This window comes from Vicia villosa, linkage group LG7, assembly GCF_029867415.1.
Source record: "Vicia villosa cultivar HV-30 ecotype Madison, WI linkage group LG7, Vvil1.0, whole genome shotgun sequence".
In the NCBI taxonomy this organism is placed as follows: Eukaryota; Viridiplantae; Streptophyta; class Magnoliopsida; order Fabales; family Fabaceae; genus Vicia; species Vicia villosa.
Window position 1 is genome coordinate 96,327,204 of NC_081186.1, and position 144,179 is coordinate 96,471,382.

The window sequence follows — 144,179 nt, forward strand, 5'->3', positions numbered from 1 at the left end:
TTGAGGCATAATTTCAGTGGACCTATTTCAACTTCAAGAGGATTTCTAAGTTCGGTGGAAGAGGTAAAAGAAGAGGTCTTTAATCATTTCGAGGCTAAATTTAAGGAGGATGATAACAATAGACTGATATTAGAAGGGGACATTTTTTAAACGCTGAGTTTGGGAGACAAAAGTTCTCTTGAATTACCTATTGAGGAAGCGAAAATTAAAGAGGCGGTATGGAGTTGCAATGGATCCAAGAGTCCAGGACCGGACGGATATTCTATTCTTTTCTTTAAGAGATGTTGGGAGTTTATTAAGAATGATGTGGTTCTCGTTTTTCTTGGCCTTGATCACTAAGTCTAACAACCCGTTGGATTTAGACGATTATAGACCAATTTGTTTGGTTGGTAGTATCCACAAGATTATCTCTAAAGTGTTGGCGGGAAGACTCAAAAAGGTTATAAAAAGTTTTATCTCTAATAGTCAAAGCACATTCGTTACGGGGAGGCAATTGTTGGATGGGGTTTTGGTGGTAAACGAGATGGTGGATTTTTCTATCTAGGAAAAGATAGGATGCTTGCTTTTCAAAGTAGATTTGGAAAAAGCATATGATAAGGTCAGTTGGGGTTTTCTTCGTTCTATGATGATAAGGGTTGGATTTGGTGAGGGTTGGTTGAAGTTGATGAACGCGTTGGTATTTACTAGTAACATGTCGGTGATGGTGAATGGTAGCCCCACCAAAGAATTCATGGTGGATAGGGGATTTAGGCAAGGCGACCCGATATCTCCTTTTCTTTTTGTCATCGTGGCGGAAGGATTGAAGGGCTTGGTGAACATAGTGGTGGAAAATGAATATTATGCGGGATTTGCTTTCAACGGAAGGAGTTTTATAGACGTTCTTCAATTTGAGGATGATAGGCTTTTGGTAGGAGATGGTAGTTGGTCTCATCTTTGGGCCATAAAATCGGTGTTGAGAACGTTTGAATTGATTTCGGGTCTTGGCATAAACTTCCATATAAGTAAACTAATCGGTATAAATATTAGCAACAATTTTTTGGAGGTGGCTACTAACTTTCTTGCTTGTAGGAGGGAAGGAAAAGAGTTTAGGTTTTTAGGTATACCAATCGGAAGAAACCCAAGAAGAATTTCCCCTTGGGATCCCTTGTTGAGGAATATAAAGAAGAGATTGGCTACTTGGAAAGGGAGGTTTCTTAGCTTCGGGGGAAGACTTACTCTTATAAAGTCGATTCTAGAAAGCTTAGCAATCTTCAATTTATCTTTTTATAAGGCGCCTAAGAAAATCACAAAAGAGATCTCTAAAATTCAAATTAATTTCTTGTGGGGTGGATCGGAAGATAAAAGGTGCATTCATTAGGCGATTTGGGAAGCAGTTTTTCTCCCAATCGAGAAGGGGTTTGGGACTTAGAAGGATCGGCAATATCAATTTGGCGCTTTTATGTAAGTGGAAGTGGAGAATTCTTGATCAACCCGATTCTTTGTGGTATGGGGTTTTGAAAGCAAGATATGAAGATATTAATCTTAGCGTGGTGTACGGGGGAGGAAAAGGCAAGGGGAAGGTTTCTATATCGTCATGGTGGAAGGATATTTTGTCCTTGGACTTAGTCAAATATCTAGAATTCTTCAACTCGGCTTGTAAATTCTCTATGGGAAATGGCTTCATTTCTTCACTTTGGCATTCCAATTGGACGCTTTAGGGCAAGTTAAAAGATCTTTTCCCACTGTTATTTTATGAATCTCATTTGCAGGATGTTGCGGTGGCTCTTATGGGAGGTTGGCGCGACAAAGAATGGTCGTGGGGGGACTTTGGTATCCCCCGTAAATGTTGGAACAACTCTACTGTAACGGATGAAACGCTGCTGTCACAGCAGGATTCGACAACAACCAGCCCCTTGGCCGGTTCTGGTATAGCATATGATATGTTGTTGATGCAGCAGGAGCTGAACGTTGTTAGTATTGATCAAAACAATCTCGATATAGTCCAATGGCAGGCAAAAGAGGAAGGGCTTTTCTCGGTTAAAAGTTGTTACCATATTATCAATTTGGTGCATATTCCTTTTGGTCCCTCAGGTAAGCACGATAAGGCGCTCATAATTGTTTGGAAGATGGACGTTCCGATGAAGATAAAAGCATTTGGATGGAGGTGTTTTGTTAATAAGCTCCCGACAAGAGTTGCGTTAACTCATAGAGGTATTCTCCCTTATTTCAATTCCTCTTGTGTTTTCTGTTGCATGAATGAAGAAACTATGATTCATTCGCTTTTGTCTTGTCCCAATGCAGACTTAGTTTGGAAGGATATTGTCGCTTGGATTGGTTTTGATAATTATAAAGCGGGGGATATAAAGGAAAGCTTTTTAAAATGGTTGAATTTCGGAAAGAAAGTTAAAGTTTGAAAGGGAAAGGAGGGAGTGGTGTGGTTGGCAGTTTGTTGGTCTCTTTGGTTGGTTTGAAATGGGATCATTTTTAGGGAAGAGACGTGGAACATTTCAGACATAGTTTGGGGTGTGAAAACGTTGGTTTGGAAATGGGCTTTTGTTGGGAAAAGTATCCAACCCAATTGTAATTTTTACGAGTTTAGTAAACATCATCTTCTTTATCTATTGTAAGATGCAATTGACGTATAATTTTCCTATAGTTTTTTTGTATCATACTTTGAGAACTTGGGTTATCTTATCAATATATCTCTTGCTTAAAAAAAATCAATTCTTAAACCAGTACCGTCACGATAAAACATTATTTGGCATTTATTGGTACACACAAGAAAAACATTCATAATTATTACAATATATGTACATAAACATATATTAGACACACACAAAAAGGGAGACAACACACCTTAATATTAACTTGTACTACCCCCAGGGTTTAAGACCTTGATCAATTTTACGTTCAGCACGTGATGCTAAATAAAGGAAAGGATAGTGAGAAATGTATCTCAATGGCTTTATAGTTGATGAAGATGGAAGGAAAAGGAGTATGTATAACAAAACCACAACTATAATGAATATCACACTTATAACCAAAAAAACATTGGCCAACCAACTAAGTTTACTGATGACAGTGTATATACCACCCATGAAAGCCAAAGCTAATGAAATGAGAGCGATTCCAAGAAGTGGCATCACAATTTTGAGGGTGAAAGTCACCAATTCGGTTAGTCCAAGTGTTGCCCAAAAGAGTATGATTGTAGCACTAATCGAACTGAACAATGATATTGTGATGAAGAGAATGAAAAATTGAAACATTGCATGATTTAAGTTATTTGCATTTCCATCCGCTTCACCGGGAACAGCTAAACATGCTGCTACCGATGCTGTGAGTATAAGGGTTGAAACAACTGTAAGGTTTTCTATTCTGTCCTTATATCTTTCTGAATCATTCTCTTTTTCTTTACTTTGTTTCTCACTTTGTTGGGATTCTTCATTGTGGGGTCTTACTTTCCTTAGACTTTGCTTTGCACCGGCAGATTTAAATGCACTCCATGTAAGATTCTGAAAATATTGCAAACATGTTAAAAAATTTCTACACCAGTTTAAAAGAATTGCTAATTCACTTTTTGTTAGCGTTTAAGACAAATTTAATGATTAATTTCACATTTTCTAGAGCTTAAAAGAGTATAGAGTAACTTGCCTGTCTCAAAGATGATTTTTCAACCCCGTAAAGTGCATTAACAATGTCAAGTGCTGTTTCATTGTTTTTGTTAACCAAATCAATATTCACTCTTTTGTTTTTTTCATTAACTATGTAATACACTGTTGTGGGATGACATGATCTTGCAGCTAAATGCAAAGGGGTATCTCCTTTATTATCCTTTTGGTTTATCAATTTATGATGTTTGAGAATTTCACTTTGTAATATGTAACAAACCACCTCATGTTTTCCATGGTTGGCTGCAATGTGAAGAATATTACGCTCATGAGAATAGTCAAGCATCTCGGTTGGATCTGGACAGTATTGTAACAACTTCTTCACTACTTCCACATGACCTCCATAAGAAGCTAGATGAATCGGGAAATAACCATTCTTGTCCCTTTGAATGGTGCAACATTCACATAATTCAAGTAAGAAATTAACCCCTTCAAGGTAACCTATAGATGCAGCATAATGAAGAGGAAGCCTTTCATGTTTGTCCTTTGAATGGATCCAAGTTGGCTTATGTTTTTGAATGATCCTCATCATTTCTGACACCAACAACAAAAAATTTATAGCCACTAATCTCTACTAAATGTTATTTTGGTTTAAAATATATCTTGTATCTATTTCTTAATATAATTTCTATTTTTTTTAGAAATGATCAATATTATTAAGAATATTTTTATTGAAATTCTTTTATAAAACATTTCATATATCTTTTGTAGAATCAAATATCTCACAAATTAGGCAACTCTCTTGTGAATTTCAACTAATATAAAAGTAGTGTTAACGCCAAACATATTGTTCCAAGATGTAAGGATTCGAGAGTGTATCTCACATACAATTGGTGACTCTATCTATTAGTATAGGGTTGGATGGGAGAATAAAGCAAGAAAATGTGCATCATTTCATATCAAAAAGTCACATGGATTTTTTTATCAAACATGAAGTGATGGATGAATCTATGTGATACTTTGTTGTTGGACTCTTTTGTGATTAGAGCTTTGTTCCTGTATAAATGGTAAAAATGGGGTTATTCTTTGACCTGAAATAATTCTAATGGGATTTCAATCCTTTTTTTGTGGATTTAAGTTTCTTTGGAGTGTGTCTTAAGATAGATGTGAATCATTTACTTAGTTGCAAATAATTACTTAACGTCTAGTCTTCCAAATAAAAGGATTATTTAAAATAAACTATGTTCCAGTAGTTGTAGAGAAAAGGAAGGCTAGATAGTGGTAGGTCACTATTGAATTAATGGTTAAAAAAGGTTTTGGTCGCTATAAATACTGTAGTTTTCATTTTTAGTTCCTCCCCGTCTTTAGACAATGGTTTTTACAAAAAAAAAATCATTCCCAAAAACCAGCTAAAATCCAAAAGGACTAAAAATGAAACTGAAGACCAAAAACTTATTTAACCCTTGAATTAATTAAGGTAATTTCTTTTTCTAACCTTATGAAAAGGGATGCTCCACCCCGAAACAAAACGGAAAACTCATACCTCTCAAAACACTCAAGAGGTAGAATACTCTCAGGTAATTTTAGAGATACTTATCAAAACGCACTACATTTCATTTTTGCCAACGATGCGTTCAGACATGCATCTCCATGAACAGTGAGTATTTTTGACTTTTTGCCAAGGGTTTAAAAAACATATATGGATGGAAAAGGAAATTACCTTAATTAAAAAACTTTCTAATTTTGTCTAGTTAATGGATCTCTTAGACGTTACTCTTAACATTAAATAAATGGGCCAATCATTAGTCAACTAGAAAAGACTTTATTATTAGAAGGTTGGTAGAAAAACATAGGTGTTATAAGTCAAGGGTTATTGGCGGATAGTTATTAAGTATTCCACCTAATGTTAAGGGTTCAAACCCGTTAGGTTTAATAATTATTGGCATACGCATGAAGATTTTAAGGAAGATGTTGCATATAGTAGCTAGGCAAATTAGGAGAACTTTGGGTTAATGAAATTCTATTTTAAGGAAAAACTTGATTTTTTAAAGGGTGATCTAAAATGGTAGAATAAGGAAGTGTTAGGATACTTGCATGGAAGGATTGAAAACCTAAGAGAGAAGATTAAGTTGATTAATGTTCTCTTATGAGACCAGGCTTTATAAGAAAAACAACAGTATCATCTAACTTTGTAAACATGTAAACACAAACCTTGATTATGCATCATGATTGCTGCTACAAAGGGCGATAATCCCTTTGGCATCAAATCATTCTTGCGACATTTCTCCAATATTAGATCAACTGCATCCTTTTTTCCATTTTCAACTGCAAGGTAAAGTACTGTTTTCTTTGCATGGTTAACAATATCTATTGTATAATCGTAACAACTATTTGACGATGACTTCTGATTCTGATCTTTAGTTTGGAAAATTTCACAAACATTGAAAATCATATTCCCGCCAATTTTGCTCTTGTCGCATAACATTACCTCATGAAACATAGTGTTGCCTTGATTATTATCCCGTTTCACAAAGGTTAATAGTTCCTCCCTAATACGCTGTTCGAAATCATCTTTCGATTGACGGCTGCTATTTGACATTGTTTTTAATTGCTGCATTTGAAATCTAGTATAACCTTCTAATAGAATTTTAACAGTTGAGATGTTTCCACCTCTTGCAGCTACATGTAAGACACTATCATTGTTTTTATTATTTTCTGACAAAAGTTTTGGGGCACGTTTAATTAAACGAGCAACAATGTCATCGTTACCATTCCAAGCTGCAATATGCAGCACACTGATTTTCATAGGGGTCTCAATTTCAGTTTGATGAGAAGATTCATCTAACAAATTATTTGGACCTCCATATAGCAAGTGATATGCTTCACTTATCAAATTAAATTGATTATCGAGTTCGCAACATGTTTCAATGATCTTTTCTACTCCTGAGGGTTCACTTTCAAGATCAAGATCCCTTTCCTCCTGAATCTGAATTAGTAAGGCTACAGCTTCATCTTGATCTGGATTAACCATACTCATCCTAGGTCCCCATTTATTTTCTTTTTCTATTTTAATATACTCGGGTAATAAGGCTTCATCTTGAATTTGATTATCCAAAGCAATAAGCGGTGTCCCGTCCTCACGCTTCATATTGAAATCTCAACCGTTGATGAGATGATTGTGTCTTTAATATTTGCAAGCCAAAATTTGAAATGTCAATAAATATTTTGATACAACTTCAACTTTATGCATTGTATGTTTAAAAAAATATACCGTAAGAAAAACATCAAACATTTTTGTGTTATAAAAAAAGGGTTAGCAACACACTTGTTAGCAGACACATTTTTAATTAAAAAAAAAATTTATTGTTTAAATATCGTCTAATTCAGCCAACTATGTTAAAATGCAGAGTTGTGTACTGAAAAACATCAAGATCCTGAATTAAGGCTTCATCTTGATTTGGATTAAAATATAGTAACAAACCAAAGTTGTCAGAACTTCTAAGCAAATTAATCCACTTTTATATACTAAATTATATATTACAGAATCACCACTAGCATTCAATGACATACGTATCCAGTAAACTTGTATATATGCAGAAAATGTAGAGCTAAGATGAATTAAAATTTAATGACAAACCAAAATATTGTCTGAACTGCTTCAAGCTCGATCACCCAGCAAATTAATCAGCTTTCCCCTTGCGTATTGGTTGCTACTGATGACTCTGAAAAATAAAAATATATATCTATCTATATATAGTATTGTAATTGATTCTTTAATGTTCTTTACTTGTGTATTGCCACTTATTTACTCTCTCTTTTGTTCTATTTAAGCCTCTCCTATGCAATTAAAGAACAATTCTTTTCTCTATTAACAATAAAAGATATATATCCTCCCTTTTCTTCATTTGGAAGGACTAAACAAGTTTGCCAAAAGATTCAGATCCCATAGTTTTTCGTTCATTTGGTAGATTTGAGGCTAATATTTTATGATTATTATTTAAACATGTGTATTTGAGAATGATATTCAATATCACAAAATTAAAAATAAGAGTGAATAATTAATTAGTAGAATGTAATCTATCAACATTTGTACATATTCTCTAACTTTCAATATAATAAAACAACAAATTTCGTCGAATTTTGAAAAGTACACATAACTGAGCTTAGGGCATAAAAAGGTATCAAACTGGCCTTTCAAACACACCAATACAAAAACAAACATGAAAATAAATTCACATATACAAAAAAAAAAATTCAAGACAACAAGAAAAGAAAAGCAACAGTCAACCGACCACTAAAAGAGAATACCACACTAACATTAACCACACATGTGAAGATGAATGCATCTCTCATCTTCAGAAAGTGAAAGAGAGGCAAGGGAAGAAAGGGATAAGATTGCTTGAATAGATCATACATGTGTGCAGGTTTTATAGGACCTGAATACACACTCAGCAAGCTATAACTACTCTGGGAAATCGTTACCACACAGTAACAAACTTCTAACCGAAACGGTTATAATTCACCTATACAAAGTAAACAGTAATACACATTGCATACAAGTAATCAGCTTAGCAATATATCTAACACCCCCCCTAAAACTGAAGTGGACGATGCTGGGTAGAGGACCTAGAGTTTGTGACGCAACTGTTCAAAGGCTGCAGAACCAAGAGGTTTGGTTAATGTATCAGTAATCTGTGCCGCTGCTGGAACATGTTGTATGTGCATATGTTTTGAGACAACCCTTTCACGAACAAAGTGGATATATAACTCAATGTGCTTCGTACAAGCATGTAACACAAGATTATGGGAAAGTAGAACTGCACTAAGATTATCACATAACAGAACTGGTGTGTGAAAGGGAATGTGAAATTCAACAAGTAATGATTCTAACCGCAGTAGTTCAGAGGTGGTATGAGCCAACGTCCGATATTCTGCTTCTGTGCTCGAACGGGCTACTAAGGACTGCTTTTTGGAGCTCCAAGCAACCAGATTAGGGCCAAAGAATAAGCATGATCCTGAAGTCGATCTTCTGTCATCAGGATCGCTTGCCCATTCAGAATCACTGTAGGCACGGACAGAGAACTTAGAACCTGCAATGGAAGGAGATAATAACAAACCACAAGCAATAGTGCCACTTAAGTATCTTAAAATTCTCCTAACTACAGCCCAATGAGTGTCCAGAGGGCTTGCCATGAACTGGCATGCTTTGTTAACACTGAAGGAGATATCAGGTCTTGTTAAGGTAACATATTGGAGAGCTCCAACAATAAACCTATAAAGTTGAGGATCAGCAAAATAATTGGTGCCATGTCTACTCAATTTACACGTGCTCAGCATAGGGGTGGGAACACCATTTGCACCATCCATCTTGGCTCTGGAGAGAAGGTCTTTGATGTACTTTGTCTGAGTAAGTAATAAGGACCCATTAGACTGAAATTTAACTTCAAAGCCCAGAAAGTAACTAGGTCTGCCTAGTTTCTTCAATGTGAATTCATGATGTAGTTTGTTGATGAGATCATGAATGAGAGCAGAGCTAGAGCCAGTAATTAGAATATCATCTACATAAACTAAAGCATATAGAGATATACCTTGTTTAAAGTATACAAACAGAGAAGTGTCACACCTGGAAGCACTGAATCCAAACTGCAATAGTGCATGAGTGAGCTTATCATACCAGGCCCTAGGGGCTTGTTTAAGTCCATATATAGCTTTGTGAAGCTTACACACTAGAGACCTATCACCAGTAACAAAGCCAGGAGGTTGAGTCATGTAGAATTCTTCTTGAAGAATACCATTCCGAAATGCATTATTAACAACAACTTGTTGAATATCCCATTGATGAGTGAGAGCGAGAGTTAAAATGAATCTGATAGTTGTTGGCTTAACCACAGGTGAAAAGGTTTCTATAAAATCAAAACCCTCCTCTTGATGATAGCCTTTGGCCACAAGCCTGGCTTTATGTTTATTAATAGAACCATCAGCATTCTGTTTGAACTTAAAAATCCATTTGCACCCTACAACTTTTCTATCAAGAGGCATAGTAGTTAAGGTTCAGGTTTTATTTGCTAGCAAGGCATTGAATTCAGTCTGCATAGTTTGTGCCCACTCAGGTTTGTTCAAGGCCTGTTTGGAACTGGTAGGTTCACAAGCAGTGTTAACAACAAAGGCTTTAGGTTTTGAATTTCCTGTTTTGGCTCAAGTAAGCATAGGATGATCATTGACTAAAAAGGTGGGAGTGGAATTAGGAGCAGTAATGGAGGGAGAGTTTGAAGAGCTGGAGACAAGAATGGGAGAAGAGATAGTTAATTCATTTGAAGAAGGAGAAAGATGAACTGTGTCTAAGACATTTGGTGCTATGGGAGTTGAATGTGGCAGTTCACTATTATCAATGCCCTCAGGGCCGTGAGCTGGACTAGTATTCAGAGTAACTCTATTATCCTCAGGATAAACAGATGTGACATTAGGCATAGGTGAAGTCTCATTAGGAGAAGTAGGAGTAATTTTTTCAGGAGATAAAGGTGGTGGTTGTTGGCCTATGACAGGTATGTCATTGATAGACTGGACACTATGACTGGACATATGAGGTCTGAGTTGGACATGAGGTACAGTGTCAGACACATGAGTTGGAGAGTGTGTATTGGTATGTGAAACTGATGCACCAGGCTGGACATTTGCTAAAGGAGCAGAAGAATTCACATTGGGACAAGGTAAAGAATACTGGGCAGAATTATGATTAGTACTTGACTGAACAGAGGAAAACAATTTGGAAAAAGGAAAGTTGTGCTCATCAAAGGTAACATCCTTGGACACATATTTTTTCCCTCTCTACTGAGACATTTGAACCCTTTGTGTTGGGTGGACACTCCTAAATAAACACACTCTTGACTTTGACACTGCAATTTATGTTTATTGTATGGTCTTAGTAGAGGGAAGCATGAGCAGCCAAACACTTTTAAAGTATTATATTTTGGCTGTTTTCCATACAGGGCATGAAATGGGGAGGTATATTTTGGCAATGTAAGAGCTGGTAGCCTATTGATCAGATATGTGGAAGTGGGTAAACTATGGTCCCAGTAGATTAGTGGGATAGAAGAATGAGCCAAGAGGGTTAACCCCATTTCAACTATATGTCGGTGCTTTCGCTCAACAGTCCCATTCTGATGCGAGGTATGAGAGCATGTAAGCCTGTGTGTGATGCCTAATTCTGTCAAGAACTTTGTGAATGGACGAAATTCACCACCAAAGTCTGACTGAACAGATTTAATGGTGACCTGAAACTATGTTTTAACAAACATATGAAAAAGTTTGAATGCTTGTAGAGCATCAGACTTCTGTTTAAGAAAATACAGCCAGGTGTATTTTGTATGACCATCAACAAATGCTATGTAATACCTATAACCCGAGCTAGAGGGCAAGGGAGAGAGATCCCACAACTCAGTATAAATAACATCAAATAGATTAGGGTAGACAGTGTTAGTCAAAGGAGCATGAATTCTATGTGCTTTACCAAGATTATAAGCAGTACGTCAGAAAGAACTATGTTTATTAATAGCAGAAATATTACATAGTTTAACTTGCACACATAATCTTCCTTCCGCTTTTTGACATACCCTTCAGGTTGCCTCATCAGGATCGTTTCATCTAGATTACCATACAAGAACACAGTCTTCACATCCATCTGTTCGAGTTCAAGGTCGAACTGTGCCACCATGGCAAGCAACATTCGAATGGACCTATGCTTCACAACAGGAGAAAACACATCATTGAAGTCGACACCTTCTTTCTGAGTGAAACCCCTTGCAACTAACCTTGCCTTGTATCTTTTCGACGTCACTCCTTCAATTCCTTCCTTAACTTTGAAAATTCATTTACAGCTGACTAACCTTGACCCAGCAAGTTTCTTGATCAGTTCCCAAGTGTGATTATCATGAAGATATTTCATCTCATCATCCATGGCCTTTAGCCATTCAGTCTTATTTTGACTCCTAATAACTTCCTTAGAGTCTCTAGGTTTTTCGTCTAGAACCTACTTGCAGAGATTAAGACATAAGCTATAAGATCTGCATACCCAAGTCTCTGAGGTGCCTTGATGACTCTTCTCGACCTATCTCTCGACAATAGGTAGTCATCGACAGTTTCCTCATTTTCCTCAGCATCATCTACTTCTTCTTCGACTTCATCAAGGATATGTAATTGAACATCAACATGCTCCACCTCAACAGGAATCTCTACCTGTTCCAGCTCTTCGTCAGATGTTTCTGTACTTCGACCAATACCATCAGTTTTCTTAAAAGCCATTTCAGCTTCATTGAAAACTACATCTCGACTGGTGATACACCTCCTGTGACCTGGCTCTAGGCACCATAGCCTATAAGCTTTGACTCCTTCAGGGTATCCCATGAACATGCATTTAAGAGCTCTAGGTTCGACCTTGTCTTGCCTAATGTGAGCATAGGCTACACAGCCAAATACTCTCAGTTTGTCGAGATCTGGTGGATGTCCCGACCAAACTTCTTCAGGTGTCTTCATATCTAACACTGTCGAAGGACATCTGTTTATCAGATATGTTGTTGTCGAAACAGCCTCAGCCCAAAACACCTTCTTTAACCCCGCACTAGTCAACATGCATCTGGCTCTCTCCAAAATAGTTCGATTAAACCTTTCAGCCAAACCATTTTGTTGGGGAGTCCCTGCAGTAGTTATGTGCCTTGCAATACCAGAGGCCGCACAAAAACTGTCGAATGCCTCATTGCAAAATTCAAGGCCATTGTGGTTCTCAACCTCTTGACCTTTCTGTCAGTCGGATTTTCGACCAGAGTCTTCCAACTTTTGAAATTCTCAAAAGTTTCATCCTTAGTCTTCTGGATGAATACCCATAACTTCCTGGAATAATCATCAACTATGGATAGAAAATACCTTGCTCCTGAATGTGATGGACACCTTGCATGCCCCCAAAGATCAGCATGGATGTAATCAAGGGATCCATGTGTTCTTTCTTTGCCTTTGTTGAACTTCACTCTGCAAGATTTTCCAAATACACAGGGTTCACAAAACTTTAGCTTTTCGATTTTATCTCCACCAAGCAGATTTTGTTTCCCTAATTCGACCAGACCCCTTTCACTGACATGGCCCAATCTCATGTGCCAGATTTGTGTCTTTAACAAAGGTTTTGTGGATGCAACATTTTTCGAACCACTTACAACTTCAGCCTCAAGGGTATACAAGCCTTGTTTCTTTACGCCTCTCAAGACTTCCTTCGACCCCTTCATGACTCTTAGGATACTTTTCTCTCCTTGGAAAACATATCCTTTCTTGTCGAATTCACAAAGAGAAAGCAGATTTCTATTCAAATCAGGAACATACCTTACTTCAGTCAACAACCTTATTGACTCATCATGGAGCTTGAATCTCACAGATCCAACACTTGCAATTTTGCAAGCCTTGTTGTTTCCCATCAATACTGATCCACCATCTAGATCACATAAATCCTCGAACAAGTCTTTGTTTGGAGTCATGTGCCAAGTGCAACCTGAATCCATAATCCACTCTCTTCTCGAGTCACTACTTGAAACCACAAGAACATTAGATGATTCAAAATCATCTTGAACAATGGTTGCCTTGCCATTATCCTTACCTCCATTATCTTTCAGGCGTTCAGGGCACACTTTTCTTGTGTGACCTTCCTTCTTACAATGATAGCATCGAATTCCAGATGCTTCGCCACTGTAAGACTTCGGTAAATTAGCTACGAATTGTTCGTAGCAAAACCCAGAACACGAAAATAGCGAATGCGCATACGTTTGAATAAACTTGGCGTGACCCTATCACCTTACTCGTCTCAACCATGCGAACCAGGCTATACCATCAATTAACCTTAATTTAGCTCCTATGAAAAAACCCCAATCCGAAACCCTAGAACCTTGCTCGGCCTCCAATGGCCGATTACGCTATGATGCCCCAAAACACAATTAATTAACCCAGAAACGTTCACAGCAATAATACAAACCCAAACACACAATCAAATCATCATGAACATGCGTGTACTATGCTAATCGATCCAGTTTTTGAAACTACATACCTCGGCTATTATGGAGAAATTCTGGGGGTGTTGACGATGCCTGAGTATCCCAATAGCTTCAGTGAACGTCAATGAACGGGTTGCAACCCTTAGAAACCTTCGACAATCTCTAATTCCCCAAATCCGAATTCACCTTCTTTGTGAATTTTGAGTTCTTGAATGCTCTGCTCCGATTCAATTTTCCCACCCCTATTCTGTTGCTAAGTGTTGTATACTTATAGGACAATAGAATTAGGTTAAAAAACAAAGCCCAAAGCATTTGTATCCAATATTTCCATGTTTATGAAAATTGATCTTATTCTTGAATAATAAGCTATATATTTGGCCAAAATTTGTATGAATCTTTTCCCTACTGTTTTGTCACGAAAATAGATTATATTTTGGCATTAATGTTGATTGGAAATCAACAAAATTTCTTCCTTAACAAAATATTTGATTTTCCATTTATTTAAATCATTAAAAATTAATTTTAAATGAAATAAAATTGTATGAAATCAAATAAAATGTTTATTATTCGTGGCATGTGTTTTGGATAACTTATGGGCCAAGTTTAAGTCATAAAAGTGTGGGCCTTTTTGCAAGAAATCCAATTTGAACTTTGTCATTTCACATTTTGCCTCCAAGAATCAACCAACTTTGATCAATCATATCTCACTCAATTCTTAAGCTATGAGGGAGTTCTAGGACTTTTTGGAAACCTCAAGAGGTCCTCTATAAGCCACTTTGGAACATATTTTCCATTTGGAGCTTTTATCTTGATCATACCCTCTTTGCAAGAAAACTGCTTTTGAAAGATGCTTGAAAATGACCTATAATCTTTTGCACTCTATCTCTTAAATGAAGCATTTCTAGCCCTGGCTTGTGAGAGGCAAAGTTGTAGAGAATCCAATTTCCTTCAAAATAGGCTTTGAGTGGGGAATTTTTGATGTTCCATGTGAAAGTTATGCCCAGTCAAAGTTGGGTTGACTTTCTCTTAAGAAACCCTACTTTGAACCTTTTGTGCTTGTTCATCTCTGAGTTTCATTTATGGAATCATGATCAATCCTTGATCAAATGATGGTTATGCACCTCTATACTTGATGTTTGACCAATGATCATAGGTTTGAATCATGCTTTGATTGTAGTTGGCCTTTAGGATTGGATCAGTTGACTGTGGATCTTGGGATTGTTTGAGCAAAGCTTTGGGATTGAATCTTGAACTTTGAATCATTGTAAATGGAATATGGAAGGCAAATTTTGGGGTATGACAGCTGCCCCTGTTCAATCTTCTTGAACCTGAAGAGGTAGAAGATGATTGGACACTGAAATGCCCTTAAATTTGCTTGCGTAGGGAAGGATTTCTGTGGGAGATGGATTTATAGATGCCACCTGTTTGCCTGGCGGGGCATTTGTCTAAAGCATATGCTTTTTAGACCTGGATCATTTGATTGTATCTGAGGAGAGAGGAAGTAATGTCTTACATAAGACTACCTGAAGAGGTTCCTGAATAGGATATATCGAAAGTTGATGCGAAGAAGCTTAGGCTTTGAACAATGCTTAGGAAGAATGTCTTGGAGAAGACTTACTGCGGAGTTCTTTAAAAGCATTAGGTATGTCTTAGAATAGATTGGATAAACATTTTAAGAAGGCTACCTAGAAAGGTATGATATGGCTTAAATAAGACTCACCTAGAAAGGCTCCTAAAGAGATATGAAACGTCTTAAACAGGACTACCAAGACAGGTTATGGTACGTCTTAAACAAGACTAACCTAGAAAGGTTCTCCGGAATAATACGACACGCCTTAAACAAGACTATAAGGTTAACTTGGATATGTCTCAAACAAGACTGACCTATAGAGGCTCCTGAAGAGGATAAGGAGGAATTGGATACATGTCTTTAAGAAGATTACCTAGAAAGGAATGATATGTTCTAAACAATACTAACCTAGAACAGTTTTTGGAAATGGTGTGATACGTCTTACACAAGATTCACCTGGAAAGGCTCTTAGATAGGATACGGGATATCTTAAACAAGACTTACCTAGAGAGGTTCCTATAAAGGGAACGATACATTTTAAACAAAACTACCTAGAAAGATTCCTATAAAGGGAACGATATGTTTTAAACAAAACTACCTATAAAGGTTCCTATAAAGGGAATGATATATTTTAAACAAAACTACCTATAAAGGTTCCTATAAAGGATATGGCATGTTTTAAACAAAACTACCTATAAAGGTTCCTATAGAGGACATAAGACGTTTTAAACAAAACTACCTAGAAAGGTTCCTGTAAAGGACATAAGACGTTTTAAACAAAACTACCTAGAAAGGTTCCTATAAAGGACATGAAACGTTTTAAACAAAACTACCTAGAAAGGTTCCTATAAAGGACATGATGTGTTTTAAACAAAACTACCTAGAAAGGTTCCTATAAAGGACAAAAGACGTTTTAAACAAAACTACCTAGAAAGGTTCCTATAAAGGACATGGGACGTTTTAAACAAAACTACCTAGAAAAGGTCAGGATACGTCTTACACAAGACTGCTTGGAAAGGTTAGGATAATTGTCTTGGACAAGACTACCTGGAGAGGTAAGAAATTCTTAGATTGCTTCTGGATTGTCTTTGAAGAAAGACTTGGAATGAGGTATTAGAATTGTATCTGTTAGGATTGAATCGTTGATACGATCGTATTTGCACTGTAATTGGATGATAACATCCTTCTGATTATGAAGTGACTTGAAAAGGCAGTGTTAGTTGTATGCAATGTTATGATGCATGTGTCATGTAATGAGATTCTCAAAATAAATGAGAATTATGCATGTATGCTGATCCCACACTGCGGGACGCAAATAGTACGGGCGTGGGAAGATCAGTTACGCAACAATGCTCCTTGTGTTTGAATTCTTGAAAGATATGCCCCTAGTCAATAGGATTCTTGATTGTAAGTGTTGATTTGAATGTGAAGCAGATGCTTTTCAGAATGGGTCCTGCGTTTCGGTTGCGCCCGACGGACAGTGATTTGCTGAGTACTTAGAATGAGATGATATCTTTTATAAGACTACCTGAAGAGGTCCTTGGAAAGAATGGGAAATTGTCTTAAACAAGACTGCACTTTAAACAAAGCTCAAAGAGATGTGTTTGTGCAGAGGGTCAAAAATATTCCCATAGAGGATAAAGACTGTTTTTAAGGAATGTGGGGTTTTAAACAAAACTTAGGAAAAACATCTTGAAGAAGGTCACCCAGAAAGGATGGTGAACTGTCTTAGAGAAGACTCTGTACTTTAAACAAAGCTTGACAAGGTTCTTGAAAGCATAAGAGAAGTTTGAATATGTCTTAAAAGACTAACTGAAAAAGTTAAGAGATGTCTTACAGAAGACTACCTAGAAAAGGTTCTTAGAAAGGAACATGTCTTAGAGAAGACTGTTTGAAAGGGTTTGAAAATAGAGAGGATAAGAAAATGGGTCTTAAAAGACTATCTGAAAAAGGCTCCTAGAAAGGGTAAAAAGTATTTGAACATGTCTTAAAGAAGACTATATGGACAGATTGAGAAATGTCCTATAAAGATTCCTGGAAAGGATGTGAGAGTGGTATTGACCCCATCTGATACTGAGTGACCTTTGCAACGTGCCCCCAGGTAATGGGCTTGCCCCATAAGCTATTCAGCGTCCTTGAGAGATTCTATGGATCTTGATTAGATTGCCCCATGTAAATGGGATGATGACGGGTTATGCCCTGTGTACACATTAGCCATCCCGGTCATGTGTAAGGGATGTTTCTTCTTTTGATAAGCTTCTTTTGTTGAAGGCTCTTTCGTCTATCGATAGGATTTTTTGTCATTAGCCATGCCCCTTGCAACTTCTCCCTGATGTTTAAACATCTGAATCCACATAGACAAGTGTACTTTGTAATGAAATTCATAAGATGCGAATGCATATGTTTGTCTTGAAAGTTTAAAAACATTTTTTTGAATAAAACAAGTTTTTTTTGTAAGAAGTGATATCAACTCAGGAGTTATAGTAGACCTTAAGGAGTCGGGATACCTTTACTAACGATATGCTTTCGAACTAACCATGCTTCAGTTAGGACTTTTAAGGGTTGTAACGTGGCCTGGTTCACGGTTTAAAGAAACAAAAGATAGAGGCTCAAAGTTTATTTGTACCCATCCCAATCTTCGTGATGTTCTCCAGTCCTATGCTCAGTTAACTATGCATTTAGTTTCCAAGAGAATTTGGGGAATTATGACATTGTCATGATGGTTCAAAAACCAAAGGTTTATCTGCAAAGGCAGTCATTCTCCTTTTTGTGATATCTTTCCTTTTGTCGAAGGTACATAGTGACCTCTTTTCGACTTTGTTATCCCTAACTTTTGCCTGAATTGTTCATTTTAAAACTACAGTCAGCGGGATGCCCCAATTTTGCCTAAGTCTCCTTAATAGGTTTTGACTTAGCAGGCCCTTGCATTGCTTTCTCTTTTTTCTTTGCGGATACTGACTGCCAGACTTAATGATGACGGGGAACCATCGGTGATTATGTTCAAAGGAACGACTTGGAATGATTAAGTTAACTGAGCAGCTACCCTACCCCAGGTTATATATGAAGGGTTTTATTTTATATGAAGGAAAACTCCTACTTCTTTAGGCTCAAAGGGGTTGACAAGGGATTAACATCCTTATATCTCCATTATTTAGGAATTGAACAATGCCTGTACATCGTCAACATGGTCTGTTCGAAAGCGTAGTGTATGAAATTGTGGTATCGTTTTCGTCATTCTCCCTCTAAAGGTGTACGACTTTAATCGAGAGTTGAATATCACAAAGGAGAAAACCAAGTAAAAACACCGTTTTGAATATAGTGAGAACACTAGGAATGAATCAAGACAAACGTAAGCAATGCATTAATGATTGTTGTAAAGTACATAGCATATGTCATAAGACTAATGTTTAAACAAACGGAAAGAAATTGCGAATGAAAACAAAACTAATGATCTGAGAAATCCTCCTTCTAGCCACCTATGGCTTTAGACTTGCTAGGATCTTCGAACTCAATGAGCCCTTCTTCAATCAAATCTTGTATCTTGTGTTTCAACGGCCCACAATCCTCTGTATCATGACCAGGACTGTCTGAATGATAAGCGCATCTAGCATGATGCTTGTACCCGGGAGCGGGGTTAGCTGGAGCTGAGTATGGAAGCAGCAGAGTTATCAAGTTCTGACTGAGCAGATGTTGCAGAGCTTGAGACAGCGGCATGTGCAATGGGGTAAACGATCGTTTTGGCTTGGACCTCCAGGGGCGTTGGCCACCCTGTTGTTTTTGCTGATCCTTCCGTTGTAGTGTTGGTGTCTGATTAACCAGGATTGCTCCAACGGTGTTGGGTTCCTTTTTTCCGTCATATGACTTCTTTGTGTGATAGGAACCTGAGGGCGCCCCTTGTATCTTCCCATTTTTGATTCCATCTTCAATTCTCTCACCAATGACTACCAAGTCCGAGAACCCTGAAGATATGCTTCCGACCATCTTGTCGTAGTATGGTCCTTGCAAGGTGCTCATAAATATGTCCACCAGTTCTTTTTCCATTAGGGGAGGTGTTAGCTGAAGATTTCGTTTTGAAGTATTTATCCTTCGAAGAGGTAGAAAATCGAAGGAAAGATGGTTACTGATGGCCATCCCTTAAAAATAAAAATGACTACTGATGGTCATGCTTCGAGAGTAAATATTTCTAAGTTCACTATGAAGATAATGAATATTGAAAGCTAGTGAAAAGTATGTGTCTTCGGGGACTTAGACGAATTTGTAAATATATTCAAGTATTACTACTTAGCGTGTTTTTTAGTAGTGTTTGTTTAATACACTGCCACGCGTCGAAGACGGACTCAGGCGGGAAGATTTGAAATTCGAAGACGGTTTCGTAACTGTCCAAGTAACAGATGGCATCGCTAGGAGTTTTTATGAGAAACGTGGCAGCAGATTGGTATAGGACCGTTAAGGTCGAAACTAGTATAAATAGGAGTCTTAATGTTAGGATTCTGTGTGTTCATTTTGTACAAATCACTCACATATTTACTCAAGTATCAAGCGTTAAGAGAAAGAGTTCGCTGAGAAAATGTACGTATGACACCACCATTTTAATACATGTGTATTATCTTTTGTTTTTATCTTCCAGAATTACTGCATTTCGTTTACTTCTTGCCATTTACATTTCTGTATCTTTACTTTAACGTCATTTACTTTCGAATTACTTTCATGCTATTTACTTTCAAAGTCTTTTACATTTTTGCAGTTTAAGATTCTTTACGTTTCAATAGTCCTTTTAATTTTCTATGTTATGTTACTTATCTTTTCGTTGAAGTCACATTTATATATAACAAAGTGATTGTCAAGACTATTTGTTCTTTAATCGAACAACGCTTATTGAAGAAGACAAATAATGAATATGGTTCGAATAAACATTGATAACAATCTTCTTGACTATGTGTCCTAGGATCAATCTAGTCGATCCTGCAAGTAACCAAATCATATTTATTATAGTTTGGAAGACTAGCGGTTGTTTACCGGAAATCACCGTAAACAAATTGGCACGCCCAGTGGGACAGTGTCAAGCAGATTGTTTTAATCAAGTGCTTTATTTTTGTCTAGACAAAATCAAGATCTTGTATGAACCTTAGGAACGGTAAATTAAAGAACAGTGCACAACCGATTCCCAAACGAAGGTACAACAAGAAAATGGTTGTTACGGCCAGTGCAGGGGGTGATCGAGATACCCCACAAGGTTCAGGATCAGGAGCGGCAAATTCGACTTCTACTCAAGAAACACGAGATGCAACGGGTCCAAATGGATCGAGACCTGCAGATAATTCCCAGGCTTTGCCTGAAAATAATACAGGGCCTTCAGGGACTATTCTAGTTTCAGTGTCGACAACCGCACCCTCATCCACAAGCGCAGAGGACGTATTGTTTGCCTCGACAAATGCTGCAAATAATTTGCATGGTCAAGGCACGAATTCTGCTTTCGAATGGAGGCCAAATAGTTCATATGGAATGCCATACCCATATGGAACAGGCGTACGAGGGGCAGGATCTATATATGCCCCAACTAACAATGCGACATTTTCACCGAATGTTAGTTCAGTGGGTCGAAGTGCACATAACACTGGTTTTTCTACCCAGGTGCCTCATTTTACCACAAATAACCAAGCAGCACTTCGACAAGAAATGGATGCAAGCAACCATGATATGGTAGGGGTTTTGGCCAGAGAATTGACTTCAGTTTTAAGCCCACTAATGGCAAATGTTACTACTACAAATGGAGAAAACATGGAGACTTTCCAAAAGATATCATCTCAAATGAATCGAATGGCAGAATTCATGGGAATAACGCCACCTAAAAGGAAAGACAAACAGCCTTTGAATCAAGAAGAGAGGCCCATTTTAGAACGTGTACAAGACATAATTCCGTCATCTAGGACAGCCACTAGGGATGTAGGCCCCTCACGAAGAACAGAGATATTCGAAGGAACTCCAATAATTAACTTAGAAGCTTCAAATCAAAGAACCCTCCCCGTTCGACAAGAAACGGAGGAGGAGCAACCCAGATTAAGGATTGTGGGTAGGAACGAACACCCAGATGAGGTTGTTCAAAGAGTCAGAAGAGAAAATCTGGCTGCAGAAAATAACTTAACTGCCATGATAGAAAGGGTTATGGCTAATAATGGCCTTAGTACTGGACTTAGACGTCCAAACTATACATCCCCTATATCAGATTATATCATGCAGACAGAATTGCCTAGGGGCACTAAGGTACCCAAATTTACAAAATTTTCAGGCGAAACGAATGAGTCAACGGTGGAACATATTGCTAGATATTTGACAGAAGCATGAGACTTAGCGGGAAACGAGGATTTAAGGATCAAATATTTCCCTAGTTCGCTGACAAAAAATGCCTTCATTTGGTTTACTACTTTGCCACCAAATTCGATAGATGCATGGGCATACTTGGAAATACTTTTCCATGAGCAATTCTACATGGGTCAAACTAAGATAAGTTTGAAAGAATTGGCCAGTGTTAAAAGAAAATTCACAGAAACAATTGATGATTATTTAAATAGGTTCCGTCTGTTGAAATCAAGGTGTTTTACAACAGTCCCAGAGCATGAACTTGTTGAAATGGCTGCAGGCGGTCTAGATTATTCAATAAGAAAGAAACTAGATACCCAATACCTTAGGGACATGGCCCAATTAGCAGATAGGGTTCGACAAGTCGAACGCCTGAAGGCAGAAAAAGTTAGGGCAAATAAAAGTTATAAGAAAGAGAGAGTAGCGTACGTCGAAGCCGAGGACGCTGATGATGAGTCTTTCAATAACTCGTATAGCCCTGAAGAAGTCGAAATAGACCTAGCTGAATTGAAAGAGGCGCCACCTTACGCCTGCAAATTGCTAAATCCTGCCAATGGAAAAAACCCAGTAGAAAACGATAAGAATGATAGGTTCCCTAAGAAAACTTATACATTCGACATTACCAAGTGTGATGAAATATTTGATTTATTGGTAAAAGATGGCCAAATGATACTACCTCCAAATTCAAAAATTCCTCCATTGGAACAACGGAAGAAAAGAGGTTTTTGTAAATATCATGGGTTTTTAGGCCATAAAACTTCTCAATGTTTTCTTTTCAGGGATCTAATTCAAAATGCTCTCAATGATGGAAGGTTGAAGTTTGCTGACAAGACCAAGAGTCATATGAGGGTCGATACCAATCCCCTAAACATTGCTGACGCTAGCCTCTGCGAGGTAGAAGATATCAACATGGTGGAGGCTTCTGAAGTCGAAGTTGTGGAGACTAAAGCAATGTTCAATGGAAAGCAGGCTACTGAAAGCCTAAAAGGTGAAATAGTCTTCAACACTGTTGTTGAAGAATCTCCCAAGACAGAAATAACTGAAGAAAACAGTGAGGCCACTGAAGACCTCAGGATGAAACTCCAGAAAATCCAGATCTCTGAAGTTCCTCCAGCAGCGGTTAACATGGTTAGCGCCAGACGACCAGTGTCTGAATTTGGCGAACTAGAAACATGGCTGACGAGGAAAAATGGGGGCATCGAAGTTCCTCCAAGAACCGAAAGCCTCAAAGAATATCTCTGGAATTGCCACGAGAAAAATGGTGGTAAGCAATGGATGTGTCCAAGGTGTTCGATCATGCTGAATCGAAGGGTCGAAGCCAACTTCGAAAGGGTTCGACGCGAAAGGTGGGAACACCCAGGAAGAGAGCCAAATCCCCTACTACAACTGTACCCAAAGATGGAGGAAAGCTTGGTAGGATTTTTGGTCAGATGTCACAAAGAAAACACTGAAGTTGCTCTCTGCCCAAGATGTGGGGCAGTCTATGACGAAATGCTAGCACGATCATTCGAACGTGTGTATTGCTACATGAGTCAAGAAACTCAGGGGTTGCGTCCCAACCTGTACGGTTTCGACATACAGACTCCAACAAAAAGGCCTGATAGCCCACACCCCAAAACTCGAAGGGTAACCTTCAGAATCCCTGCAGATGCGCCAAGGGATAGGTGGGTACAAGCTGATGCAAGAACCAACAAATGGCGAAGTTGGGACCAAGGTGGTAGAACTTGTGGTGGTCGTTTTCTTTACCTCCCCGTTTCACTTGGGAGGACGGCACGCTAAACCCTTCACGCGAAATTTGGAAGGAGAATGCGCCCGTGGTGGGATGAATTTTATTTCAGTTCTTCCTACGATATCACACGAACTTTCTTATTTGTCCTACGAGTAGGAAAGGGGAAAAAAGATCTCAACTAAACCCTAGGAGTTTGCTAAGTGTGGGGATTCACCTAGACTAGAAATTCTGGAGTCCGGGAGGTCGGTTATACATAGGGAAGTGTTTAAACACCCTACATATCTGTAGTACTCTACAGGAACCTTCTCCGTGTCATTGTGTTTGTGTTTATTGCTAATGATTGGGAAAGTTTCTCCTTTGTATTAGGAGAAGGAATTGAATTGATTAAAGAGGACAGACAGACAGACTGACTATTTTTGGTATTTTATTAGCTCGCTGAGATTCCTTGTGAACCTCATGCCTACATATCCCTAGTGGAAGTCAGAGCTTAATGTAGTTCGGGGAACTAACTAGGGAAATTAATTATTTTTGGTGCCTTGCTTAAAGCTCAAGGTTGAAGCTTGGAATTAAATCTCTGTTTACAGTAAAGAGACGTGAAATTATCTCTACAGAGAGGTATTTGTACTATTCTACCACAAACATTTAAAGGAGTGACAGAATAACTGAATTCGTTTCATTCAAGAGGGGGACCTTACTTGTGTATGTGCAAGTATACCAGTCAAATGCCTCTTAAATGAAAGAAAGATGCTCATCCAAATTAGGGAAAGTTACCACATGTCTGGGTTTTACTGCCAGCTCATGCCTTTCAAAATCCTAAATGGGAGACTTGATTAAAATTGAAATGAAATGTTTGTTTGTTTGAATGTGGTAGAGTAGTAAAAATATCTCTTTATAGAGATAAGCTATGTCTATCTACTGTATAAAAGATTTGACTTTAGCTGGCTTGTATGAGGCCCAAGCTTGAGGCTTTTTTTGATTGATTAATTAATATTAATGACTCTGGGAGATGACTCCACTGGGGATTAATTACAGGGTATTTTAGTGTTCTGTACAAAGCCCGGAATTGAGGCTGACTCTACTTAGGGAGACTCTATTTATATGCCTTGTACAAAGCCCAAGGTTGTGGCTAACTCTAGCTAGGAAAAAAAACTATTTTTCTGCCTTGTACAAAGCCCAAGGTTGTGGCGGACTCTTAAATGAATTAAGTATTGATGACTATATGGGGAAAGATCCTAAGTGTTAGGAATCTTTGACACATGAAAGATATGGTTTATCTGCCTTGTACAAAGCCCAAGGTTGTGGCTACTGAATGATGAAGAACTCACTGGGGAGACTCTATTATCTGCCTTGTACAATGCCCAAGGTTGAGGCTGACTCTTAACAGGGGAGTTTTATTGTTTGGGTGCCTTGTATGAAGCCCAAGGTTGAGGCTAACTGTTTTTGTTGGTTTTGACTCTACTGAGGAGGTTTTTATTTATTAAAAGACTGTTTTTCTTTGGAAGCTAACCCTTTCCAGGGATTTTGACTCAGCTGGTGAATTTGTCTGTTAAAAGACTGACTTTTATCATGTTTTTGGAGGCTGACCCTTTCCAGGGGTTTTGACTCTTTTGGGGAAATTATCTCCTAAGAGAAATGAATCTTTTTGACATTTAATGATTGACTTTGGAGGCTAACCCTTTCCAGGGGTTTATATTAAAAATGAAAGAATGTGTGGAAGCTAACCCTTTCCAGGGAAGTTTTGTTAAAATGATAATTGATTTGGGTAGCACTCCATTAATTATTAAAGGATGAAAGGATTGGCAGAAAGATTATCTAGTGAGACTTCTTGTTTAAAGCCCAAGATGAAGGTTGACTCAATGCTGAGGATGATCAAACATGGATCCTAGACTCTGCTAAGGAAGATTGATGAAGATAAGGGTGACAGAGACTGTCCATGTCTCTCATTCCAAAAAGTGTACTCAATGCAAAATTGAGACAAACTTGGCTTGTTTAAAGTCTGGTTTAAATTGGAAGAAACTCACCAGGGTAGGCTAAAAGGTGACTAAAGACCTGTTCCTATGTTTATAAGAAACCTGATGGGTCCTTGTATACAAGCTCAAGAGGAAGCTGGAAATGCTTTTAAGAAGCCTGTGGGTCCTTGTACAAAGCCCAAGAGGAGGCTAATCGAGGGTCCTTGTTATAGCACAAGAGAAAGCTTATGTAGTTTTGAACTTATTTTGGCTCTAAGCAAATGGGTAAGAGGTTTCACCGGGAATAATTCCTCTTTGGGTGGATGTGTCCTATTATTTGGATTCTAAGGTTTTTGCCAAGATGTTTCACCGGGAATAATTCATCTTGGGGGTTTGAACTACAGATCTCTAATTAGGAAAGAGCCTTCACCGGGAAGACATTCTCAATCCTAGGTCATATTCCTAATAATATATATATAGTTTAACTGTCCTAAGGTTTATACTCAAACGCAGTTCTAAACTAATATATGTGCACAGTTTATATTTGACAGTAATTTAAATAAAGACTGTAAATTGAAAGCTTGTAAAGCCTAACCTGGATGGAGTGGAGGCCATTGAAGAAGTATGTACAGAGCCTCAACAGTATTTTTGTTGTTTTGTTGATGACAGTTGAATATTTATTATAAACAGTTAATGGTTTTTGAAAACAGAAGAAGTGAAGATGGACAAAGGTCACATAGGTATCTGAAGAGTTTCACCGGGAATAATGCCCTTCAAATACCAGAAGAATGTTTTTGAAAACAGAAAGAAGATTTTGAAAATACAGTTTTGAAAACAAGCTAAGAAGAGAAGGTTTTTGGGACTTACACTCTATTAGAGGCCCAGTACTTTACAGTACTGGTGATAAAAAAACAGTTGAAAATGATTTGTGATTTTTGAAATGATTACTGTTGTAAAAACAGTTGATTGATGATTTGAAATGATTACTGTTATGAAAAACAGTTTTATGAGTTTTAGGCTTACCTCGAAGAATGAGAAATTGGATTTCTGAGTTTGAGGTGTTACCTTGATCCTCAAGTGGTATGCTTGAAATAAATTAGGATCTTAACAGATGTTAAGCATCCACACCAGCAAAATAGAACGTCGGATAAGCTCACAGCTTACAGCATTCTATGACCTTCCAGCAATTGTTTATGCACTTCTACAGCAAATGGAAGACCAAACAAACAGACAAATCCAAAAGACAACAGAGAAATAATCTCTAAATCTTGGATGAAGTGAGAAAATTCCAGTAATATATGCAACAGTAATCAAATAAAGTTTAAATGATTAACTATACAAAAATTCTATGAAAATATCAAATTAATCTAAGATATTTTTGTAGTTTTTATATGAAAAGAAAATATTTAGAAAACATAAACTTAAGTATGTATCTAATATATTTTTTTTGGTATTTTAATAAAGGACTAGAAAATAAAAGTAAAACCTAAATTAAAATAAAATACTAAGTCATTCTCTATGAAAGTATTTAAAGAAAAAAATAAAAGAGAATTAAAAAACTAATAGAATGGGCCAGGGGGTGCTGAAAATCGGATGAGGTGCAGGCCCAGAAAATGGAAATAAGCTGAATTGAAATAAAAAATAAAATAAATTGGGCCGGACCGGGTCGGGTCAGTGTGACCCGGATCCGCCCTTCCTTCTAAACACATAGATGGGTTATGAAAAACCCTAAGCAAAAGAAAGGGGCAGAAGCGCCTCACCCTCTCTTTCTCGTTTCTCCCTTTGCTCTCTCACGATACTTTCTGGAAAAAAAAAGGAACACTGAGAAACAAAAACAAACGCGACTCACCTCACTCTCTCGGTTTCTCACGATGATGAACAAGGAAGCTATCTCTCTCGTGTTCATCTCTCTCTGAAACGAAAAAAAACAAACAACAGCAAAAGCCTCTCTTTGCTCTCCTCACGGCAACAACAACACTTAGTTTCTTTCTCTCGATCGCTCACTCTTGTTGAAGAACAACAACAATCGAAGCTTTCTCTCTCTTTCTGACTTGTTTTCTCTCTCGATTAATCAACAAGAAGAAAGCTCATGGTTCACTTGCTCAGTGAACAACAACAACATCACCCTTTTCGCGGTGAACAAAAACAGCGAAGCCTTCTCTTTCGCGATTGCTCTCACAGTGGCCATGGAAGAGAAGTTTGAAGTTCTTTCAAGGTATGATTTTCAAAAATTCGTTTCTATTCATGTATCTGGGTTTGAAGTATATTACCACCAATTTTTTTGATAAACTAAAATGATAACAGTAACGAGATTTTTGCAAATTGTGTTCAGGAATTCGACTCTGTGCATCAAGCGAGCATCAAAATTTATAGGAGGAAGTGAAGAAACATACCTGGCCGGAGTAAATCCGGCGAATCAGTTCCGGCGACGATTCTTTGATAGGTACAGATTCGACCTTGGCTCTGCGTTTTCTTGATTCCACGACTTCTTGAAATTTGTTGATGAGTTATGTTGTCATGCGGCTTTTTTTTAATTGTTGAACATGTTGAATGATTCAGAACCTTGAGTTTGTCTGTTAATTGTCGTTATTCTGAACCGTTGCAAATTGTTGCTGTTGCTTTGATTCTGAGTTGCAAGTATGATCCGTTGCAGTGTTGCTGTTATGGCTTCTGAGTTGTTGTTTTTGCTGCTGAATTTGTGACTTGCTGCAGGTACAATCAATGGTTAACGAAAATATAGAGAGTTAAGGAAGAAATACTTACCTGCGGCGAGGATGCTTTAAGATTCATCTACGGAGGCTCGAAGATGAGTGTCATCATTGAGGGCTGCTAGCAAGGTATGAAGGCCTTCCCTCTTCTCCTTCTTACTTTTGAATTTTTCTGTAACTTAGAAGTTACAGATTGCTGGCTGCATTTCTCTCTACTTTTTTCTTTTTTCCTTTCATTTGTGTGCCTCTCTTCTATATATAGAGGAAGGGATAAGGGACATCTTTGGTCATTTTGGCAACTAAGCTTAGTCTTTAAGCTCACTTAGTTGTTAAGTTGTCATCATTACAAAGAATATAATCATTGCAAAAATTCCTTGAATGCTAAGTTTGCTTAATAACCAAGTCCCACAAGAAAAGGCACATGGGATATATATTATGCACATGGGATAGAATATATTCTTCACAACTCTTGCAAGTGAAAGTTCCACGACATGTCTTGTTCTCATGTCATGAAATATGTAGCATCTAAGTATAGTAGTTATGAAATAATATATACCCCTTTGACTTTCTTTGACTTTTGACTTTTAATTGGGCTTTTGGGCCCTCTTGAATTCTTTTGGTTGGACTTTTACTAACTCCACCCTTTTTGTTTCTTTTTCATGTGAGATGAGAACTTTTTTGAAGAAAGCATGGAGAAACTTTAATGAAGACTTTGAAGATTGAAGAATTAATTCAAGAAGCTTTGTATTTTCTTTTGTTCTTGTAATTCTAATGGAATTCCAACTTTGGAAGTTGCATTAACTTGAACTTTGTATGAATGGAATGATGTAATTCTTGAATTTTGGATGAAACCTTGTAATTTGTTTAGAAATTAGAACTTGTTTCATGTAAAAGAACATCATTTGTAATGCTTGAATTTTCCTTTAGAATTCTTTTGAATGAAATTGTATGAATCATGAATCTTGAATATTTTTTGAATGAAATTTTGAATCTTGCAAATCCAAATGAACCATGATAAATCTTGAATGGAAATTCCTTGAAGTGATTTGAAGAATGTCTTTGCACCAATGAACTTGAAAAGATTATTGAACTCGAAATTCTTAAATTCACGGTTTTAGACCATACTTGAAATAATTCCTTCAACAAAATGGATTAAAAGATATTTCTTGCAACTTTTGATTAAACTTCCATGAATGATCAAATATTCCATATGAATCAATTTCTTCACCATGAGCAAACCACATGCCCAAAAACCATGGAATAAATTCTAAACAAGTCTCTTAAATCAAACCAATGGTAATGGCGCCTTTAAATGAAAACTTCCATGAACCCGAAATTTTCTTTCAAAGAATGAGTGAACGAATGAAATCTTGATCACGGCTTCCAAACCGATCAAGAAACATTTTTGAATTTGACGTCAATGATGTGACATCTCAGGGGGGTCAAAAATTAGGGTATGACAGAACTGCAATGGCATATAGAAGACAATTTCAAAGATCAAATCGAGAGGCGTATCGATTGGAGAATTATAAAGGAAAAAATCCTATGTCTCGGTCCCAGTGGAGAAGGCATCAGAGAATAAGAAAGGCTCGGAAGGAATACAGGCCAAGAGAAGCTGGAGACTCTAGTAGCAACCAAGTCCCATACCAGGGGGCAAAGTCAAACAAACCTCCGGTAGAACGCAGATTGTTCGAAGCTGAAAAACTCTTGGATGAAGAAGACAAGATGCGTTCAAATTCTTGGAAAGAAGAGGATAGAATGACAAATGATTTTGACTCTGATGGAGTGTCATCTATAAACTTGAATTGCAATGTTGTCTCTGTACTCCCTCACGAGTTTAATCAGGAAACTGAAGTAGAAGACTGTGAAGAGGCTGATATCGAAGAAATGACAAAACACAAACCTGTGTGTTACTATGTGCTGAATAACGGTGCAGTAGAAGAACAGAATGCTTTCTTCGAAAGGCCTGATGAGGGTATGCGAAATCATTTGAAGCCACTCTATATCAGGGCTAAGATTGAGAACGTGGGCATAAATAAAGTCCTAGTTGATGGGGGAGCAGCAGTGAACCTAATGCCTCAATACATGCTAAAAAGAATTGGTATGTTCGATACGGATATAAGGCCACATAACATGGTTTTATCTAACTACGAAGGCAAAATAGGACAAACACTGGGAGTAGTTCAAGTCAATTTGACAGTAGGCTCAGTTACCAGGCCAACCATGTTCATGGTTATACCAGCAAAGGCAAACTACAACCTTTTGCTTGGTAGGGAATGGATTCATGGGGTAGCAGCTGTGCCCTCAACAATGCATCAGAGGGTGACAATTTGGAGAGAAGATGGTATAGTGGAGAATATCGAAGGTGATCAGAGTTACTACATGGCTGAGGTCAACCAGGTGAACAAAACCAATTTCGACAGGAACCTGGCAAACATAGGCCCTTGTCATGCTGCAGAAGAGATGTATACCCCAAATAAAAATGCATTGTACTATTTAACTTTACACCCAAATGGATTCCAATGGGATAGAGAGATCATGGATGGTCCACCAGATACAGCACCATTGGAGAATTATCCGACAGTACGGCCAACAGGCTGGGACGATGACATTAATCATGTCTGAGTCTTCGTTCTTCGAAAAGATTTCGGCCTATGTGGCCGAGAACAAAAGAAAGGCGGCTCTCGAAGCCGAATTATCTGATACAAAGATAGATGCAGTTTTAACCGAAGAAGGAATAACAGAATTGGAGATACGTGCGAGTTTCGAACTCCCTGAACACACGACTCCAGACGAAGAGATCATAAGAGAAGAACCAAACCAAAGGTTGGACGCAATATACGATGAGGAACCTTTGGGGTTCGAAAAAGACCCAATGGCGTCGAATATAAAGATGTTGGCCCAAGATCCACTTGAAGAAGTAAACCTGGGAGACAATGGTCAAAAAAGGATAACATATATCAGCGCGAAACTAGAACCAGAATTGAAGGCAACGGTCATCAAAATGCTAAAAGAAAACAGAGATTGTTTTGCTTGGGACTATGATGAGATGCCTGGTCTAGGAAGGGATTTAGTCGAACTAAAATTACCAATAAAAGAAGGGAAGAAGCCCATAAAGCAAACTCCCAGAAGATTCGCGCCAGAGATTCACTCGAAGATTAAAGCAGAGGTCGAAAGACTCTTACGGTGCAAATTTATCCGAACTACAAGGTATGTTGAGTGGATTGCTAATATAGTACCTGTAATCAAAAAGAATGGCTCATTAAGAGTATGCATAGACTTTCGTGACCTTAATGCAGCTACTCCGAAAGACGAGTATCCCATGCCTATAGCAGAAATGCTAGTAGACTCAGCAGCAGGTTTTGAGTATTTGAGCATGTTGGATGGATATTCGGGATACAATCAAATTTTTATAGCAGAAGATGATGTATCCAAAACAGCATTTCGTTGCCCAGGGGCAATAGGCACTTACGAATGGGTTGTGATGCCTTTTGGTTTAAAAAACGCTGGGGCAACTTATCAAAGAGCAATGAATTCTATATTTCATGACTTTATAGAAACATTCATGCAAGTATATATAGATGACATTGTGGTAAAATCTACCTCGGGTATGAGTCATCTCGATCATCTGAGCCAATCATTCGAAAGAATGAGGAGATATGGCTTGAAGATGAATCCCCTTAAATGTGCTTTCTTTGTGCAGGCAGGTGATTTCTTAGGATTCGTAGTCCACAAAAAAGGCATAGAAATTAACCAGAACAAGACGAAAGCCATTAGGGAAACCAAGTCCCCATCCACGAAGAAAGAACTACAATCATTATTGGGCAAGATAAACTTCTTAAGGAGATTTATCTCTAACTTGAGTGGACGCACGCAAGCTTTCTCACCTCTACTTCGGCTTAAGCAAGGAAAATTCGAATGGCGTGCTGAACATCAAGAAGCTTTCGATCAGATAAAGCAATACTTGACTTGTCCACCAATTCTATCTCCCCCAAATGGGAAGAAGCACATGCGCCTATACATTTCAGCATCAGGTAAAACAATAGGCAGCATGCTTGCCCAGGAGGATGAGAATGGCATCGAGAGAGCCATTTATTACTTAAGTAGAGTACTCAATGATGCAAAGACTAGATATACTGATATAGAAAAACTCTGCCTTTGTTTGTATTTCTCCTGTATCAAACTTAAGTATTATATAAAGCCAGTTGATGTTTACGTTTCATCTCATTGTGATGTTATTAAACATATGTTATCTAAGCCAATACTACATAGTCGAATTGGCAAATGGGCTTTGGCCCTTACTGAATATTCATTAATATTTCAGCCTCTCAAGGCAATGAAAGGTCAGATTGTGTCAGACTTCATTGTCGACCATGCAGTGGTTGAGAATCATCAGCATTATGTGGACTTAAAACCTTGGAAATTATACTTCGATGGTTCAACGCATAGAGAGGGTACTGGGGTTGGAATATTGATAATTTCTCCTGATGGAATTCCAACAAAGCTCAAGTTTAAAATCGAAGGTCCATTATGCTCCAACAATGAAGCTGAATACGAAGCATTAATTGCTGGACTTGAGGCTTTGTTAGAATTGGGGGCAACCAGAGTCGAAATTAAAGGAGACTCCGAATTGGTCATCAAACAATTGACAAAGGAGTACAAGTGCATCAAAGAGAATTTGATCATGTATTTTGTCGTCGCAAATAGGCTACTCAAGAAATTCGAATATGTGGAATTAAAACACGTATCAAGGGTGAATAACCAGGAAGCAAACGACTTGGCACAATTAGCTTCAGGATATAAAGTATCAAAAGAAAAGTTGGAGGAATTGATTGAAGTAAGAGGGAGAGCAATGTTTACTAAACTTTTGCTAAGTGATCTAGAGAACTCACAATTGGGTTATGCCAACAAAGAACAATTCGAAGTACTAAATATAGACTCATTGGCAGACACAGATTGGAGGAGTCAAATTATTAGCTACCTAAAAGACCCTTCGACGGATACAGACAGGAGAATCAAGTATAGAGCATTGTCATACTTTTTGATGGGAAATGAATTATTCAAGAAAACTCCCGAAGGGGTATTGTTGAAATGCTTGGGTGAAGCAGAAGCATATTTGGCTCTGTCGAACGTACATAGTGGGGCATGTGGTGCACATCAAGCAGGGCACAAAATGAAATGGCTCTTGTTTCGTTATGGGATGTATTGGCCTTCGATGTTAAAGGATTGCATAGAGTTTGCGAAAGGGTGCCAAGAGTGCCAAGAACATGCAGGTATCCAACACGCTCCAGCGAACGAATTAAGTACAATAATAAAACCATGGCCTTTCAGGGGATGGGCATTAGATTTGATTGGAGAAATTCACCCCAAGTCATCTAAAGGTCAAAGGTACATTTTGGTAGGAATAGACTATTTCACAAAATGGGTCGAAGCAATACCACTGGTAAATGTGGATCAAGAGGCTGTGATTGAGTTTATTCAGAAACACATTATATATAGGTTTGGAATCCCAGAAAGTATAACAACTGATCAGGGATCAGTCTTTACTGGACGAAAAATGCAAGATTTTGCCAGAGAAATAGGTTTCAAGCTATTTACTTCTACACCTTATTACGCCCAAGCAAATGGACAGGTTGAAGCAGCAAACAAAATAATAATTGGCCTTATTAAGAAACATGTGGGAAAGAAACCTAAGAATTGGCATAAGACTTTAGATCAAGCGCTCTGGGCTTGTCGAACATCTCCAAAAGAAGCCACAAATACAACTCCTTTCCAGTTGACATTTGGACATGATGCAGTACTCCCAATTGAGATATGTTTGCAATCAGTAAGAATACAAAGACAAGCAGACATTCCTCCCAACGTATACTGGGAGTTAATGATGAATGAGTTAGTAGATTTGGACGAAGACAGACTTCGAGCACTGGAAATGATAAAAAGGCAAAAGGAAAGAGTGTCCAGAGCTTATAATAAAAAGGTGAAAGGTAAAACTTTTGTTAATAATGACTTAGTCTGGAAAGTTATTTTACCTATAGATCGAAAGAATCAGGCACTTGGTAAATGGTCCCCACATTGGGAAGGACCCTTTCGAATCTTAAAAGTATTCTCGAACAATGCTTATGAAATTGAAGAATTAGCAGAAGATCATAGGATCTTGAGAGTAAACGGGAAATATTTGAAGAGATATAAACCAAGTATGCACGAAGTAAGAATTGCAAAGACGTAGATACTCAGGGTACTACGAAAAGCCAAAATGGTCAGGCATGTGCCAAAAAATATACTTCACATTGATCAAAATGGCTTCACAATCAGAAAGAATTATGGAAAGAAAAATCAAAGAAGACACCAAAATATTCTTTTCATTTCAAACATAGAAGTACATTCCTTACAAAAAGATCCAAAGAATAGGATCTGAGGTTACAAAAAGAAAGGAAGGCATATATATATATATAAAGATTAAACCTAAGGTAAAAAACTTGCTAGTTAATCCTTTGGTCTAAATTGTCCAAAGACAACACAGGAGAAGGTTCAGCCTCGAACATATCCCTGGCTCCAGAATCACGCATCCTTCTCACTACGCCTTTCCTAAGAAAAATGTAACTAAGGAGTCTCCCGTAGGGAAGACAAGTCACACTCCCTCGACGGTCAACACCGGCAGAGACAGCTTTAACAAGTCCTTTGAAGATCATTAAAGGAATGTTAATTTTCCTCCCTCGAAGACCACAGAGGATGAACTCCAAGTCTTCAACCATGATGTTGTTTTCGTCGATCCGCCGAGGTTGGAAGTTCCCCACGAGCATCTGGTGCCAGATCCTGATGACTTTGGCACTGAAGCGATCATTGTCCATAAGAGTTCTCAGCATGAGATGAGTAGTCATGCTGAAACTGTTGTCATCAAAAGTTTCACCAGAGTTATTGCATTTTATCAGGTTGGCAATAGTGGTGGGAGTAATGCTGAGACGGGCGTGTCGAATTTCAGAATCAATGGTGGTCCTACCTTCAGGATCTATGCGTAAAGACGCATTCATCCAGAATTCTGCCACCATGTTGGGGTAAATAGCACCCTCCAAGACTTCTTCAAAATAGAAGTCCAGTTCTTGGTTGACAAACAGGGTTTCGATGTTGATGAAATGGCGAACAAGTTCATCCTCAGAGAGTCTGAACTCGCCTCTGATGAGGGCTTTGATGTCGTTAAAAAAGAGGGGTTCAGCCATTGCAAGATAAGAAAGTTGTTCTGAAAGAGAAGTTGTGTGTTTTTATTTTTTCTGTGTTTGGGTTGGAGAGAAAACGCATGAATGAAGAAATGAAGACCAATATTTGACCCTTTATATAGACTGGGAATACTGAAGGGTGGGTTTTAATTTTTAATGAGTGATTGGACTGCGGTTGGTTTTCCAAAGAAAGAAGTCATGGCTTCCGCCGTTTCCCGCCCTTGGAAGTTGAGAAGTAATCAATAAACTGATGCACGCACGTCTTAAAACCGACGTTTTGGAGAAAGTGACGTCACTTTTTAATAATGATTATGGCTAGAAGAAGTGGAAACGTCAAGTCTAGAGGCAAGAACGCTGCGAAAGATGTTCAAGACTCTACATGTTGCATTAAATAAAAAGCACTGTAGAGGATCTAAAGATATATTTTGGCAGAAATGTTTAGATTCGCTAAAAAGAAATGCTGGCAAACATTATAGATATAGATGGGAGTCAAGCATACAAATATTATGAGTCTACAGTAGTCTCGATTACAAAACAAAGGTGCAACAAGTAACAGGACTGAAAATATCTAGTTAAAATCCTTAGGGAGATCCGTTTTGATCTTCAAATATTGAGTTTCCCATGAAGACATACGAAGCTCGATTAGTGCCCGTTGTTTCTTCAAACTTTCGATTTTTGGCACTAATTTCTGTGCAGTCTCGAAATGTCTAATTCCCGACTGCACCACTTCGAGCAAATCTTGTTGGTTAGATTTTTGTATGGCTGCCTGACAACGTTCAGTTTCTTTGATCTTGCCCTCGAGTGCCTTTATCTCTTGTTTCCAGGAGTTGATGTTCTTCTCATAATCATCAAAGGCCTTCTGATTTTCTGAATGTTTGAGCTTGAGGGCCTCACCTTGTTTCGTTGCGTCTACAGCAGAGTTCCATGAAGAGTCATGAGAGGCCTTTGTCTCAGATAGCTCTTTTTCGACATTTTGCCGTCGAAGAATGTTGGCTTGGAGTTGCTCGAGTAGAGAGCCTAACAGAACAATTACCTCTGAAACTTCTGTGGAAACTTGAAGCAAATCTACCTTCTTTAGAAGTCGATTTAAGTTGTGACTCTTAATAGGTTCCCGGTTGAGGACATCTACAAGATTGACCCCGAAGAATCTCTCCTTTATTTGTCGGAGGAGGCTAGGAATGTCTTCTTTATCACCAGATTCTACAGTTGCAACTGGAGAGACATTAAGCTCTGAAGGCGAAGAAGTATTCGCATCCATGATGGCCTTTAAGAAACTAAGAGGATCAGTTTGCTTAAGCTGTTCCAGCTCCAAAGGAGTAGGCTTCATGGGGGCAAGCGTCGAAGTTGTCTCAGGAATGGTTTTCGTCTCAAGAGTCGAAGTACCTTGAGGATCTTGTTTTGCTGGTTGAGAAATTTCCTCCATAGCATCTCGCTCCGACGCAGTATCTTCACTGTCATGTGTTTAGGGGTTCACATCGTCGCTGCCTGAGAATGGGTGATCTTCTTCCAAATTTTTGTTTTGATGAGTAGGTGGGGATTCGTCAGTAGAGTGACTTTCTTCGACTGGTTCATTAGGCAATATGGTAGCAATTGGCCTAACGTCTTCAAAGACTGGCGAAAGAACATGAGTTTGATTTTGAGAGGTACCTATGTTAAACAGAGCAAAGTTAGTCATAAAAATAAACTTTTGAGGAGTTTAGTTAACGAAAGTTAAAGTTTGACAATTACTGTAAAGTTTGTCAACATTAATGGTAAAGCCATGGTCCTTGAAACCTGAAGTAGCAGTGCCAGCGTCTTCCTGCAATAACAAGGTAAATGTCAGTTTAATTATTTGGTTAAGATCATAAGATAATCTGTGGGGTGGAACCCAAATACCTTGGTTGGGATATTGTCTGGACTTGAATTATGACTTTCCACAACGAAAGCATTGCTAGCAGTTTTCAAAGGAGACTCTTCAGAGGACGCCTTATCACCAGGAGAAACAGTTTTAGAAGGGCTCATTTTTTTCCCTTTTCTCAAAGGGGTAACAGCTTTTTGTCTCTTCTTTTGTCCTTGTCTAGTTTGGGGAGGAGATTTATCTTCTCCATCTGAGGCAGTTGTTGGGGAAGCTTTCCGCTTCGAACCTGTTGGGGGTTTCGAGCTCTGGCAAATAGATAATAAGTAAGATGGATACTACTCACAGATTGTGCAAAATCAATAGTATGAGATGAGTATATACCGTGGGCTTCTTGCCGGTAACGATGGAATCACTTTCACTTGGTTTGTTGCTCTGAGATGTCCCAGAATCTTTTTGGGCAGAAGCTTCCTTGATCTTCCTCCTTCGTGAAACAGCTGTAGTTGAAACTGAAATCAGTATATCAGCAAAGAAAAGAAAAGTCAGTCGAAAAGATTGTCTTAATCCAAACCTTCAGGTATTGGGGTCAGGACACGAACATGTTTAAGATCTATATGAAGATGTCCTTTGAAAGTATCCAAGGTATGCTTAGTCGGAACCACTCGTTCAGCGCGTTTTTTGGTACTCTCTTGAAGAATTTTGAGAGCATTCCCACACACGAACCAGTCTGGGAAAGGAGGACTTAGAGCCACACCAAAATCAGCACTTGGTAGTGGAGGGAATTTTGGAGGATTAAGTTTGAAAGCCACTTCATAACGTAGTTCTGGTCGAACATACGAGGGCAATTACAACTTATCCAGTTTGGCGGAAAACTTTTCGCGCAAAATGACTGCAGCCTCACGAACGGTCCGACTAAGATCATCAGGCCTGTAGATAGTTTCAAAGAATTTTTGAAAAGCTTGGATTTCTTTAATATGAGTTGAAGTACCTTTTTGAAAATTCTCCTGCACATCAGTAAAAGCTGCAGTTAGTGCTTGAGCAAGGCTATCAGCATCAAAGATTTGGGAGCTATAATAATCCGTCCACCATTGATGAAAGTCTGGTGTAGAATAAAAAGCAGGTTCGAAAGAGACAGGAGGAAGTTTGGTGGTGCCAACGTATTTGTTGATTTTTGTTTTACATTCTTCTTCAGTCAAGTACAAGGTATGGAAACACATATGGTTTCTTTTCTCATATAAACACTTGGGTTTTATTTGAACCAACCCAAACTGTCTCGAGACCAAATTTGGTTGGTAGCACATGAGAATGCATTGACCTTTTGATGGTCGAAGGCGATGGGAAAATAACCTTGGAGTCAGAAAGGCTTCCCAAATTTCCATAGACTCAGTTTGTTGATCCTGAGATGTTGGTGGAAATTTTCGAGTAAACCATTCAGGACCTATTGTTCTGTGTACAAAGGGGGCCATAGAAGGATCGAACTGGTTACGCCGGGCAAACATCATTGAATACGCCAAGAAGTGTTCACGAAGCTTTCCAATTTCTTCTTTTGGAGATAGGTAAGCTAACCTGGTTCCTTCTATAGTTCGATTCTTGATTTTGCTATCTTCCTCATTGACGTTTCCTCGAAAGGGAAGATGAGTTTCGAATGTAGCATTAAGCCACAGTTGTAATAGCCAGAAAGGGCCAGCATAAAGTAAACTACCAGATTTGAAATTCTTGGTGAGGGATGCAGCTTCGCTGAGGTTTTCATAAAGAGACCCTAAAAGCAGTTGGCTGAGGTTGAGCTTTTTTCCAGCATGCAACTGATTAGCCATGCAAAGGTATCTCTTTGCAACTTGAATAGATCTTGAACAGAAGGCACATCGTGAAAGCCATAGCGCTAGAAAAGCAATATGTTCTTCATCAGATACTGCCGTTTCGGTGGTAATATGATGCTTCTGAATGAATGCAGTATAAGTGACTTGTGAGTCATTAAAACCGATAGTATCATTATCCATCTCGTTAGGATCGAAGGTTTCGCCAGTTGGTCGAAGTCCTGTAATCGCAGCCACATCAAAAAGAGTAGGGGTAACCATTCCACAGGGGAGATGGAAAGTGTTGTGAGAAGCATCCCAAAAGTGAACTGCTGCTACTAACATGGGTTGGTTGTATTCTAAACCTGTCTTGGACAGTTGAATCAAATCGTATATTCCTAACGATTTCCAGAAGGATTCTTTCTGTTTCTCTACTTTTCCTAACCAGGCATAGTACAAATCAGGATCCTTGGCCAAAGGGATTGATCTAAACACTTTTACAGAGTTGGTCATATAGTTTACCCTAATTTTCGCTAAAACTAAAGGAGTTTCAGTGGGAGTTTCTTCCATGTTAGCAGATTTTCCTGGGGGAGAACAGCCATCTTCATCTATCTTAATTTTGCTAACTAATGGTCTGGTCTTGTAATAAGCGGGGAAGAATTTATTCAGAGATAGGATTTTTTCACCTGGTAATGGACCCATAAAAGCAAGAGATTTTCCAGAAAGTTCAAAGGGAATGATTACCTGGGAAGCGTAAATAACGCGTATTTCTTCGGTGTTAGGGTTTTGAACGTGCTCTTGTTCCCCAGACCGTGTTGTTGATTGGAGCTTCAGAGCAGGTTGAAGAACATTTGAAGATGAAGCCATAGAGAAATTTCCGATTAAGAGAACGAGATTTTGAAGAGATTGAAGATGTTTGGTTTTCTTTGGAGAAGATGAAGAAATAGAGGTGGAAGGTTGTGTAGAAGTATAAGACCAAGTATTTAAAGGTTTAACGGAAACCCTTTTTAAATCTTTTGGGTAAAATCCAAAGAACACGTGGCGGCTGGTGATTTAATCCAACAGCGGTCGAATAAGAGATAGCTTCACTCCTAGTATGTAGGAGTAATGATCAAGAAGTAAGGTTAAAACGTGGGAATGTAAGTTATGAGAAGACATCTTTGAAAATGACAAGACGTTTCGGAAACAGGGTCATCAATGATTATGACGTTAGTCAGCAGTCTTGGAACTCTCAAAGATCAATAAAGAACGAAATCTTATAATGACAAGAAACGCCTATTTCTGTTGACTCTCGAAACAGGCATTTATTGGGGGCAATTTGTTAGCTGAAGATTTCGTTTTGAAGTATTTATCCTTCGAAGAGGTAGAAAATCGAAGGAAAGATGGTTACTGATGGCCATCCCTTAAAAATAAAAATGACTACTGATGGTCATGCTTCGAGAGTAAATATTTATAAGTTCACTATGAAGATAATGAATACTGAAAGCTAGTGAAAAGTATGTGTCTTCGGGGACTTAGACGAATTTGTAAATATATTCAAGTATTACTACTTAGCGTGTTTTTTAGTAGTGTTTGTTTAATACACTGCCACGCGTCGAAGACGGACTCAGGCGGGAAGATTTGAAATTCGAAGACGGTTTCGTAACTGTCCAAGTAACAGATGGCATCGCTAGGAGTTTTTAGAGAAACGTGGCAGCAGATTGGTATAGGACCGTTAAGGTCGAAACTAGTATAAATAGGAGTCTTAATGTTAGGATTTTGTGTGTTCATTTTGTACAAATCACTCACATATTTACTCAAGTATCAAGCGTTAAGAGAAAGAGTTTGCTGAGAAAATGTACGTATGACACCACCATTTTAATACATGTGTATTATCTTTTGTTTTTATCTTCCAGAATTACTGCATTTCGTTTACTTCTTGCCATTTACATTTCTGTATCTTTACTTTAACGTCATTTACTTTCGAATTACTTTCATGCTATTTACTTTCAAAGTCTTTTACATTTCTGCAGTTTAAGATTCTTTACGTTTCAATAGTCCTTTTAATTTTCTATGTTATGTTACTTATCTTTTCGTTGAAGTCACATTTATATATAACAAAGTGATTGTCAAGACTATTTGTTCTTTAATCGAACAACGCTTATTGAAGAAGACAAATAATGAATATGGTTCGAATAAACATTGATAACAATCTTCTTGACTATGTGTCCTAGGATCAATCTAGTCGATCCTGCAAGTAACCAAATCATATTTATTATAGTTTGGAAGACTAGCGGTTGTTTACCGGAAATCACCGTAAACAGGAGGTTGGACTCGAGAATCCATTTCCCTCCACCTTTGGGCATACTCCTTGAATGATTCATCCTTCTTCTGTGACATGTTTTGTAATTGCATCTGATTGGGTGCCATGTCCAAGTTGTACTTGTAGTGCTTCAAGAATGTGTTAGCCAGATCATTCCAGCTTCGGACAGAAGACTTCTCTAATTGCATGTACCAGTCAATAGACGCTCTGCTTAAGCTTTCTTGAAAGAAATGTATCATTAGCTTTTGATCGTGGGCGTAGGCAGCCATTTTCCGCACATACATGCGCAAGTGATTCCTCGGACATGTGAGTCCTTTGTATTTCTCGAAATCGGGAATCTTGAATTTGCAAGGGATAGTCAAGTCTGAGACCAAACTCATTTTGAAGGCATCCACATCGAAGGCATCGTATCCTTCTACCAATTTTAGTCTCTCTTCCAGCGCCTTGATTTGTTCACTATCCTTGGAGTCTTCCCTAGAGTCGGGATTAGACTATTGCGTCTGAGGTGCTTGGTCTGTATTGTCCACCTCTTGCACTCCGTATTGTAGATCCAGGTAATCTTCGTCCTTAGGGACATTGTCAGCAGGAATGCGAACTGTGCGGGTTGTCCCTTTCGTTTGTAGAGTGGGGACAAATCTTTCTTTGGAGGTTTCTCCTTTCTCTTGGAATTGGATAGCTCTCCTAACAGAGCGGGCCTGAGGTCTGTCCTTAGCCGGGCCAAAGCCTGAAGCAAATCCTAGCGGCGGGTTTTCGTCGTTGGGGATCTCATCCTGAACCAGGGTATCCCTAGACTGAACCTCTTTTGCTTTTTCTTTGTTGTCCATGAGGGCCTTCATAAATTCTAGCATTTGAGCCATACCTCCTTTAACCTCTTCCATACTAACCTTCAGTTGATCCACATCTTTACGAAGGGCAGTTTGATTCTGTTCTAGCTGCTCCATCGATTTCTTTTGTTGAAATCTGGTTTGATAAGACGGTCGGGATGTTAGGTTATCCTTCCCAATGGTCCCTTGCTCTAAAGATAAAAGAGAAATCTTCTCTTAATACCATGAAAATGATGTGCATGCCATGCATGATATGCTTTGTTCGAATTTATGTCTTTATCCACATCTATGGATTAAATATAATAAAAATCTTTTTTCTTCTTATTTTTTTTTGGATAAGACATGATGCAGGAATGCAAATGAGGAATGATGCATGCAAACCCAAAGATATAGCAACAAACAAACCAAAAACAAATCATACAAGACAAAAATGCAAATCAGATCATAATATTTCAAGAAATCCAGGTTCATAGGTTCGACGTAGCGGCTCTTGGGAGCCAACCTTTTTATAGGGGGTTCTAGAAGGTCTCATGGGGTCGTTCGTAGCCTCCGAGACTTTTTGTCTCTTCGGATTTTAGAAGAACTCATTTTATCCATGAGGTTCGAATTTTTGGGGTAGGTTCCCGGAGAGATCAGCCAAATATCCCGTCCTGCCCTCAACAAAGTCAAGCCTCGTTTTGGACATTTCCGAATATTCAACCCACTCCGAGTGGAGTTATCAATGAGACTCGTAGGCGATTCATGCTCCCCTATTGATCTCAAAGTTAACTCCCACACTTAGGGTTTAACACAGCATAGAAAATACCAGCAATGCATATAAAAATATAACAACAGGCAATTAGATATAAACATATTAACATAAATAATTAAATATAAACATATTATAAACAATTAAATATTTTTTAGATAAAAAACAAATAAACAAAATTTTTTTTTTAAAAAAAAAATATAAAAAAAAATAATTACAAACCCTAAAAAAGGCGAATTAGCCAAACCCTAAAAAGTTGTCAAACCTAAACCCTGCCAAAACCTAAAACCTATAGGAGCATAGTATTCACTATTAAGTTTTCCCCAGCAGAGTCGCCAGCTGTAAATTAGCTACGAATTGTTCGTAGCAAAACCCAGAACACGAAAATAGCGAATAGCGCATACGTTTGAATAAACTTGGCGCGACCCTATCACCTTACTCGTCTCAACCATGCGAACCAGGCTTTACCATCAATTAACCTTAATTTAGCTCCTATGAAAAACCCCCAATCCGAAACCCTAGAACCTTGCTCGGCCTCCAATGGCCGATTACGCTATGATGCCCCAAAACACAATTAATTAACCCAGAAACGTTCACAACAATAATACAAACCCAAACACACAATCAAATCATCATGAACATGCGTGTACTATGCTAATCGATCCAGTTTTTGAAACTACATACCTCGGCTATTATGGAGAAATTCTGGGGGTGTTGACGATGCGTGAGTATCCCAATAGCTTCAGTGAACGTCAATGAACGGGTTGCAACCCTTAGAAACCTTCGACAATCTCTAGTTCCCCAAATCCGAATTCACCTTCTTTGTGAATTTTGAGTTCTTGAATGTTCTGCTCCGATTCAATTTTCCCACCCCTATTCTGTTGCTAAGTGTTGTATACTTATAGGACAATAGAATTAGGTTAAAAAACAAAGCCCAAAGCATTTGTATCCAATATTTCCATGTTTATGAAAATTGATCTTATTCTTGAATAATAAGCTATATATTTGGCCAAAATTTGTATGAATCTTTTCCCTACTGTTTTGTCACGAAAATAGATTATATTTTGGCATTAATGTTGATTGGAAATCAACAAAATTTCTTCCTTAACAAAATATTTGATTTTCCATTTATTTAAATCATTAAAAATTAATTTTAAATGAAATAAAATTGTATGAAATCAAATAAAATGTTTATTATTCGTGGCATGTGTTTTGGATAACTTATGGGCCAAGTTTAAGTCATAAAAGTGTGGGCCTTTTTGCAAGAAATCCAATTTGAACTTTGTCATTTCACATTTTGCCTCCAAGAATCAACCAACTTTGATCAATCATATCTCACTCAATTCTTAAGCTATGAGGGAGTTCTAGGACTTTTTGGAAACCTCAAGAGGTCCTCTATAAGCCACTTTGGAACATATTTTCCATTTGGAGCTTTTATCTTGATCATACCCTCTTTGCAAGAAAACTGCTTTTGAAAGATGCTTGAAAATGACCTATAATCTTTTGCACTCTATCTCTTAAATGAAGCATTTCTAGCCCTGGCTTGTGAGAGACAAAGTTGTAGAGAATCCAATTTCCTTCAAAATAGGCTTTGAGTGGGGAATTTTTGATGTTCCATGTGAAAGTTATGCCCAGTCAAAGTTGGGTTGACTTTCTCTTAAGAAACCCTACTTTGAACCTTTTGTGCTTGTTCATCTCTGAGTTTCTATTTATGGAATCATGATCAATCCTTGATCAAATGATGGTTATGCACTTCTATACTTGATGTTTGACCAATGATCATAGGTTTGAATCATGCTTTGATTGTAGTTGGCCTTTAGGATTGGATCAGTTGACTGTGGATCTTGGGATTGTTTGAGCAAAGCTTTGGGATTGAATCTTGAACTTTGAATCATTGTAAATGGAATATGGAAGGCAAATTTTGGGGTATGACAACTTCGACTGGCTTTTGTCCTTCTTCTTGTTGAACTTACCATCCTTTCACAAGAATTTTCCTTTAACGGCAAAACCTTCACCAATAGTCGAAGGTTTATGCTCTTTTCGTTCGTTCAAGTCCTTAGAATACAGGGTTGATTGAACTTCTTCAAAGGTCAGGGACTCCCTTCCATACAGGAGAGTTTCTTTGAAGTGAGCATGTGATCGAGGCAAAGAACACAATAGTAACAGCGCTTGATCTTCATCATCGATCTTCACATCAATATTTTCAAGATCAAGAATCGACTTGTTGAACATTACACTGTGTGCTTTCTCGATCATATTCGTCTTCTCCGCTGCCGTCAATTTTGCATTCATGGTTGTCTCTCCCTTCAACGCTTCCAAGCAACCCTGCTGAACTAGTAGGGCTTTCATCTTCAAGCGCCACAGATCAAAATCATTCACTCTGGTGAACTTTTCAATCTCATACTTTGTTGAAGGCATCTTCTCCACGCTCACCGCACCAATTTGTTGTGAAAAACGATGTCAAGAACAAAATATATAGGGAATTATGGAAGATAAGAAGAACACAATGAAATGGTTATAACTGTTATTCTTTTACTTTCTCTTAAAACAATATTACAAGTTTACAAGATTAACAAATAACATCTCTCACCCTAAATTAGGATTTGCAGTTTGCCACAAGGTCCATTACACAAGCCGACGCACACACGCACGTTCGACCATATTAGAGTTCAATCCAATTTCTCACAAATATTCATTAATTTTTTTTATGAATTATTATTTTAAATTATCAAAATATTGGATTTGGACCTATGTCCAACTTGTTTGGAAAGAAACCCATATACTCATTCTATTTTCATTTCATTTACCATTTAGTGTGATTGATATATAAACACTGTAATGTTTTTCAAGACAACCGATGTGGGACTCTTTCATAGCTTGAACCATTTACTTGAACAACAACAACAACAAAATAATGAGGAGTTACTGCATGAGTACTACCAAGAAACTTAAATAGAACCCTTTACTGCATGAGTACTACCTTGAACTGTTACCTTTATCCTTATGGAAACTTAAATAGAACCCTTTTACTGCAGCTGCAAACATACGCGCTGCTTCATTTGGCATACCTCTACATAGTCTTTTTGAAGTTAAAGGAATTGCTGGTAACATTGTGCATGTTGTGGCACAAGTGTTGTTGTTGCTGGTTTGATAGTCATTGAAGCAATTAAGGTGCTGGAAAATGATGTTAATAGATACAGGTATATATGATTCCTCTTTCTCTATTTTATTTGTTTCGCATTAGATGTAGTGATGCAAGTAATTGTCTTACTGTATGTTTGGAGTGTGAGAAAGCAATGCTAGTTAAGTATGGTCCATCTTGAGTATTCCATCAAGGTTTACTGTGCGCACTTTAAAATGTAAAGACAGATAAAATTGGGCAAGCATGGTTCCTCTTCAAATGGGAGAAACGTTTTTACAAGCATGTAGATATCTTTGTCTTGGTTTGGCTTTTTTAATGTAGAAGTTGCTTTGTTCTCCGTGGCTTCAATCTTATCATAGTTTTATGAATATGATTTGGAACTTCGTTTAGAACTTGTTGCTTTCTTCTTCTTCTCAAGCCTAAGGGGAGACAATATATACTATCATCCCATGAGCTTTAGTCCCATGTTTTTTTTAAGGTTTTACAAACTGGCAAGCCAAAGGGGTGTTTGTATGAGTGGGCCATGTGATTAACAAATCAATCAATGTGAGAGATAGCAGTTTTGAAGAAAACTGAAGCAGAAAAAAATGATAGTAAAGAAGCAATACATCCTGCATGTTGTAGTCCCACATCGATTTATAATAAAGAGAATTTTTTTATTATAACCAACTCACACACATGGTCTAACAAAACAAAAATAGGTTGACTAATGGGCTGGGGTTGAAACAAAAATGAGCTTAGGCCCAATTGTATATTTTTGATAAATTTAAAATAATAATATAATTTAAATTTAAACAACTTAACATGGTTTAAAAAAATTAATATAAACAAATATAAAAAACATAAAAAAATAAAAAAAAACTATTAAAAAAATAACGTGGATTTTAAAAATAAAAAAACTATTAAAAAATGACGTGGATTTTTAAAAAAAAAAAATGCTATATGAAATGCCAAGTGTGAAGATTCCATCTCCAAGTCAGCATGAGGGGGGGCGCAATTTGGAATCTGTGTTTCTCAAGGGGGGAATCACAAATTTTTTTAAGGGGGGGAAAATCAAATCTCGCTTATTTGGCATGGGGTATCGTATATTAAACCATATCCTAATATATCATATTTCACGACAGTTGCTTTTATAGACAGTGGTGAGAGGTATTTTAATTTTAATATAAATATTAAGATTACAAGTAATACGCCCATTTTCACTACAACAAAATTGCCATTTACCATCGGATGACTTAGCGGCAGTAGTAAACTACCGTAGGTATAGGGCTTATATAGGTTGGACGAGTATATAACGTATAGGATAACTTTTATTTAAAAAAATTAAATTATAAAACAGCCTCACGAAATGTTCTCTCTCCCTCACAAAACCCTAAATTTGTCGCTCTGTGTTTGTTTCTCAGCAGGTCTCACTCTTTCCATAATTAGCAAGCTCTAACACATGCTTTAGAACTTGAATTTGGCCCCCATCTTCTTATGGAATTCCCTAAGAAGATGCCTTCATCATTCTTAGGATCTAGCTTTTGTTTGTGCTTTTTATCTACAAGGATATAACAAGTACTGCAAAAAAACATGGACATATTTAACATTTTGCTGCCTTCTTATTCATAGTTGATATAAGGGTTAAATATATAAATCCCCCTATAATGTTAGCGAGTTTCCATTTAGCCCCCCATAATAAAAAAAAATTATAATCACCCCCTTAACTTATGTAGATTCTCTCATTACTGCCCCCTTCTGGCCATGTGGCATGGAATCTTTAGTTGAATTTGCACGTGTGGCATTTGAATTAAATTTTTATGTTATTAAATATCCAGCATGGCATAATTGGGGTTATTTCTTCCCCAATTCCTCTCCTTCGTTTCCGTCTTCTTCAACCTCCAACCTTCTTCTTCGTTAGGGCAAATGTGTGTTCCCAGAAAACAATTGTACACCCTCTTCCATATCGTTCCACATCAGGTTATAAGTCACAACGAATGGGTGGGAGCAAGGCCTATTCCACGAATGATTATGGAGTTGGTTTACCAAGTGTGGGTGCAACATGCCAATGAAGATGTGGGGTCCTAGTCAGTTGATAATCCCGAGAGGAAATTCTGGAAATGCAAGAACATGATGGTTAGTTAATTTTCGAATAATTTGTTTATGTTTTATGTTGTGTTATATGTGCTAATGGATGATACGATTGGGATGCAGTATGGTTGTGGTCTGTTCTTGTGGGATGATTTGATTGAAGGAAAAGACACTAACCCGTCCAGATGCTTACAGTGTGATGGAGAGAAGAAATACTTGAGAGAATTGGCTAATTAGATTGTGGACGAGAATGCAGAGCTGGAATTGATCGCTCACCATTTGTATTGCGTTTTCATCAATCTCTTGGCATCAATCTCATCAGTTCGGTAACACAATTGTCCGTCTTTTATAGTTTTCGTTGTTATTTAGAATGTTTTGTTTAAGTTTTGTGTTTTGCTTTGATGTTAAAAAAACTCATGCCATTTAAGGTGCTTTGATGCTTGTTTTGGTAGTAATTATGTTTCAGGTTTAAGCGGTAAAGACCGTAAGAAGAATGCAGAGCCAAACAAATGCGAGTCGAAGTTAAAAATGAAGATATCGCACATACAGTGGCCTGACACGGGTGCCAGTGTTGCCTGACACGGCCCGTGTCAGGAAGCAGGAGAAAACAAAGAAAACGTGCAAAGCAGTGGCCTGAAACGGGTAACCGTGTCACCTGAGACGGCCCGTGTCAAGAAGCCTGGGGGGAAATTCTAAAAACAACATTGGCAGAGGGCCAACACGGGTGCCCGTGTCACAGGACACAACCCGTGTCGGAAGGCGCGAGCAGATTCTTAATATTTTTATAATTTTTAGCCTCGACTTTAGTAAGGGTAGTGTGGAATTTTCGCATGTTTGTAACTTGAATCAACACTACTAAAACCTAATTCGTATTAGGATGGAGGCATCTTTGATCTTTTGGAAGAAAAATTCATAGAGAACGAAGGAGAAAGCAAGGGTTTTGGAAGAAGATCTTCAAGAGCGATTGCAATTGGAGATCATATCAACCGCTAAATTCTTGTAATGTCAACGAATATCTGTTTTATTTCTTTTATCAGTAAGAGTAGCTAAACAATTTTATGTTAGGGAGATGTCCCTGGATCGCTATTTTGTGATGAATTGATTTACCGTTAATTTACGTATTGAGAGTTTTTATGCATTAAGTTTTTATTCAAAGTTCTTCATGCTTCATTTTATTAGAAAATATTGTGATGATTTATGGTTAAGGTTAGGTTGGACAAACCACCTTAACGCCTCTTTGAATTAGAACAATGTCGATAAATCACTTAGGATTAAGGATTTAACCGTAGTGATCATTTATTCCATGTTATATTCATATAGATATTGATATGCGATTTAGTGGTCAAGGAATTAAAACTGAATTTTAATATCAAAAAGGTTTACATCTAAGGAATTAGTGTAAACTAACATCGAGAATTGATACTTAAGCATATTAACTAATTTTACGTAAAATAGCGGTTACATGATTCATAAGGTGGTTCATACATCTACCCTAGCATATTCCATCATACTCGTTTCTAATCAATCTACTTTTTGTTTAATTTCACTATTTGCATTTCAAGTTAATAACATCAACCCAAATCAACACCCGATATTGTTTGGTTTAATTGAATTCTTATTTTCTCTTATAGTGTCATAGTAGTCCTCGAGACCGATACTTGGATAATCTCCACTTTAATTACTACATCGGTTAAAAAGTAGTACACTTGCTATTTTACCGATCAGGAATGCACAAGAAAATGGAAAAACAAAAGAGAAAGATTGCAAATGAAAGGAGGACAAATTTATGGTTGATGGTTATAATTGGCCTGTCTTAGATTATGTTTTCAGCTTTAATTAAGTTAGTGTAGGTAGAAAGTTAGTTTATCATATCTAGTCTAAATGTTGTATCCAATTGCTTACAGTGTGATGCAATTCTAGTGGTGTTGTTAATTTATGTTCTTTGAATATTGCAATGGCTTTCAATATGGAAATGTGGTTGTTATCAGTTAAGTTTTGTTATTTGATTTACAATTACAAGGATAGATGGAGATAACAAGCACACTATGGTGCATAACATTCAGATACATTAATAAAAGTCAGTACATAGAAGTTACAACAAAAGAAGCACACTATGGTGCATAACATTCAGATACATTAAACTTAAACTAGCAACTAAATAACTACATTAAACACACAGAGGTGCATAAGTCACATACACTAAAGTTGGCCAAAACAAGCACACTATGGTTCATAAGATGCAGATACATAACATTCATTACAAAAGAACCACACCATGGTGCATAAGATGCAGATACATAACATTCATTTAATCTCTCATCTTCCTTGTCTTCCATGTCTTCATGTTCCTAGTTGAAACTCCAAGTTTTGAGTCCTTGGGTAAAAATATTCTTCAATTCCTGGCAGCACTATTGGTTGGTCTTTTGAACCTTGCCCTGTGATGGATTTTTTGAACCAAAACAGTGTGATCCTCTCACTTTGCCTCCTTTTGATAGGTGGTTTGGTTGGCTTTTTGTTGCCTCTTTGTCCTTTATGTGAATCAACCACACAAGACCCAGATTGACTAACTGCGGTTGGGATAATTTCAGCATCATTTCTAGCACCTTTGTCATCACCAGTTTCTTGATCATTTTTAGTTGCAGTACCAATATCAGATTGGAAACTAGCAGCACCTATATCAGTTTCAGTTCCAAGTTCAGTTGCAGCATTCATGTCAGTTTGTGCATCACCATTAGGAATTTCTGTTGCAGCATTCATGTCAGTTGGGATAACAGTTTCTCCAGCATTAGCACCTTCTTGATTTTGGCCACCTTGTCCACCATCATTGTGGTCATCAGATTGGACACCACTTGGTCCACACTTAGATGCTGTTTTGGCTTTCCTCTGCTCATTGTGTAAACAAATGTAAAGATGAGATAACAAATCAAATGTAAACAAATGTAAAGATGACCAAATCAATAGGTTACCTTTCTTTTAAGAGCATTAGAATCATGTGTCTTTGCCTTACATGTCAAAGAATTGTGATCAAATTTATCATACTTTGTGCACTTGTATGCTACCCCTGGCCTTCTCTTCCTTGCACCTTCTTCTCCACTTTCTCTGATCCTTATTTTCCTAGGTCTTCCAGGAGCAGTCTTGTATGCAGGAGGCAGAGGTGGCTCAATGTCTACCTCAAGCCACATGTCCTGCCCATTGATTGGATACAACATAGCCATAGCACTCTGCATACTTGTCTCTTGAGTAGCATTCATCTACATACTTTTACAATGTCTTCCAGCATCAGTTGGATGAACCATCTCCAACTTTCCTTGGTTTCATTCTCAACAAGTCCAAATGCTAGTGGAAAGTATTGATCATTTGCATCTCTTCCCACAGCAATAAGTAATTGTCCCCCATATTTTGTTTTCAAATGACATCTATCCACCCCCACAAATGGTCTGCATCCATTTGTAAACCCTTTCTTACATCCATCAAAACAGAAATAGAATGACCCAAACCTAGGTTGAATGGTAGGACAAGGTTTGACAACATTGATTTTAGTTGTATTCTCTGGATTTACTCTAGTTAATTCAGCTGCATACCTCCATATAGAGGCATACTAATTATCAGCATCTCCTTCAATAATCCTCTTAGCAATTAACTTGGCCCTCCATGCTCTTGCTACAGTTATATCAACTGAAAAGTTTTGCCTACTATCTTGCATAATATCTCTAATTCTAATAGATTCACAGGTTTGCATCCTCTTTACCACATGCTTAGCCACCCACCTAGAACTTGCAGACTTGTTGTTCAAAACCCTAGCACGTGTATGTTTGTCTACAAGTGTTTTAATAGCAAAAGTCTGTTGGTGGCCCACCTTGGAACATAAGACTAAAAAACCACACTTGGACTTACAAATTACCCTTACCCTGTGGGCCTCATTTTTTACAAAAGTTATCTCTCTCCCATCAAGCACTGACCACTCCCTAATAGCCTCTCGAAAATTATTGAGGGAATTAAATTCCATGCCCCACTTGAACTTAAAGTCTTTGTTTAAGTGCTCTTTCATATACTTGTCACACTTGGGCTTATCTTCATCACAAGAGTCATCTGGATCGTCACTATTCAATTCATCACTTTGATACTGGTCATCCTCGTCCATGCTCTTATTGGGCTAAACTAAAAGCCCACTAAGACTGTCATCTACATTTAGAGGCAAAGTAACATCTATTTCTTCATCAAAACCATCAGCAAGACCGGTTGCTCTCTCATCTTCGCTATCATCCAGTCCCTCAACAATTTCATCTTCCAACGCATCCAACTCCTTTTCCTCATTCACACAACTTGGTTCCCTATCACTACGATCAAATTCCATACCCTTACTGTGTTCCACATACAAATCTCATGTGATATTCAGTGAGCTAAAATACAGGGCAAAATCTACTGCATCATCGTCCTTTCTAATCAAGATAAACCCTTCTTGAATTTCTAATACCTTTGCCCAAACCCTAAAACTACACTCGTTATACCCCAACCTACTAACTAATTTTACAATACTATCCAATCCCCAGCTAGCTACGTGCATATCTGTAACGGTTGTATCAACACCTCCTCTGTAGATGATTTCTTCGTCAACAACCCTCACGAACTCCCCACCATGGTGGGACATCACATTGAAATGCTCTGATTCCTGATATTGAACCAACATCAGTTTTTGTAACACGTTTTAACAACATTTATTAGAAATAGAACCTACTTGAGATTTCGCGTGAGCTTCTTCCTAAACATTGCTCTGACAGCGGTTTTTTTTACTCTTCTTCGCCATTGTTTTCTCAGTGATGAAAGCCCTAAATGTTGCAAGGGGGTATTTGAGAGAAAAAAAGTGTAATATACCCACTAATCAAACATTAAATAAAAAATAAATACATGTGTGTATTAAGAATGCTTTCGTGGCAAGTGTGGCAAAAGATTCCATGACATCTGGCCAATAGGGGAGTCCAGTGAGGGAATATACAAAACTTGAGGGGACGATTAAAAAAAATATTACCAGGGTCTAAAATGGAAACTCGCTAACATTACAAGGGGATTTATATATTAAACCCTTGATATAATGAGTGACCTTGGTACATATTCGAAGGGTTACTCGATTTTTGAATGTGATCAGCAATATTCATTTCCTCAACACAAAAATGTTATGGAAGATTGGTACTTATTCGAATGGTTACTCAATTGTGAATGTGATAAGCAGTATTCATTTCCTTAACACAAAAGTGGTATGGAAGATATTGGCATGAATCATAACAATTGTCGCATGTAATAATTTTTGGAAGATTCTTATCGTGAGGAGTCCACATGTAACAATCGTCGGCTGATCTATTTGAGATATTATTCTCACTCTTATCTCTCTCTTTTATTCTCTCACATTTTTGCGCTTTTGAGAATGAAATTTTTATATATGTGAGGTAGTTTGCTCTAGTGTTAGGGCCTAATTGTAATTTTTTATTGGGAGAAAATTTTATTTTTGCTATGAGCTACACTAAGTAAAAAAGCTCATGTGTGGTTGGTGATGGTGAGGTAAATTTTATTTTATACTTATGCTATATAGCTAAATTGATATAAGTAGGGTGGGTGGAGTAGTTCAATTGATATGTGCTAAATGGATGTAAACTGCTAGTCTATAAATCAATCTTATACTAATAGTGCACACACATGACTCACCATTAAGAGAAAACTTCAAATATTTCAAGAACATCATCCAATGAAAGATAACTGCGTACAAGTCATGTTACCAAATGTGAAATATATAGGTAGATACAAAGACTTCAAGATCATGAACCATTGGCAAGATAAATACAAAAATACTTACAAATATAAGGTATGCAGGTTAATCAACTGTCAAATACATTGATAGTATAATTTCTTATTAATAAACATTGGATAGATGTTGTAGGAGCACAATCTAAAACGATGAAGTCATCAGAAAAACAAGCTTCCCCAGGCTGCTATAAATGCAAAGCCGCCAAATGGAGCCAAGGTTGAGTATTTTCTGTCTTCAAGAAATGCAACCGTATAACACCTAAAAGTTCAACAGTTATCGTCAAAGATGAACGCAGATTAATCAAATTCTATTTTCACAAATATTTATTCGCAACAATCAGATAGCACGGGTCCAAGGTATTGTTATAGGCTTGACTTATACATTGGACAAAGGGTATGCAACAATAGCAAAAGCGAGAAAACAAAAGGATGTCAACTCACAGATAGTGAAATAAAGAGCATCAGAAATATCCTACAATGATGCCAAACAGCAGAGTTTTTGAGGATGGATGGTCAAATAGGTTGTTGCCCCCTTAAAAGCAGATGAGTCTTAAACCACGTTCACATTGTCTTTCTACCTAATGTGGAGACCCCAACTTCTGTGAAGACTAAGTTATGAAGCACCGGTGCAAACACAGACAAGATATTGACACGTGAAGAGTGGTAATAACTTGAGAAAATGGACATGTCTCACTCTCATCATTTTTAACCATATCACATGAGCATCGCTCTAAAAATAACTACTATCCAGCAGCAGTCCTATAAATAAAATGGTTAACTTCCCCTTGATTGATACCCTGACTCTGAAGTTACTGATTTCAATCTAAAAATAAATAAATCGGACCTGGAAAACCTTAATTCAGTAAGGGGTTAAGAGAAATTATATCTAGCACTATCATCAACACAAATAACTCCTAAGCATAGATACATGATGTCGCCCTTTTTCACATGAATAATAGCTTAAATATTAAACTTTATATGTCTCTCAAATCCTTGTGCCCACTATTGATATCTCACACCCCCTTACCCTCAAAAAAAGTATAAATAGATAAATAAAGCAACTTGAAAAACAACTACTTAAATTTTAAATGAGCATCACAAAAAGCTGGAAGTGAATTTTAAGAGAACTTACGTCCCAGAGAAAGCCAAGATTCCAGCAGTTAGAAGCCCTCCAAACTGCATAAAGAAAATGATGAGAGAAAAAACAAATTGATGATTATCATTTCACAATCACCATATACTTAGCATTTGTATGGTTCTACGGTGATAAATTATGAAAATTTGATTTTGTAAAATTGATTCCGAATAAAATTAAGAATGTGTTTAGAACTATGCTTGCAAACCATTTTTCGCATCCCGAGCATATGCATGGTTCTGCGGTGAAAAAAATTCGTTTTGAATGAATTGATTCTCGCTAAAAGTGAGTTGAAAGTAAAATGATTTATGTTTTGATAAATTTATGTAGAAATGAGTTGTAGAGTAAATTTCAATGTAAAAATCACATTTAAACTCAAAAGCTATAAATTCTAGCTTCAAGTAAAATCTATTCTGGAAGTAGAATCAATTCTACTCTAGAAGAACCAAACACCTCAAAATCATTCCAAAATCAATCCTATACCTCTAAAATTGCTTTTGTCTCGTCTAAAAGCTAAACCAAACATACACTGAGACATTTTCACCATGAAAATATAGAACTAAGCTTCTCATCACCGTGCTTTTTTCTACTGTGCCACGGTACTTAACGTACAATTCGTTGAAATGTAAAGTGATTTATGATAGAGTTTAATGTATAATTGAGTTAGAACAAATAAATTGGAGAGACAAAAACTCAAAAATTTAGCTTTATGTTAAAATCAATTCTTCTAGAAAACATTCAAATATGTCAAAACCAATTCTACATCTCTATAATCAATTATGCCTCCCCCAAAAGCGAAATCAAACAAATACATTGTAATTATAGTCTAACAGCATTTAAAAGGGAAGAGAAGCAAAAAATTAAAAAAAAAAAGGAACTTACAAGATTGGGATTTTTTGTAATTGGAGCTGAAACTAATGCGGCAGTATGAACCAAATGGTAAAGTGATGCTGTATGCCAAACCTTCAGAGATACATTCAAAATTTCCAATTAAACAAAAATAAAAACTGAAGCTTTAATCATGAAATAGAAAAAAACAAAAACACAATTGGGGGAAAAGGAAAACGCAGGAGGAACGTACATCTTTGTAAGAAGGGTTTTGGGGCTTGAAAGCATGCGCACCATAAGTGCCCAATCCAAGTGCTGCTACACCTGTTTCATTCAATTTCTCATTCAATTACTTTTACAGAAGAAGAAAAAGACATTGATACAGATCAGTTGAGGGATTCACCTGAAACCGCAGCGACTTTGTGCCAAATTAGAGGGTTCATTTTATTTGTTTAACTGTTTTCTTACTTTTTCTCTCCAAGGAGTAACACAACTATGTTCAGTCGGTTGGTTCTTGACTCTTGAGAAGGGGAAGTAATACTTTTTCAATACAACAAATATTATTTTAATTTTTATAAAAATAATATTTTTTATCATAGAATATGTATATATTTAAACTTGCTCTTATTTTAGGTTTTTTCTTTACCCACCTCCCTATGGGAGTCACCTCCAGCGAAATCCCCCAACTGCCCCTGCTTCGGAGATGCATCTCCGAAGTTTTTTTTTTTTGGATTTTTTTTGTAATTCGGAAATGCATCTCCGAAAACACCAAAAAAGTGGTGTTTTCGGAGATGCATTTCCGAATTGCAAAAAATTCAAAACCGTGAATATTTCGGAAGTTCATTTCCGAAAACATATCTTCATATACAATTTTCCCTCCTTCACTATTTCATCATTTTTTCTCCAAAACTTCTCCAAACCCTCTCCAAAACTCAATCAATCTCCATCCATTTTTCGTCCTGAAATCAAGTTTCAAACCGTTGATCACGTTAAAGGGAGCATAGAAAGCTACAATTTTAGGTAAACATCTCTCATTTCATCCCCTATTTCTCTACATTGATTCAACAAAATTCTGTTGAAACCTGCGATGGTTCGGAAGTTCATTTTCGAAATATGATACCTAACAAATTTCGGAAATGAACTTCCGAAATAAGCCCTGGCAGTTAAAAAAAACAGTTTTGGCCAATTTTGCTAATTTTTGCATATGTTAGGTATAGTGCATCCGGACAACATTGTGCAAGACGATCACGTAGTAGTTCCGGAAGTTGTCAACGTTAATAACGATCCGGTTATCGACGTTAAATCTATGATCAATGTGGTTGATGTACGAAAACAATTTACAAATGATCAGAGCTTCGGTAGTCGTGAACAATTGCTTGATTGGGTTCGGAACGAAGCTAGTAAACTTGGATTTGGAATTGTTATTTTATGGTCCGACAATGGAAATAGTAGGCAGAAAGCTTTCGTTGTTTTGAATTGCAAACGGGGTGGGAGTTATGTACAATCAAACCGGGTGCTAAAACACGAAGACACGGGATCGAGCAAGTGCGGGTGTCCGTTTAAGTTGCGTGCTACTCGGAGGGTTCATGATTTGTGGCGTTTAAGCGTCATTTGTGGAGTTCATAATTGTAACACCCCTTTTTATACCCCAAAATATTTAACATATAATCAGAGAATAGTATGCATATAATTCAAAAGGGCGTCACATCGATGCTTTTAGAAGAACTAAAAACCTTTTAAAAAATAAATTGACAGCATTTATTTACACAACACGCTACACCTGGTCATTTTAATAACACTCAATATAAAATCACAATTTAACCTAGATATGCATTCACAGCGGAAAATATGATACTCATGTGATTCATAACGATTCATGTCCCATACCATGATCATACATCGATTAATGGTTTCAATTCGACATAAGACATAATCAAAAGTTTGGCTTAAAAGCCTCTCAAAATGACGAGTAACCAACAAATAAGTTCATAAGTCATAGCATAATACATAAGCAATATAACATGAGTTCAATACACCTAGTCTACCCAGTATTACATGACCAGAGCATCGACTCACTACCTAGCCTCCAATAACCAAGGAAGAACCTCCGGCTAGATCACACGCGGCTACTAAACTCCAGAACCTACATGTCGCCAAACGAGGGCAACATTAAAACAGAAGGGTGAGAATACGAACCATTATGAAGAAAGTATAACGGAATACAATGGTTAAATCAACACTTCAAGTAATTAATCATACTATGTATAACCATGTAGGTAATAGTAATCAACACATATTTCACATGTTATCGAGTATACAATAAGCTTAAATAGTATGATATTTCAATTCTATTATTATATTCTCAATTAAGTACACAATCATAATTATCACATATTCACACATTTAATCAAATATGTATTCAAACTTCACTCGTTTTTCAATCATCAAACTCATACACATATAACAACTACATCAACTTCACATACTCAATTATCGCATAATGTTAATGTGACTCAATGCATGATATGTGACGCTATGCATGTGGTACCGAATTGTGAACCCAAGGTTTCACTGCTTTCCGATTCAATATCTAGAATCCAAGCCACGCTTCCGATCCGGACAAGACCAAAGCCCACCAAAATGTAAACATATAGTCTACCGCTTCCGATTCACTCTAGAATCTAAGCCTCGCTTTTGTTTCAAAGCAAACCACCTTTGTTTAAAGGCACACCATGATATGAATGTATGTACAATGTTAACAAATATATGCAATTAAGATCATCTCTACCATCTTAATATTTAGCATATCACAATAATCCACTCTATGAATTATCCACAATATTGTACACCACATTCTCATCACATAAGCATTATTCACATATAATAGTCAACACACAATTCCAATCCACTATTCCAATTAACACTAGTAATTAACACTATCATATGCTAACTCACAATTTGTCAATTTTATATGATTTACCCACTTTCATATTAAACCAACAAGACATTAGTAATTTTATCATCTAGCTATTTCTAAATTTCAATTTTAAGATCATAATAGAAATACAATCCAATTACTATCCTTATTATGAACATATTATCTTACATAGAAGTTAATTCCATTCAAACATGCCTATTTACCAATTAATCTAAATATATATTTATCATATATGCCCATTAATGAAGTGTGATGGTTGTTCACAATTTTTATTTGGATCAATGGCCATAGCAACACCTACCATGATATCGCTACAGTATGTAGCTCATATACTTGTTCCTAACAAAGCCAAAGCGCTACAGTGGAGGAAAGTATTACAAGTGGTATGTTCCATCACACAAATGCATTGGTGACTCGTTTTCACTTGGACCAATTATTAGCATCAGCAGCATGTTCATTTAGTAAAGGGCAATATGGCCCACGTTTCTAATTGGCCAAGAGAAAGAAAAACATCAACAACCAAATCATGAATGAAAGGAAACAAGAAAAGTTGGAACACAGCACATTCCCAGCATGATGCTTGTATATCGCCTGCAGACAAATTCCGTCGGTCATCATCACCATGTGGTGATGTCATTCGGTGGCCTATACCTCATTTTTCATTTCGTTTTCATGAGTATGTGAACATAGGAGTGTTCATTTCCAGTATTAATTTTGATTTAAAATCCCAATTTCTCTACCGATTCCAGTATGCTAATAGAGATTAAACACATATTTTATAAGATTCACTAAGAACAAATGTAACTATATTAATCTATCAATCACCCCATTATACTAGCCCACAATGATTAGGGATTCTCCCCCTTACCTTTTGATTTCTCCTCCAAAACCCTAGCTTTCCTCTTCTTGTTCCTCTCCTCCACTTCTATTCTTGAAACCAGAAAATGAAAATGATGCTTCTACCCCTTATTTCCTCTCTTACTATCTTTATTTATTATATTGGGCTTTTAAAATTAATAACACCCCCTAATTGCTTATCACTCCAATAAATAGGCCCAATTAATCTAACTATCTAATAACTTAATTAATTCTATTAAACACAAATGCACTCAAGTTTAATTAATTAAATTAATAATTAAATCTCATTACGATTAAATAATTAATTAACACACCAAAGAGTATAAAATATTATAATAAAATAAATACTAAAAAAAAAAACGGGTTGTTACAATAATCATGCCTTGGATGCCAAGTTACACGGGCATCCAATGGCATGTCGTTTGTCCCGTGAAGAGAAGATTGTGATTTCGGATTTATCGATAGTTAAAGTGTAACATCCCGATTTTTATTAATATTTTTATTAATTATATTAGTAATTATATTATTTGGTGTTTTTAGTAATTACTTATTTATTTAGTTATTATGTGATATAATAATTATTTAAGTATTTAATTATGTGAGTGTTTGTATTTGACTCAATTGAGTTATTAGAGAGATATAACTAAATGGGCCTAAGTGATAGAAACATAATGGATGGATTGGTGGGTCAAGCCCAATTGACATAAGTGAGATAGTAAGAGAAGGTTAGGGTTTTAGAGGTTACTATTTTCATTTGGGGGAAAAAATAGGAAGAAGAGAAAAGAGGCAAAAGGGAAGAGAACAATGGTGGAAGAGAAAAGCTAGAAGAAACCTCATTTTCGCAGCAAGTTTCAGCATTGAGTCACCTTAGCAAAACAGATGTATCTCTCAATCCAACCGTTGGATCGTCGCGTGGTTTTGACACAACGTTCCTGACTCATAGAGGTAAGTTCTGACCGGAGCGATTTTGATTTTAAGGATTTTAAGTTCGTCTGATAAGCTGATTTCCGAACTGGTTTTTAGGTGTGTCTCCAAATTATGTTTGAAGGATTTATTTTGGAGAAAAGCTTAGAGCTATGGTGAAAGAGTTCATATTTGCCAAGGTAAGGGTGGGGTTCTTTCATGCTAAAGGGTTGTATGATAGTATGTTATAGTGGGTTTAATTCTATACTTTGATATCCATGTTCTTCTATGTTGCAATTTTGGGTATTTGATGATTTGTTGGAATGTGATGATATAAATGTGATAAGTTGTGTGCAATTGATAATCTATGTGTATTAGATTGCTATGTTTGTTGTGAGTAAACCATTGATAGTGAAATAATGGGTTTTGTTATAGAATTGGAAAATAATGGAATAGAAATATAATAGTTGAATTGAAATTAATATAGTTTAATTATTAATTGGATAGTTAAATTATTAGTTGAATTGATTCCAATAAGTCTATGTGATTGGAATATACTTGGACTTGGACCAATTATTCGGTTTATCGGTAAATTACGGTATTTTGAGAAATTGTTTGTAATTGTGTTTTGGCTTGAATATGTATGTTGAGAAATATATATTGTCATGCCAATGATGTTGTTTTGATATTGATTCTTTATGGTTAGTTGGTTAGCATTAATTCTAATGACTAATTGCTTGATGTTGAAAATGTGTGTTCATGTATAATTGACAAAAATGAGAATTAACATGAGATAGTATGATTACTAGTGTTAATTGGATTGTGTGAATCGTAATTGATTAATTGGCCTCTCATATGTGAATGATGTGTGTGTGTTGTGAATGTTGTGTACAATTGGTGGATAATTCATAGAGTTGAATTATTGTGATATGTGGAAAGTTAAGATGGTAGAGATGATCTTAATTGCATATATTTGTGAGATTGTACATACATTCATATCATAGTGTGCCTTGAAACATAGGTGGAATTGCTTTGAAACACAAGCGTGGCTTGGATTCTAGAGTGAATCGGAAAGCGGTAAACTATATGTTTACATTTGGTGGCTTTGGTCTTGTCCGGATCTGAAGCGTGGCTAGATTCTATATGAATCGGAAGCGGTGGAACTTTGGGTCCATATTGGGTACCACATGCATAGAGTCACATGTCTTGCATTGAGTTACATTGGAGTTATGTGATGTTTGAATATATGTAATTATGTGATTAGGTGATTGTTATGTGTGCATGAGATGTGATAATTAAATTTGGTGATGTTTGATACATGATTTTGGTGATATATGTAAATGAAACGTATATGATGCGAATGCAAATATATATATATATATATATATATATATATATATATGTATTAATGATATATGTATATATGTGGAATATATGAACCATGTTTTGCCATTGTTGATAGTTGTATTAATTTACGTTGTGATTATGAAGTATATGTTATTATGTGCTTGAATGACATACTTGTAAACTTGAATACATTGTTATAGTTGATAGTTAACATTATTGTTGTGATGCAAATTGCTTATATTGAGAAGTGGTGAATTGTGTATGATTTTATCTTTGCTATATGTATTATCATACTTTCCTTTATAATGTTTGATATCTCACCCCTTCTGCTGATGTTTCCCCTACCATGGGAAATGGGCAGGTACTCAAGTATAACTGTGGAAGTTTGTAGATTCATCGTATCTGGTTGGTGTGTCGCTCTGATACGTAGCACTCGGGGGTTGTCTATATTGTTGTTTCTATGTTGTTCATGTTTTAGTTGTTGAGTTCCAAATTGGATAATGAGAAGTACTATGATGTTTGAAGTTGTTTCCGATTAAATAAGATGATTTGTTTATAAATTCGAATGTTATGATTCCGCTGCATATTAAAATGAAGTTGGTTTGTCTAAGAGCTGTTATAAGTTGTTTTGTGCTTCTCTGAGATTAAAGTGCTATGTATCTGTTTATGAGTTGTTTATAGGAAGTAAATGTGATATCCCAAATGCTTGTTGATAGTTTTTAAAATACTCTGATTTCTCGCATGATATTTTTGGGTAGAATTTGGGGTGTTACATTAGTGGTATCAGAGCAGGTCGGTCCGTCCGGCCAAGTTGTCGAGTCAGTTGAGTTGTGTGATAGTTGAATGCTGTCAGTGTTTTATTCCTTAGTACGCGACATGTGTGTGAAACACTGTTGGTACTTGTTCGTTTTGTTGCAGGGTTAGTTTAAGCGAAGTAGGGGAGAAGCTGTGCTTCTCGGATATGTTTCAGTTGTAAGTTATTGGTGTAATATATTGCTTAAGGAGACAGAACAATCAATGTAGAAGTTTGTTGGTTCCGAATTCGAAGGTAACATGGATTTAAGATTTTGTTTGTTTAACAAGTCGGATCATCTTGGAATAAGGATAATTGTTATAAGATGGAATTTCGGAAGTTGCCATATTCAGCATTATTAGTGGACTGTGAAGTTATCAATTTAAGTAACCGTTGCGTAGGATGTTGACTTAAGAATAATGATTAAGCGACGGATCACGGTAGACCTTGTCAAGGGATCCTTGGCAAGAGATTGGAAAAGTTGTCGAAGTTGTTGGAACGTTCAAGTCGGAGTTAGAAATGTGAAGGGACGAGTATGATTCCAAGAATAAAAAGTGTTGATAGTGGTGTAAAGGAATTATGTTCTAATGTTATCACAAGGTGTGTGTTAGCATGTTCAGATGATTTTGGGAGTTAATGAAGTATGGTATTTTTGGTGACGTAAAGGATTCTATTGCAGTTAAGTAACGATGGTTTACGCTACCATTATGGTTGTCGGCTATCTATTGACAAATTGAGGAACTGATCACCCTTAATCTCTTGTTGATAGTAGACGGAATCGTATTGGAATGAGATAGACTTGTCTTACCATCTTGATAATATTGGAAGTGAATAAGTCTGTGCAAGATGGTGCGATGTTGTTTAGGTCCTTTGTAACTTTGGATGTTCATGAGGAAATAACGATTGGGGGATTATCGATAGTTGGCGCATTTGCATAAGTGTTTCCTGAAGATGTAAGTGATTTACCGTCAGAAAGAAAAGTTGAGTTTTCGATCGATTTAGTTTCTGGAACTAGTCTTGTATCGAGGGCTCCATATAGGATGTCTGCTTATGATGTTGAAAGAGTTGAAGAGTTAACTTGAAGATTTGTTTGAGGAGAGGTTGATTCGTTCGAGTGTGTCGTCTAGAGGTGCATCTGTTTTTGTTGGTTAAGAAGAAGGAAGGTTTTGCAAGGCTTTGTGTTGAAGCAAAAAGGACAAGTTGTAGCTTATGCTTCAAGGCAACTTAAGATTCATGAGAGGAATTATCTGACGCAAGATTTAGAGTTGGCCGCCGTTGTTTTTGTTTTGAAACTTTGAAGGCACTACTTGTTTGGATCGAGATTCGAGGTATATAGTGAACACAAGAGTTTGAAGTAGTTGTTTGATCAGAATGAGTTGATAATGAGGAAAAGAATATGGTTGTAATTCTTGAAGGACTATGATTTTGGTTTGAATAACCATCCGGGAAAAGCGAGCTTTGTAGCAAATGAATTGAGTAGGAAATAATTGCATATGTCTATGTTGATGATTCAAGAATTGGAATTGTTGGAATAATTTTGAGATTTGAGTTTGGTATGTTGAAGCTTACTTGTGGTATTCTTGATGAGATTAGAGAAGGTCAGAAATCAGATTTGAAATTGGTTGACAAGATGACATTGATTGATCGAGGATAAGGTGATAATTTTCGGATTAATGAGAACGGTGTCATGAGATGTCGTGATTGAATTTGTATTCCATATGTTTCGGATTTGAAAAAGAGAATTTTTGGGATGAAGGGCATCAAAGTGGTTGAGTAATTATCCTGGTGCTACTAAGATGTATCAAGACTTGAGAAAGTTATTTTGGTGGCGCGATATGAAGAAGGATATTGCGGAATTTGTGCATTCGTGTTTGACTTGTCAGAAGTCAAAGATTGAACATCAGAAACCGTCTGGTTTGATGCAATCGTTGTCCATTCTTAAGTGGAAGTGGGATAGCATTTCTATGAATTTTGTTTTGGGTTTTTCGAGGACATCGATTAATTGTGAGGCAATTTGGGTCATTGTAGATGGATTGACGAATTTTGCTCACTCTATTCCGATAAGCAGGAATTATCCGATGGAGAGACTTGCAAAGTTGTATTTTGAAAAGAATGTGAGTTGGCATGGTATTCCGTCGAGTGTTGTTTCTGATAGAGATCCGAAGTTTGCTTCTAGATTTTGGAAAGTTTTATAGAGTACTTTGATTATTAAGTTGTGTTTGAGTTCTGTTTATCATCCGCAAGCTGATGGTCAAACGGAGAAGACGATTCAGTAGCTTAAGGATCTTTTGAGAGCTTGTATTTTGAAGCTTTGTATGGTCGAAGGTGTGGAATGCCTTTGTGTTCGTGGGAGTCTGGAGAGAGTAAGTATAGTTTTGGTGATGAAATGGTTGTGTCGATTGTATTTTCGAGGACGAAAATATTCTAAGTGGGGGAAAGTTGTAACATCCCGATTTTTATTAATATTTTTATTAATTATATTAGTAATTATATTATTTGGTGTTTTTAGTAATTACTTATTTATTTAGTTATTATGTGATATAATAATTATTTAAGTATTTAATTATGTGAGTGTTTGTATTTGACTCAATTGAGTTATTAGAGAGATATAACTAAATGGGCCTAAGTGATAGAAACATAATGGATGGATTGGTGGGTCAAGCCCAATTGACATAAGTGAGATAGTAAGAGAAGGTTAGGGTTTTAGAGGTTACTATTTTCATTTGGGGGAAAAAATAGGAAGAAGAGAAAAGAGGCAAAAGGGAAGAGAACAATGGTGGAAGAGAAAAGCTAGAAGAAACCTCATTTTCGCAGCAAGTTTCAGCATTGAGTCACCTTAGCAAAACAGATGTATCTCTCAATCCAACCGTTGGATCGTCGCGTGGTTTTGACACAACGTTCCTGACTCATAGAGGTAAGTTCTGACCGGAGCGATTTTGATTTTAAGGATTTTAAGTTCGTCTGATAAGCTGATTTCCGAACTGGTTTTTAGGTGTGTCTCCAAATTATGTTTGAAGGATTTATTTTGGAGAAAAGCTTAGAGCTATGGTGAAAGAGTTCATATTTGCCAAGGTAAGGGTGGGGTTCTTTCATGCTAAAGGGTTGTATGATAGTATGTTATAGTGGGTTTAATTCTATACTTTAATATCCATGTTCTTCTATGTTGCAATTTTGGGTATTTGATGATTTGTTGGAATGTGATGATATAAATGTGATAAGTTGTGTGCAATTGATAATCTATGTGTATTAGATTGTTATGTTTGTTGTGAGTAAACCATTGATAGTGAAATAATGGGTTTTGTTATAGAATTGGAAAATAATGGAATAGAAATATAATAGTTGAATTGAAATTAATATAGTTTAATTATTAATTGGATAGTTAAATTATTAGTTGAATTGATTCCAATAAGTCTATGTGATTGGAATATACTTGGACTTGGACCAATTATTCGGTTTATCGGTAAATTACGGTATTTTGAGAAATTGTTTGTAATTGTGTTTTGGCTTGAATATGTATGTTGAGAAATATATATTGTCATGCCAATGATGTTGTTTTGATATTGATTCTTTATGGTTAGTTGGTTAGCATTAATTCTAATGACTAATTGCTTGATGTTGAAAATGTGTGTTCATGTATAATTGACAAAAATGAGAATTAACATGAGATAGTATGATTACTAGTGTTAATTGGATTGTGTGAATCGTAATTGATTAATTGGCCTCTCATATGTGAATGATGTGTGTGTGTTGTGAATGTTGTGTACAATTGGTGGATAATTCATAGAGTTGAATTATTGTGATATGTGGAAAGTTAAGATGGTAGAGATGATCTTAATTGCATATATTTGTGAGATTGTACATACATTCATATCATAGTGTGCCTTGAAACATAGGTGGAATTGCTTTGAAACACAAGCGTGGCTTGGATTCTAGAGTGAATCGGAAAGCGGTAAACTATATGTTTACATTTGGTGGCTTTGGTCTTGTCCGGATCTGAAGCGTGGCTAGATTCTATATGAATCGGAAGCGGTGGAACTTTGGGTCCATATTGGGTACCACATGCATAGAGTCACATGTCTTGCATTGAGTTACATTGGAGTTATGTGATGTTTGAATATATGTAATTATGTGATTAGGTGATTGTTATGTGTGCATGAGATGTGATAATTAAATTTGGTGATGTTTGATACATGATTTTGGTGATATATGTAAATGAAACGTATATGATGCGAATGCAAATATATATATATATATATATATATATATGTATTAATGATATATGTATATATGTGGAATATATGAACCATGTTTTGCCATTGTTGATAGTTGTATTAATTTACGTTGTGATTATGAAGTATATGTTATTATGTGCTTGAATGACATACTTGTAAACTTGAATACATTGTTATAGTTGATAGTTAACATTATTGTTGTGATGCAAATTGCTTATATTGAGAAGTGGTGAATTGTGTATGATTTTATCTTTGCTATATGTATTATCATACTTTCCTTTATAATGTTTGATATCTCACCCCTTCTGCTGATGTTTCCCCTACCATGGGAAATGGGCAGGTACTCAAGTATAACTGTGGAAGTTTGTAGATTCATCGTATCTGGTTGGTGTGTCGCTCTGATACGTAGCACTCGGGGGTTGTCTATATTGTTGTTTCTATGTTGTTCATGTTTTAGTTGTTGAGTTCCAAATTGGATAATGAGAAGTACTATGATGTTTGAAGTTGTTTCCGATTAAATAAGATGATTTGTTTATAAATTCGAATGTTATGATTCCGCTGCATATTAAAATGAAGTTGGTTTGTCTAAGAGCTGTTATAAGTTGTTTTGTGCTTCTCTGAGATTAAAGTGCTATGTATCTGTTTATGAGTTGTTTATAGGAAGTAAATGTGATATCCCAAATGCTTGTTGATAGTTTTTAAAATACTCTGATTTCTCGCATGATATTTTTGGGTAGAATTTGGGGTGTTACATAAAGTGGCGCCTTGCAACTTAATTGCCGATTTGAAACGGAAAAAACTGGATAACGTTTCAAATATCAAGCAAGTTTACAATGAACGACACAATCTCAAAGTTTTGAAAATGGGCCCTCGGTCGGAAATGCAACAACTTTTGAAACTATTAGGCCCAAATATATCGATAACATAGTTGATGTTGGAGGCGACGACAATTGTGGATATCGGGTCGTTGCGAGTTTTCTCGGTAAAGGGGAAAATAATCACACTTTAGTTCAACGGGAACTTCTTGCGGAGTTGACTTCGTATCGGGACATCTACGGCCGACTATATGAAAATATAGAAAAGTTTGCGAAACTACATGATTCACTTGTTCCATCACTTATCGGTATCGCTCCGGTTTCGAAGTGGATGTCATTCCCCGATATGGGTCATCTAATAGCAAGTGCATATGATCGGGTGTGTGTCGATTTGACGAGGTTTGGACTAAGTGAGACTTTCTTTCCACTTCATAGTTGACCGCCATTGGACGCGTCGAACCGCATCATATGCATCGGGTATCTAAGATTGCGGCACTTCATCCAAGTGTTTTTGAAACCGGGGTGTCCTATACCGGCTACTTCTTGTTAATGGACGGCACATCATTCAAATGAGGCGGAGACTTGGCCGGATCCTTTTGTTTCAAGAATGGCGGAGTTTGAAGAAATGATGAGCCAAGAGCGCGAGCAAAATAGAGAGCAGTCGAAGAACATACCTATTTTGGATTTAGGATCCACCGATTGGTTCGGTGAATTTAGTTTGTTCCGGATCATTTTTTGTTTGTAATGACCATTTTTGTATGTATTGTTGTTTATCATGTAAAATCGGACCGATTCAATACATATATAATATAAGTATGTTTTATGTCATCATTGTCTAATTTATGTCTATTTTGAATTCCTTTTGTATTTTTTACACAAAACACTAAGCAATCAACAAAATGCAAAATTTACCTCTGTTTCTGCATAATTCGGAAATGAACTTCCGAAATATACTTGTCTGCCTCCAATTTTCGGAAGTTCATTTCCGAAAAGACCACTGAGTAGGATAAGGTTTGTTGGGCCATCATTGCTCCAATAAGTCTATAAATACAACACACTCTTCTTCATCCTCTTCACACCAGAAAACACAAATGACACAAACCTACCCCCACCTAGCATTCGTCTACTTCACCACCGGCTACCCGATGCCGTTCCAATTTCGCTTCTCGCGCGACACGCCATTTGCGGAGTTGATAACGTTGCTCAACACGCTATTGCAATATCCCGAAAATCGAAAGGTTGTCAAGCTCGAGTACCGCTCGCCATCGCTTAACGACGAGGGAGACATTGAGTTCACACCTTTTGAGATCAAGAACGACGAAGATTTAGCGGTTTTGTGGACAACTTTCGACCGATTTTCTTCAGGGTCCGATCGAGTTGGACGCGAAACTTCAAAAATCGGGGGACGACGTTATTAAAATGTTGACTCATCCTCACCTACCCGTGTTTAACAATATGTAACTTTAATCTTATGTAATGTGATCGATGTAATCTTCATCCAATTAAATAAAGCGAATCGTTCTTGTTTGTTATTTTTCTTCTGTCCAGACCTTATTTCGGAAGTACATTTCCGAATTCCTCCAAGGGGGGTGAATTCGGAGATGAACTTCCGAATACACCAATTTTCTGAAAAACAACTTTATTTCGGAGATGCATCTCCGAAATCAATGTTTTTCATTAAAAAAACATGTTTTCGGAGATACATTTCCGAAAACTTTTTTTCAATAAAAGTACGTTTTCGGAAATGAACTTCCGAAACAAGGAGTATTTTGGTAAATTCACCAGAGGTGACTAAGAAGGTTAGGAGGTGGGTAAAGAAATTTCCTTATTTTATCCCTATAAACAAGATATTATATTATACTCATCTTCCATAAGCTAGTTAAAAAGGCATAAACACCAACCTCTAATTTTTAAATAAACCTTAATCTTCTTAATTCCTCATTAAATAAACACCCTTTCATTTTTCATTTTCATCAATGTATTTTAAAGACATACATAATAAGTTTGTGATATTTTAACGGATTTTGTATTTTAGGTGAGACTGTATTTTAGGTGAGACGAGTTTATTTTCCACTTGTTTTTTCTATCATTAGGCAAAGTGAAAATCTCATACACACAATTAGGGTTATAGGTTTGAACTTGGGTGATAGAATCTAATCTAAGAACATTAATATTTGTGAGTTCAGTTAAGATTTGCCGACACACAAATATCATCTCTGATATTGACGTAGAATATGTTAGATGTTCAGACACGTGAAAGTCTACTTCTAGTTAGGCCACGAAAAGGCAACATACATAATCTATGTTTGGCGCATAAGTTGAACACTTTGAAGTAGCTAATGGAGTGTCTCATTCATACAAGAGTAGAAGTTTGTTTATAAGACTATATTGTCCTATTTCAAAGGCAAAATTGATCTATTATGATAACATAAACACTTTGTATCTTGTTTGACAATTATGTTCAACATCAACTCAAACACTTTGTATCTTGGTTGACAATTATGTTCAACATCAACTCACTAAATATATTAAAATAGATATACACTTTTTGTGCTTAAGAAAATTGCACACATTGTAAGCGAATTTTACAAGTTCCCTCACGCTATAAATTGCACACGGTGTATTAAAATAAACATAAATATTTATTTATAATTGTGCAGAGATGTCAAATATAAGAATGCAAGTTCGAATTTGCGACATTTTATCAAATATAAGAATGCAAGTTCGAATTCGCAATATTTCACCGATTAAAAAAAAAAAGACCGAACAACAAAATTATTTTGAGAATTTAAAGTTAACTTTATAAATGTAGATACTATATGACATATGGAACAACAATGGGAATCTAAAAGCAGAAGTAATGGAAAAAGCCGTTTATTACTCGTTGATTTCAAAACATTCTCATAGTTAAGATATTCATCTTTCGTTTATTGCACTCAAATTTACAGTGTCAAGTGTCAACCTTATAGAAATGATTCATCTTTAAACATCACTTGTTACAATTTTTTCCTCTTCCTCTAACTCTGCTTCGTCTTTCACTCTGGTATTTTCTCGAACACCTCGTATGCAACAGAGATTAAAACAGATAGCTTATGCCAAGTAAAGTTTTTCCGAGAGGAAGATGGAGAGAAAACCATTCCTAACGAGAAGAGATTCCGTCGTCACATGGTGGGAAGAAGAGAACCATTACAGCAACATTATTATGAAAAATCATCCTCCTGATCCTCAAGATTCCAAAGTCTCCGCCGGCGATAATGGCTGCCGCATCTAAAAGAGATGACGGCGGTGGATGACTAGGGATGGAAGTGGTCATAATATGATCGTGAGAATAATGTTGATCCAATGGTTAAAAATATTGGTAAGTTTGCAAAAACTGCACTCTGTGTTTAACTGTTTATGGTAGGTTCTACTTTCAAAGGAGTTAAAATTGTTTGTTAAGGTACAGGTATAAAAATAATCATGACATGTTTTGTTCTGTGTCAAGTTGATTTTGTTTTTAGAATGGATTCTAATTTAACCATATTGGCATTTGTAATTGTATGATGAACTAAGATTTATTGATTCTCAAATAGATTTTTAAGCTCAAATTATTTGATTAGTTCAGTTTTACATAAATTTAATCAAATATGAATTATTTACCTCCAAATCATGTCTAGTCTGAGTGTGTATTTGGGAAACTTGAAAATCACGGGGAATTTCACTTTGTGCCAGAAGCTACACATTCTAGCTTCTCAAAATCACGGTAAAAAGGGTCTTAAACGTGCAACAGCGGTGGCCGAGCGGGTTACTAAATATAAGCAGAATTAACTTTACAAAATTAATTAATTCAACTCACACTATAGAAGACTTGTTAATTTAAACAAAGGGTCAATGCTCACCGGTCAACATGTTAGTATGTGGGATACTTGTCAAAGTCTTTGTTTATTTTATTTATGTCTTAATTGTAATAATCCAGTTTGAGAGTTGAAGAAATTGAAGCACCCTTCAAAAAAGTACCAAGCTTGATCTGAAGTTCACAAAACAAGGTTATTATAACACCTTTTTTTTTGTTATCATTGATGTTTCTAAGTTACCATGTTCTGAGTTGCAAATTAGCTTTTTGTTTGGTTTGCTTTTGCAAAATTTTCTATTTTGAATGATTCTTTCCTTTTTTATATATCTTCAATTAAAGTTGTAATATACTTCTAGTTTGTTTACAATTATTTGATTCATATGGGCCCTTTGTTATAGATTAAAATAAAAGTTATTTTGAGATAAATAATTTGGAGATTTTTCTCTAGAGGCTTTTGAGAAAAGCATAAACGATAGTCAAAGAAATATTAAGTTTGAATGTATCCCTGCTAAAATGATTTTTCATTAATTTGATTAAGAAACACTTTTTTACCCAAGGATGAAAAAGCATAAACACCATAAATTATATTTTTCTTTCTATTATGTTTGTCTCTCTTTTCTGCAGTAGCATTTCTAATTAATAATTATGACATGTTTGTCTCTCTTTTGTTCAGGCCAAGGAACAAGGAATTAGCCACACTAAACTAATGGACTACCTCTTTGGATTTGCGTCATCCCTTTCAAGAGATTTGGCGTGCGGTTTATTAGGTGAATTAAGTTATCCCTGCTGCTTCAACAATTTTGTTCAAGATGTTTCAAAAGAAGAAGGTAACTTGGCTGTAACAAGAGATAGTGTCCAAGAACGTGTTACACGAGCCAAGAAGCAAACTAGAAAGACAGCTGAGATTGTTGAGAAGTGGCTGAAGGATGCTAACGTTGTCATAGGCAATGTTGATCAATTACTACAAATGGCAAAAATGGAAAAGAAGTCTTGTCTTGGGTACTGTCCAAATTGGATTTGGCGATACCGTGTAGGCAGGAAGTTATCAAAGAAAAAAAAGGAGCTTAAATTGTGCATTGAAGAAGGGAGACAATATATACAGATTGAATGGCCTGTTTCACTTTCAGCAGGCTTTTTTTCTTCGGAAAAATGCTGGGAGTTTGATAGTAGAAAACCTGCTTATGAGGAACTTACGTGTGCTTTTGAAGATGATGAAGTTACTATGATTGGATTATATGGGATGGGGGGTTGTGGCAAAACAATGCTTGCAATGGAAGTAGGCAAGAGATGTGGTCATCTTTTTGATCAAGTGCTTTTTGTGCCTGTGTCTAGTACTGTGGAAGTGGAAAGGATCCAAGAAAAAATTGCAGGCTCTCTTGAATTTGAATTCCAAGAAAAAGACGAAATGGACAGATCACAACGCTTATGCATGAGGTTAACACAGGAAGATAAGGTGCTTGTGATTCTAGATGATGTGTGGCAAATGTTAGATTTTGATGCCATTGGGATTCCTTCCGGTGAACATCATAAAGGTTGCAAGGTTCTCATTACCAGTAGATCTGAAGCAGTTTGTACTTTGACGGATTGCCAGAAAAAAATTCCCCTATCAACACTAACCAACGATGAAACGTGGGATCTTTTCCAAAAGCAATCACTCATAACCGAAGGAACTTGGAATACTATAAAGAATTTGGCTAAAGAAATCTCAAATGAATGTAAAGGCTTGCCTGTTGCCACAGTAGCCGTGGCTAGCAGCTTGAAAGGCAAGGCTGAGGTGGAATGGAAGGTCACATTGGATAGATTGAGAAGTTCGAAGCCTGTTAATATTGAAAAAGGTTTGCAAAACCCATACAAGTGCTTGCAGTTAAGCTATGATAATTTGGACAATGAAGAGGCCAAGTCACTTTTCTTGTTGTGTTCTGTGTTTCCTGAAGATTGTGAGATTCCTGTGGAGTTTTTAACTAGGTCTGCAATAGGGCTAGGCATAGTTGGAGAAGTTCGCTCATATGAAGGGGCTAGGGATGAAGTGAGTGCGGCTAAAAATAAGCTTATAAGTTCTTGTTTGTTGCTAAATGTTGATGAAGGAAAATGTGTTAAAATGCATGACTTAGTTCGCAATGTAGCCCATTGGATTGCAGAGAATAAGATTAAGTGTGCCTCGGAAAAGGATATTATGACTTTGGAACACACTCCATTAAGATATCTGTGGTGTGATAAATTTCCAATTAATTTGGATTGTTCCAATCTCGACTTTCTACACATTCACACAGATACACAAGTATCAGATGAATTTTTCAAAGGAATGAGAATGCTCAGAGTTTTGTTTCTTTACAACAAGGGTCGGGAGAGAAGGCCATTGTCGACTATGTCATTAAAATCATTGACAAATCTCCGTTGCATGCTTTTGAGTAAATGGGATTTAGTTGACATCTCATTTGTGGGAGATATGAAGAAACTTGAAAGTCTTACATTGTGTGATTGTTCATTCCTTGAATTACCTGATGTGGTTACACAATTGACAAACTTGAGATTGTTGGATTTGTCAGAATGTGATATGAAAATGAATCCGTTTGAAGTGATTGGGAGACACACGCAGCTTGAAGAACTGTACTTTGCTGACCATAGATCAAAATGGGAAGTTGAATTCTTAGAAAAGTTTAGTGTCCGCCAAGCGTTACAGAGGTATCAAATACAATTAGGAAGCATGTTTTCCGGTTTCCAAGAAGAGTTTCTCAATCGTCACAGAACTTTGTTTCTCAGTTATTTGAATACATCTAATGGCACAATCAAGGATTTGGCCGAAAAGGCAGAGGTCTTGTGTATAGCAGGTATCGAGGGAGGTGATAAAAATATTATCCCCGACATATTTCAAAATATGAACCATATAACTGAGCTTTTGATACGCGATTCTAATGGGATAGAGTGTTTGGTTGACATTTGTCTGATGGAGGTAGGAACTCTCTTCTGCAAGTTGCATTGGCTAAGAATTGAGCATATGGAGCATTTTAAAGCTTTATACAATGGTCGAATGCCTCTTGGTGGTCATTTTGGGAATTTAGAAGACCTATATATAAGTCATTGTCCAAAGCTAACATGTCTCTTCACACTTGCAGTTGCTCAAAATCTGGCACAACTGGAGAAGTTACAAGTATTATCTTGCCCTGCACTTAAGCACATACTAATCGATGATGATAGAGAGGAGATAGTTAGTGCATACGATCACAGACTACTGTTGTTTCCAAAATTGAAAAAGCTTCATGTTAGAGAGTGTGATGTGCTGGAATACATAATCCCAATCACTTTAGCTCAAGGCCTTGTACATTTGGAGTGTTTGGAAATTGTATGTAATATTATGTTGAAATATGTATTTGGCCTGAGCACACACAAAGATGGTCAGAATCAAAATGAACTCAAGATAATCGAGCTTTTGGCATTGGAAGAGCTTACTCTTGTTATGTTGCCGAATATCAATAGCATTTGTCCGGAAGATTGTTATCTAATGTGGCCAAACTTGCTTCAATTCAATTTGCAAAACTGTGGAGAGTTTTTCATGGTGTCTATCAATACTTGCATGGCTTTACACAACGATCCGATAATCAATGAAGCTTCAAATCAAACTGTGCAAAATATAAAAGAAGTTCGAGTCAATAACTGTGAATTAGAAGGTATCTTTCAGCTAGTAGGATTATCCACTGATGGAGAAAAAGATCCACCGACGTCATGCTTGGAAATGTTGTATTTGGATAATCTACCTCAGCTCAGGTATCTCTGTAGGAGTGATGTAGAATCAACAAACCTCCAATTCCAAAATCTTCAACAAATGGAGATATGTGGATGTAGAAGATTAAAATGTATCTTCTCATCCTGTATGGCAGGAGGGCTCCCTCAATTGAAAGCGCTAAAGATAGAAAACTGCAATCAGCTAGATCGAATCGTTGATGATATTGGCACCGCAACTCCCTTAGGTACACAGACATCCACTTACTCTCTGTAACTCTTATGTTAAGTTGATGCTCAATGAAGTATCAATAGTTTAAAAAAAAATGGATAAGAAAGAAATGACATATATGCTTAAATAATTGAAGTAATTCTCCTTATTCCAATAGTTTCAAAATTTTGCTTAATGAACATATATAGTAGATGCACTATTAATCATAGATCATCTCTAATATACAAGGACGTGATGTTGCTCCTATGCAACTACTTTTCAGGATTATTTGGTCTCCCCGGCCTTATAAGGTTTACACTAATATCGTGTCCCATGCTGGGTTCGTTGTTCACAGCATCCACTGCTAAAACCTTGTCTTCATTGGAAGAATTGACGATACAAGATTGCCATGGTTTAAAGCAACTGGTAACATATGGAAGGGCTCAGAAAAATAGAAGGGGCGAAATAGTTGAGGATGATCATCACGACTTTCAGAGTTATAAGTCAATGTTCCAAAGTTTGAAAAAGATTAGTATTATGAGATGTCATTTGCTGAAATGTATATTGCCTGTTACATTTGCAAGAGGACTGGTGAAATTGGAAGCTATAGAAATCACAGACACTCCTGAGTTGAGATATGTATTTGGTCATTCCTCCCATCAATATCCAAGCAGGTTCCAAATTGAGCTTCCTGTTTTAGAAAAAGTTGCACTCTACAATATACCAAATATGAACGCCATTTGTCCAGAAAACTACCATGCAACATGCTCATCTTTGCAAATTCTTGTAATGAATGATGTTGGTCTATCAATGAATAATTGGATAGCTGATTCAGATCTTAGTTCTAAAACAGTACAACTCTCTTTCTCCCTCATTGTCTTTCTTATTACATACATTTGTTTCTCTGTATGCATCAAACACAAAATAGAATCGATATATTCTGTTTTATACTGTTCCAACATGTCTACCAAAAATTGTTAACATTCCTATTAGACCTAATGGTAAGTATGCTTTTACAGGATGAAGGAGAAACAAGCATGAGTATTGAGAGGAAGTTGATATCTGTTACTGTAGAGAACGGATCCGAAATTGAAGGCATTTTTCAAATGAAGGGATTCCCTAATGAGAATGGACAACAAGTAATGTCCTGGTTAGAAGACCTTAAATTGGTCAATTTGCCAGAGCTAATGTACATATGGATGGGTGCCAAACATTTTGTGAGCCTTCAACATCTTCACAAAATACACATTTGCAATTGTCCAAAACTAAAATCTATATTCTCCATTGCTGTTTTGAGAGTCCTACCTCTGTTGAAGATCCTATTGGTAGAACAGTGTGAGGAATTGGAGCAAATCATTGAAGACGAAGAAGAAAATGAAAATGTCCCAAATCCTTTAGTGTGCTTCCCACAGCTAAAGTTTCTTCTTGTCACACACTGCAATAAGTTGAAGCATTTGTTTTATATCCCTACATCCCACGAGTTTCCACAACTGGAATATCTAACCCTCAATCAAGATTCTAGTCTAGTTCATGTTTTCAAAGTTAATCCTGGTGTGAGAGAAGGGAGAGTGGAAGTGTTGCTTCCAAAACTGAAACAGGTAATGTTAATACAACTGCCAAACCTCAATAATATATGTCAAGGGATTGTTGAGTTTCAGACTCTGACCAGTCTTTTGGTGCACAATTGCCCGAAATTCTCACTAACTTCAACGACTACTATGGAGGACATGCTACAAATCTATGATTGTGGTACGCCGCTATGTACTACTCCCTCTATATTACATAGCATATTTCATGACTTTTTAAGATGTATATTACTTAAAACTACTCATAAAATGAGATCGATGAGTATGTTAAATTCTGACCATTTCATACGTCATTGTAATTCTATTTTGTTGGGCTATTTTTTGCTTTTGTCTTCTCAAAGTTTATAACTCGGTAAAATCTGTTATTTTAGACAGCGAAATTGGTTTCTATCTCCGTCCGCACTTGCACGACATAGGTTGTACAATAACAAATGGTCATGAGTTCCTGACATCAAAGAACAAAAACCAGGAGATACAAGAATTACAATCACATGAGCAGAAACTGTCGCCCATTTCTTCACCAAACTCGACCGAGGTACGGTATTATTTTAATTTTTCCTCTTTTACGAAGCCTAACATATTAGACCAAAGGGGGTTCTATATTTGAGAAAACTGTAACAGAAACTCTCTTCAAAAAGGAGAAACTTATCCTCAGGACCAACCATTACACATTCTTTTTAAAATGGCATCCCACTGATATGCAGTATATTTTGAATATGGAAAGGTAAGTATACTGCAAAGTTACAACTTATAAATCGTTTACTCTTGTGCAGAGGGTTACTGAAGACGGAACAGCATTAAAGAATACAGAGATAGTACCTTCGTCAATTCATTCTGAATCTGATAGCTCACATTCAAGCCCACTACCTACCTCTCAATGTAGTCCACATCCTCGAGTAAGTTTCTTTCGTGTATACAAGTGACCTCTCCAACAAAATAGTGCTTCCTTGTTTCTGATTTATTATTCGGAACAGAAATAGAATCAAGAAACTGAAGTACTATAACTTTCATGAACTTGTTACTATCGCATTGGTCATCACATTCATATTTTAACTTACTTTTCTATCCAGAAAACTGATGTGGCTAACTGATAATGCCTTTTCTATTTTTATTCTTCCCAGTATGAAATCAGCTTCAGCCAAACTGAGACTTACATTAATGAAGAAAACAATGGCCATCCTATAAGCATAGGAGGAGACATGGTGGCCAATGATCTCAAACATGTGGAAGAAGATGATGAAGGCCAAATAACCACACCTTTTGTTTATGAAGTTATAACAACTGATAACTTAGTTGCAAAGGCTCTTTCTGACCTGGAAGACTCTTTAAGCATACCTCTGAAGGACATAGCTAGCTCAGAGACTAACAGCCTTCGCCTTCTAACGGCTCTCAACTTCTTGTCCCACCTTTCCTTAAAAGATATAGCTCTATCAGACGAACTCCGAGCTATAATAGAGACTATGCACACAGAATTCCCAACCATCATATGCTCCTTCAAGCAAGCCTTTATTACCATAGACAAATTTGCTGCGATTGAAGCTCATCACGACGAGGCGGCCGTTACTCTCTCTTCCAAAATTTCCAATGCAAAAAGTTTTTTGGATGAAGCTCAACAGAGGGAAGCTGCTTTAAAGGAAAAGATCATTCAATTGGAGAAAGAAATAGAATATCTTCAAGAGGAAAAGGAGAAATGCATTCAAGAAACTGTAGGCTATAAAATGGAGTTGGAGAATGTAAAGAAAGACAAGTATCAACATGTGGAAGTTCAAATAAAAGCACGACAGCAAATATTTGAGGTTGATTATAAATGGTCTGCTCTACTTAGTCAGTTTCAGTACAACAACACTGTTGCAAGAAATTTTTCTTGATTGTTATTGCTTTTTAAATGGTCATTGTTAAGTTTATAGGCTAAATGAATGTCATTTGTTTCAATAAATTGAAGAGATTCAATATTCTAAAGTAATTGACACACTATATAGTACACATAGGGATTTACCCTATAGTTTATAGTTTATTGCTGTTCTTCTGAGTCAGAAAAATGTATTTACATTGGAATTACGAACTAATCAATTACAATATTATTTTTAATCTTTTATGTGGTAAATAATTTAAAGATGTAACAAATGTTTGTGGTGTTGTTTTATGCTTTTTGTCCTTTGTTATGTACAACAAAGTGATCTTCTAATAATCCTATATTGAGCAATCTTTATTAGTAATCGCTAATAATACTAATAATAAAACCCCTATTAAATAAATGAATGTTTATGTTTATTCTAGTATATTCCTCTAATTGAAATCATCAATAAAGACTTGTAGTAGAAGTTTGTTTGCGAAGATACTAGCGATTTGATAGCATGAGGGAACTTGTAAAATTCGCCGGCACTGTGTGCAACTTTCTCAAGCACAAAGTGTATATTCATTTCAATATATTTAGTGCATTGTGTATATCTATTTTAATGTAATTAGTGCGTTGATGTTTGGCGCGGCGTGAAAAATATTCAAGCGTATAATCGCTCGAAATACAATAGTTTATTTTTTAAGAGAAAACACCGCAATCAAATTTAGGTTCGGAAATTGATTATGCAGGGGAAAGGTATTAACACCGTACACATCCGTTGTAATCAATGAGAATCATTTAATTAATTTTGCGAATAAGAGTGTTAGGTTACGTCATTTGGTTTCTTCTAATTATTGCGGGATATTTATAAAATAAATTAAAAGGGGAAAATTTATGTTTTTTATTAAGGTGAAAAATAAGTTTTTTATTAGGGTGAAAATTAATTTTTTTTTTATTAGGGTGGCTTAACAAGAATGTCAATCTTGTTCCTACATATCCTCAGGTGCGATGAGCAATTCAAAGCTACGTAGTTCTTAGTAGCAAATGAGTGTTTGTTGGTTGATTTTAATGAGCGATGTTTAAGTTGCATTCTAGCGGTTAAACGTTACTTATTGCTCACGCGTGGGAGGCTGATGAATTTGTTTGTATCCCGTTAGAATGGATAAAATATTGTTCGTTTATGAAAAGAGTTTTTGGCGTCGAGATTGGGTGAAAAATATAGGTTTGATTGGTTGAGATTGTTTTTGGGTGGATGACAAATATTTTTAGGTGGATGACAAGTATTTGAAAGGCAAGTTATACAACTTGTATCCAAACACTCGGGAATCACAGAGATATATACCCAATTGATCATTTTTCATCCGGTTATATTGTGAAATGGCGTTTGATATGAATCGAGTCAAGATCCTTCCAAGATGACAAGTACTTGAAAGACAAGCTATACAACTTGTATCCAAGTACTCGGGACTCACAGATATATACATCCAATAGATCCTTTTTCACCCCTGAAGGAACGAATTGAATCTGATTGCATTATTACGTTTTGAGAGGATGACAAACGTTCGAAAAACAAGTTATACAACTTGTATCTAAACACTCAGAGATTACAGGGATATACATCCAATAGATTCTTTTACATCCGATTTGTTTGTTAAATTTTTTTGATAGAAATCGAACCCAAATTTCTCAAAGATGACAAGTACTCGAAAGACAAGCAATACAACTTGTATCCAATAGTACTCGGGGACCACAAGATATACATCAGATAGATCGTTTTTCATTCACTTTATTTGAGAAAAATGTTTTACTTTAAAAGCTTGAGTTTTTATTTGGGGAAAAAAAGAGGTTTGAAAGGAATCGAGTCAAAGTTCCTCAAAGATCACAATTACTCGAAGGCAAGCTATTACGGGTTGTATCCAAATAGTAGGACTAGGATGAATATTACGTCAAATTAGTCCTTTTTTCAAGTCGAGGATGGAATGTTAATTGTGCATTTCAATTGGCAAAATTCGATATTGTCCCAGACCTCGCAATTTTTGTGGGTGAATTTCTAGTAGTTATTATCACTTTTTCTATAAATTATAAAATATATATATATAAACTTAATTAATATAACCTTAAACCTAAAAAATGTCAATTATTTTGTTAATTTTTTTTCAAATAGTAGGATAGAGAGTCCTAACTTTTATTGAAAGACCTTTTGTAATCTTAAATCGAAGGTAGTATAACTAAAAAAAATCCTGTATAAATTGTCTCAGCAAGTGTTCTTGTAAACTAAAGCTAACATTTAAGTGCAGACTGAAATAACTTTTTTTTTTTAATGAAATACAAATTACATTGTTACATATTTCTACTTAAGCAAATATTTTGCGGCATATAATCTCTGGACCAATCACTGGTAAAAGGGGTACATAAAACCATTGCTAATCAGTCACATAAGTTCCTCACAGGTCACAATGATCAAATCCTACAGTAATGCCAAATACATGTGTTTCAAACTTCAAAGCTAAATACCATTGTAAACTTCGAAATACAAGTGTTTAAAGAGCAGGAACGCTTGTGGATGTTTTCTTAAAATCAATCTTGTCAACCTTAACCTCTCCATCAATAAGTTCATATACATAGACCACGACACGCAGAGCGTCAATGTCCATTAGCACAAAACTCGGGTTCACGTCATAGGTGATGCTGCTGTAGGCACCTGATGCAGAACCAGGATTTATAACCACGCCACCCTCGTGTTTGTAAGCGGTAAACTGATGGGTGTGACCTGTAACAAGGATGTCTACATCAAGCTGTCTCTGTAACATCGCCAGTGAGTCCAAGTCTCCCCATGGAATAACCTTCAGAATCATTAAGACATAATCATCTTCTAGCAATACATATCATAACACATTTTTTTATTATTTTTGTGAAACACAAACAAAAATAGTTTCTTAAAAAATCCAATCAATGATGAAACCTGGAAGATGGTTGAATGGAAAACTTTGCACATATAATACCAGAGTAAGAAATAAATCAAACCTGATGACCATGGCATAGCCCCAACTTAAATTGGCCAATGGTTAGTGTCTTGGTCTCTGGATATCTTGAATCTTCATCATACTCACCACGAGCTATATGCAAGTCGGGACAAAGAGTCTTTAGGTAGTCATGGACTTCCTGAATATAAATGACATAAAACTTACGTTAGAAATTTAATCATAAGAAATTCTACTTTCAAATCATAGTTAATGGGAATAGAAATAAATATCAAATGTAAAAAATAAAACCATAACAAATGTACTGGATTATTTTTTTAGATGCAAACAGATAATTGATGTAATACAAGGGAGTAAAACAAGATGTGATACTATTTCACATTCATTCATCTACTACCAACAAGTTAGAAATGATGTAATCAAAATCAACATTGCCTCAACACATCTTTAACTCATACATCTGTTCAAGGATTATCTAAGGTGTGACGAAGCAAAATAAAATACAATTGGGACTCTTGTTTGAATTGTCATACGAGTACCGAACGGATGTCGGACATTGGGATATGCCTAATCACAGAAGTGTTTGTGCTTCATACGATAGTACCCGTGCTTACAAAAGAAGAACAGCAAAACAACCTACAATCATTACTTTCCTTTCTTGTCACCAATAACACGGTACTATCACTGATCTCAAGGGAAGTGATCAACCAATTTTACATGCATAAAAAATGGTTAGAAAATCATATACAATGTTTGTCAGTATCAACAAGAAAGGAAGACGGGGGCAGGAATCAATCATCAAAAATAATTGAGTTATGATTATGATAAGATGGACATACTTTAATACACAAGTTTCCAGTACATATGATGTGTTGGATCTTGCCAGGGACAAGCATGGACTTAAACTTTGCAGGAATATCAGGCGCCCTGTGGGGTATGTGCATATCCCCCAGGGCCAATACCAGCACCATCGTCAATAATCAGAAACTGAAAGTTGACTCAGTGAACCTGCACAAACAAAGTATCACCCATAAATTATAAAACAGCAACCAACTGTTAAAACAATTTAACTCACACAAGAAACATAAAAGTTAAAATAAAAGCAATCAAGCCTAAAATAACCACAACAAGTTAATTAAAAAAAGCAAAGCTCAACAGTCTCCCTGCAATGTCTACAAGGAAACCACTTTGGAGCAGACATTGTTGAGGAATCCGGGGAGTGCCAGAAGCAACAACAAGACCAGAACAACACATCTCTATTCAAAATCTTAAGCCAACTGAAAATATGAATTCCCTCTTTTATTATATATCCTTCGTTCAACTCAGTCATAGTTGGTGTGAAACTGACCACTCTCACTTAAACTCCAACAATCTCCCTCCCAATGTGAGTTTTCCACTTCACAATATCCGGGTTGAATGATGGCAAAGACCTTTCCAACAACTAAAATGATATTAATCAAAAGTTGCTCCTGATGCTCCTCCGGACACCAAACACTGTGCCCCCTAAAGAGTCTATCAAAACCTCTAAATTGACATATGACAGACCTTCTTAATCTTCACAGAACTTAATTTCAACCTTCCCATAACTTGATTTGAACCCATCTAAATGTTAAGTAATTACTATTTACTATATATCTATCAGATCTATCATATCTTCCAAAACCAAGATTCTTACAAACAATTTTGAACTTTTGAAGGGTATGATCTACCAGATGGAAATTTAAAATCCAAATTCAGACTTTCTGGGAAAATTACCAAATCAAAAACGTATTCAGTGGTGTGACATTAACTTTGATCCCTTCTATAAAGTCTACATATGCATAAATTATGAAGAATCGCTAATCAACCAACACACCTTTCTTACCACATGAAATATATACAAATTTGAAGCGGAAGAAAGGGAAACGAAGGAGCGGAATTGGGAATGAGAGAGAGAACCTTGTCTTGTTTGATAATAGCACACAGAGAGACTCCGATCGCAAGCTGGGCGGTAGAATCAAAACGCCGGCAAAAGCACCAAATCCACGTCAAATCAATTTCACGAATCCGTTACATCAAATTTTTTTTTTTTTTACTGAAATACGTTTTTGTCTCTTTCATTTTTAACATTTTTTAAATAAAGATTTAATATAAAATGATAAATAATGATTATCATTAATAGATTTTTTTATTTTTAAAAGAAAATTTCTCAACCAACTACATGGATCTCTTACACACTACATGAATTTATATTTTTGCCCTCAGCTTCCGTAGATGGATCTCCGGAAGCATTTCATATTTAAAAAAAAAATTATTTCTTCCATAGATGCATCTATGAAAGCATAATAAACTAGTATATATTGGGAGAAAATATACATAAAGTTAGTTTAGGGATTCTTTCGTAGATGCACCTACGAAAAGGCTTAGCATTACATTCTTCCATAGATGCATCTACGGAAGTGTCTGATATAGTTTGAACCGGCATGATCACTCCCTCCATTGTTTCATTTCTCCAAACACCACGTTCTCCAAACACTTTCTCGACAGTGCTCCTTCTTGATTCTACCTACAAGACCAACAAATATCGACTTCCATTATTTGAGATGTTCGGTGTAACATCTACCGAGAAGACTTTTGACGTTGGTTTCTTTTTTGGAGTGTGAAAAAGAAGATAATTTTAGGTGGGCATTTGAAAGGTTGAACAACACCGAGAAGGAATCAAATGCCGAAAAGTCAAGATTAGAACCTCTAATAGATCTAGCGAGCGATAGTTCTTTTGATGTATTTATGTAGTTTCAAGGTATACTATATACACTCTATAACATTGCAATATAATCTTTTTTTGTCAAGTCTTACTTTATGTGTTTATGTGTTTATGCATTTTTCCTTTTTCTCACTACTGCTAGCTACTGCATTGCTTCTGTCGAAAAAAGAAACAGGGAAACTTCCGTAGATGCATCTACGAAATGTGCTAGTTTGAAAAATCATGGGTGTTTACCGTAGATGCATCTACGAAAAGGAGAAATTTATCCCCCTTCCGTGGATATATCTACGAAACTTTCTGTGACAGAGTTTGTATGGTCCATAGTCTCCAAAGGCTTCTATAAATTTGAGGTTTCTAGGTTTGCATTATACATAAACACAAACACAAACCCTAAACACAGATACAAAAATGTCTCGCATTAGGCCAGATGGATGTCACTGAACATCAATGAAGCGTCCCGATCTTGAACCAGAATATCGCATAAGGGATAGGCATGTCATTTTCTCTCCCGTCAAACCCACCATGCCGGTGAAGTTTTGGAATATCCATTCCTTCGACCAACTCAAGAGGACTATCATGTATTTTTTAGAGGGGGAGTATAAACCGGAGAAGAAATCAAAAGGATCCAAAGGCTTAGAACAAGGACCTCGTTTGAGACCGGAAAAACGGAACGTTGGTGGGTTGAAGTGAAATTCGACATGGATTGCTTTCAAATGATGCATGGATTAGATGACATTGTTTTAATCGTTGTAATTTCTTAGATCTCTTAGTTTTCTTAATTTTCTGTTGGAAATTTCGTTGTAATGTCGATTAATCAATGAATCAATGCATGAGTATTTTATGGTTCAAAATGCTTATGTTCTTGTATGCTACGGAAGCACGAGGATAAATTTGTCAATTCGGTGGTGCGCCTAAATGCTATGGGGTGGGGTGAGAAATTTTCTTTTAAAATACTATAACAACAAAAATTATATTTGAAAAATTTATTTAAATCATACAAAAAATTTTAAACTCCTTATTCGATACAATTTTTTAGTTTCATTAAATTAGGCAATTTTTTTCGTTTTTAAATAAAAATAATTTTTCAAATCCATCCTCACCTAAATTCTTTTATTCTTTTACTTAATATTTACCTTTTTCAAAGCCTTTGCCTCATTTTCTCTCCAAGCTCGCAAACAAAGCCTAAGAGATTGGAGTTTTCCCATTATAAATAGAGATATAATTGTAATTTTTTCATTATCTTAGTCTCCATCTCAATCTTAATTTGAACACTTAAACATTACTTTCAGGCCTCTAGATTCCTTTCTTTTCCATGTGTATTCTATGAGGCACATATTTTTTATCAACTCCTCAATGAGATTTTTAGATAAAATCACTCGCTAGTATTGTGACCATGACTCTTGTGTGTGGATTTATGTGCTTGTAGATATGAAGTTGATGTTCTTGTTGATAACCCTTCAAGTGTTTTGATGACGACAACACTAATACTAGTTGTTGAAGTCGTAGTAAAGTCTTTTCAACTCTTTGATGATGGTTATTGACTTGAAGTCATCTCAAGTCTCATCAAGTAGAAGATTAAAGGTTCCAAAAAAGTTCTTATATGACTGGTATATCTGGCAAAGGAACTTGAAAAACTCATAATTGTGAAAGAGATTAAGTGTGAAAGATTATCTAATCGTGTTAGTCTGAGTGACCATAGTCTTGTGAAAGTAGGAGAGTAACTCCTAACATACTCAAACAACATACATACATACTTAAAAAAAATATGAAATCCTTCTTTATATGTCAAAACACCTAAAAATGTTTTTAAGCCCTAAGCAGTTGAATAGGAGATTGTCGGCTTCATTAAAAGAATTTTTTGAACTACCTAATCAATTAGATCTTACGGCTAATTGATTAGAAGAAGCAAAGTCAATTGTATAATCGGTTATGATAATGTCTTAATGATTGATAACGACTCTCTATCCAAACTTTTTAAAATGGACACAAATAATCGATTATTTGTGGTACCTAATCGATTAGACTTAGGACCTAATCGATTATGTGAGTTAATTGGTCCATAAATTGTTTCTTTTTGGAGTCAATTTCTCACCTATATTAAGCACCTCCTCCCTTCATTTCACACTAAAATTTAGAATTTCTCTAATTTTTTACAATTTATCTCTCTCCCTCTAAATATTTTATTTGCAATTTATCCTTGAGGATTCCTCTTTCCCACTCACAATTGCTTCGGGAGTTTCGTATTAGATTGTTCGGGAAGAAATAGATGTTTACGAGGAAATAATCGAAGATCTAGATTTACAAGGGAGAACGATTGTTCTTCGGGAATTCATAAGAATAAGATGTTGCTTCTCATAAACGGTGCCATTGTTCTACTTGGTAACCATATTTGATTGACGAAACGATGAGATGGTCTTGGATTGGTGGAGAAAACTTTCGATATGGAGGAGAGGAGATGATCTTTAAGATTAGCTCTTCAAGGCCTAAATTAATGAGAGAATAAAGAGTAGTGTGAAAGTGAAAAATGGAATTGAATAATTAAAATTGTGTGTTTTTCTCACTATATAGTGAGAGTGTTTAAAATCGTTTGTGTAAGGTGAGGCACGTCGTGCAGGTAGCTATTGGATCTAATAAAATAGTGATTAACACTTCTGAAGGGCAAAATTGCTTGCCCTCGAAAGAATGAGGGATCACATGCTCTAAGCGCTTTACTGCTTGATTACGCTCTTTAAAAAAATTAAACCATCCAACTTGCATAGATATTCAAAGTGATTTTTATAAAATTTACTAAAAATTAAGAAAAATGATTTATAATAAATTTAAAAGGTAACTTTAACATTCAACATTTTATATATTTATTATTAAAAATTTCAAATAATTAAATTATATAACTTTTTAAATGATATAGTCAAAAGTAACTTTTATGAGAAACTATTCAAAACTATTTTCTATTTAAATTTTTTTTGAAATATTATTATCTAAAAAATTTGTCACATAAAAAATATTTTAATAAAAAATTGTAATCAATTATTCTTTTGATTTCCTTAAAAATCATTTTAAAAATTCTACCCATAAAAAAAGTCTTTAATTACCCGTAATAAAAGAGGAGAAAAAAAACATACTCCTCTTATTTTAAAATTAGTATTGAAAGGGGAGTAGAGTGAAAGATGAGAAGAATGTGAAAAGATGGTCAAAGTGGACTGAAAATTAAAACATACCATTAAGTTATTTGGATAAATATGCAATAACAAAGGTAGACTTAAAAATAGACGTTTTAATGTTTATAGATCATTTGGGCAAAGTTACCTAACATTAAACATATTTCTTTTGTATTTATTGAATATGTTGAAATGAATCACAATTGTGGCTGTAGTTTAGTGGTGAGAATTCCACGTTGTGGCCGTGGAGACCTGGGCCCGAATCCCAGCAGCCACACTGACCCTGAGTTTAGCAATTCAATTTTTAATAAGTTTAATTAATGGTGGACTGGTAAGCATAGTAGTTGCTTTCTCTTGAAAAAGTTTGTTCTAAAACAGTAATTTATTGTTATAATCACTTAATTTATACTCCTATGGCTTCTCTTTTGTTTCATAAAGGATTTGCTGCTTTATCATATTTGAAAATCCTATGGCTTCTCTTTGGTTTTGTTTTAAGATATTTTTTCTCTATTAATATTTAGAGCTTGATTAATCATGAATAACACTACAAATTAATCATGAATAACACTACAAGATTAATCAACTCACTCTCTCTAATTCATTCAAAACATCAAAAAATTGCATATGAACAAAATGCAACAAAAGAAGTGAATTTGACATGTATTAATACTTAAGAAGTTGTTCTAGAAAAGAAGATAAAAAATAATAGTGCTAGGAATAGACACTCTAAAGAAGAGAAGAGAAATTGACATTTTGTCTCTATTGGTTTCTCCCATATAGTTTCACATTGTTGTTTTTGGATCAATGAAACAACTATTTAATTCTAAGATGAAAAATTAGATTTGTTAAACTATGATTTGAGTAAAGCAGAGTACAAATTTGACTTCATGGAGACATCTCATTCGAATGAGAAATAACACTTGATTCGAGTCACATGAGGTTGTGATTCGAATTAGATTCATTTGGTGATTTGAATCAGTTCATTCAGATGAAAATCTCAATTTTCACTAGGTTCCTGATTCGAATCACACTTAACACTTGATTTGAATCAAGTAACTCAATATCTTCATTTAAAAGTTCTAACTTGTGATTCAAGTCTGATGAAACGATAAAAGAAGAATTTGCTAGGCTAAAAAAGAAACACTATCATTGATCAAACACTCTAATTTATTGATATTGAAGGGTCTTAATGGTACAACATTAAATTATCTGGAGCGAATATAATACAACTCAAAAGTGAGTAGAATATAAACATGTCAATATTAAATGATAAACAAATTACAAATACGCAAAAAATTATAACAAATACATTCAAATTAGCAAAAACATCAAAACAAGTAAACGATATCATAACATAACGTGATTGCACTTTAAATCGTTATAAAACTTACGTGAGTAAAGTTGGTTGATTCCAGTATTAAGAAGTTCAAAACCATTCTCATATTCAAAACATAAAGAATCGATTGTTTTAGCTAAACATTAAAACAATTGAACCCAGTAATTCAACTTTGGGATCGGTGGATGATAATGTTTACAATTTCAATTATTGTTGTAGCATGCGGCGAATCAATGTCGATTTCTCTAATAAGCTAGTTTTTTGATATATCGGGGGTTAGAATGACACAAATGGTAGTAGGTTTAATGACATGACTGAAATTTTCTGAAAATTACAATCCTTCTTGTTGATGATTTCCTTTGGCTACCAATTTAGCTTTGTATTCAGAGACTGTTCAATCAGAGCTGTAAATGATTCTGAATAACCATTTTGGGCCTAGGATGTTGTATTTGGGAGGAGGAGGAACAACTATCCATGTATCATTGTGAATAAGTGCAGCATATTCTTCTTCTAGTGGGGTGTGTTAAGACTTAGAGTGTGTTTGGACGAGGTAATTGGAAATTTTAAAGGAATTTAAAATTCAAAGCAATTCAAATGACTCAATTGAAATCCATTCATTTTAAATTAGTTTGTTTGGATAAAGTATTAAGATAATTCATTGTTAGATTTTTGGGGTCACTTTTTATAAAATTTAAAACTTTTGGACCAAATTAAAAAATTGAAAAATAGGGACCAATTTGCAATTTTTAAAAATTTGATGGACTAAATTGTAAATTTTAAAAAATATTAAGAACCAATTTGCAATTTTTTGGGGTCAATTTTGTAATTTTAAAAAATTTGAGGATCAATTTGCAAAATTTGAAGAAATAATATTAATAAATACATTTTATGAAGAATGGGAGGAATTTCATATTCTGTAATTTTTGGTGTCATTTCAAAATGATTAAATTTAACTTAGATAAAATTAGGGGTGTTCGCGGTGCGGTTTGGGAGGTTTTGACGAAAATAATCATCCGAATCGCAAGAGAAAAAATCATGCGATTTGGATCGGTTGACTTTTAAAAAAAACTGAACCAAACCAATACGGTTTGTTTCAGTTCGGTTGGTTCGGTTTTTTACAAATATTTTATTGAGTCATACATACACATATATGTGACAACATAACTTTATATTTATACATTCATACACTAACAAATAAAACCAAAACTCTTTATATGTTGACAATAACTTTTCATTTAATTTTAAAAATTAAATTAGACAAAAGTGGAATAATAAACCTAAAATAATTGCATAAAATAATATTAAATTATTATAATGAAAAAAAATAGAAGAGACGAGAGATTAGTGAAGATGAAAAAAAAAGGGTTGAGAGATTAGAGAATAAGATGTGTGATGAAAACAAAACTAAAATAGAGAATATTTGCATAAAAATGAGAAGGTGAAAAAGAAAGAATATAAGAAATGAGAAGGTGAAAAAGAAAGAATATAAGAGAGTAAAGATTAGAGAAGAAGAGAGGAGATGTATGTGGCAAAGAAAACGCAATAATGCTATTAGAGATTTGAGAAGATCGGGACTAAAAGCATACGTGTAAGGATGAGTTTGTATTTTTGGGTATATGATAGGAGGTTTAAATGGTGGGTTTTGGGTAGTATATATGAAACATAGGAAGGGATGAATATAATGGACAGAGATATGTTGGGTGTTAATTGTGGAAAGAAAGTAGGGAGGTTATATATATATATATATATATATATATATATATATATATATATATATATATATATATATATATATATATATATATATATATATATATATATATATATATATATATATATATATATATATATATATATATATATATATATATATATATATATATTCCATGTAGACTTAAATAAGTTAGAAATCATCTAATTAGGGATGTTAGGTCACACGCTAAAAACACCCCACACTTATGGTGTCATATCTTGAGTAGAAGAAAAAACAAAATTTAGCGAAGTTAGGTCACACATACTTAACACACCCATTACACTTATGGGTGGATACAAAATATATATCTTTAGTGGATGAAATAACAATGAAAAAAGTGAGAGAAGTTGGGGAGATATATCTCTACTCAGATAGAAGAGAAATAAAATATACGCGAGATACAAAATTAGTCGTTAGAGTTACATAGTCCTACATCGGGTATGGATCCTCTAACTTTTTGGTGGGAACTTCCCTCTAACTTTGTCTCTATATCTCTGTAAGATTCATCTTTCTTACATCATGTTTCCCTCTTTTTTTCTTCACTTTCTCTCTTCTCTCTCTATTAAAATGGACTAAAGTTAGGGAAAGTTAGAGGTTTCAAAGTTAGAGAATCCATATAGGTCCTACATCATATAATATATAATGAACAAAAGAAATACAAGTATAGAGAAACTACATATAAGGGATATGTAGGAAATGTGAAACCTGATCATTCAAGGTGGCAGGGCGGCCCTAGGGGTAGGCTCGCCTAGAGCCTCATAATTTTCTTTTTATATTTTATATGTTTTAATTAATTGCTTTTTTAAATAATTATTTTTGAATTATTTTTTATACCAATTAAATAATAAATCTATTGATAATTTATGCTTATAACAACCATTTAGAATGTGTATGGTATAATTGATTAATTTAAAAATTAAGACCGTCTTAAGTTTTTAGAGGTTTTTAATAGATTTACATAAAAAAAATAGAGGTCTTATTTTGTTATTGGTTTACTATAATCAATACTTTTTAAACTCTTTTTAACCAAATAAGTGTGAAATATTTTGAGCCTTTGTGATAGCCTGCTTTTAATGCCTTAAAACACGCATGTTAAAAATCATATTTATAAATAAAAATCTTTTAAATTCTCTCACATAAAAAAAACTTAAAATATAGGTTTTTTTTAAAAATTTGGTAATGTTTTTTCAATTATGATTTTTTTTAAATGATAAGGAGAGTGTTTAGATGTGTTAATTTTATTATCCATAGAAATAAAATTGATTAGAACAATTAAATAATTTTACATTTAAAAAATATAAAACTAAAATACATTAATCTAAAATAAAAATATTTTATTATATTAAAATATTTAATTTAAAATTTGGCCTCAGGCTTCAAAATGTGTTAGACCGACCCTGAAGGTGATAAATCATGATAGAGTTCAATTAATTAAATACCAAGCAAAAAGAGCGATATCATCCAAATATTTCAGAGATACATTTAGTAAAAAGGTATGGGTAGCATTAACAAAACACAATTTTGTTGAGTAATTTCTTGAGTTATTATGTAAGCTACATTTTATAGGGAGTTAAATATGAATGAAAAAGTAAGTTGAATTTTGTTAAACACTTTGTGTGATTTTTTTTGCTCCTTTGGTTCTGGATTGGACCATATTTTGATCTTATCAAGAAATCAAGTTTCTTGTGGTAATCTTCACTAAGGCTTATCATTCTTTCTTATTCATAGAAAGAGTGTGGTGTCCCATTTCTATCCCTTTCCATCAATTTCGTTATAAAACTTTTGTTGTTTCAATTCTGCCCAAAAGCAAATATTACTTGTAATTTCAATTTTTTCTATTCTATATTATCATTATAAATCACAAGTTCCACAACTATAACAAAGTAGGAGAAAAATGACCGCTTTACAAATCGGTTAGCTCGTGCATTGAAAAATTAATAATAAACATTTTAATATTTTATGGAGCAATTTCAAATTCTTTATTTTTTTGTGTCATTTGAAATTCTTTAAATTTAACTTGAATAAAATACTACATAAATTTAAATCGTTTTAACAATTCTCCAATTTTTATCCAAACAATAAATTTTGGTCAAATCATTTTCAATTCCCTCAGACGATTAATTTTTCCAGTAAAATACTTCATCCAAACACAGTCTAAAGTGCATGAAATATTCCTTTCCACTTTTACTATGTAAAGTGTGAATAGTTTTACCAAAATGTATCGTAATTTCATAACAAAAATTCTTAAGAGTGTGTTTGGATGAGGTAATTAGAAATTTTAAAAAAATTTAAAATTCAAAGCAATTTAAATGATTCAATTGAAATTCATTCATTTTTAAATTATTTTGTTTGAATGGAGTATTAAGATAATTCATTGTTAGATTTTTTGGGTCATTTATTATAAAATTTTAATTTTTGGACCAAATAAAAAAATTGAAAAACAGGGACCAGTTTGCAATTTTTAAAAATTTGAAGGACCAAATTGTAAATTTAAAAATTATTAAGGACCAATTTGCAATTTTTTTTAAATTTTGTGGTCAATTTGATAATTTTGAAAAATATGATGACCAATTTGCAAAATTTGAAGAAATTATAGTAAGAAATATATTCTATGGAGTATGAGAGGAATTTCAAATTTTTTTATTTTTGGTGCCATTTCAAAATGATTAAATTTAAGTTAGATAAAATACTCTATAAACTTTCATCATTTTAACAATTCTTCATTTTTATATCCAAACAATAAATTTTGTAGAAATCATTTTAAACCCTCAAAACATTACATTCCTTTATAAAAGTGCTTCATCCAAACACACTCTAAAAGCATTAAACAATCAAGAACGCTCGTACGTCAATAATACGTAAGTATATTTTGAGAAACCATAAATAAAAGTAACATAATATCTAACATCAAAATAAATGACGAGAAAAATTTGCACGGATACGAACATAAATCATGAGTGTTAGGAACAATCAATAAGAAAAAAGAAAATTTTAAATTTATTTAAAATTTAATTTCTTTTTTAATTGAATTCATGGGGAAATTGTGATTGAGTAGGAGAGAGAAACAAATATTTCTTATTTTTTAATTAATAAAAAATTGTGATTGGTTGTTTGTATAGCCACCTATTATGTTTGTGCTCATGCAAATATTTTTCATAAATGACTTCAAAAGGAGATATATATATATATATATATATATATATATATATATATATATATATATATATATATATATATATATATATTATAGATATGATTAGGAAATAATCTAACATATTTTCTTAACTGACAAGACTAAAGCTGTAAGGACTTTAAAAGAGGAATATCATACACTAAAGCTGTAAGGACTTCATCCATCCGAGTAAGGATGCACTCTATTTCCTAAAAAGAAATGGAGAGTCCATTACTATAGTTTTGTGTGCATAAAGTTAAATAAATAATAAATGAGTTTAATGATAGTGCACTGTCAGTGTAAAGAAGTATTACACAAACATCCTATCAGATTATTTTAAAGTGACAAATCATTTCAATATTTTAAAATTTAAAGGCTGACTTGGTAAGATACATGATTGTCATTGGTTGACAGTGTAAAAATAATTTACACTGTGAATGCACATCCCCTTTTCTCATAATAAATATGTGTCACATGTCTTAGAAATACGTATAATATACACACAAAACTATAATAATGAATAATAAATAGAGTTTAAGAAATGGAGTGAATCCTCGTTCTCATCATCCCTCCATGTATTTATTACATTTCTAATCAACCTATCCACTCGTTATGTTCCTTATTTTAAGTTGCTAGCTCAAAAAATGAATCATTAGACACAAGCGTAATTACTAAACAAAATAATTCTGACAAAAAAACAAATAAAGTGATTTGCCAAAACTCATTAATCCTATGATTTCTCAGGATGTTTTTGCCATTTTTGTTGCTTCTGAAATTTAAGTGGGGTGGTACAAATCTTTTGACATACTGCTCTCTGGTTACAACAAATGAATCACCATTGAGGTTGGGTCACATAGATGATGTTGTATAAGTCACCATTGAGGGAGGAATTGTTGATGTATGATCAACCGTGTTTTTTTCTTACCCATTTTTAGTTAAGTTTTTCTTAATGTATTTGTTTTGACTCCCTAAGAAAAGACGGAAGAAGCACAAAGAGTGCGAGCGAACAACAGTAACTTCTATTTTGCAATTTATGTCTTTGAATGTAAAAATGCTTGCTACCAAATTAGGAGCATAGGGACGTCGTTCATGCGCTGATTTAGAATTTCGAATAATTGATTCTGAGATTGCGAAAGGGTTTCAAAGTTAACTGAGGAAATGATTTTCTTTTAAAAAGGTTATTGAGCCACGAAAGTAAAAGATCTCCACGATTAGAACCCGATAATGCGCCCATGAAAATGGGCACTTCCACGAATTTTAGAATTTTGACATAATAAAAATTCTCGTTATGCGGCAAAACAATGTCAATTTGTCTAATAACTTTTAGCTAAACATCAAAACAATTTAACAGGTAATTTAATTTTGGTCTCTGATAATTTTTACTACTACGATATTCTTGTACGCCGGCAAAACAATGTTGATTTGTCTAATAGGCTAGTTTTTTGAAAGATCGATGGTTAGAATAACACAAATGGGTAAGTTTAATAACATGGCTGAAAGCTTCTGAAAAAATACAATCCTTCTTGTCAATGATATCCTTTGGCTATCAATTTCGCTTTGTATTAAGAGATTGTTCCATCAGAGTTGTATTTGGTTTGTATTTGGGAGGAGGAGGAGAAACAAGTTTCCATGTCTCAATTGTGAATAAGTGCATCATATTCTTCTTTCATAGCTTTGATGGATTTTGGTTCAACATTGAGACATGATAACAATGATGCAATAGATAAAAGAAAAAAGCACATTCTACATTCTGCACTCTATTTATCTCTTTTTGCTTGATTCTCTCAGACACACAGTAAAAAAAGACAGCAAAATGTAAAGACAACAACAAAACAATAGTAGTTTACAAAAAGAAACAAGACAATGTTTTACACGACATAATAGCAAACTGAACTTAGCAAGCAAAGTAAAAGTTTTTTTTCTTTAGTCTTCGAGAGATATCTTATATTAATCTTCACTCTCAATTTATACTTCCCTTGTCACCTTAATAAAGTTACATCACATGATTCAAATGACATGTTTTTTATTCAAACATTAAATTCTTCACTATATAGTAACATTGTTTTTGTAACATTACTAATTCAATTTATACCACATTTCATAAAATCTTAACTCTTGCCATTATGACATCGACTGGTGATCGTGAAAACATCTTACGCAACATTTCACCTAATGAAGTTAATGATAGTTATAAATTTAATAAAATTGTCACTCCAAAAAAATAGTTATAAATTTAATAAAATTGTCGTTAATCAAACTCAGTAAATTAGAACTTGAACTATTGAACTCATTTGAATTATAATTTTAAAACATTTATAATTTTATTATCTATTAAATTTTCACTTATTTCTAACACTTCATAAATATTTTTCAACGTGGTTGAAAATATATATTACATAGAGAATGAATTCTATCTATTGAATTCTCTTTAAAAAAAATAAATTGCAATATTTTTATTCACTCTAAAAAATAACACACACTATAAGACACCTATTCATTTTTATGAAAATGTGTATTTTAATTAATTATCTCTTAATTATAATTTATTAAAGTTTTTTAAAAATTATTTTCATACTTAAAAACGGATATCTCTATTTTTCAATCCATTCATTTATGTAGCTATTTAATTTTTTAAATATCAATTTAATACATAAAGAATAAAAGTCCTTTAATGGCTCTTTGCCATTCTTTTTTTTGTTTTTTTTTACGAAAACAATTATACAATTAAGTTTGTGCCTATTCTTTAGTTAGTAGTAGTATAAATAATAAGAATAGACGTTTAATAATTTTTTTTGGAAATGATAACCACTGTTCTTGGGGCACTTTTTAAGTGATTAAATTAGTAAGTTTTTAAAAAAATGCATAGTTAAGGAGCAAAACTCTCGATAAAACCGAACTAAACCGGACCACTTGATGCCAGAACTTGCCCCCGAACCGGACTAAACTGGTGGTATAAAGCCAAAAAAAAAAAAAAATCTCGATAAAACCAAACTAAAATTTTACAAGATATCTAAATAGTTTAACCTACATTGGATTCTAGAAATGAAATGAAGTTGTTACAGTAGGCCTTCATCACTCCAATTCAGTGGCTATTAGAAATTTATTACAAAGATATTAAGACATTCATGAATAGAAGAAATTTTGAGCTAATCAACTCAAATTTCTCTGTAAAAATAGCATCATAACAAATGAAAAAAAGCACTTAGCATCATAACAAATTAATGATGATTGCGTGATCTTGAAAAATTACTATTATTCTGAGACTGTTGCATGCATATGTCAGGAACAAACATAGGCCATAGCATTATCCGATGAATGCCGAGAAGCTGTAGGAGGTGAAGGGACTTGAGGAATTGTCCAACAAGAACATGGAATGCGGTCCTCGTACTCCATTTCCTCGTTGTTGGATCTTAAAACAGGAGAATCAGAATCCTCTAAGTTACCACTGTCAGCCTAGACAAAGTCATTGGAAAAAGAAGAGCAAATAAGCATACAACCATATAGTTTAAGATCAATTTATCCTGATAAGCACTTTAAGATAGCTTATAGAAACAGTTTATAGTTTATGTGAAAACAAACTGATTAATTTGATTTTAACATTTTTTATATAAAAAACTAGCTTATGCAAAGGCACTTATATGCTAAATGCTCATACTATAAACACTTAATTAAGTTGGTTATCCAAATAGGTTCCTATTTCACAATGCTGCTGAAAAGAGCTTAACAATAAGAAACAGGTTCCTATTTGATTGGAGATAATTGGAAAAACATCTTTATTGTTTTGAAATTACCAGGAAAAATGTTTTGGAAAAAGAAACAGCCCGACACCGAAGATCCCCCAATTAGATCAGAAAAATATCCTGTTGAGTATTTGCCACCAAATTATGAAACCTTTTATCAGTTTCTCAAGTCTGCATATGTACATACTCTTGGCCTTTTAGGAGTAGGTATGTTATCTTCTACACATTAGCGCAAATATTTTAACACGTACGATTAACTAACGAATTGATCATGTTACGATTACTGTTTCGTTTATAAGAGTTAAAGGACTTAAAGATTGCGAAAAAGAAGCATCAATGGAGTAGTCTGCTGTTGAAGGCGTTAACGAAACAAGGTATACATGTAGTTCTATCTGGGTTTCGATTTTGTGAAGTTCTATCTCAAATGAACTGTTAAGACCTTTTTAAGGGTGTAATTTGAATTGTCTGATTTCAGGTGGAGCCGGAAGCTCTGAAGATGTCATCATAGAGGAAACATCATTAACTTCGAGCCTCTTAACCAAGGATAGTGAAAAGGAAATCGACAAAAAGATGACACCGTTTTTGGTTTTACTTCTTAATGTTAAATTTCGTTCTAAGGGAGAACTTCGTATCCATGCTATGCTAGAGGACTAGTTGAATGAAGTTTATGACAAATGTATGATTTTAAAATTTAAATATCTTATCCTCTAATTTTAATTACTTTAGTAGTTTCGGGTTAAATTCAAATTGAGTTTTAGTTTAAAAAATAGTGAACTTTGACATCTAAATTCTTAAACATATTAAACTTTAGAAAGATACTCATATAATTCATCAATTCTATCATAATCTAGCTTTGCGCGTAAGCTTCCCTTCGAACGACGCATCAAACGGAGTCACGAAACTCTAGTTACAACGTGTTCTGCCCTCACTGCCAGTTTTCTTGCCTGGCCCTCGCCTGACGACACAGTGGCGAATTCCTCGCCTGGAGCTCGCTAGACGAAATTCGCGATTCCATCCCTCTCGTTGCTTCATTCGCCCGGCTAAGCATTGATGAAATCCTCGTCTCATGATCGCTCAGCGAATTTGCGTGAGCTAGCAATCTCCCAGGTGTGATTCGTTTCTGTCTCAGACTTCCAAGTCCCCTCGCCTCGAGCTCGCCCGGTGAAGCATTGGCAAAATTCTCGCCTGACGCTCGCCTCTAGCTCACCCGGCGAATTTTCGCGATTAGAAACCTTTCAGGTGCGATTCGCTACAGTTCCCGATCATTCCAAGGTCAATTTTCAGGCATCATACTCATCCAACATGCATCATAATCATTATAATTCGAGATTTAACTGTAGCACATCAACATATACATATTGGATTTAGATCATGGCATATTAATCATTCTGTCAAAACAAATAAAGTGATTTGCTAAAACTCATTAATACTGTGATTACTATTATAATCTCAAACTTGAAGCTTAAGTCAATTGCATTCTCACCTTCAACACAAACAGAACATCACAAACAAACCATCAAACAAAATCAAAAACATTAAATAAGCTCTTGATTATAAACTGTCACCTTTATCAGTTGCGATTGACACCTTAGTTAAAATAACTGTCACCTTTAAAGTAAAGAGAAAACTATGGCGAAAGTGTTTCAGAGTCAACTAAGGAAATGATTTTCTTTTATAAAGGTTCTGAACGCACAAATTGAGCCGCAAAAGTAGAAGATATGTGCTGTTAGAACCGATAATGAGCCGACGAAAATAGGCACTGCCACTAGTTTTAGAATTTTCTACATAATAAAAATTGTCGTTATGACCATTGTGAGTAAAGTTGGTTGATAGGAATAAAGTTCTCAGACTCTTTTGCTTTGAATTATGATTAAAAAGTTCAAAATTATTCTCATATTCAAAACCCAAAGAATTGATCGTTTTAGCTAAACATCAAAACAATTGATCCCGTAATTCAATTTTGGTCTCTTGTGATAAATTTTACTACTACGATATGGTCGTACGTGTGTCGATTTGTCTAATAGGCTAGGTCGGATATGAGCTGAATAATGATACATTTACGATTTTCGTATACACATTTCACATTTCAGAAGATCATAATGATGTTTTGTCCAAAAGAAAAAAGAAAATGATAATAATGCCCATTACATTCTGCACTCTCTTTATCTCTTTTTGCTTGATTCTCTCAGACACACAGTAAAAAAGACAGCAAAATGTAAAGACAGCAACAAAACAATAGTAGTTTACAAAAAGAAACAAGACAACCAAAACATGTTTTACACGACATAATAGCAAACTGAAATTAGCAAGCAAAGTAAAAGTTTTTTTCTCTTTAGTCTTCGAGAGATATCTTATATTAATCTTCACTCTCAATTTATACTTCCCTTGTCACCTTAATAAAGTTACATCACATGATTCACATGACATGTTTTTTATTCAAGTATTAGATTCTTCACTATATAGTAACAGTGTTTTTGTAACATTACTAATTCAATTATAACACATTTCATAAAATCTTAACTCTTGCCATTATGACATTGATTGTTGATCGTGACAACATCTTACGCAACATTTCACCTAATGAAGTTAATGATTTTCTCGGCGAATACACGTGGGAAGGGAAATGGGAACATGTTATAATGTTATATTACGAATTTCCCGAACAAGCTCATACAGCAATTATCTCTGAAGCAGACGGTACTGCATTACATGTAGCGATAGATTTAGACGAAGAAACCGTCGTTAAAGAGCTTGTGAATGCAATTTTGTTGCACCATATCGAAAAGAGTCAGAGTCAGAGAGTTGAAGCTTTGGAAATGGTGAATGAACGCGGTGATCAGAGTCAGAGTCAGAGAGTTGATGCTTTGGAAATGGAGAATGAACGCAGTGATCAGAAGAGTCAGAGAGTTGAAGCTTTGGAAATGGTGAATGAACGCGGGGATACACCGTTGCATTTTGCAGCGTCGAGAGGTTTTGCAACATTATGTAAGTGTATTATTGGAAGAAATAAGGAGAGAATATATTTGTTGAGTCGTAAAAATAAACACGGCGAGACACCTCTTTTTCAAGCTGCTGTTAATTGGAGAAAACGAACTTTTGCTTATCTTGCTGATATTTCTAAAGAAACAGTCACTTTGCAAGATCTTGTTAGAGACGATGGTGATAGTATTCTTCACACCGCTATCCGAGGAGAATATTTCGGTAAATTATACTCCTTCTGATCTTTTTAGTGTTATTTACACATGCTAAAGAAACCGATAAATTTTATTTCTTCTGATGAAATAGATTTAGCTGTGATAATCGTACAACGCTACAATTTTCTAAGCGCGCATTTGAACAATGAGGACTCAACTCCTCTCAAAGTTCTTGCAACTAGACCTTCCGCGTTCAAAAGTGCAAGCAACCTTTCGTGGTATAAACGAATCCTATACCATTGTAAGTTGTAACATATTGATATTATATGACTGAAATGTACTATATAGAATATGTTCTGAGTTTGAATTTTTGTCTGTTACAAAACTAGGTATACTAGTGGAACCACTGGATGTGGAGAGAACAATGAGATCGAATTTGAGAAAGATGGAGGATCGTCCCGATTGTAATAAGATGAAGTTTCCACAGAACTATTCAGCTTTATATGATTTTGTTTCTATATGGATATGTGCCACAATATTTGGTATGTGATTTATGGATTTTCATGCCATTAGTCCTTTTTTTATCCTCAAGTGTTTTTGCTATATTTGAATGGAGATAATTGCAAAAACATCTTTGTTGTTTTGAATTTACCAGGAAAAACATTTTGGAAAAAGAAACGGCCCGACGCTGAAGATCCACCAAACCCGCTTATATCAGAAAAATATCCTGTTGGGAATTTGCCACCAAATTATGAAACATTTCATCAATTTGTCAAGTCTGCATATGTACATACTCTTGGTCTATCAGGAGTAGGTATGTTATCTTCTACACATTAGCGAAAACAATTTAGCACATACGATTAACTAACGGATTGATCGTGTTACGATTAATGTTTCGTTTATAAGAGTTAAAGGACGTAAAGATTGCGAAAAAAAAGCATCAATGGAGTAGTCAGCTGTTGAAGGCATTAATGGAAAGACCTTATGCGGCATTCACGGGAAGTGGAGGACGACCACCGGATGCGGAAATTGATCTTGACGTGTTTAATGCTCTTCCCCGAATGAAACAAGGTATAGATGTAGTTTTATCTGGATTTCGATTTTGTGAAGTTTGATCTCGAATGAACTGTTAAGACCTTTTTAAGGGTGTAATTTGATCTGTCTGATTTCAGGTGGAGCCGGAAGTTCTAAAGATGAACAAAAGGAAACATCATCAACTTCGAGCGAAATAAAGAAGGATAGTGAAAAGGAAACATCATCAACTTCGAGCGAAGAAAAGAAGGATAGTGAAAAGGAAAGCGAAAAAAAGAAGGAAATTGAAAAGGAAATCGACAAAAAGATGACACCGTTTTTGGTTGCAGCAAAAAATGGAATAGTTGAAGTAGTGAAAGAAATTCTACTCAAAATACCAAGTGCTATTCATAACACTAACCCAAGCAAAGAAAATGTATTGCTTGTTGCAGTGAAGTATAGGCAGCCCCTTATCGTCGAGACACTGAAAGAGTATAAGCATTCAAAACCAGAACTATGGAATAACTTGATTCTTGCAATGGATGAAGACGAGAATACAGTATTGCATTTGGCAGCTAAGGCATTAGGTGATGATAAACCATGGCAGATTGCTGGTTCTGCATTGCAGATGATGTGGGATATAAAATGGTTTCAGTATGTCAAAAGCCTTGTACCGCCGCACTTCTATTTCAAAAGCAACAAAGAAGACAAAACTTCAGGAGAAATCTTCAAGCAATCGCACAAGGAACTTATAAAAGACAGTAGCGAATGGCTAAAAGACACGTCTGAATCCTGCTCGGTCGTAGCTGCTCTCGTAGCAGGAGTTTCATTCGCCACAGCAAGCGCTGTGCCTGGCGGAACAACAGATGAAGGTAGGCCTATATTAGAAGGAAAGCCTGCGTTCGATGTCTTTGCCATTTCTTCACTTATCGGTCTTTGTTTCTCTGTCACTGGACTCATCATGTTTCTTTCTATTCTCACTTCGCGAAAACAGGCCAAAGATTTTCGTCGTGATTTGCCATCAAAACTTCTTATTGGGTTGAGTTCTCTTTTCGTGTCCATTGCTTCTATGTTTGTTTCGTTCTGCACTGGCCATTTTTTTCTGCTAAGCCATAACTTTAAATCGATTTTGTTCCCGATTTATGCAGCTACTTGTTTACCTGTGACTTTCTATGCCGTTGCGCAGTTTCCTCTATACTTTGATCTTTTGACAGCTATTTTAACTAAGGTGCCAATGGCAACTGATAAAGGTGACGGTTTATGATCATGAGCTTCTATATGTAATGCTTTTGATTTGAGTTTTTGGTTTGTATTTTCTTTTGCTGGTGATGTTTTGTGTGTGTTGAGAATGTAATTGATTTAAGCTGAATTTCGAGGATGTAACAGCAATCACAATATGAATGAGAGTAACAGGATGTTTTTCGTGTGCATTTCATTGCGTAATCATGTTTATTATATACAACGGTAATCTTTTAATTAATGAGATTGTTTTGCGAAATAATTATAAATGAATATATTCTAAATGTAAAAGATATATATATATATATATATATATATATATATATATATATATATATATATATATATATATATATATATTATAATACATCAGTGTAGTCGAAACTGGAGATTGGTGGATGTTGATACCAATCAAAGAGGCGTAGTGGAAAGTGAAGATGTTGACTATTTTGTATTGTGAAGGACTTGTAACACATGAACTTGATTTGTGTCTATAGTAAAAAGGCCACACATCACTTTGTATTAAATTATATATATAAGTAAAATATGGGGAGTATAAGTGAAAATAAAAAAGAGATTTAACTAAAGTAATTCAGATTTGTTACTTTCAGCAACACAATACTTCCATAGAAGTACTACTATTATTTAATATTGATGATTTATGTTTTGATACTGATAAATTAAATTTGTTTTATAAAATAATGCTTTTATAATTGATACGTAAATTGTCTGAATATGTTTTGGTTAAAATAATTTCTTATAGACATATTAATGATAAAGGATGAATTGATAATTGATAATTTGGTTTATGAATTTTGTTGATTATCAAAAAAGATTAAATTAGTTAAAGTTTATAATTTCAAATCATACAATTGAATTATGATTTATATATTATGTGAATTGTTTGTGTTCGATAAAATTTATTATTATAAAGACATATAAAAATCATCTGAAAATGGATCACGACTTTTGAGTCTAATGTAACAATGAATTATAAGTTGTGAAATTTTGAGAACCTCATCGCGAAGGATATGGAATTCAAGATTCACACAAATAAAGAACTTCGTGAGGAACACGCAGAGCCGGTCCAATCAACGCGGAGGCCCTGTTCTAATTTTAAAAATGGGCCCAAATTTAAAATATGAATATAATTATAATAATTAAAAAAGACACATAAAAATTACATTTATGTATTAATCAATAATATATTTAATTATAATTAATTTGAGTTTTGATTTATCTCAATTTTTGTATGTATTAAGTTTTTATTTTAGCATTTTTTTATTTATTAGATTTTTATTATAACATTTTATTTATTTCGATTAATATTTATAAAAAAAATTAGACTTCTTAAAATTTTGGGGCCTCTCAAAATTTGGGGCCCTGTGCTGCAGCACTTCTTGCACATGCACGGGGCCGGCCCTGGGAACACGGAATGTTGAAACACCAACCAAAAGTTCTTCACTGATTGTTGAAATATCTCGAACTAAGGATAAGCTAAATGGATGTCAAAACGACATTCCTAAATAGAGATCTCGATAAGGAGATTTACATGAAGCAACCATAAGGTTATGTGCTTCCTGGTAATAAAAAAAATTGTGTGGAAGCTTGTCAAATCCTTGTGTGGATTAAAACAAGCATCGAAACAATGACATAAAAGAGTTTGTCATCATCAAAAAGGGGGAGATTGTGAAGAATATATCTTATATTTAGTTTTGATGAAGACAAAGGTTATCAAAGAAGAAAAGGATCAAAAGTGTCATGCACATCAATGATGTAGTTGATCAAGAAGGTTGAACATAGAAGTTCAAGAGAAGATTTGAAAGAAGTGAACATAACTAAGGTACTCATTGCAATTCATACTATTTATTTTAAATTGCTCATAATTTTATCTCTCACTTCATCTAAAAACCTTCTTGCATCATCATGCATGATTATCTTAAAACCTTCTTCATATAATTTTTGTGATAAATGTTTGTACACAAAGTTGTGTAAGAATATTGTGATATTCCTTTATCTCTATGTTGATTACATGTTGATCATTATCGAATAGATGAATGGAATCTTAGAAACAAAGAGGTTTCTAACTTCCACAACCAAGATGAAAATCTTGAAATAGTGGACACTCTTTTCGATCAAAGTAAAGCGAAAGAGTGGGGGTTTAAAACATAGTCAAACACACTATATTGAGAAAACTTCCACATTCAAGATGAAAGATCTTGGAAAAATTGACACTCTTTTTTTTTGGGATCAAAGTAATGCGAAAATAGTGGGGGTTATGAACTTAGTCAAATACACTTTGTTGAGAAAGTTCTTGATAAGTTCAAACTGTCACGTTTCAAAAAGTGAATATTCAATTTGATCTTAGTGTCAAAATGATGATGGAAGAGCAATTGGCTATATTAGAATACACAGGTGAAATTGGTTTTCTAATGCAATGTACTATATGCGATATAGCAGTTGCAAATAGTAAATGAGTAGATTTACTAACAATTCAAATGGTGAGCATTCGAAGGACATCACAAGGATTTTGATTATCTTTTAAAACCAAATCTTGACCTCCATTATGGTAGGTTTCCTGCCATATTAGAAGGATATACCAACATGAGTTGGATATCGAGTGTTGGAGATCATATATTTACAACTAAGTGGATATTTACACTAGTTGGGGGTGAGATTTCTTAGAAGAGCAAGAAACAAGCATGCATCACTCTCTTGACCATGAAGCCATAGTATCTGGATATCGCTTCCACTGGTCAAAGAAGTTGAATGATTGAGGGACCTTATGTTAGAAGTTCCATTGGCTATAGACAATGTTTCAAAGGTGTTAACATAATATGGCAGTTAAGCCAATTTAGCATGAGTATTCACATAAGTGTAAAATGAAAAGTCTGGTTACTGAGGCCTTAGACATTCTTTTGTAAGAAAATTGATTAAAGATGTAATCATTTCATTCACATATATACGATCGATCTGTAATTTGAATGATTCATTTACTAAACTACTGGTCAGGGATTTAGTAAAGACAACCTCGAGAGGTGTGAGGTTGAAACTCCTTGAATAAGTGTTCCGACAATGATAGCAACCCAATCTGAAGTTAATACATCTTAACCTAAGATTCAATGGGTAACAACAAGTCGTTGATTTGGAAGTTGAAGCAACATTTTGTGACAATGTTGACTATTACATAATTGAGGGTTGAGTTTTTCAAAACTCTTAATGAAATTCTATATCGAGAAGGATATGTATCTCAGGAAATAGATACAAACTGAACTTCACCTATATGAATTTAAAGACGGTGTCGTCTTAAGGTGATAGTTGGAGTTTCTCTCATGAAAAATTCATGAAAAATAGGAAAAGCACATGGCCATAAATAGTTCTAGGCGAGATATGTAGGTGAAGAACCTTTAAAGAGTGTGTGTATAGTAACGCCGGTCTGATCACATGGGATAACGGTTCAAAGCATAGTTACCTAACGTTCCGATTAGGCTTTGCGTTGTCTTTACTAAGGTTAAGTTCAAATCGAAAGATACCTAACTGTATTAACACTTTTTTGCTTTATATATTCTGGAGTTAGACTTGTCATTATTAGAACAAGTGGGGGATTGTTGAAAATTATTAATAATAATTAATAATATGAGTGTGTTCCAAAATGACAAGTAAAATATGCTATGATTTGAATTTTGAATTCAGAGAGTGGCAACTCTTCATAAAATGCTGCAGAATAAAACCATGCAACCGTTGGTGAACCATGTTGTGGGCCAAAAGTCATAACTCTTGGAAAAGAAATTGTTTCACCAAGGGTCGCTACCTTGTGAAACAATATCATCATGGCTTATAAAAGCATAATTTCGAATTCAGAATTCTCAATCACAAAAAATCGAAAAATCCTCTAGAATAAATTCCAAACACTCTTCGCTACATTCGAGTTTTCACTCGTCTTGTGCAGACTCGAGAAAGCTGAATTATCCTAGGTATTCCTGCGTAGAAACTCCAAGACAAATTCGGAGTGATTAAAATACTATAAGGAAAGTGTTCCGTACACGATTCTAGCTTCGATTCCATTCGGTTTAAATTAATTTTCTAACAACAACCCTTACATCTCACCCAACAAAAAATCGAGATATAATTTCAATACATGCTACGTTAATTTTTTTCAAAAAAATACCATACATTCTCTCGGTTTTAATATATATCCGAGGGATAAAATAATTAAGGGTAAATGCTTCGAATCTCGGCAACTGCAATTTTTGTTTTTATTTCTTTAAAAGTAACGCATTTCTTTTTTATTTAATTATTAAATATTTTATCCCATCGGTTTCTCAATTAACCTAGGGGTAAGATATCCCGGTTTTACTATAAAAGGATTCATTCATTAAATTTTATCCTAAACTTAATTCACATGATCAGCCGCTCCATACTCGTAAACATCATTCTCTGGGATGAATTGTAAAACAAAAAAAAATTGGTTTTGTGTTGTTGTTTTTCTTACACCAACTTTTAACAAATCATTTTTCGTGTTCTTGCAATCTTTATCAGATACTGGTGTTGTTTTTATTGTTGTTGTTGTCGTCGTTGTTGTTTTCATCTTTTGTCAATGTTTAATGTAAAAGAAAATATATTTTATTTTTGAATAACTTTCTAATGTTGTCAATCAAAGAATACATTATATAATATATATTACTTTCTTTAATTGACAACATTGAGAAATTTATTCTTAATCATATTACAATGTTGTTTAGAATATAGTCCTTTGTATGACTATTGCAGCAAATAAAGAAATTGGTAAATGAAAAAAAATTAAAAAAGAAAACATGTTACTTTACTTTTTTTTCATTCTCTATTTTGTTGATAATCTATTACCTCTGTGTTTTTAGAAATAGAGGGTAAAAGTAGCTATTTATTGTATTTTTATTTTATAAGTTTTTTTACTTTAGTTTTCTAATAACTGAGGGTTAAAGTAACACCTTTAAATATGTGTTTATTGAGTTTTTTTTTGGTTCTTTGATAAGTTCCAAAATGTTGTTATTTTGAGTATATAATTGTGGCACTTATCGATTCTATTCATTCCGTTTTTGTAATAAAATCCCCACTTTTGTGTATATATTCACATTATTTAGTTTTCATATGTTTTATATACCGTTTAATAGTTTTTCCTTTGTTTTTATAGGTATTCATGCTTATTGGAGCCTCGAGGAATAAAGTGTCGAAGGCACGGCTCCGATTGCGCGATTTTGGATCAAATAAGCAAGATTTGTGCAGAGAGGTCCGCTTAGCGGCGTCTAAGCGCGCTTTCCAATGGCGAACCAATTTTCCTGGCCGCTAAGCGGAGCCCTGTTTACTGTTCTAGATATTTTTGTAATACGTGTAGTCCGCTCAGCGAGGTTTGGCCGCTAAGCGGCCGTAGCAGAAATTGTGTTTATATTTCTTCATTTGTAACATTTCTAGGGTATGGTTTTGGGAAAGTTTTAGTTCCAACTCCATCATTTTCATTCTTAGATCAAGATTAGCTTAGAAAACAACACCGGGTCATGCACTTGGAAGATCGGAGGTGGATTTCTCATCAACCGGAGCTGACAACCCGCGAGATGTTTGGTTTATCTCTTCTATTCTTTGTGTATTTCTTTTGTGTTGGGTTTGTTTGTATATTTACTCGAATCATATGTATATTTACCGATTATAATGTTATGTTTAACTTGCTTTACAAATCTGTGTTAATTGTTGTTCTGGATTTTTGCTCTATGCTGGGGATTTGGGTTGCTTTAGAGATAAACTTCTTGAATCCTTATCTAGGATGATAATCTGTTGGTTCTGAACTCTAGAGATAGATTTAGAGCTAGCATTCACTGTGGGTATCCGTACTTAATGCTTTCGTGTTTGAGCGGCGCGCAAGAGATCGCCGACGCGAGAACACGGATGTTCTCGCGACTTCGCGTTAGAGATAACCTTAGTTGTGAGATGATCTCGTTTGTGCTCCAGAGATGGACGCTTATGTGAAAGATACGTGATGACATAGATGAGTATCGTAGGTTGAGTATAACGGGTTGGTAAGTGTATGTTTGTGAAGAGTGAATATATTTACATTCTTGATAAGTTATTTCTCTTCTAAGAATGTGTTTATTCTTTTCCTGTCTATATCTTTGTTTATCTTTTGTTCATTCAAACCCGAGCTCGAAACCATAGAAACTATTGAATGGCATCTCTCCATCTCTGTGGACGATAATTCCCGGATCAATATTTCCAAATCTTTTTTTTGTTGCTTGCCCTATACTGCATTCAACATTCTTAAACAAATATATGGCATCCATTTATTGAGTATCAACGATCAAGACACTGCCAGCACATTAATCCACGAGCAATATTAGTGATCTGTGTGAAACATAAAAAACGGTTATTTAAAAGGCTAATGTCATATTATACATTTGAATCACAAACATTTTGAATATCAAACATTATTAATAAAAGAATTTTTCATGAAAACATTGAAACTTAAAGAAGTTTGGAAAAGCTCACTGTAATAGATTGCAATAGCAGAAAAATATTTTGGTTCAAGGTTTGTTTTCTTACATAATCTCTTATCATGTAACTAAATATTTATTTTATTTATCTAACCCTTTTTTGTTTTATATTAGAAATAAATGCATGCAATATCCAACATTTGATCCTCTCCAAAATTCAATGAAACAAAAATTCAATATTTAATTTTCACTGACAGTGATGATAATGAATCCGATTCAAATTTTGTTATAAATTTTTACTTGTAGATTGATAAATAATATTAATAATCTGATCACTAATATATAGATTGATTTAGAAATAATAAGAAACGAGTCATTTGAAAAGAAAAAAAAAAAGAAGTTAAAACTACATGAGCTAGGATTCGAAGCATGATCCGTGGGCCACTTTTCCTATTGGTTGGTACCCACAATCGATGGAATAGATTTATTTAGAAATAAAAGAAATACGAAAGGAGCAACTTGAAAAATAAATAAAAGTTAAAACTACAAAAGCTAGGATTTGAAGCGTGATCCATAATCTAATTTTATTATCGGTTGGATACCACAATCGAGGGAATAAAAGTTAAAATTGTGTGCCCGGTGATTGTACATCGGTTGTTTGTTGGCTTGAGGTAAAAGTTTTGTCATAAAATATGCTATTTGTTGTAGTGTCTATAGAAATAGTTACATGTTGTTCAGATAAACTCAACATCCTAGAATTCATATTTATTACACAAAAATTTCATAGGTTTGAATCACGATTCTATCTAAAATCTATACTATTCTATAGTCCTAACTCCTATAACTTCTCTCATTAATTTTTCCTCCAAAATCTCAATTAATAAATAATATTAATAATAATAAATCTATCTATCTATACTATTCTATAGTCCTATAACTTCTCTCACTAATTTTCCCTCCAAAATCTCAATTAATAAATAATATTAATAATAATAAATAAATAATAAATTAATTAAATAATAATAATAAACTAATTTTCCTTCAAAATATCAATTAATAAATAATTTTAATAATAATGAATAATATTAATAATGATAAATAATAAATTAAATAATAATAATAATATCAATCAATTAATAAATAATATTATTAATAATAAATAATAAATTAATTAAATAATAATAATCTCTCTCCCTGCTATAAATAATAATATTAATATAGAGAATAGTAAATAATATCTAACTTTGATAACAATATTTGATAAATAATAATATTAATATATAAAATTCTGAATAATATTTTATTTAACCATAATAATAATAATTAATTTTTTTCCATATATTAGTTTTTTTTTTCATTGTCTCTACTAATCACAATTTCATTAACTCATTTTATTAGACATTATATCATATAAAATATAACTAATTTTATTATGTCTCTGTAAAAAATATTTGTACTATCACCATTTGAACCTATGAGTTATAGAAACAGCAAATAGCATGTGATTTATTAAAACTAGAGCATCAACAACGCACTGCTCATTATCTGTACTATCACCATTTGAACCTATGATTTATAGAAAGAGCAAAGAGCATGTGATTTATTAAAACTAGAGCATCAACAACGCACTACTCATCGTGAATATTTACTCAAACTTTGAGTATCAACATCATAATTCATCATGAGACTGATCCACCAAGGAGGTACAAAACTTTTACCACAAAGCACTCAGCAGAAAACTCAGACAGAGCAAGGTTGTTAAAATCTCGATTTAAATCTAAACTCTATAGATTTCACGTTTTTAGGTCATCATTTCGTGTTAAAGCGCAGGTAAAGACCGTTTTAAGTAAATTCGTATTCTGGAACAATTTTAAGTGATTTAAATCATTCTGAAATCGATGAAATCATGTAAAATCATTGAATTTTACTCTTTGACCTGATTTAACTTTTGTTTTGTCAAAATTTATAAATCACATTTTATATTTTGGCCCATCAAAGTTTCTCTATGAATTTTTAATTTTATTCACATTCATATCTTGGTTATAATATTAAAGAATCTTTAACATTTGGAGATGAATTTAATCAAGTCGACTATGAATATTCTACTGAAGATGATGTTGTAGAAGGATTGAACTTTTGATTAAGCTGAAGATGAAGATGAAAAGATTTGTTTTTTTGAACTTGAAAAACTTATCCTTTGTATTATTCTCTTTACTCTTATACTAATATTATACCTTTTTATTTTCTTCTTATTTTATTAATGTTTATTGATTTTTGATTTTTTTTTTAAATACACACTTTAAAATATCACAAATTGTATGTAGAGGGTTTCTATTCTTTGTTGTTTTTATTATTCTCACATTCTTTATATTATCCAATATTATAACACATCACTTTCTTCTAGTTTTTTTCTTCTTGATGGTTTTATTGGTAGATATAAAGTTTGAATGAATCATCACAAAAACATTTATTTTACAAAATATTTTGTTGAAGAAATTGAATTGTGGTAGAAAGTGAGTTAGAAGATGAATTGATATAACTTTTGTTATAATAATTTTATTCTCATCATCCAATATTATAACATTCCGGTTTTAAGAATTATCTAACGGCAGTCTTCCACTTTCAAATATAAACACAAGTTAATTAAAAAATTGACCAATGCAATGCTTACATAGGAAATATTTTTTTATAAAGAGAACAATGTCACAATAATTTTTTTTTTTTGACTTTGAGATATGCTCATAAATTTTACCTTTCATCTAAATGCTATAATTTCCAATACATAACCTATCTAAGTATGCTCAAATTTCATTTTATTGAAATTTATTTCATTAAGCTCTACAAATTTTATTATTTTGCCATTTAATTTTTTTCTCCCATTAAAAATAAATGTGTATATATGTCGTTTATTTCATTTATATATTTATTGATTTAATATCAATACAATCAATTTATATTTTAAATTAAAAATATAATTATTATAAAAAACACATATATTATATTTTAAATAGAATTATTTAAAATAATAATTTTTAACGAAAATATACCTGTGCATAGCATGGGTGAACGTCTAGTTTAATGTAAATCCCTTAAGTCTGATTTGCTTAAGACATTCAACAAAGAAATGATCATAAGAAATCATTGGTTCAATAACAAATAACAAGTCAAGCTTTTGTCGATCACAAAGACTTTAATAGCCAACCTAATATCAAGGATTCCTTCTCCTCTAGCATTCCAATAAATGACTTTCATTGAGTGGTGTTATGTTTACCCGACATGGCTCAGGTATATATTTCTATTCTAGACTGAGTAAGTTTATATCTTCCCCTACCATTTTTATTGGCTAAAGTAAATTCTTCATGTTCTGGCTCAAGAAAATTGTTTTCATCATCCCAAAGGTTGCTATTCTTCTCCAAATGCAAATCATGACCAGGATCTCTCACCGAATTATTATCATATTTTTCATAACCACAAGATTAGGACCAGTCATCTCTTTCTCAATCACCAAATTCCCATTCAAATTATTAACAGTCTCTACTACTATTCCGTCTTCATTTAGAGAGATTTTTTTTTTTTATAAATGCTCATCATTATCATTAACCTCATTCTCTGTCTGGCCACAAGTCATCATTTTCGATGTCTTTCTCAAGAGTGTGATTTCCTGCCTTATTCAAATCTACAGAGTCATTATTCAATATGTCATTCACTACGAGATTTACATATTCATCATTCTCTATTATTCACACTGTCATTAACTGGTATAGTCTGTTTGAACTTTTTAGGTGTATCTTGTAGATTCTTTAATCAACGGCTTCTCAAAATTCTTTCATTTTAACTTCCAACATTTAGCAATACTATGACCAACACACTCACACAATGATCATAGAAAAGACGTAAATTCTTGAATTCTAATCCAAAAAAGAATACATAATCCTCTCGTTCCAGCAAAATACGATCATAAATAGTATATAACATGTTGAGGTCTATATGCACACACACAAAATTCCCCCAAAGTTTTTTTTTTTGTAAGCTAATCAATTGATAAAGAAGTGTCATTACTAGAACAAATTGCAAATAAAATAGTTGTTTTTCAGTAATTTAATGGCATACCATGCATCATAAGTCACAATTGAGCACATGTAATCTTCAACTTTTCGGGTCTAAAATGTGGCGTCCATGCAGACAAACGCAGGAACAATTGTTTAATATCCCTTGATTTGAATGAAAATTCAAAATAGCAATGTCCCAAAGGAGTTAAATTCTAATTTGTCACTGGACTTCATAATATCATGAGTTCGTCACATAATTCTGGTGCTTTCAATGATACATTACGTTTACTAGTGATCAGTCTCTCATATAAATTATTTGTGTAATGTTCGAGTCCTATTTTGTAAGTCTCTTCAAGTTTCTTGATTGGGAAACGATTACCTTTGAAGTAAGGCTTGTCAAAAATAAACAATGATATGTCAAACGCATTTTGTAGAGTTTGTGCAAAAGATTTATTTTGTGCTTGGAGTCGAAATGGAGACATATAAGTCATTTGAGGAATACGAGCCATCCACAAAAGGTATCCATGTCGATGGTCTGCTCCGGAAGGGCTTATGTCGATTGGGTTTTCTTTCAAACTCTAGAAAAGCATCGCCAAAAAATTGGTGCAGCACGAACACAATATCTCCTGTCTCAAACTCTGTTTTCACGATCCGAACAGTGAAAAAGTGTGACGTTATGTCATAAAAACCATGATATTAACTAACTTTATTAAAATGAATTAAATTTAAAACTAATAATATTTGTCACATAGATGGATGCCAATTTGATTTTAAAAAGATAAAAACATCCAACTTGCACTGACATGTCATAAAAATAGTTAATTAATTTTAATAAGGGATCAAAATAAGGAAACTTCCACTGAAATCAATATGTTTCTTCAAAAACTATTTCTAAATCGGTCAAAATAACATAAGGTGAATTGTATATTAATCTTAACACATGTTAATTTGTTTTCAAACATACTAAATAAATATTGCACATTTCCAACCATGATAAGTGATAAGAAAACAACATGAACTTCATCATTAGCACAAAGACCTAAACTATGTCTCCATTGTTATTATTATTATGACCATAAAATATCACTTTCCTTGACTAAACTAAAATGTATATCAAATTCAAATTTGCAAGTTCTAACCAAACCAGTTATTCCAAATCTAGCTGAAATACTATTTGAAAAGAATATGCATTCCATCACTCACCCATTCTTTAGAAGCTTGAGGCATTCCGTACATGGAAGCATGTGAGTAATTAAGAACAGACAAATAAGAAATATGTGTCCCACTTTTCTTCAATGCACGAATGCTATTACTTTTGGAAGTGCATGAAGTTTCTACAAGCTCCTTCCTAGAAGCTACTACCTTTAAATGACATGACCAAGAATTCTATGTCACAAACACATAAGAGAAGAGAAAAGTAAATTCAAAAATTGATAGATGTGTTGGAAACCACTGAACTTAAAATTGACACTAAACAAAAGAATTATTTTAATTAAATAGAATAAAATTTACAATATCAATCAAACTTTATCCTATTAAAGGTATATTTGATTTTATTTTTAGAAGATGCAAAAATAATTCTAAAGATGTAAAATAAAGTTTTGAGTGATTTTAAGGTGTTTGATTCTATTAAAATACAATTGATTTTGTCTTTAAAATTAATTATATTTGAAGTTAAAAAATTTTATTTTTGAATTTAAACATGATTTTTATATTGAAATTTATCGTTTCTTAGTATTAGTCTTTTTGTTTTCAAAGCAAACTAAAATTGTATTAAATAAACACGAATTAATACAATGGTCAAACATTAAACGACTTAGATAGTTCAAACAAGAGTGTAATCAATCTAATTATACAAAATTACATAAACAAATTCAATCCTAATTAATCTTAACAAACAAACTCAACACGAGTGTAAGTACGAAATTAAGTTGAAAAAAAAATGATGAAAGATCGTCTGAGAGACTCAAATAGACTTTCTAAAACTAGCTAATAAATGGGTAAATTGTCTCTCTTGAATTATATGATGAAATTTTTTGCAAAGCAAAGGTGAGAGATGTGCCTCAAAAAGATAGTAGATTGATAGTAGATAATAATTGAATAAATTTAAAAAACTTTTATAACTCTCATTTTTACATTTTCTAAGTTTTAGTCTCAAAGTTTAAAAACTGAAAAAAGAATTCAAAGATTTTGAGTATTTATTCTTCTTTTTCATGTGATGAAGTCATTTTAACAACTTGATTATGGTCCATCACAAATCAAAAAAGGAATAGCAACAAGATGGAAGGTGGCAGCTTGTGCTATTTGGTCAAATTTTCACGAGGAATCAGCCACCAAGGTGGGTCCAAAAATTACACCAAGTGGCTTAACAATTCAATTACGGAACTAAAAGAAATCATGACTATGATTTATACTTAAAGTAAGTAATTAAAGAATATTCATGCAAACAATAAACAAAGTTATCTTTTTTACTAGTTGGTCCTCATGTATAGGTCTATAAATACCATGCTGCATAACTCTAACATGCATAAAGCAAAAGAGCCAAAAGAAAATAGAAACTAGAAAGAGAGTTACTTTGAGTTTAAGAGATGATGATGAACTTCCCAATTATCAGCTTGGAGAGACTCAATGGTGAGGAGAGAAAAGATACCATGGAAAAAATCAAAGATGCTTGTGAAAATTGGGGATTCTTTGAGGTACTTCCTAACACAAAAAACTATTTTTTAGTATAAACTGCATATGATTTGTGCGCAACTGCAGAGACTGCAACATGTTTTTGACAATATATTGTACTTTAATTAAATGTTTCAATTAAATGTTCTAGTTAGTTCATGTTACTTTCTTTATATAACTATTCTTATTTGCTTTCTTTCAAAACTATAGTTGGTGAACCATGGCATACCACATGACCTAATGGACACATTGGAGAGGTTGACCAAAGAGCACTATAGGAAATGCATGGAGCAGAGGTTTAGGGAATTTGTAGCAAGCAGAGGCCTAGATGCTGTCCAAACTGAGGTCAAAGACATGGATTGGGAGAGTACCTTCCATGTTCGCCACCTCCCGGAATCAAACATTTCAGAGGTCCCTGATCTTAGTGATGAATACAGGTTACACAAAACAAATATATGATATCACACATTGCATGACATATATAATATTTCGCACAAAATATTGCTCCATATAATATATCTGATTTATATCTAGACCAGATATATAAGTTATTCAGTAAATCAAAAAATGGAATTTTTGTTTATAATAGTGACTGGTTTCTTTGGCAGGATTCTAAATTTATGTTAATTATGATGCAGGAAGGTGATGAAGGAATTTGCTTTTAGGTTAGAGAAACTAGCAGAAGAGCTTTTGGACTTGTTATGTGAGAATCTAGGACTAGAGAAAGGATACCTCAAAAAGGCTTTCTATGGATCAAGAGGACCAACTTTTGGAACCAAGGTAGCAAACTACCCTCAGTGCCCCAATCCAGAGCTGGTGAAGGGTCTTCGCCCTCACACCGATGCTGGTGGGATCATCCTTCTCTTCCAGGATGACAAGGTTGGTGGCCTACAGCTTCTCAAAGACGGCGAGTGGGTCGATGTTCCCCCAATGCGCCACTCCATTGTCGTCAACCTCGGCGATCAGCTCGAGGTAAATCCATTTCCTTGGCCAAGTCAACTCATTTCAATTCCCAAACTTAACAAACAAAAAAAAATTCATTATAATATTTTTAATCTCAACAGTATTGTTATTGTAGAGCTCTGCAGCGCTCAATGGTCAATACTGCTGCAGAGCTCTACAACGTTATATAGTAGTGTGACCTAAAAATTTTAGATACTAAACCCTATTTTTTTCAATCAGGTTATAACAAATGGTAAATATAAGAGTGTGGAGCACCGTGTGGTAGCACAAACTAATGGAACAAGAATGTCCATAGCCTCATTCTACAACCCTGGCTCTGATGCTGTAATCTACCCTGCTCCAAAATTGTTGGAAAAAGAAACAGAGGAAAAAAACAATTTGTACCCAAGATTTGTGTTTGAAGAGTACATGAAGATCTATGCTGGTTTGAAATTCCATGCTAAGGAGCCAAGGTTTGAAGCATTGAAAGGATCAAATGAAAATTTGGGTCCAATTGCAATTATTTAAAATAAAAATAATATATTTGGTATAATGTTTTTGAAGTGATTCATTGTACTATCTATGTGTAATCATTTACTATTTTATTTAAGCTTGAATTTGGTGTATGTGGACCAGTAATGATGAATGATGACACTTATAGTAGTGTGATATTATCATGTTAGAGGAAGAAGCATTATTAATGTAGGTCCAAGGTTGTTGAAATAATTAACCAAATGAAAAGTATTCAATGCCGATAAAGTAGGAACCAAAGTTTGGTGGGAATCTACTAGGTATACAGGGAGAAAATGTGTACAGATTACATGACAAACTCTTTAGTGGAAGCACACAATTTCAAAAAATGAGTTTATCAAAATGAATTTATCAAGTGTGTGACAGAAACGTAAGTTATAATGTTAGAGCATACACATAGGTGGTTTCTTAATATGCAAAGTGATCCTATGTCAAAATAATATTAATTAAATTAATTGCACACATATTTTCAATTTTATTCAATGATATTGAGTTGGAGTATATTTTGTAATTAGTGAGATCAATTTAGAATTTTAAGTGAATGGTATGAATGTTTGGAAAATACTGTGAAATGGTTTAAATAATTGAAAAGTGTGAAGAAATATAATTAATTAAGTAGGGTTCATTTATAACACCAATTTAGGTGACATAGATGCGGGTGCTCTTAGTGCCTTCATTTTCATTGCCCTTGTCCTGACTTTTAATTGTGCGACTAGTTTTTCAAGACTTTTACCGTTATGGATGTTGCATCGTTTCATTCATTGTTATTTTGTGTCGGTTTCAATTGCATAACTTCATATCCTAATTATGTTGCATGATTTAGAGCTAAGTCAGCTTCTAGTTTCAAAGTCGAGTCATTCTCCTTGTTAGATGATCTCGCCCACATAACATATATGGAGAATTAGTCAATATCGCTCGAGGTCAGATTCACCTCGTTTAAGTCAATTTAAGTAGTCTCTAAATTTGTGTGCTATAAGTAAATGGGCCGGACCCTATTGATGCATAGTGGGTTTAGGCAATTATGAACATATCGGTTCACAATATCTCAAGCACGAAGCATACAGGGACGAAGTAATTAATTGAAATATATGATGATTCATAGTTCCTAAAACATGAGACATGTAAGAGCGAAGTGAATTACTAAACTATATGATGATTCAAATTCCCTTAAACACGAGACATTTAAGAATGAAGTGATTAACTAAAATATGTGATGGTTCACAATTCCTCAAGCATAAGTCCTGCATGGGGCGTAGTGATTGTGGTAGAGAATTTACAAGATCGTTGGTATTATAAGCTTAAGGATACCTTCATTACAAATTGTTTGTTTCAAGAGAGATTGTTCCATTTATTGAGTGGATAAGTTTTGAAAATCTTTTGAACTTCATTTTAAAATTTAAGATGATGAAGTTTATCTTGGGAACGACCATTAAACATGGGCCTTTTATTGGTTTGCATGTATGTGGTTTGATGCTTTGTCATGCCAATGATGGCTATTAGGCTATAGGAGTGTACTTATGGTTATAAATATCAAAATGTTTTTCTCCTTTTTCATCATTCACTTGTCTTATAATAGTTTTTCTTTGCAAACGCTACCTCTTGTTGTTTCATTTTCTTTTTGCAAACTTAATTTTTTTTAATCACTTTATGAAGCCTAACCACAAGTTCCTCCTTTCTTAATATATTTCCTTTCATATGTATAGGACGGTGTTTATTAGGGATTATGATGTTTGCGATAATGTAGTCATTCAAAATACCCAAGAAGAGAGATGAAAATTATGGTGTCATAGTATTGAGAGTTCTAAGAGAGTAAACGCTAAAGTAAATTGGAAACTTATCGAAATGAAGATGTTTGGGAGTTATTATAACAGTTCTAGTAGTTCTAATAGCGGAAAATATATGAATAATGATGTTGTTTTGGTTTATTCTCACCTAGGATTAGTGAGACCTCTTATGGAGACTTCGAATGGAAGCATAGTTGCCCTTTATAAGGAGGTGGTAAGCTTCAACTCACTATATAACGTTATGTAATGGTAAAATATTTTCACCAGGGCCTATACATGTCGAATTTTGGAGATGAAAATGGTATCTTGATGGAGTCTTGCATGAAAGTCGAGAAAGCCTATATGATGCATCCTAAAGGGGCAGAGAATGAGTTTTTCATTTTCTACACATGTATCATAGCCGGTTTTGAGGTAAGCATTCCATTTACCGTGATCAAGGATAAATTGCTATGAATACGTACTTAACCCCTAGGTACGTGGTTCGATTCCTGCGGGAGGCAAAAACAATATTTCCTGGGCAGCCGGTAAGCGAACCTAGGGGGAGTATTGATTAAGTTGGTGACATGCTCGGTTGGCCGACACGGTTGATGCGTGTAGCGGATATCGGGGTGTTACAAAAAACATATTATTGGAACCAAATGGGTATTAAAAAACAAGTTGAATGAGCAAGGAAAAGTGGTAAGAAACAAAGCTTAACTGGTTGCACAAGGCTATAATCAACAAGAGGGAATTAACTATACTAAAACTTTTGCACCAGTAGCCAGTTTAAAATCTATCTATCTTCTTATTTCCTTTGCAGTTAATAACAACATCATTTTGTATCAAATGGATGAAGAGTGCATTCTTCAATGGTTATATTACATAAGAAGTCTATGTTCATCAACCTTATGGCTTTGAAAATCATAAAAATCCCGATTTTTTTATAAACTAAAGAAATCTTTGTATGGTGTGAAACCGACTCCTAGAGCATGGTACGAAAAACAAAGCAATTTTATTTTGAAAAATGATTTTACCAAAGGGATAGTCGATACAACTCAATTTTGAAAAATATTCAAAAATGACATTCTGGTAGTTCAAATTTATGTTGATGATAATATCTTTGGTTCTGCTAATGTTACTATTTGTAAGGAATTTTGTAAGACTAAGTTGACAGAATTTAAGATTAGTTTGATGGGGAACTAACGTTTTTTTTTGGATCTAAATCAATCAAAGATCAGAAGGAACTTACATTCATCAAAGCAAGTATACGAGAGAACTTCTTGAGAAGTTTTACTGATCAAAATGCAAGACAATAGAGACTCCAATGCATCCTACATGTATTCTTGAGAAGGATGGAGCAGGTAAATAGGTAGAACAGAATTCATACATATGTATGATTGGTTCTCTTATGTATATGTCTGTTTCTAGACTTGAAATTTTATTTAGTGTTTGCTTATGTGCGAAATTCCAATCAGATCCTAGAGAATCTCACTTAACAACTATTAAGCAAATCATTAAATATCTGAAAGGTAATACTAACCTTGGTTTAATATATAGAAAATAAAAAAAAGTACAAGTTAGTAAGATATTATGATGCTGACTATGATGAAGATAGACTTGAAAGAAAAAGCACCAGTGGAAGCTGTCAGTTTCTGAGTGAAAATTTGATCCTATGGTCCAGCAAGAGGCAATCTACAATAGCGCTATCAATAACAGAAGCTGAATACATTGCATCCTCTGGATGCAACACGCAAATACTTTGGATAAAATGTCAGCTAGAAGACTATCTAATTAAGGAAGTTAATATTCCTATCATGTGTGATAATACCTCAGTTATTTGCTTATCCAAGAATCCTATTTTACATTCAAAGACAAAGCATATTGAAATTAAACATCATTTTATAAGAGATTATGTTTAGAAGAATATTTTTAATTTTTAATTCATTGATACAGACAATCAATGGGTTGATATTTTTACAAAACGCCTTGCTGAAGATAGATTCGTATTTATTTTGAAAAATCTTAAAATGAAAATCTGTCCAGGATGAAAAATGCTCTTGCCTCTTATTGTGTAAAATGAGACTCTGGATATTTGGCTCTGGAACAATTAACTTTCTGAATTTAGAAGGTTCTCTAATCCATATGGACAAAAGTCGGAATTCCATGGGAAACTCTGGCTATATTTTTGAAACATTTAAAAAAGTCATTTTTTTTAAACATGAGTACCGATTAACTTATATGTAAGTTATCCGGTGAACAAAATAAATATTACCAAAGTTATCTAGTGAAGATGTAATATTGTAAAAAAAAAAATTGTAAAAAAAAAATTGTAAGTTATGAGTTGAACATTTAATATTGTTATAATATTTTATTGTAAATAATTCGGTGAAGATAAATTACGTACTGGAATATCTTAGACAAAGTTATCCGATACACTGTGATAGGGGTGTGAAATGCTCCACTTTTGAAAAAAAAAAATTATTATGATGGTAAAAATTAAATAACAAAATTACTTGATAAGTGAAAATAGTAAAATTGAAATATTTTTAAAAATGTAGAGCCTGAGGGAAGGGGTATGAGGTTAAATATTCAAATAGTTATTATATTTTTGGAGTTATTTCCTAATCGAGAACATTTAAAAAAAAAAAAAGTTCATTAGTGTACAAAATAAAAGAGAAGAAATTAAATTGGTAAAGTTGTACGAGTAAAACATGGGTGCAAATAGTAACTCTAAGAAAATATATTCTAATAGTGGGCTGTTTTTCATAATATTCAATCCGTTTAAGTTGTTCATGTCATCACAACTTAAAAAGTAAGAAACAAATAAAATAAACAGTACAATTCAATTTTGAGAAAAGAAGTGATACACTTACCGTGTAAAAGTCAACCAATCACAACCATGCATCCAATTACACTCCACTTTTATTTTAAATTTTTTTAATGACATGACATTTTGTTGATTTTTTTATTGGTTGAATGTGTAAAATAACTTTACACGGACAGTGTATGAATATTATTCTCCTCAATTTTTATGTATTAGACAAATAATATATAATATTTATATTAATTGGAGTATAAAATAAAGAGAAAAAGGGATATGCACTGACAGTGTAAAATATTTTTACACTGTCAACCAATCACAACCATGCATCCAATTAAAACATAATTTTAATTTAAAAAAATTAATATGACATGGCAAATGTAAGGATTTTGATTGGATGTATATGTAAAGTTTGTTTACACTGTCAGTGCACTACCTTTAAACTCTAAAATAAATAAGAAATATCAGTTCTATTTTAAATAATATACTATCACTATATATTTTCAAATTTTTTACCTTAATGTTTTTAAAGATAGTTTATTCTTAAAAATATTTTAATTTAAATTATTGATATTAATAGCTCTTGTTATTAAAAATAAAAATAAATGAATTATCTTACATAATTATCATTAATTTTTATTAAAATCTCAATTAATAAATTATATTTATTTAATTTATGATAATTTTAAATAAAAATATGTTATAAATTAAAATAAAGAAGAATATTTTAAGAAGATATTTTATAAAATAATATATCCCAAAATTATATATTTAATTATAATTATGAAAATTTAATTATTAGAAATACAAATTAAAAAAATACAAATTCTCATACTTTTAAATATTTTCTTAGTTTTAATATAGATATTCATTTTAAATATAACTATATTTTAAAACATTTTTATCACTAGATTAAAATTTTATATTTCTCTATAAAATAATTTTAAATGTTTATTTAATCAATTACACAGATAATTTATCTAATTGCGATTTATAATTGAAGTGATTAAAATGAAAATGTATAACGAAATAAAATGAAGAGTTTAATTGTTATGTTAATAGTTCAATTACCCATTTGTTGAATCCGGGTTGTGCAGACCCATTTCAGTTTGTCACTCTCTCCGTCTCCACTTCCTCTTGTCACTCGCGCTAGGTTACTTTGAATTCGAAATCCAGAAAGGTAATTCATTCCCAAAACCCTACTTTCTTTGCTGCTCCGTTCTTATATTTTCTATTCTGATTTCCTTCTACGTTCATATTTTCATTCATCGTGAAATCGGGACTTGATTTTATGCTTTTAGCTTTCTGCTTGTGAAAATATGAATGTCAATTCCTATACATATATGTTAATGTGCTGACTTGAACTAGTTTCAATTGCTCGTGCTTTTATAGTGAAGTGTCATGTAAATAATAGTGTTTTCAGTAGTTTTTTGTTTTTATTTTTTATGCTTTCAAATAGATTTAGGTGGTTTGGCATGTAGAGAGAAGACTTGTAGATTATGTGGTAAGGAGAGTAGATCAGATTGTGAGAAGTCAAACAACTAGAGGTAGTGGAAGACCTAGAAAAACTATAAGAGAAGTTAGTAAGAAATATCTCGAGATTAACGATTTGGATAGAAGTATGGTCCTCGATAGAGCATTATGGCGAAAGATGATCTATGTAGCCGACCCCACTTAGTGGAATAAGGCTTGGTTGTTGTTGTTGTTTGATTTTAGCAATTCTTGACCAAACTGAACTGAACGGCAGTTTTAGTGTTTTTATGTGCTTTATTAATGGTTTCTGTTGGAGCATGGTTTTTTGAAGCTCTGTTGGTGAAGAAGGAAGTAGATTTAATTGAGAATGGAAGTGCACATGCTGTGATTAACTTTATTACTATAAGATGCTGTGATGCTAGTCATCACATAGCTCTATCATAATTGTAGGCTTGGGGTGCTAGTAGTAGTAGTTGTAGGTATTAGTGTTGGTTTCTGTTGGGATAGTGCTGTAGTATGCAGCAGGTTTATTATTCATCTGGTAAAGTATATTGGTGGTTGCTTTTGCTGATAATCAGGTTTGCGTTGGAGGAAAAGAGCTTGCAGTGTCAGCCTGTTATGGTAAGTGCTAGGGGTGGCACTCGGTCTTGTAAATCAATTAGGTTAATTGGGTCTTTGAAAGGTTGCAATCACTCAAATCTCGATCCTTCCAGATTTTAAGCTTGCTGGAATCACTTTCTCTCTATTAATCTAAGATAAAACACCGGCTTAAGTAGTTTCATTCATATCTTCCAAAATTTTGCATTGAGATTGGTGAAAAGAGTAGAACAGTTGTATATATAAGGTATAATTACCTGCTAATAGCATATTCTTTTTTGCTGGTTTGCTTAATCTAAATAGCTATTTTAAAGTTAAATCATGTATTGTATCAAATTTTAAAATATCTTCTTGTGCATATATAGAATTAATTGTATATGTATTAACTTGACTAATGTATCATGCTTTAACAAATAAAAAGTTTATTTAATGGCTCGTATTTTTTTATACATTTACTAAAGAAAATTATCATTTCAACTTGTATTTCTTTTGTATTTCAACTATTGTTGGCATATATACGCACCACCTGATTGAATAATTTCATTCGACTTGATGTGATGCAATTGTTTTAAGAGAGTTACATATATGTTCATGCTTGATACTTGTGATTGAGAGGCTATGAGGGTGGATTGAACAAAAGTGAATATTTATACTCGAGTTAGTTACTAATCGTCTCGCGAGTCTTGATCAGTTGGTTGCTTTTAGCATCTAGTTATGAATTATAGCTAGATTGTTGAAGTCCTCTGCTTTTAAAATATACTTTGAGTTGCATAGTTTTCTTTTTTGACTTAACTTCAAGTTGCAAAGTTTCATTGCTTCTTTATTTTTGGTTTTAATGTGCTTACAAACTTAGTTTATGGGAACTTTATATTTCTAGGTTGATATAAAAAACACTATATCCGAAGAACTTTTTGCTGTCAATTGCACCTGCCGCCTTATAGATTATTATTTTCTTGTAATTTCTTTTACACTATTTCCAGTACATCTCTGAGGATTTTGTTGCATGTCATTTACACATGCATTCGCGACCGCTTTGGTCTTGCATCAAACTCAACTAAGTTCCCGTGAAGAGGAAAAGCTTCCTGGAAAATCAAAGTAAAAAACATGACTAATTCGTCTAGATTTTCCTTTAAACATTTCACAAGTGCGATTCCAGCATAATTTGCTGCTGCGATAGCAGCCCCTGCAAAAGGCAACACCGCAACAGAGCACAGATCCAGTCTGCACCACGATTCTGCAATTGTACTCTAAATCTCCCCGATTCACAACATAGAGTTGCCTGTTGTGAGGCCTGTTTTCGTCGATATTTTGAATTAAAATTGGCATGAATTTTCATTTAGAGTTGGTCTTCATACTTGTGGCTGCCAATTTGTGTGAAATTTTTTGTGCTGTTGTTTTTCTGAGTGAGGTGTTTTTTGTTTGTGTATTAGTTATGTCATTAAGCCTGAGTTTGGTAACACGGTGGGCCACCACTGCTGCACGTTTAAGCCCTATTTTACCGTGATTTTAAGAAGTTGGTATGTGTAGCTTCTGTCCCATTGTGATTTTCTAGTTTTCCAAACTCTCACTAAGTAGTGATTCATAAATTAAAATTTTCAATCTCTTTTTCCCATATGCTCCATTGAAGTACCTCATTTTGGATTAATTTTCCGATGTTAAGTTTTACATTTTGAATTTGATTGATTTTGGTGTTTGTATAGGAAGAATGAGGCCTACAGACTTGCTTAGGATTCTGAATAAGCAGTTTCTTGGACTCGCCGGTGACACTGCAAATGTTGTTGCTAAGAAGCTAACATCGCCTCCTCCTCTTGTGTCCCGCAAACCAGCATTTATAGATGCATTTCTGTACAAGATGAAAAAGAATCCAGAACTTCTGAAGAACAAAAGCATTTGGTCACGGAGATCCACTATCTTGCCAGAATTTGTTGATTCCCAAGTCAAGATTTACAACGGGAAAACCATGATTCGTTGTAAGATCACCGAGGGAAAAGTCGGTCATAAGTTTGGTGAGTTTGCTCTCACCAGGAAACGCAAATCTAGAGACCAACCTAATGCCAAAGTGAAACAACTCAAGAAAAAGAAGTGATTTTTTTTCACCAGGAAATCGATTTTATGGATAGTTTATACTTTGCAGTTACTTACATCAATGTTGACAATAAGGATATCATGAAATTTGACAAGCTTGCTGTTGAATCAACTGGTTTCTTGACTATTTGATCTCTTCGTTTTTGTTGCTCTAATATAAAATTTTCGATTTATAGTTAAGAGGATATGAATCTTCCAGTTATTTGTTTTCAGTTGATTTATGTATTGTTGCAAGATTGTTACACTATTTGATGAAATTAACATGTAATTGATGAAACATGCTTGTTGAACTTATTTGTTCAAGTCAAATTAGCCTGCCTTTCTAGCACAGCTTTTTTGCATTAAAACAACTCTATTGGGTTCTATAGTAATTTCTTTGATCCTATTATAAAAAAAAACTTATTTTTTAAATTTATTGAATAATTAAAATATTTAATTTGTATACAAAACAAATTTATTCATTATTCAATGAATTTAACAAATATTTATTTTTTAAGATAAAGATTGAAGGGAGTATTTTTTTTTTTATGTGTACATCTCAGATAGGAAAATATGACAAAAGCATGAGATATAACCCGGCACAAGTTTGAATCGACAAAATTGAATTATTTACATTTTAAAATGAAGTAAAATGTTTTATCGACCAATTTTTAAACTATTTTTCTGCTAATCTAAGGTTAAATTTAAGTTGGATTTTGTACTTATTTTTAAAATATACATTTATAATGAGGAATCATACTTTACAGATAAGAATTAACTTGTCATGTGCAAATAAAAAATTATAGAAACGAGTTGCTTATAAGTTATAAGTTGGTTAAATTTCAACAATTTGAGTAAAATATGAATAAAGTGTTAAATTTTGGGGTGAGTTTAAAACTGATTATTTCTTTAATATTTCGCAATCGATTACGCACTTAGAGATTGGGGTTTTATCATGAGATTGTCGATGAAGAGAACTTAATCTTAAGATTGTTGAGTTAATGAATCTTTTCACAATTGAGGAATTTACGGAATGTTCAACTTCAATTTTGCATAAATATCGTCAAATTGTTATTTTTGTCTAAGGATGTGTCAATTAATTCATATGGGAGAAATAACTATTTAATTCGGTTAAGAGTTGCGAGTGGCAGTCGAAGACATTCTAGTTGGCGAATATTATTTCTTTGGAGACCTTCAATAATGAGTGACTTCTTTATCTATTAAATTTAGGGAGTTTTGAGATTGTAATCAGCACTAGAGGGTGTCTGGTATGATTTTAGGCGTTCAAGGACAGATTATGGATATTACAAGATCATATATTGAGAGAAAGTAGATATTTAATATGAATTTTGAGTTTACAAGAGGAGAAAGTGAATTATGATATTCAAAATTCTAAACTAATTTATAAAAAACAAAAAGAGGAATAGCAGCAAAATAATAAAAAATAAAAAATAAAAAGAGAGAGAAACGCAATGGGAAATAACATATTAAAAGTGAATGAGATAAGGGATTAAAAAATGCATCACACATTTATCCCAATTTGGCTATCATTTATCCTACTCCTATAAACAAGAGTTTTTCTTAGGGTGAGTTACTCACTAGAAAGCATTGATACACTCAAGTCACCATATTTCTATCCAGTGTGAGACTATTATTTGTTGGGGGAGTTCCTATGAGCATCGATATAAAGTTGAGGAGTATTCACTTTTGTGAGAGACACACCACTTATCCACCTAAAACGTTAAGGTGATAGGTGAATGGGTTCTTTCAATTATAAATATTCAAGTCACCACATTCCTATATAATGTGGGACTATTTTCGCACTTACTCACATTTGCATTATTATTCTAACACTTGCACCTAATCAACCGACAAACATTCAACTACAATTTGAGCTTTTGCACATAATCACTCTCACAAACCTTCAAATAACAAGTACAACTTTTATTCGAGCTTATCCCAAGAACCTTCACCCAATTTTTTTTTTCAGATTTAACTTACAACCTTTAAATATTTAACAGAGATATTAGCAAGAGAATAAAACTCATGAATTAAACAAATTTTAGCACAACACAAATATAACACAACGTTTAGAAGGAACTTTTTACTCTTTTGACATTATGACAACTTTAGTGGAAAAAAATTAGAATAAAAGAAAGTAAGAATAGTAGAAAGATTCTTATATTGAAAAAAACAGTGTGTTAAGAAATGAGGGGAAGTCTCCTTTATATTGGAAAAAATCAAGATAAAAAAAGGAAATGATCCATAAACCTTTTTATGATTTAATCGATTAACCCTAGATGATAATCAATTAACCACCTCGCACTAAAGTGCGGGCAAAACGAACAATGCCTAACGGATCAGACCGTTTTACCACCTTTACTTAAAACCCCTTAGAGAGTTTAAAGAGTCAAACATTACAATTTCTAAAATCTACTCATGAATAAACAAATTTTAGCACAACACAAATATAACACAACGTTTAGAAGGAACTTTTTACTCTTTTGACATTATGACAACTTTAGTAGAAAAAAATTAAAATAAAAAAAAAATAAGAATAGTTGAAAGATTCTTATATTGGAAAAAATGGTGTGTTAAAAAATGAGGGGAAATCTTCTTTATATTGGAAAAAATCAAGATAAAAAAGAAAATGATTTGTAAATTTTTTTAAGATTTGATCGATTAACTTTAGATGATAATCAATTAACCATCTCGCACTAAAGTGCGGACAAAACAAACAATGTCTACCGGATCAGACCCATTTTACCACTCTTACTTAAAATCCCTTGGAGAGTTTAAAGAGTCAAACATTATAATTTCTAAAATCTATAATTATAACTTTTAAAATACTTATTTTGCCGTCAAAAGAAGAGTTAGCGGTGTTGCTTACAATCAACTTCTTGCCATCTATTTCAGTGTAATAAATACAAATCAATTCATTACATAATGTTATGTCTTCCCCTCCCCACCTACATTGAAACTAATGTACCAATAATTGAATTTTGTGTATTATTGAACAATTTGGATAAGGAGAAGTACTTTTGTACTTTACGTGGTCAATTGAACTATTGAAGCATGCTCATGCTATTGGGTTCCGTACCTATATTACAACTCACGACTTCAAGGATTTAACTTCATTTGTTTTATGGATTGATGGCTAAGCGTGCTTAGGGATTAAGTATAAAATTTAAAATTTTCGATAAAACTTTGTTTGCAAGTTTCATGTTTGAATAATAGTCCAAATTAATTTTCCATTAACCATTAATTGGATCGAATTGTTCAATTTTTGTGGTAATATATTTTAGATAAGGCTAACATGTGTTCTAAGAGCATGTATTAAAAAATCTATATTTAAAAAAAATTTGTTGAATAAAATAAAAAATCAAATTAATTATATATTTATAATTAATTTAATACATAATTTTTAAAATAATTTTTTTATTTAGTTATTATTATTAAGATATGCTCTTATAGCACATGTTATCCACTTTTGACAAAATTTCAAGTCTACTTAAAATAAAAGAAAAAAAAATCAGCTCAACAAATTAAGTAGAATTCTGTTTTGAAATTTTTGCCACACATGTGCTATATAAGGCTTGATTTGAAAACTGGTTTATATAATTTCTTTATTATGTTTTCTTAGGATTTTAGTCTCCCTTTAGATCTGAAAGCATTTTTTAATAATATGACAGTGGTAATGATGCCAAGTCAGCATTAAATTGTTTGTTTTCCAACTCATTTAGTTTTTATTTTTATTTAGATTAATGTTTTTTTTAAAATAGATGAACCAAAATAAAATAAAATAATATATAGGAAGATCAAAGTTACAAGCCTTAATAATAAAAAAAGAAGAATAACATGCCTATAAATTGAAGACAATTAAACGAGTTGAGCCAAGAAAGATTCAAATAAAAAATAAAGTTAACGGTATTATGGAAAAAGTTCTAACATAATCTAACTAGCCGAGCAGGTCCAATCCGCTTAGGTTCATTTTTCATTTACCGTTAAGAACTGGTCCACGCGAAGATCACGCGAGTACCGCTTCAGCGAAGGATTCGGTCAACCACCTCCGAACCCTACGCCACGCTCATCCAGAACGTGAGTCACCTGCTGACTCAGCCCTAGCAGAGGGTGTTCTGGCAGTTTCCTAGCACGTGAGCCTCCAATTGGATTTGGCCCAAATAGGAAACCTTGACCCAACGCTGGGAGATATAAATACCCTCTTTCACTAGAGGGTCCGGTATTCATTCTCTACTTCCTAAACTCTTGCTCTTTCTCTGATTGCTACTTACTTTGGCATCGGAGAACCTTGCAGGTACCCCCTCCATTCTGTTCAACCAGCCAAATCCTGCCGCCGTGACGATCCACTTTGATCAGGTTAGATCAAAAATAATTGTCATTTTTACAAAAGGTTCTTTTTTCGGAAAACAATTATTTTTCTTTTACAAAAAGTACTTGTCTTGCAATTATAGTGTTATTATTTTATTTTAATCTTGTAATATTAAGACTTGCACTTCATTGAAAAAAGCATAAGGAAGAAAAATACTAAATAACCATAATCATTGCATTGATATTTTTATAACATAAAATACAATAAAGAGAGAAATTCAAATTGAAGATTCTATTACAAAGTTTTTATATAACATAAGTGAAAATCTTTTAACTAATTCCCTAAGTATCTAACTAACTAGCCATTACAAAATATAATGATGACTAGTTTTACAAGAAGGTAAGGTATATTTAGAAGGAATATTCTAATACTCTATTGGTGGAATAAGAGTTTGATCTAATTCATCTTTACAAAACCGACTTGTAAACTGAGGCATGTCACTCTATATAAATTTTTTGTGGGCTCTATCTTTAACCAATATGGAATTTGAGTTTTTCCCAATACACTCTCTCATGTCCAACACTATTGGGCTTGGTGCGTGGATATAAATTATGGGTGACCTAATTCATTGACATGTGGGATTTGATTTTTCTAATACACCCCCTTGCGCCCAACACTATTGAGTTTGGTGCACATATAAACGGTGGATGACCTAAATCGATAAACTCATGATACCATGATAGAATTAGAGTTTGGCCTAACTCCTCCTTACAAAACCGACTTGTAAAGTGAGGGGTTCCACTCTATATAAACTTTTTGTGGCTCTATATTTAAACAATGTGGGACTTGAGTTTATCCTAATACTCTCCCTCAAATTAGTTGAAACTGTACTCTTTAGGATTTAGGGTTTAAGATTTAGAGTTTAGGGTTTAGGGATTATGTTGATTATGTTGATTCCTTTTTAACTTCTTACCATTCACCATTTTCTTATTGAGTTGCAATTCTTTTCTAGATGATACAATTTCTTTTTTGTTAAATAAATAGTTATGTTTTAATTAAATACAATTTCTAATAAAAAAATGATTATGTTTTAAATAAATTTCGTTGAGCTCAACACGTAAAGATCATAATAAAAATGACAGAAGATACATTAGATTTTCCTTCGATTGAGAATCTTAACCGAAGGAAAAAGTTATTATCCTCTCGGCTAAAAGTTATGACTAAGAGCAAAAAGGCACTACATTTCATTTTTGGTTGTAACTTTTAACTGAGGAGAAATGTCCAATGCGTCATTTTGAAAATGTTATTGTTGGGAATCAAACTCATAACTACCCCATTAAGATGCTCACCATAGTTTAATTCTCATGTTCTCATCATAGATGCCTCATTAAAATGCAAGTATGGTGAGCATAAGAGTTAAACCTCCTGCTAACCTACAAGATAGCAGTATCTTTAAAATTGCTAAAAAAAATCCCTACAATCTTCAACAATATATGCTTAAAACCAGCTCCAATGCGATGCTTTGTTTGATGTTGATTGTATTAACAGTTTGTGTTTTAATTGGACACAACACTATATAGTTTAATTAATGATGCATAATTGAATTGTTACACCCACATGCATCAGGCATGGATTCAAATTCGAGTTTAAATTAAAGAATCTCTTTAACATTTAGTTTGTTTACGTAACTGCACAAATCGACACTCCCATTGATTAAGACAATAACCAAACACAAGCACTATTAGGACCAAACCAAAATTTATAGAAACCTAAAGAAATTTATATAGTCTTTTAAAATAATTAAATTAAATTTTATTGCAGTTAAGATTTGAACTCATAGGAATTCACATATGAAAGTCGTGAATATCTTAGAATCAGTCAAAATTGAGTGGAACTTGAAACTCGACATTTTGTGTGTGTTTTCCAATGCTAATAACCAAAATGACTATTCACAAGAAAATATATTCAAAAAATAAATAAATAATGTACATATAAATAACAGAAAATTGAAAAAATTGCAATTAATCTTTCAATTTATAAAAATGAGCTTAAAAAAGCTTTTAATATTTTAAAAAATAATTTAATAAAAACTATTTTAATAATACAAAACAATTTTTTTAAAAGTTAATACAAACGGACTCATTTATAGAAAAAAAAATAAAAAGTAGAATTAGGTCAAAATAAAAAAACACAATTCAAAAGGCAATAATAACACTAAAAAAATAGAATACCAAACTCACCATCATTGGTTAGCACATATGGAACTTTGTCTTTGTGACATCAAATCATGCCAATTACAAAGAGGGTTGGTCTAATTATAACCAATTAACGACAAACTAACAATTAAAGACAAACAAACTGTTCCGCAGCTTAATTTGAATGTTTATATTATTAATTAATTCTAGATAATGCATGAAACTAACCCTAAAAAGAGTTTTCAAATGTCCTCAATAAGTTATGATTATGACTTCATATTGATGCATTGCACACTTTTGGAGGGGACCAATGACTATATATAATTACAAGTCACATTCCACAAAGTTAAATCTAAACCGTTGCTTTAGCAACTTGGTTTTTATATATAGTAATTTGCAAATATGATTCTTTTATATATGAAAAAGATTCCAATATTGATCAAGTTTTAATATATTGGGTAGATGGCCCCAAATAAAGAATTTGATTGAAACCGTCCTTCGATTATGAGCCAGTCAATTTGTCCAACATAAAATGGAACCACTAAAGTCCAACAAATGAAATTAACGGAACGGTTAAACTAATTAATTATCTCATTAAATTAAGGGTTAAATAAGTTTTTGGTCTCTCAAAATATAGCGGTTTTCAACTTTAGTCCCTCTAAACATTTTCTTCAAAAATAGTCCTTCTAAAAATTTTAACTTTAACTTTTGGTCCTCTTGCAATTTAGCGACGAATTTTACAAATTAGCGACGATTTTAGCGGCGGTTTTAGCGAAGGTCTTTTATTTAGCGACGGAATTAGATACCGTTTTAGCTACGATTTTGCCCTGAGGGACCAAAAGTTAAAATTAAAATTTTTAAGAGGACCATTCTTTAAAGAAAATATTTAGAGGGACTAAAGTTGATAACCACTATATTTAAAGGGACCAAAAATATATTTAACCCTTAAATTAACTCAACTGATAGTTATGTAGATACATCTAAATATAGAGGTTTGTGTTTGAATCAACCTTACCTCGTTTATTCGTTTTTAAAGAATAAATTTTATATCAATCGACTAACAAACCAAAATAAAAACTATTAAAGAATGCATTATTGATAGTTATGGTTTATTTCTTTTTCTTTAAAATAGTCTAGTGACACGCAGGAGCAATTGAATGAAATGACGAGAGTCTCTTCTAGCTTAATTAGAGGTCCTAGGTTTGAATCCAGTCATGGGCATGCAGCAGTGTTAAATCTTTTAGAGAGAGTTTCATGCCTATTATGGTCCTATAAGGGTCAAGTTATTAGTCCATGCAGTTGTATGCAGGAGATATGTGATTAAAGTTACATAGAAAGTTTGTTTGGACTATATAGTTATTTAGAGAGAGGGATTTCCTGTAAAACAAGGAAGTTTTCAAACCAAGATCTTGGAGGAAGAGTTTGGACAACCACAAGGAAGTGTAAATTATATGTGGAATAAGATAGCAAAAGATATTTAAAAAGTGGCTAAAGAGACGTTGGGAAATCAAGAGATTTTGGACCTAAGAGTAAATAATCGTAGCGGTGGAATGAAAGTGTTCAAAGTAAAGTTAGAGTAAAAAAAGATTGTTTTAAAGAATGGTCAGGGTGTAAAAAATGTTGAAAGTTAAAAATGAGACGAAGAAGGGGGTGGGTGAAGCAAGAACCCAAACTTTTGATGGATTATATCAATCTTTATGAACCATGGAGGGAGAAAAGTCTGTATATAGGCTTGCTAAGAGAAGAGAAAGAAAGACACGAGATTTGGATAAATATTGGGAGATTTAGAAAGTTTCAGAAACAGTGACTTTGAATTATGGAAAGTTAAGATGGAAGCAGTTTTAATTTAAGAGAAGTGTATTGATGCTTTGAAGGGTGAATCATTAAAGCCTGCAACTCTTACACGAGTACAAAAGACCAAGATGGTGGATATGGTCAAGAGTGCCATTATCTTGTGCCTCGGGGATAAAGTTCTAAGAGAAGTCGCCAAGGAGGTAATTGTGGTTGTAGTGGAAAAAACTTGAATCATTGTATATGACCAAGTCTTTGGCTCACAGGTTGTGTTTAAAACAACAAATATACTCATTCCAAATGATGGAGAGCAAATCCATATAGTGGAGCAGTTGATAGAATTTCACAAGATTATTGATGATCTTGAGAATATTGAAGTCTGATGAGGAAATGGATCTACTCTTGTTTAGTTCATTACCAAAATCCTTTGAACACTTTAAGGATGCTCTGCTTTATGGTAAGGAATGTACTATCACTTTGGATGAATTCCAGACGGCGATAAAAACCAAAAAAGATTCAAAGGCAAAAGGTTTAAAGATTGAAGATAGTGGTGAATGTTTAAGTGTCTCAAGAGGAGGAACTGCGCGTAGAGGAACCTCCAAATCAAAGAGGTTTGACAATACAAAGGTAAAAAATTCTAATTGTTAGAAAACTAGCCACTTCAAGAAAGATTGTCCTGAGAGAAAGATCAATGATGATTGTGTTCAAGTTGTGATTGCCTTAGATGAGGGTGGTTATAAGAATGTTGGTACAATAGTGATATCGAGTTTAGAGACTGAAGATAGTCGGGTCATAGACTCAAGTTGCTCTTATCACGCGTGTCCAAGAATAGAATACTTTGAGACTTTGAAGCTGGATCCAGGTGGAGTAGTTCGCCTTGGTGATAATAAAACTTGCAAGGTTCCTGGTATTGGTAGGATCAGAATTAAAGGGTTTGATGATCATGATTTTCTTATTCACAAGGTGAGGTATATTCCCGAACTTAAGCAAAAATTTGTTGTCTATAAGCATGTTTGATGATATAAATTATTGCACTTATTTGAACGTGGGGTGTTGAAAATTTTGCATGATAAAACGATCATTGTTAAAGAGTCTAAAATATGTGTTCTATATATTTTAAAAGGTTCAATTATTGTTGTTCATTCATCATTAACTAGTGGGGGCTTTCAAGACAAGAAAGAGCTTCGAGTTTTGAGGTTAAGGCATTATGAATGCTTGGAAACTGTTTCAGAAGTGTATAATGAATTTTGCAGAAAACAGGGGATAAAAATACATATGACCGCTGAGTTGTTATTGAGTTTTTGGGGTAGGACTGATGTCAAAGCAGCTTGCTCTGTTGAAAAAGAGTTTCTTCAAAGGAAGAAGGGTAATAACCAGGGGATAAACCTTTTGAAAACTATGGCGGATAAAACTCAATTTGAGGTAGAGTTTCCTACTATGGATAATAGGAGTAGTGAGAGATCGGTTACAGGAATTGCTAATAATCATTGGACCTGTGGTAAGGTAAGTAGGGAGATTGTAACATCTCAAAGGGACAATTATGCTAGCCTTGGGCGTTATGTTTTGAATGTGGATGAAGGGTTATAAAATACAAAAATAGGGACCTTCAGGGATGCGTTCGAAGGCATGTGTAGTCGATGTTGGTTGAAGAACATTTTTTGTGGGCTTGTTAGATTACCTAGGGAGAAAAAGATGATTAGAAACAAGTGGAGGTAAGTGGCGAGATCAAGAATCAAGTGTGTCTTGAATTTGATCAAGGTTATTGATTGGAGTTTCAACAGGATAGAAAGTCGCAAGGTGGTTGAAGGTTAAATTGCCATCACCAAAGTTTCAAGTCAAGGTGGAGATTATTGAAGTATGTCTTAAAACTTTAAGTGATGAAAAGAAAGAAAACATGATTCGAGATTACCAAAAAATCAAGAAGCCAAAAAAGTAGCAAATATGTTGGGTTCGAGCGATTTATGGATATCAAATTTGGGTGATTCGGTTTGCGGATCCATTTATTAATGTTAGAATATTGAATATATATATATATATATATATATATATATATATATATATATATATATATATATATATATATATATATAAATTTAGAAATAATCTAAATTAATATAAAAGATATTATAAGATAATTAAAATATTTTATTCTAATACTTAATAGCTTGTGTTTTAGGCTTGTTGAATTTTAGTAATTATAAATATGTATCTCTTTTATTATTTCTATTATTTCAGTGTGACAATTTTAGAGCTTTAGAACAAAAGAGAGAAATAAGGGTTTAGGGTTTAGGAATACCTTTTAGAGTTATCAAGATGGGTCAGACAATACTTCTTGATACCTTTGTTTTAGTGATTCATATATTAAGAGTTGAAGAGGTTGAAAAACACTTGGGTAGAAAATAGGGGTTTGTTCTTGGGAACTTTGAAGGCGAAGACTATTTTTATGTAACTTATTTGTAATCTCTTGTAACAACTTTCTGAGTATATTGAATTGGAAAGCTGCTCTATCCCCCAAACGTAGATCTTTTGATTGAATTGGGTAAACAAAACTTTCGTTTTTCTTGCCTTGTTTTCTTCTGTTATATTTTCTGCTTATTAGTTATTATTGTTGAAAGCCATTGATTTTAGTTGTTACTATTCTTCGTAGGAGTGTTCAAAATCAAACCGGCCCAATAGAAAACCACAAAACCAAACCAAACCAAACCGCAAAAGACTACATTTGGTTCGGATGTGTTTGGGTCATTTGTTAACAAATCGCGCGGTTCGGTTCGGTTTGGGGTTTGTAATTTACAAACCGAACCAAACCGCATTATGTTACGACCCCCAAACTTCAATTAACTTATATCCAACCCAAACTCAAACCTACTATGCCTTACCCTTACGATTACAAAATGACTTTCTCTTCCTCGCACTTAAGATTTCAGTTTAAGTCTTTCCAAATCTCTCCTAACGGTATTACACATTTTTCTCATCTTTTTTTCCAAGTACATATCACCTATTATTTTCTAGTCTTTCATCTCTTATGTTCTTTCTTTTTCATATTATTATTTTTATTCTATTGTTCTCTCTTCTAATTACGTTTTTAATGTTTCTCTTCTTATCTAATCACATCTCTTCTTCTCTTTCTGCATCTTCTCTAATGTTTGATTTCCTTTTTTTTCTATTTCAATATAATGTTTTTGATATTATTTTATGCTACTATTTTATGTTTTTTATTCCACTTTTATCTAATATTATTTTTGTATATTAAATGGAAAGTTATTTAAATATGATGAATTTTGTTGTTATTTGATAATGCATAAATAACTAAATACAAAGTTATTTCATCATCTATATGTGTATGTATGACTCAATAAATTTTTGTAAAAAAAACCGAACCAACCCAAATCGCATTAGTTTGGTTTGGTTTGGTTTTATTTCTAAAAGCCAACCGAACCAAACCAAACCGCACACTTTTTCCTCTTGCGGTTCGGATGATTTTTTACGTCAAAACCGCCCAAACCACACTGCGAACACCCCTAATTCTTTGTCCTCGCACATCAAATTTATTGGTGTACGTGATTGAAATGTGAATAGTTTCTTCTAGGGATGACAAAACAGGCACGACCCGCGGAGAAAGACTGTTTTACCTGCAGTTTTTCGCGGGGCGGGACGAGGTTTTAGGCCCGCTCTCTTTAATGTGTCCGCCCCGCCCCGCCCTATTTTTTTGCGGGCTTGAGCTTTTTCATACAATTTTACTATTTTTAAGCCTAAAAGGTTCAATGCCCGCGGGCTTTCCCCGCCCTCACTTTTTGCGGGGCGGGGCAAAGTTTTAGACCAGCACTCTCAATTATGCCAGCCCCACCTCGCTTTTTCGCGGACTTTTGTGGGGCGGGCCTAAACGGGACGGGCATGCCCGTTTACCACACTTAGTTTCTTCTGATTAATTATTCTATCACTTTCACGACATGATCAACATATCAAATACCATCGTTTGATCAAGCACAATCACATGATCAACATACCAAACATCATTATGTGATCAACGTATTAGATGATATTAACTGAACCAATAAGACATAACAAAAAGATTGATGAGAACTTCTAATAAAAGTGTTAGTCAAACAAAGATAGATGCAAACACCACACATACAAGCACATAGATTTATACATATTGTACATATTTTTTTTTATTGTTATATAATTGGCTACCTAAGAAACTCAACATGTTTTCATTGAAAGGAGACAACGTGTGATAACAAATATGATAACAAAATCTTTCAATTTTTAATTAAAAAATCATTATTGAAATAGTTAAAATTTATTTAATGAATAATTTAATAATATTTTTACTATTTAAAAAACTTAAAATTAGTAACTAATATTTCCTGATCTCAATAATAAATTTTTTTTATTTTAGTATATAGATATCATTATTTTATCACTTATTCGTTGATATATTTTTATGATTTACCAATCAAAAGTTTTGAATATATCTCTATACAAAAATGAAAGATCTTAATTACCATTTATAAAATAGAATTAAATAAACAAAAAGTACCTTATCATGTTCAAAAAACAGAATTGGATTATTTATGTTCCACTTTTTTTTTTTTTTAATTTTCTTGACATATGTTTAATTTACTTTTTCTCACATTTTTTTTCTTAAGATCTATACCTTTATTTTCGTTATTTCCTTTTAAAATTACTACGACACTATTTGAAAAGATTTTTTTAGGTTATAGATTATAAAAGACAATAAAGACAGTCATTTCATCACAAGCTTATAACTTATTGTATTATTTTATAACTTATTTTTTAGACGCTATTTCAAATAGCATTTAAATTTATAACTTATATTTTTTTCTTTCACGTTTGTCCTTATTAATTTAACTAAAACACACTAAAACCCTTAATAATTTATTTTAATTTAAAATAGAACAATTATATATTAAATGTTTTTTATGTCATCAATTAATTGGACTGCTAATTTTACTAAAACTTCAATTAATTTATCAACTATAAGTCATCAGTCATCAGCTATAAGTTATCAGTCATTAACTATCAGTCATAAGTTATAAGCTATCATATAACTTATCAGTCAACCACTATTTTTATGATTATGTTTGTCTAGAATTTTTTGAGTTTAGAATTTATAGTTTATAAGCTCGTATGACAATAAAAGACCTATTTGATAACAGTCTTTTCCTCATGAACTTATAACTTACTTTATTAGTTTATATCTTATTTTCTAAACGCTATTTCAAATAGCATTTTACCTTATAGAGAATATTTTTTCTTCCACTTTTACCTTTATTAATTTCACTAAAACTCACTACTACCATTTATAATTTATTTCAATTTAAAATAGAACAAATTCTATGGTGGTTGTTAAAGCTTTTTGGAGGACAGAAAAGTTGGATCCGTGGAATGTGTCGCTATACTTCGACGGATAATTGACATTATGTCTCTGATGGATATTGTCATTGTTTCTCACATCTACAGGAATGTTAATGCTTGTGCAGATGCCTTGGCAAATCGTGGATGCGTGGAGAAGGATTTTGTTGTCTACGATAAAGTGTCGGATTTCTTACGGACGTTTTTGGATCTTGATGCGCTAGGGATTATCCCTTTCCTTGTTGACTCTTTGTAGTTGTTTTTTTTCTTTTGGGCTTATGCCCTCATCAGTATAAAAAAAAAAATAGAACAATTATATATTAAAAGTCTTTATGTCATTTTAATTTATAAATTAATTAAACCAATAATTTTATCAAACATTTCAAGTAATTTATCAATTATAAATCATCAGTTATCAACTACTACCTCCGTTCCTTTTTATAAGAGACAATTCACTTTTTAGGTTCATTGAATAATCAATGTATCTAGTCTATAAACAGACCAAATACATTGTTTATTCAATGAACCTAAAAACTGACTTGTCTCTTATAAAAAGGAACAGAGGTAGTATTATAAATCATCAGTTATCAACTATAAACTATCACTAATCAACCATCAATATCACTCGCCTTATCAATGAATAGCTATTTTTATTAAATACAACCTCTATCTTTTTCTCCCTAAAGAATCCTTATCTAAAACATATACCTTATCCCTATTCGATTTATTTATTATCTTTAGTAGTGTGCTAAGTTTCGTGAGAATAAACATGGTAACTTTAATTTAGCAATAAATGACCCTTGAGAACTTCTGACTTATTTGTTTTGCTTCATGATGTTGTTTGCACGGAAAAAACACTACACTGTAGTACATGTTTTGGACACGTCCAATAATATATAATGTAACTAGGTGGAGTGGAATTAATGGGGATACAAATTATCCACACGTTGTTTTCACTTATTAGGTTGAACTTCCAACTAGGTGAGGTAAGGTTGTTTTTCAAGATATATGAATTGATCCATCATGTATATGCTTATCATGAGATACCCATTTTGTTTCACCATTGACTCAATTCCAATGTCCCTTAAATTTATAAACTTCTTGAAATAAATAAAAAAAATTACCTATGTTTGTACCATCCGTTGAAATTGGGAGCATATATTACATTACTACCAACCACACACGTAAGATCGAATATAAAAGTACAACTGTTAATTAATTTGCTGAAAACAATCCTGATCATTGAATTTATATTTGTTTCAGTAAGCCACAAGTTTATAAAGATATGATTCTTCAAGAAAAAAAAAAGTTTATAGAAAGTCTTATTTAAGATGTGAAAACATTCATTCACGAATCACGTCAATAACTTTAGCTCTTTATCGAACTGTCGTGTATAAAATAGAATATTTAGATAAAATGAAAAATATTTTTTCAGTTTAATTTAAAAATTCTATTAAAATTTAATCATGTGAATACAGTATGGAAAACACACCTAGTTGATGTAAAAAATACTATAAAAAACTATATATTTATCAAAAGTCTACGGTTTTTTATATTGAAAAATAAAATACTATTTAAAACATAATGTAATGGTGGACAAGATATAAGGAGCATCTTCTAAGATCTTTAAGCAAATATATACATTTTGAATTTAATAAAATATTTTTTATTTAGTGACTCAACATTAAATGTAAGGAAATAAATGAAACTAGCGGGTAGCTGACAGCTAGGGGTGGCAAAACGGACCGTGGCCCGCTGGATCGGTCCGCGCACCCGTCAAAAAATAGCGGGTTGATTGGGATTTTAGGTCCTCCGTTCGCCAAAGCTCGCCCCGCCAAAACCCGCCGCCCGCCATATCCGCCCTGCCAAAGCCCGCTGCCCGCTAAAGCTTGCCTCTCCTCCAAAATTTACTCTTTTTTTAATTAATTTCGTAATTGAAATTCTTGATGGTTTATTTTATACATTTATTTATGAATATATGTAATATTTTTTTAAGTAAATTTGTTAAAAAGTTGCTTTTATAAAAAATTGTTTTAAAAAATAAGTGAAAAGTTTAATTAAAAGATAAAAAAAAAAGACTATTAATCTATTAAAAAATATATAAATAAAAATAGGCGGGTAAGTCCGCCGCCCGCCAACCCGCCATCTTGGCGAGGCGGGCATGACTTTTATGTCCATTTTACTTGGTGGGCATGCCCGCCCCACTTGTTTTTTGGCGAGCACAAGACGGGGCAGGCGGCGGGCGGAGCGGGCGGCCCGTTTTGCCACCCCTACTGACAGCTTATAGATGGTGACTGATATCTGATAAGCTAACATGAGTGTTTGGTAAATTAACTGTTTCATTAGCTGATAGTTACAAAATGACATAAATGATCATTTTAATTAATAAGGGTAATAATATTTTATTAAAATAATAAGGGTATAAATAGAAAAAAAAAGTCACAAGTTAAAAGCTACAAGCTCAAAAGCTACTTCAAATAGCTTTTGATAAAAAAGCTACAATTACCAAACAGAACTTTTTCATTAATGTGAGTTGAAAAGCTAAAAGCTAAAAGTTCGTTTTTGAGTCTTATCAAACAGACTCATGGCTCTGTTTGGTAAAATTAACGGTTAGGTGATAAGCTAGCTTATAGCTTATGGCTGATGGCTGGTGGCTGATAGTTTATAGCTGATGGCTGATGAATAATAACTGATAAGCTAATTAAAGTGTTTGGTAAAATTAGTGATACAACAGGCTGATAAATGTAAAATGACATAAAAAGACATTTATTAATTAAGAATTAAATTCACATTTAAAATAATTAAAATTTAGAAGTGTATTAATGGAAGAAAAAATGATAAGCTATAAGCTAAAATCCTATTTAAAATAGTGTCTGAAAAATAAGTTATAAGCTAGTAAAATAAGCTATAGGTTCGTGATGAAAAAACTGTTATCAAACAGGTCTTTTATTATCATACGAGCTTATAAACTATAAGCTATAAGCTCGAAATATGGCTTGCTCAAACAGAGCCCGGTGTTTCTAAAACATTGTGAATTTTTTAATATGTTTAAAGAATTATAAATATATGCATTATACATAAAATTAGAAAATTTCTTTACCCACCTCCCTATGGGTGGTCACCTCCTGCGAAAAACCAAAACTACCCCTGCTTCGGAAGTTCATTTCCGAAAGCGTGTTTTTTAAAAAAATTGACTTACTTCGGAAGTTCATTTCCGAAACAATTATTTCGGAAGTTCACTTCCGAAATACTGCGATTTCTGCATATTTATCAAAACACTCCCCCTCCCCCAATCATTTACCCTAAATCAAAACAAAAAGTGGCAGAGGCGAAAATTTGTGCAAACAGAATTCCAAAGCTGCATCAAGGCTCCAATCACACTGCTAAACAACATTCAAAAGCCCTCAATCCTAACACTTTGTAAGTTTTGAAATTTTTAGATCTATTATTCAAATGCATGTTATTTAGGGTTTTAATTGCATAAATGATATATGGCTAGGTTGTTAGTAGTATTTAGGTTGTTTAGAAGCATTTTGATTTGGTTTGAAGGTTGATTTAGGGGTCTGCCATGGAAGTTGCAGGAAATTGCATCGCAGGGGTGTTTCGGAAGTTCATTTCCGAAAACACCTCCATCCCAGTTTTCGGAAATGAACTTCCGAAATATATCAGAAGTTCAAATTTTTTTGTTTTTTATTTTGTCTCGCATATTAATCGATTTCAATTGTTTACAGGAACATGTCTTCTAGAGAGGGCGCTAAGGGAAGAAAGGATTCTTCAAAGAAAGAGGTGAAAGAGGTGAAGGAGGTGAAGGAGGTGAAGGAGGTGAAGGAGGTGAAGGAGAAGAAGAAGGTTTCGACCGGCTCTACTTCTTGTTCCCAGGGGGCCCGGGGCCCGGATGCTCAAGCTCAGTCTTCAGGCGTGAGAGTCGTGATCAACGCTGATGGTTCTGAGACTGAGTGGGATGAGGATTGGTATAATTATCTTCATTCGGAGGAGTTCGCTCGTCGGGAAGAATAACGTGTTTTTTTTTGTTTGATGTGTATTTTGTAACGCTCGTCGGGCAGAATAACATGTTTTTGTTTTGTTTTGTTCTGATTTCGGATTGTATCGCACAGTGTATTTGTATTGAATTTATCATGTTAGTTTTTGGAAGTGGTAACCGGGGTCGGAAC

General features: G+C 34.2%; 7 protein-coding genes and 3 long non-coding RNA genes across 13 annotated transcripts; 7 read left to right on the top strand and 3 right to left on the bottom strand.

Annotated features, from left to right (window-relative positions):
• Positions 1-2,726: 2,726 nt before the first annotated feature.
• Positions 2,727-6,820, bottom strand: LOC131617903 (protein ACCELERATED CELL DEATH 6-like). Its single transcript, XM_058889171.1, has 3 exons — positions 5,799-6,820; positions 3,631-4,181; positions 2,727-3,491 (listed from the first exon to the last, which is right to left on the bottom strand). Exons 1-3 carry the CDS (start codon positions 6,733-6,735, stop codon positions 2,853-2,855), a joined length of 2,127 nt encoding a protein of 708 aa, XP_058745154.1. The 5' UTR covers positions 6,736-6,820; the 3' UTR covers positions 2,727-2,852.
• A 20,147-nt stretch (positions 6,821-26,967) lies between these two features.
• Positions 26,968-28,153, top strand: LOC131617904 (uncharacterized). Its single transcript, XR_009288701.1, has 3 exons — positions 26,968-27,432; positions 27,550-27,660; positions 27,930-28,153. It is a non-coding gene; the product is annotated as an uncharacterized LOC131617904 (long non-coding RNA).
• Positions 28,154-53,566: 25,413 nt separating this feature from the next.
• Positions 53,567-56,150, bottom strand: LOC131617905 (uncharacterized). Its single transcript, XM_058889172.1, has 5 exons — positions 56,012-56,150; positions 55,862-55,932; positions 55,663-55,743; positions 54,778-54,821; positions 53,567-53,904 (listed from the first exon to the last, which is right to left on the bottom strand). The coding sequence occupies exons 1-5, from the start codon at positions 56,049-56,051 to the stop codon at positions 53,805-53,807; spliced, it is 336 nt and encodes a 111-aa protein (XP_058745155.1). The 5' UTR covers positions 56,052-56,150; the 3' UTR covers positions 53,567-53,804.
• A 3,942-nt stretch (positions 56,151-60,092) lies between these two features.
• On the top strand, positions 60,093-62,693 carry LOC131617906 (uncharacterized). The gene is made up of 3 exons (XR_009288702.1): positions 60,093-60,349; positions 60,428-60,507; positions 62,016-62,693. It is a non-coding gene; the product is annotated as an uncharacterized LOC131617906 (long non-coding RNA).
• Positions 62,694-65,104: 2,411 nt separating this feature from the next.
• Positions 65,105-67,367, top strand: LOC131617908 (uncharacterized). The gene is made up of 3 exons (XR_009288703.1): positions 65,105-65,361; positions 65,440-65,519; positions 67,020-67,367. It is a non-coding gene; the product is annotated as an uncharacterized LOC131617908 (long non-coding RNA).
• Positions 67,368-70,262: 2,895 nt separating this feature from the next.
• On the top strand, positions 70,263-78,930 carry LOC131616021 (uncharacterized). Of its 2 annotated transcripts, XM_058887237.1 has the most exons (8): positions 70,264-70,852; positions 71,450-71,519; positions 72,000-75,291; positions 75,538-76,106; positions 76,274-77,003; positions 77,212-77,375; positions 77,614-77,736; positions 77,962-78,930. In XM_058887237.1, exons 3-8 carry the CDS (start codon positions 72,033-72,035, stop codon positions 78,706-78,708), a joined length of 5,592 nt encoding a protein of 1,863 aa, XP_058743220.1. In that variant the 5' UTR covers positions 70,264-70,852; positions 71,450-71,519; positions 72,000-72,032; the 3' UTR covers positions 78,709-78,930. The 2 variants fall into 2 exon arrangements, with proteins under 2 accessions (XP_058743219.1, XP_058743220.1); XM_058887236.1 differs by lacking the exon at positions 71,450-71,519 and having other exon boundaries at positions 70,263-70,852.
• Positions 78,931-80,958: 2,028 nt separating this feature from the next.
• LOC131617909 (vacuolar protein sorting-associated protein 29) lies at positions 80,959-83,750 on the bottom strand. Of its 3 annotated transcripts, none has more exons than XM_058889173.1 (4): positions 83,597-83,750; positions 82,498-82,666; positions 81,702-81,839; positions 80,959-81,520 (listed from the first exon to the last, which is right to left on the bottom strand). In XM_058889173.1, the coding sequence occupies exons 2-4, from the start codon at positions 82,627-82,629 to the stop codon at positions 81,218-81,220; spliced, it is 573 nt and encodes a 190-aa protein (XP_058745156.1). In that variant the 5' UTR covers positions 82,630-82,666; positions 83,597-83,750; the 3' UTR covers positions 80,959-81,217. The 3 variants fall into 3 exon arrangements, with proteins under 3 accessions (XP_058745156.1, XP_058745157.1, XP_058745158.1); XM_058889174.1 differs by having other exon boundaries at positions 83,523-83,677; XM_058889175.1 differs by having other exon boundaries at positions 83,514-83,649.
• Positions 83,751-100,082: 16,332 nt separating this feature from the next.
• Positions 100,083-103,128, top strand: LOC131617910 (uncharacterized). The gene is made up of 6 exons (XM_058889177.1): positions 100,083-100,761; positions 100,846-100,995; positions 101,084-101,236; positions 101,350-101,508; positions 101,601-101,765; positions 101,867-103,128. The coding sequence occupies exons 1-6, from the start codon at positions 100,092-100,094 to the stop codon at positions 102,967-102,969; spliced, it is 2,400 nt and encodes a 799-aa protein (XP_058745160.1). The 5' UTR covers positions 100,083-100,091; the 3' UTR covers positions 102,970-103,128.
• A 12,830-nt stretch (positions 103,129-115,958) lies between these two features.
• On the top strand, positions 115,959-117,629 carry LOC131616022 (1-aminocyclopropane-1-carboxylate oxidase-like). Its single transcript, XM_058887239.1, has 4 exons — positions 115,959-116,147; positions 116,335-116,561; positions 116,763-117,096; positions 117,307-117,629. The coding sequence occupies exons 1-4, from the start codon at positions 116,040-116,042 to the stop codon at positions 117,592-117,594; spliced, it is 957 nt and encodes a 318-aa protein (XP_058743222.1). The 5' UTR covers positions 115,959-116,039; the 3' UTR covers positions 117,595-117,629.
• A 5,594-nt stretch (positions 117,630-123,223) lies between these two features.
• On the top strand, positions 123,224-126,645 carry LOC131617911 (small ribosomal subunit protein uS19m-like). The gene is made up of 2 exons (XM_058889178.1): positions 123,224-123,361; positions 125,952-126,645. Exon 2 carries the CDS (start codon positions 125,957-125,959, stop codon positions 126,335-126,337), a length of 381 nt encoding a protein of 126 aa, XP_058745161.1. The 5' UTR covers positions 123,224-123,361; positions 125,952-125,956; the 3' UTR covers positions 126,338-126,645.
• The last annotated feature ends 17,534 nt before the right edge of the window (positions 126,646-144,179 follow it).

What these genes read in the sequence shown, in the direction of transcription:
- LOC131617903 (XM_058889171.1), bottom strand. Translation starts at nt 6,735, where the DNA reads ATGAAGCGTGAGGACGGGACACCGCTTATTGCTTTGGATAATCAAATT. An exon ending in AATCATGATGCATAATCAAG is followed by an intron (nt 4,182 to 5,798) that starts GTTTGTGTTTAC and finishes TGTTGGTGTCAG; the next exon opens with AAATGATGAGGATCATTCAA. An exon ending in AAAAATCATCTTTGAGACAG is followed by an intron (nt 3,492 to 3,630) that starts GCAAGTTACTCT and finishes CAATATTTTCAG; the next exon opens with AATCTTACATGGAGTGCATT.
- LOC131617905 (XM_058889172.1), bottom strand. Translation starts at nt 56,051, where the DNA reads ATGAACCCTCTAATTTGGCACAAAGTCGCTGCGGTTTCAG. An exon ending in AAAACCCTTCTTACAAAGAT is followed by an intron (nt 55,744 to 55,861) that starts GTACGTTCCTCC and finishes GTATCTCTGAAG; the next exon opens with GTTTGGCATACAGCATCACT. An exon ending in TTACAAAAAATCCCAATCTT is followed by an intron (nt 54,822 to 55,662) that starts GTAAGTTCCTTT and finishes TTCTTTATGCAG; the next exon opens with TTTGGAGGGCTTCTAACTGC.
- LOC131616021 (XM_058887236.1), top strand. Translation starts at nt 70,784, where the DNA reads ATGACTAGGGATGGAAGTGGTCATAATATGATCGTGAGAATAATGTTG. An exon ending in TGGCACCGCAACTCCCTTAG is followed by an intron (nt 75,292 to 75,537) that starts GTACACAGACAT and finishes ACTACTTTTCAG; the next exon opens with GATTATTTGGTCTCCCCGGC. An exon ending in AATGTAGTCCACATCCTCGA is followed by an intron (nt 77,737 to 77,961) that starts GTAAGTTTCTTT and finishes TATTCTTCCCAG; the next exon opens with TATGAAATCAGCTTCAGCCA.
- LOC131617909 (XM_058889173.1), bottom strand. Translation starts at nt 82,629, where the DNA reads ATGGTGCTGGTATTGGCCCTGGGGGATATGCACATACCCCACAGGGCG. An exon ending in CTGGAAACTTGTGTATTAAA is followed by an intron (nt 81,840 to 82,497) that starts GTATGTCCATCT and finishes ATTTATATTCAG; the next exon opens with GAAGTCCATGACTACCTAAA. An exon ending in GGCTATGCCATGGTCATCAG is followed by an intron (nt 81,521 to 81,701) that starts GTTTGATTTATT and finishes ATGATTCTGAAG; the next exon opens with GTTATTCCATGGGGAGACTT.
- LOC131617910 (XM_058889177.1), top strand. Translation starts at nt 100,092, where the DNA reads ATGACATTGATTGTTGATCGTGACAACATCTTACGCAACATTTCACCT. An exon ending in TATCCGAGGAGAATATTTCG is followed by an intron (nt 100,762 to 100,845) that starts GTAAATTATACT and finishes CTGATGAAATAG; the next exon opens with ATTTAGCTGTGATAATCGTA. An exon ending in TAAACGAATCCTATACCATT is followed by an intron (nt 100,996 to 101,083) that starts GTAAGTTGTAAC and finishes TTACAAAACTAG; the next exon opens with GTATACTAGTGGAACCACTG.
- LOC131616022 (XM_058887239.1), top strand. Translation starts at nt 116,040, where the DNA reads ATGATGATGAACTTCCCAATTATCAGCTTGGAGAGACTCAATGGTGAG. An exon ending in AAAATTGGGGATTCTTTGAG is followed by an intron (nt 116,148 to 116,334) that starts GTACTTCCTAAC and finishes TCAAAACTATAG; the next exon opens with TTGGTGAACCATGGCATACC. An exon ending in ACCTCGGCGATCAGCTCGAG is followed by an intron (nt 117,097 to 117,306) that starts GTAAATCCATTT and finishes TTTTTCAATCAG; the next exon opens with GTTATAACAAATGGTAAATA.
- LOC131617911 (XM_058889178.1), top strand. Translation starts at nt 125,957, where the DNA reads ATGAGGCCTACAGACTTGCTTAGGATTCTGAATAAGCAGTTTCTTGGA.